Source organism: Eublepharis macularius, chromosome 1 (genome assembly GCF_028583425.1).
Source record: "Eublepharis macularius isolate TG4126 chromosome 1, MPM_Emac_v1.0, whole genome shotgun sequence".
Taxonomy (NCBI): Eukaryota; Metazoa; Chordata; class Lepidosauria; order Squamata; family Eublepharidae; genus Eublepharis; species Eublepharis macularius.
In genome coordinates, this window is record NC_072790.1 from 253,553,698 (window position 1) to 253,682,247 (window position 128,550).

The 128,550-nt window shown below is 51.2% G+C and overlaps 3 protein-coding genes across 6 annotated transcripts; all 3 read left to right on the forward strand.

The window, feature by feature from the left end:
- Positions 1-4,429: 4,429 nt before the first annotated feature.
- Positions 4,430-46,723, forward strand: OTUD7B (OTU deubiquitinase 7B). 2 transcript variants are annotated; one of them, XM_054998917.1, is made up of 12 exons: positions 4,430-4,513; positions 25,841-25,994; positions 28,127-28,297; positions 28,977-29,198; positions 31,862-31,963; positions 33,374-33,501; positions 34,310-34,422; positions 37,021-37,148; positions 39,711-39,860; positions 40,248-40,362; positions 40,864-40,948; positions 42,626-46,723. In XM_054998917.1, exons 2-12 carry the CDS (start codon positions 25,910-25,912, stop codon positions 43,943-43,945), a joined length of 2,619 nt encoding a protein of 872 aa, XP_054854892.1. In that variant the 5' UTR covers positions 4,430-4,513; positions 25,841-25,909; the 3' UTR covers positions 43,946-46,723. The 2 variants fall into 2 exon arrangements, with proteins under 2 accessions (XP_054854892.1, XP_054854900.1); XM_054998925.1 differs by having other exon boundaries at positions 25,844-25,994.
- A 12,435-nt stretch (positions 46,724-59,158) lies between these two features.
- MTMR11 (myotubularin related protein 11) lies at positions 59,159-89,504 on the forward strand. Of its 3 annotated transcripts, none has more exons than XM_054998937.1 (17): positions 59,159-59,525; positions 66,184-66,256; positions 70,582-70,718; positions 71,251-71,323; positions 72,731-72,873; positions 74,481-74,556; positions 74,634-74,787; positions 75,898-75,985; positions 76,714-76,802; positions 79,069-79,199; positions 80,505-80,577; positions 81,059-81,129; positions 81,982-82,154; positions 82,927-83,097; positions 84,214-84,462; positions 84,556-84,837; positions 88,929-89,504. In XM_054998937.1, exons 1-17 carry the CDS (start codon positions 59,457-59,459, stop codon positions 89,055-89,057), a joined length of 2,181 nt encoding a protein of 726 aa, XP_054854912.1. In that variant the 5' UTR covers positions 59,159-59,456; the 3' UTR covers positions 89,058-89,504. The 3 variants fall into 3 exon arrangements, with proteins under 3 accessions (XP_054854912.1, XP_054854919.1, XP_054854926.1); XM_054998944.1 differs by having other exon boundaries at positions 59,211-59,525; positions 74,643-74,787; XM_054998951.1 differs by lacking the exon at positions 59,159-59,525 and adding an exon at positions 60,444-60,796.
- A 6,015-nt stretch (positions 89,505-95,519) lies between these two features.
- On the forward strand, positions 95,520-106,553 carry SF3B4 (splicing factor 3b subunit 4). The gene is made up of 6 exons (XM_054978583.1): positions 95,520-95,775; positions 97,997-98,125; positions 98,888-99,430; positions 104,417-104,608; positions 105,269-105,439; positions 106,067-106,553. The coding sequence occupies exons 1-6, from the start codon at positions 95,742-95,744 to the stop codon at positions 106,249-106,251; spliced, it is 1,254 nt and encodes a 417-aa protein (XP_054834558.1). The 5' UTR covers positions 95,520-95,741; the 3' UTR covers positions 106,252-106,553.
- Positions 106,554-128,550: the final 21,997 nt, after the last annotated feature.

Genomic DNA, 128,550 nt, shown 5'->3' on the forward strand with positions numbered 1-128,550 from the left:
CTGGGTGACCTTGGGCTAGTCACAGCTCTCTGGAGCTCTCTCAGCCCCACCCACCCCACAGGGTTTTTTGTTGTTGTGGAGATAATAATGACATACTTTGTAAACCGCTCTGAGTGGGCATTAAGTTGTCCCGAAGGGCGATGTATAAATCAAATGTTGTTGTTGTTGTTATTAAATCCCCTCTCAGTCCTAAAGCTCAATGTCTGACTAGTCACTCTTAGCCTAGCCAACTTCATATAGGGCTGTGATGAGGATAAAACAGAGGGAAGGCAAGAGAACAACCTCAGAGACGGAACACGGGAGGGGGCAAGAGGAAAACATACTCCCAGATCCCATTTTGGATACCCCCGAAGAACTCTTAATCATCTTGTTGGTTACCTGTGTGTTTTGCAGCACAACAAGTTATCACTGCTCATGTAAAGTGAGGTTAAGCTAGAAAACAGAAAGAAGAGCTTTGTAGCAGGGTTTAGGTGTTGCATGACGTGCACATGAAAGCCATCTACACTTTCCCATGAACTGTGGATATCGGTGTAAACCTATCTGCAAACACTTGTGTACTTGTCTGGGAACACTAATGCAATCTGGGTTCATAATAGCGGGTTTGTGAGTATGTATGTGCTGCCAAGTCACCGTCGACTTACGATGACCCCAGCAAGAGGCTTTCATGGCAAGTGAGAGGCAGAGGTGGTTTGTCATCGCCGCCCTCTGCAGAGTCTTGGTGGCCAAGCACCCACCTGCTGGGCTTCTGAGACGGAGCTATCCCATGCCGCCTTCTTTCCCATAATAGTGGGTACAGAAGTATATATGTAGCATACTGAAAGATGCACAAAGGGGAAATCCAGTGCCTCAGAGGCTTGACTTATTTTAGAGATGACACCTCTCTTTTCTCTCCATTGGGGACCCAAAGCAACTTAGATTGTTCTCCTGTCCTCCCATTTGATCCACAACAATAGCAATCATGTGAGGCGAGAGGGTGTGTGGCTGGTCCAACAAGGCCACCCAGGGAGCTTCCACGACAGAGCGGGCACTTGAACCCGGGGACCAGAGTCTCTTCCCACTACATCATACCGGCAGGTTTTATCGCGGGCCTCCCTGAATCAGGGCAATGGTTCCACTCTGAATTTTCACATGAACCTGCCTTAAACTATCCCTCCACCTAGCTCAGCAGTGTTTCCCCTCATTGGCAGCGGCTGTGCAGAATCTCAGGCAAGGGAAGGTCTTCCTCGGCACCTGCTCCCAGAGATCCGTGTAAACTAGAGGCACCCGGGACTGAATCTGGGCTCTTGTGCATGCCCAGTGGGCACTCTGTCGACATGTTGGTGCCAGGAAGGCTGCAGGCTGCTTACGCCAGCAGCCGCCTCGTGCAAGCTGAGCCTCGGATCTCCTCACCCTGCCACAATCCAGGCTGTACACCAAACAGCTTGGCAGCGACGGCGGTAGGAGAGGCTCATTTCCTTCTGTCTTGAGGCTGCTTTTACATCTGCACAGGAGGTGAAATTGATTCTCCCTACAGTACGTAACTTCCCTAACTACAGCTTCTGCAGATCTCTACAAATACATGCGTGCACAAAGTAACATGGGCTCACGTGGGAATGTCTGAAATACTGTACATTGTACAATAACGTACGGGTTGAATATGTGGCTTGAGCCGTTCAAAAACAGCTGGGCTGCCAACAGCAGCAAAACAAATCAGCTCCCTATTTGCAACTGGAGATCGGGACATGAACTGAACCAGTCAGCGCTCAAGCTTCCCTAGTTAAAGAAACTTTAGTTGACTTTAGCCAGTTAACCAATGGATAAAATTGGCATAATAAACATATCAAACAGTGCTGAAGAAAAAAGGCACTTTGTTTTTAGATGATGTATCTGAACAACAGTGGAAGGACTATCTGTGAATATAGACTCCCTGTGAAAAACGCCTCCCTTTCAAGGGCACCTGCTCTCCACTGGATTTGTTAAGTACTTAAAGGACTTGTTTAAATTGCCTGCCTGATTAAGCAGGGACATCTTTTTAGTCAATCAAATGATTTTGATTAATCCCATTGGAGAATTCCTATCGGACTGTGCCCCAGAGAATGTGTTTCCTCCTTCCCTACACGGCAGACCCCTCTGCAAGGAAATCCCTCCTCCCTGCCTTTCGGAAAGATAAAACAAACACCATAAGCTGACCCTGTGCATATTCTGCATGCTTTGCCTGTCAGCGCTGGCAGCCTACAAGAGAGAGAATGCGAGGCACTCGGCTGCCCTTGGGCTGTCCAGGACAGACTGTCCCTCTCCTCCAAGGGACCCATGTGCCAGCGCTCTCCCACTGCTTCATTGTTCTCTTGCCCTCCTAGAAATGATTGGGAGCAAAACATATTTTACAGTAATGGCGAGAGCACTGGTGTGAAGTGAGGCATAGACCTCCTGTGAGGCGTCAATGCTGAGTGGAGGTGGTGAGTACAGTTTTCTAACAAGCACAGAGGCCACCTTGCCTGCCATGTTCGAGCATGCTCCTTATGGTCTTTGGAAAGCAACAGTGGTATCAAGGCGTAATGGGGCAGAGAAAGGCAGTTCTTTCTGGCTTACCAGCAATGGAGTTTTGCTTTAGAATCTGAGCAGGGGTGTTTTCAGGAAGGGACGGGAGGGCTCCGTCTTCAGCAGACTTGCGGAGGATGGAAGAACAGAGCTATGCCTCAACGTATCACTGAATTCCTCTCTTTGGTTCAAAACCACTAGTATGGCTCACCTGCGAGGACATAAGGGCTGAGAAGGACCAGCCCAGAGGCCCACCTGGTCCAGCATCCCACCCCTCCCAGCCACCAGCCAGAAACCCAGTTTATGGCTTAGCCCAGCTGACAGCCCCAGTTCCCAGAGGTCGTTCGGCTTGACGAGATCCAGGAGGGCTCTCTCAGGGGGTAGCAGAAACAGGTCCTGTTCTACCTAGCAAGAAGAGTTTGCAAGCAGGGCTTTTTTGTCTCCTTCCAAACCTCAGCCAGGGGTTTCCTAGGGTTGTGGTCTGTGCCACCTCTCCCCCAATGCCAAGAGTGGACAGCCCCTGTGCGATCCCTCATGCCAAGAGTGCTTGCCTTGCCTGACTAGCAGTGCTCTTCCTTTTCTCATTGGTGCCACACGTGTGTGTGCCTCTTATGCATGCTAGTGCCAGGGGAAGGGCTGCTACAGTATAGTGGTTAAGTGGCTTGGCTGCGAATCAGCACTCTGCTGATTCAACTCTCACTCCTGCCTTGAGCTCTGCAGGGGGTCTTGAGTGAGCCCCTCCTCTCAGTCCAGCTCCCCAGCTGTATTGTGGGTAACAGAGACTGTTCACTGTTCTGAGAGGGGGGCACTCATCTGGCTAGAAGAGTGGTATATAAGCAGAGTTGTTACTGTATGCAGCTGTTGCAGCATAGTGGTTAGGTGGTTGGGCTGCAAATCGGCACTCTGCGGGTTTGACTCCCACCCCTGTCATGAGCTCAGCAGGTGGCCTTAGGTAAGCCCCCATCTTCTCAGCCTCAGCTCCTCAGAGCTGAGAGATTTTGTTCACTGTGGGAACAAATCTATATAGAAGAACAGTATATAAGAGCAGTTAGTATTATTGCTGTTATTGTTGTTGTTTATTATAGATCCAGAGGAGCTGTGTTAGTCTGTAGTTGCAAACTAATAGAGTCCAGTAGCACTTTTAAGAACCGCAGCGCTCTTTGTCAGATGCATTATTATTACTTCTTCTATGAGCTCAATAGATGGCCTTAGGCAAGCCCCTCCTCCCCAGCTGGATTGCGGAGATAACAACACTGACTTCGTTCTCTGCTCTGAGTGGCCTCTCATCTATCTCTAAGAGCCGTAGATAAGTGTGTTGCTGCTAGTTTTGCCAACCTCCAGGTGGGGGCTGGCGCTCCCCTGGAATTACAGCGGATCTCCAGGCCACAGCAGCCAGGTCCCCTGGAGAAAAGAGCCGCTTTGGAGGGTCCACTCTATGGCATTGATCCAGAGGAGTTAGCCGTGGTAGACTGCAGTTGTAAAATAGTAAAGAGTCCAGTAGTACCTTTAAGACTAACCGACTTTACTGTAGCATAAGCTTTCGAGAACCACAGCTCTCTTCGTCAGATGCCTCTACAATAATGCTACAATATGCTACAATAAAGTTGGCTAGTCTTGGTGCTTCTGTGGCATTGCGCTCTGTTGAGTTCCCTCCGTCTCCAGGAATCCCCCATCCCAGAGTTGGCACCCGTGGCTGCCCTTGTTGTTCTTTGCGGCCCCGCCCCTCCCGCTCGGGCGCCGGGGCAGCGGGAGGGCGCAGGCGCAGGCGCGCGCGGAGAGGGGCGGGGCCTGGGGGGCGGAGGGGGGCGTGCGGGGAAGGGGCTGCGCGGCCCCGCCCTGCGTGTGCCGGCGAAAGGCCTCCGGGCGGAAAGCGGGGCGGCGCCCGAGTTCCGGGGAGGCGGAGCGCGGCGGAGTGGCGCACCAGCGTCGGCCGCGGAAGGCGCCTGCGGGAGGGGCGGCGGCGGGATGGCGGCCGAGGACGACGACGCCCGGAAGGGTGAGCGCAGCCCCGCGGCCCCTCAGGCGGCGCCCCGCGGGCCCGGCCCCTCCGCCGCCGCGCCGGGCCCGCTGCGAGGCCGCCCCCCTCCCCGCCTCCCTCGCTCCCGGCCCGGCCCTGCGAAGGCCGCTGCCCTCCGGCCCGGCGGCGACAGGCCGCGGGAGGCCCGGCCCCCTCCCTCTGCGGGGCGCCTCCTGCCCGCTGACGGGCCGTCGGCTCCGCGCTGGTCCCGGCCCTTCTGGTGCGCCCGCGGCCGGCCTGGCCTGGCCTCCCCGGGCCTGCCTCGCCTGGGGCCCTTGCTGGCGGGAGCGGCGGCGGTAGACCCGCGCGACACCTCTGCAGCCTTGGCCGTGGCGGCCTCTGCCCCACACCGCCTCGCCCAGCTGCGGTTCTCCCGGCCCTGGGTGGCGCCTGCCTGCCTGCCTTCCCGCTCGCCTGGACTGCTGCTCTGTGCGCTGCCTGGGGCCTCCCTTGAAGAGGGTTCGGAAGCTGCCGCCGGGGCAGGGGGCGAGGGCTGGGCTGCAGCCATTGCACGGGCCGGTCAGCTAGGACTAGGCGGCAGTCTCCACCACCACCACCACCACCACCAGTCTGCTCCCAAGCCCAGTTCAAGGGGTTGGTTCTGCCCCTTGAAGCCCGACATGGCTTGAGACCCGGGGATCTGAAGGACCGTCTTCTCCCATACCCTGCCCAGGAACTAAGATCCCCTTCCTGACTCCCATCAGCTACGGAAGCTCCCCTTGTGGACACACGAGAGAGGGCCTTTTGGGTGGCAGGCCCCCAGTTAAGGAAGAGCAGGGGGTGTAGTGGCTGGAGTGCCTGACTAGGAGCTGGGAGAACCAGGTTGGAAGCCCCACTCCACCATGGAAGCTTGTGGGGTGGCCTCAGGCCAGCCTAACCGAACTCACAGGGATGTGGCGGGGATAAAATGGAGGAAAGGAGAATTTTGCAAGCCCCCTTGGGTCCCCATTGAGAAGAAAGGTGGAGTATAAATGAAGTAAATAAAATAAATAAAAAAACCAATCCCCAGGGCGGTGCGCCTGTCTTCGGAAGGCAACGGAAGGTGTTTTTATTTAGGACTGCTTTTTCTTACCTTTGTTTCTATATTTATCGGCTGTCTTAAACTGTACTTTTAAATTTTGCTTTTGTTTATAATAGTTATATCTATTGTAAGCTGCCTTGAGTTCCTGTAAGGTAGAAAGGCAGCTAATAAATGTTTTAAATAAATCTACCCAGACCAATCCTTCCACTGTTCAACAGAAGCGCCCTCATTTCAGGGGGCTTAAGCAGGGAAGAAATTTTGGCCAGGGATGGAATAAGTCCACCTGCATTTCTGGCCTAAGAAACATCCATATTTCCTGCCACCCATCCCCACCCCCTCGTAGCAATTTGCTGCCCTTTAGTGGGGCTCGCTTCTTCGCTGGGCATGAACGGCAGGGCCAGTCCTTCCTCCCAGGGTGCTGATGCAGATCTTCAGAATCCTGTTGAGGAACTCCTGTCCTTGGCTCCTGCAGCAATATGTCCGCAGACGTTGCTTTTCATGAATGTGACTCACAAACGTTACGTGATGCAATCTTAGGGCTTGGCCAGCAAAACTTCCGTGCCTTCGGCAGACAAATGCCTGCCACAAAACAAGCCTTGCTTCATACTGATCACACCCACTGGAACGGAGCCAGTTCTCAGGAAGTTTAGTTGACCAAAGCGCCAAGTAACCGGCTCTCAGGTAGGGCCTGCTTCTGGGCTGCAACTGTGGCCCCGGTTTCCAGCAGCCCTGCAAAAGGAAGCAGCTGCTAGATGGGGCGGTGGAGCCGGAGGGACAGGGAGATGGACTTCAGCAGCCCCAGTTGGGTGCAGCCAGATGCACTGCATGGCACCGTACGTTTGGTTGCTCTTACTTGGTCTACGCGGTGCTCCTGCCCCCTCCATGGCTGCTTCATCTGGGAGCTAGATGTTGCCCTGTCTCCTTGGGTCAGAAAAGCTTGAGCTGAGGCTTCTTTATCTCATCCTCTTGCAGGTCTCTTAAAACCCTTTTTGGGCTCAAGCAGTCATGTCATGTTGATCCATACTGTCATAACCTTGAGGCTAGACTACTGTTGCGTGCTCTGTGCAGGGCTTCCCTTGACAACCAACCAGAAAGTTCATGTGGTACAAAATTCCACAGCCTGGCTGCTGGCTGAAGCCAGAAAGAGTAGGCATGTTACAACTATTTTGCAAGAGTTGCACTGGCTGCCTCTTTGTTTCCAAGCCCATGATGTGGGGCTGCAAATTTTCTAATACTGTTATTAACACAGTCCACGACCAGGCCATAAATACAATTCTTAAAAAATAAAATCATGCAGAGAGAAATGCAGTTCTTAAAGAAATACAATTCTTAAAATTCATAAATCTTACAAGGATACAACAATTTGAAGTGTCAGGTAGTGTAGCCGAAATCGGGAAGTCTAGGTTGCTAAAATTCCTGTTTAGTTCATAGGATTTCCTGGCAGATTTTACAGACAGCTGCGAGGAATCTCACGCAGTGTTGTGACCCGTGTGTTAACGCCCATAAGAAGCGTCCTAATAACCTGTAGGTCAAAGCAGCCAGGATTCCTTCTGAGTAGAAGGGAAATGATCTTTAAGCGGGTGTCTTGATATTAGTGGACAATAGAGTAAAGTGTGTTCTACAGTTTCAACTTTCCTGTTGTCAGAGGGGCAGACCCTTTCCAATGCAGGGATCTTTCTGTATTGCCCCTCCACCACCACGGAGGGAAGTACTTTCCATCTAGCGAGAGAAAATGACCTCCTTTGGCCTGAAGTCTCGAATAATGAGAGGTAACAGCCGAGGAGACAACATATCTCAAATGCCCGGAAATTTGGTGTTCTAATGGCACCCTGGCATTTAGTGTCTAGCAACCTTTGCTATATAGTTGGTTTTGTGTATTTCTAGGATAGTTTGGGGAGAAAAGTCAAAACTCATCTGCTTACGGTACACTGCCTTTAATCATGAGGATTGAAAGCTGTCCCGGAGGGTTAAAAACGTTAAGCCCTGAGGGGTGTAATTTAGTTTAAGCTATAAATTAATAGAGGCGAGAAATACTCTGGCCTCTGCTTTAATCAGGCTGGCTTTAATCAGCCCGTTTGGTGTAGTAGTTAAGAGCACGGGACTCTGATCTGGAGAGCCGGGTTTGATTCCCCCCTCCTCCACTTGAAGCCAGCGGGGTGACCTTGGGTCAGTCACAGCTCTCTCAGAGCTCTCTCAGCCCCACCCACCTCACAGGATGTTTGCTGTTGTGGTGGGGATAATAATGACATACTTTGTAAACCACTCTGAGTGGGCGTTAAGTTGTCCTGAAGGGCGGTATATAAATCGAATGTTATTATTAATGCAAACTTGTGTTAGAGACACAGCTGGGAAGTTGGAATAAAGATCTTAGAAATGTAGATTGAACTTGTTCAAGTGGCGTGTGCCTAGAAGGGGATGGGCCTACCGCCATGCCGTACATGAGCTGGGGCAAAGTTTTGGCCTGATGTAACTTGAGCGCTGCTGGGATATATTGCCCTCCTTTAGTGCGTGAATTTAACTATGGCTTGGGCAGATTAATGGGCAGCTTTGGCCGTGTATTCCTGGTGGACTTTTCTTGCCCCAGAAGATTGTAACACCACCCCCCAAATATTTGTAACTCGCCGCCTGTTCTAATATGGAACATTTATGTTCCTTATCCTAGTCTCAGGCCTCTTGCCAAACGTGATTTTAGTTTTTTGATGGTTAATCACTAATAGATTCTCTTCACAGAAGTGAGTGAGCGTTTTCAGGGCTCTTCTGAGATCCGCTGGGGTTCTCGATAGTATAACTGTGTCATCAGTGTATAGTAGCAGAGGTATTCTGCTGTCAGCTAGTATAGCGGATGGAAGTCTGGGTTACTTAAGCTATTCCCCATGATGTTTCTATAGAAAATTAACAGCAAAGGTGCCGCAACACATCCTTGTTTCACTCCTTTAGATGTTGGGTTGGAGTCCGAGAGATGCCCTTTCCTGTTACGTCTGACCTTAAGTGACGTATTGGAGTATAAAACTCATATCCAGTATATATTTTTCCACAGAAAACTTTCTGCCCCACGTGTGTAAATATATTCTGTGTTCACCTATAGTTGTCTGGGCTAGCAAATAAGTCGTGTGGGTTGTGAGGCACAGACAGCACCTTTGCATGGGGTATTTGTTTTGTCATGATAAAATAATTTAAATTATTTAGTTAAATTTGAATTGGAAAGTTTTCTAACTCTGATTTCCCCAGAAAACCCACATTGGGGTTCCAAGCACCGTTCAAGGTTCTTTCTCTTAAAGTTCTTCTCATATCTGCAAGACTGCCTCTAATTTTAAATTCTGACACAACAGTTAGACTGCCAGTCAAGGCCTATTTCTGGCTTTTTTGTGGTGGTTCTAGTATGGTGGAGTGGTCTTCTTGAGAATGTATTCATTTATACTCCTCCTTTCTCACTTAGACGTTATGTAATCTGACTTGAGCAAATCAGCGTAATGTACGAGAGGAGGAGACAGCTAATAAACAATAGCAAAGAGTCCAGTAGCTCCTTTAAGACTAACCGACTTTATTGTAGCACAAGCTTTCGAGAACCACAGCTCTTTTCGTCAGATGCATCTACAATAATGCTACAATATACTACAATAAAGTAAGTTAGTCTTAAAGGTGCTACTGGACTCTTTACTATTTTGCAACTACAGACTAACACGGCTAAGTGCTCTGGATCTAATAAACAATGTAATAGGACGAAGACTGCAGAAATCTGAAACAAGGCATAAGTATGAAACATGCCATGTTAAGCAATGCAAGAAATGGTATTACATGAGAAGAAATATAATGCAGCTAGAGCAAAATAAAAACATACGGTACATATCATTAGTGTATTACAGTAGTATCCTCCGTAGTCCTGTTCCCTCTGTTGAAAAGTCTTCCTGAATCATTCTGTTATAAAATTTATAAAAATTCTGTCCTGAACTGTTCTGTTTTAAATAGTTTGCAACATGACCACGTTTGGTGGTGTTAGGTCCAGCGATTGTGTCGTTGGGGTGAATATCGGGACAGAGTTGGCATCTTGGTTTATTGCAGATCGTAGTCCCGGAGTCTGTGGCCATGTTCAGAAGAGCGTTATTGTGAGTGAGAACTTGGTTAAGGATAGAAGGCAGTCTGTGGGCAAGAAAAGATTTGCCTCCCGATGCCTGTCAGAGAGGAGTATCGTAGGGACACACAGGGTTCCTATCTCACAGCCAGTGCCAATCTCCTGCATTTCCTCCCCTGCTCTAATCAAGCTGACGACATCGTGCGTTTTCCCTTTGCATCCTGACTCCCTTCTTTGCAGCACCCCCCCCCCTTCGGACTGGGACATACGGGCTCAGGGGTCTCCATTCCTCTTTCGGTCTGCCAAAGGGAGCTTGACTCTCGGAAGCCCACACCCTGGAGGCCATGGTGGTTTTGAATGTACTTCTGGGCTCAAATCTTTGCTCTTGTACTGAAGACCGACATGGCCACCCACTTGAAATGGCTTTCCTTCAATGTATCAATGCAGACAACAGCTAGAGCTCGGAGGAACCGCTGGCCAAACGCACTCGAGCTGTTGACACAAGGTCAGGCGAGGGCTATGGAGTTGCTCTGACCCTTGATTGTATCTGAGTTGCTGATGTGGTCCCCAAGGTAGATTACAGTTGGAGAGGCAGGCTTGTCTAGTTCACCCTGATGAGGTTTTTGAGAGACGGAGGAGGAAGAAAGTCCAAAAGGCAGAGTAAACCCTGGGGTAAATAAGGAAATAAACGCTGTGTGCCTTTGTGCAGCAAAGTGCAAGAATTGTGCAGGCCTGCTTAGGAGTTCCCGTTCCTGTACCATGCAAACAACATCTCTGTTTTCAGCTTCAGCTCTGGTGCTGCCCGTATGCTCTTGAAAACAGAGCTGCACGGCAGGGCTAGGAATTGACAGGAGTCCCTGAGAGCCGGTGGGGATGTTCTTTGGAGGTCTGCCTGTGGCTGTTGGCCTGGTGGCTAGAGCAGGGTTCCCTACCTGCTTGTCTCTGGCAACATTTGGGTGACCACACAAGGAAGCTTTGTAGAAGTTTGGTCTCTTTGTCTTACGTGATGGGCATCTCATGTGGATATGTGTGGACCAGCAGGCTAAAAGCCTTGGAAGGCTTGTTTGCCAGGCTGAGCTTGGTGGAGCCTCTGTGGTCAGTGAACCAGAGGAGTTAGCCGTGTTAGTCTGTAGTCACAAAATCTGATGAAGAGAGCTGTGTTAGTCTGTAGTCACAAAATCTGACGAAGAGAGCTGTGTTAGTCTGTAGTCACAAAATCTGACGAAGAGAGCTGTGGTTCTTGAAAGCTTATGTTACGAGAAAGCTGGTTAGTCTTAAAGGTGCTGCTGGACTCTTTCCTATTCCACGGCCAGTGGTGGTGCTCCTCTGAATATCCAGTGTGGAGGGGGGGGGCAAACAATGGCAGGGGTGTCCTTCCCCCTCCCTGTCACAAGGGATCAAGCGGATGTCTGGCTGCTCTTCAGGAACAGGGCTCTGCTCTCCAGCAGCAGAGAAACGTCCCCAGTGGGCATTTTGAGTGCCCTGAAATCTTCCCCAGCGGAGCTCTGGGGCGTGTGTATGTAGATGAGCTGGCACCTGCCTTTCCAGTAAGCCCTCAGACCTCACTCGTCCACCAAAACAAGTGACTTGCTAGCTCACCTGCTCGCTGTGTGTGAACATGCCTCGGTGAGTCATCTGTGGCAGAGCAGGGGCCTGAAGGGAAGAGCCCGTTCCCTGGCCTGCCTGGTCATCAGGAGGAGCCACTTATCACGGGCAGCCAGGTGAGTGCCGGTTTGCTGGCCGGCTTTTCGTCCTCACTCCCCAGTGGGGTGTGTGTGTGTGTGGGGGGGGGGTGTCTTCCGGTTGCTGTCTCCTTGGAGAGAAGGTTGCCAGTCCGGTCAGCCTCCCCCCCCCCCCGCCCCATATCTAGGCTGCAGCGACGAGGTTGTGTTGCTGCTGCTGCTGTGTGGGTTGGTGGGAGTGGCCTGCCGGTGTCCTTCCCAAGCCATGCTCTCCTTCCAAGCCTCCCTCTCCCGTGCCCCCGTTGTTGCTCTTCACTCCTGCCGGGTCTCTTGTTATTTCTGCTAGAAAGGGTCCTTCTGCCCCAGCTGACCTTTGGCCTTGCCTGTGCACTCTGATCGTGGGCCTGTGTGGGAAGGTGTAGCCAGTGTGGCATGCTGCCGGCTGTCTTGGGGCACTGCGGGCCCCAATGTGAAGTATTGCCACGGGCCTTTAAATGCCCTGGGGCCTGCTGCCTCCCTGTGCTGGGGGGCTCCTCTCTCTGCACCTGCCTTAGGCCTGCAGGGGGGGCTTGGCTCTGCTTGCCTTCCTTTAAGGGGCACAAGGCTGGGGGTATAGAGCTGGGCCTGCCCTCGGTGGTGCCTGTGGCATTCTTGCTCCGGTGAGCCTTCAGCTGTTCAGTGAAAAGCTTGGAGATCTTTCCTGCCAGCACACTGGATGTGTTTTTAACTCCTCTGTTGCTTTAGTTTGTAGGTGCTTTTTCTGGCCCTTGGGGATGTGTTGTTGTTGTTGTTGTCATTGCTGCACTTTATGTTGTGTCTTGATTTGCACACTGCTTCCCTCGGGGTTCCGCCTGGCAGCCCCGGACGGGACTCACAGATCCCCAGAGAAAGAAACTTGTGCCACAGGAACTGTAGCTTTACGCGATTAACATTTTAGCCGGTTCTGTGCTTTTGCAAGAGAGTCTGTTTACCAGTTTTGATGGGGAATATATCAGTAATTTGCCCCGGCAGCTAGCCAAAATATGTGGCTGTTACTAACAATGTAAAAGTCTCCGATCGAACAGTGCAGATAAAACAGGGAACCCGATAAAGAGCAGCCTGAGAGCGTGTTGGGTGGCGTGCAGGCAGCCCTGTAGACTTTTAAAACTTAGAAGAAGAACCTGTCATCGGGAGGCGAGGCCATCCTTTCCCTCTTTGTTCTCTGTTTTTAAAAATGAAGTATGTTTTAGTGCGCAGGTCCAGGTCTTCTCTGGACCCGTGTGGGCTAGGAGCGTTTGGCATTTTCTGCTTGGCCCCCAGGGAGACCTTCGGCATCCACCCGCAGGGGAAGCATGCTTGAGGGCTGGCCGTGGCCTGCGTGGAAGAGGAGAGACTGAGTCCGTTCTTAAATCATGCGAAGCAGCTGAAAGCGCTCTGGGAGCAACCAAGCTTTTCTTGGAGCAAACTGAGACTATTTTTATTTAAAGACTATTTGTTTTTATGAATGGCTCAGCATGTGATTATCCATGGTAGCTGTGCGTAAAAGAACCTGCCTCTCTGAGGTGTGTGTGTGTGTGTGTGTGATGTGTGGCCTTCTTCAAAAGCAAACTTCTCAGAATCCTTTGGGAGTGACACGCGGCTCTTACGGTTTGTCCTCAAAACAGTTCCAGAGTTGTTCTAAAATAGAGTTGTATATTCTCTGTCCTGCAGCAAGTTTTGTGATTCGCTGCATCTTGATTCTTATGAGATGCTCTTAATCTTGGGGTGAAAACAGCCGTACCCTCAAAGTGGAGCCTCTTCGCCTTTCCTCCCCATGCTGGGTGCATTTTGAGGAAGGGACGGCCTGCTTCAGGCCTTCCTCTTGTGTCTTTTGCTCTTGCTCTTTGGAGACAAGAGCCGAAGAAGAGCCCTACTGGATCGAAACAAGAGTCCGTCAGGTCCACCATCCTGTCTGACACAGCGGCCGGCCAGCCATCCCGGAGGGCCAAGAAACGGCGCGCAGAGGCCAAGACCCTCTCTTTGCTTTTCCCTCCCAGCACTGGGAGTCCGAGATCGACTGCCTCTGAGTGAGGATGGGATGAGGGGGAGCTGCTACCAGGACACCCCCAGGAAATACTGGCAGGAGCCCTGGAGAGAGTGCCCAGCCGAGGCCACCCTTCCGGTTTCACGAGGCAGGTAAAACAGAGAGAGGAAAGCTCTTGGTGGGCTGCAGGGGGAAGGGAGCAAGAGAGAGGGCCGGGCAAGGCGGCAGGCCAGAGCCCAGCCGGAGGTGCACTCGAGTCTCTGTGGAGAGGCCAGAATATACCCCTGAACTTGCCTTCAACTAAAGCCTGTAAAAGTGATTAATGTGCCCCCCCCCTTGACATCCTAGCAGCAGTCACCCCTCCAGCTGACCAAAGCTGCTTCTGATGAGCGCATGTTGGGCTCTTGAGGAACCCGGAGAAGAGCAGCGCTGTTGGAAAGTTCTTGTATATTTATTTCCTTATTTATTGACTTCATTTTTAGCCCGCTTTTCCCACTGCGACTCAAGGAGGATTACAAAACATTAAAAACGTTTCAATCAGACAGCGCAAAGACGTCCAAGTAACAATGCCAGGGGACTCGGACTGCAAACACGACAAAGCCACGCGGACGGAAGCCCGAGGCACGGCACACCAGGTCTCTCTAGTAAAGTCTGGGCTTGTGAAGGAGGCAGGCGCTGTTCACAAGGCGGGGAAATGGCTGTTGGGTTTGTTCTTCTCTTTTAAGAGAAAGAGTTGGGCAGAGTTAGGCAGGAGGATCAGGAGCTGTTCTCCGTGAGCGCTCTCTGGGGCCTCCGTGCCCAGCAGCTGCGGCTCTTTGAGCCGACCGAGCAGTGGCGGTTCTTGGGCCCCCCCTTATCCCCCTCCTTAGGCCGGTGAGCTGCTGGGCCTTGGTTATGCACGGCCTGCGCCTGGCTCGGCCCTTGGCCCCTCCTCGGCTCCTGCGTGGTCTTCCCTTCTCTCGTCCCTCTCTCTTTGGAATGGAACTGCACAGTTGCGGGAAAATATGATGCCTGCTCAGGAGGGTTTGGAAAGAGCAGACGGGTGCCTGAGTGCCGCTTGACTCAGTCTGCCGTGCAGAATACACTGTGACAACTTGGAAAGGGGGGAGGAGGAGCTTGGAAACCTTCCCCTCCCTGTTTTGAAGTCATAAAACGTGATGTGTGAATCATGTGGAAACACAGATTTTAGCAGAATAAGAGGTATGATGAGCGTGTTGCTTTTTTGGGATGATGTGCGACTGGAATTCCATGTGCTGCTCTCACACCCAGCAAAATACATGGCCCCGGGGGTGGGGGGGTGGGGAGCAGGGGGCGTTGTCCAAGGGCTGCCAACCTATAAAATCAGACCTAGTTCATTTTTATAGTGATAAAACATTACATCTGCAAATGCACATTTCATTTATTTTTAAAACGAATGTATCTGTTTAAAAATGCTCATCGTCCTCTTGATTCTCTCCCAGAATTTGGAAAATAGTAAAGAGTCCAGTAACTAACCAACTTTATTAAAGCATAAACTTTCAAGAACCAGAGCTCTCTTCGTCAGATGCATCGACAGCTTTCGAGAACCACAGCTCTCTTCGTCAGATGCATCAAAGCTGACAATGCATCTGATATAGAGAGCTGTGGTTCTTGAAAGCTTATGCTACAATAAAGTTGGTTAGTCTTAAAGGTGCTACTGGACTCTTCACTATTTTGCTACTACAGACTAACATGGCTAACTCCTCTGGATCTATGACCAGAATTTGGAGTTTCCCTTCACCTGCACTGCTACATGTAAGTGAAGCTGCTGTAAACTGTGAAACCAGTTGGTTCCACAGGGTCTTTCCCAATGTCAGTAGCTGGAGATGCCGGGGTTTGAACCTGAGGCAGTCTGTATGCAAAGCACGGGCTCTGCTGCCGAGCTGTGCCCTTTCCTGGTCTGGTTCCCAGCTCAGGAGAAGGGCAGGAGGGTCTCCCAGCCCTCATCCTAGGCTTGGGAGGGCAAGACTTGGAATGGGAGCTGCAGAGAGCTGGCTGTGGCTCAGTGGTTAGAGCATGTGGAGGGATTTCCAGCCCTGGCGTCTGCATCAGAAAGTTCCTGGTAGCCGACGTTGGGAGAGACGGTGTCTCTGTGGGAGTCCCTGGACTGCAGTTGCCTGGCAGAGGAGACAAAATTGAGCTGAGTCAGTAGGAGGCATCTCCATAAACGCGTATGAGCCGAATGCCACAGGTTGACTCATTTATTCACATGGGGTGATGCCTGATTGGCATGGGTTGGTTGGTTGCTTGAGTTAATTAATGAATTAACATTAGGAGGAAGTCCTCTTTCTAATGTGATGCCTGTAGCTGTTTTCTTATAAAACTAGCAGACTGGCTTTCTCAGGACGCTCGCATGTCCATGCCGACTGAATTTCTAAGAGTTGATAACTTGTCTGCTCTGGACTCATTTCAAGCTGGTCTGTGGGACAGAACCGGTGCCGGTGGCTTTATTTGATGATCTCCATCTGAGACCAACACCGTGCCTCCTTGTTGTTCCTACTGAATTTCTCTGAAGCCTTTGACACAGCAGAACAAGCTGTTTTGTTGAGATGTCTGGAGGCAGGAGTAGGTATCAGGGGATGTGCTTTGGAGGGGTTTAAACCGTTACTTACAGATGGGACTCAGAGGATTGCTGTTGGAGACCACTTCTCATCAGTGTGGGACTGGGCGTGTGGGGTTCCATGGGGCGCAGTCGCTTCCCTCATGCTGCTCAGTGTTTATGTACAATCGTTAGGAGAAATTATTCATCGTCTGGGAATTGGGTATCACCAATATGCTGTGATGATACCCAGCCATGTCTCTTTCTAGCCAGATCTGGTGATGTGGTAGGGTGCCCTGAGTCTTCACCTCTTGGTTGTAGTTAAATGGCTAAGAGTGAACAAAACGAAATCTTGGCGAGACTTAGGTAATGCTTGTTGAGAAAGATGAGCTCTGGAAGGACGTTGGTCAAGAGCGTAGTGGTTTTGGTGGATCCAGCGTTACTGCTGGAGAAGCAAGTTAATGCAGCTGCAAAAAACCTCTTTTTTCCCAGCTCAAGTCTGGCCTGGAAGATAGCCTTAGCACAGCCAGTCTGGCCACCCGGGATCCAAACTGGCGGAGACTGACCAAGAGAGAGATCTTGGAGTCGTGGTGGATAACTCACTGAAAATGTCGATACAGTGTGCAACGGCAATAAAAAAGGCCAACGCAACGCTGGGGATTATTAGGAAGGGAATTGAAAACAAATGGGCTAGTATCCTAATGCCCCTGTATAAATCAATGGCACAGCCTCATTTGGAATACTGTGTACAATTCTGGTCACCATACCTCAAAAAAGACATTATAGCACTGGAAAAAGTGCAACTAGAATGATTAAAGGGATGGGACACTTCCCCTATGAAGAAAGGTTAAAGCCCTTGGGGCTCTTTAGCTTGGAGAAAGGACGACTGAGGGGTGACATGATAGAGGTTTACAAGATTATGCATGAGATAGGGAAGGTAGAGAAAGAAGTATTTTTCTCCCTTTCTCACAATACAAGAACTCATGTGGGCACTCAATGAAATTGCTGAGCAGTTGGGTTAGAACGGATAAAAGGAAGTACTTCTTCACCCAAAGGATGATTAATTCCACGTGGAACTCACTGCCTCAGGAGGTGGTGGCAGCTTCAAGCATAGACAGCTTCAAGAGGGGATTGGATCAACATATGGAGCAGAGGTCCATCAGAGGCTGTTAGCCAGAAGGTCTAGATGGACCTCTCTGTCTAGGGCAGTGAGGCTCTGTATTCTTGGTGTTTGGGGGGGGGGCAATCAGAGGGAGGTCTTCTAGTGTCCCTTCCCCACTGGCAGACCTCCTGAGGACACCTGGGTTTTTGGCTGTTGTTTTGGCAGAGTGTTGGACTGGATGGGACATTGGCCTGATCCAACATGGCTTCTCTTATGTTCTTACCTAGCCATGGTCATATCAAGGCTAGACTTCTGTGCCTGGAGTCTCTACAGGGGTCTGCCCTCAAAGTCAACTCTGAGTCTTTAGTTGGTACAGAACACTGGAGCTTGGTTCTTAGTGGGGCCTGGACAGAGCGTAAGGATCACGCCCGTTGTGCAGTCGCTCCACTTGGTGCCCTTCAGTTACCAGGTCCGGTTCAAAGCTGTCCCTTGCGAAGCCCATGAACTGGGACCCTCATACCTGCAGGACGGCCCCTCACCTTTGTTCTGCCGTGAGAGCACCACTCACCTGAGCGGAGCCTTCTGAAGGGGCCACCCTGCAGTTGGGGTGAGATCGCCAGCTGCTTGTGAGCCGCCTTGCGAAGTGGCCTGCCGCAAGTGGCTGGGGAGATCCCCACACCGCTGTCATTCTGCAAAGCGGAATTGATCAGGAGGGTGTTCTTGTGGAGGAAATAGGGCTGCCCTAAAATGAAACTGTTCAGGAGGGTGCTTTCGGCAAGGGAATAGAGCAGTGAACTATATCAGTGTGTAAAGTGTGCTTTATCTGTGTGCTGTATGTATTATCCTACTGTCACGGCCTTGTTTTTATATCTGTAATACTGTTTTCAGCCTTGGTTTAACATACCATGTCTAATACGCTGTACTTTATCTTCGGCTGCTGTGATCCTAGTCCTATTACATCGCTTATTAAATGTTGTGTCTATCGATCGCATTGACTTAGCCTGTGCCTGCGCGATGGAAGCGCCAGGTTGGGAGCTGTGGATCCAGTGTACTGCTGGTAGCGTGAGGCAAAAGGTTCTGTGTTTTGGGCTTTCATTTGCTTGCTGCAGTTGAGGGCTTGACTCTGGAACCTCTCAGGGGAGGCCTCCAAACCCCCTCCTTTTAGGCCAGACCCGAGTGTGAGGGGGCTGTGTAGATTATTCCCCTTGTTGTTTGGGGGGATGTCCCTTGCAAGGAGACAGCCAGGAGACAGTTTTCTGCTTAGCCCATGCAGTGAGTCCGGCCAAACATCTTGCATCTGACAAAGAGAGCTGTGGTTCTCGAAAGCTTATGCTACAATAAAGTTGGTTAGTCTTAAAGGTGCTGCAGCTACAGATTAACCCGGCTAACTCCTCTGGATCTGTGCCCAGGCAGTGAGAATAATACATGGGAGGGGGAACCCACACGCAAGCCCTCCCCATCTCCAGAGGAAAGCAGGAAAGGACTCGAATGAATGAATCAGTGTTTGTCCTTCCGATCCTTCGATGTGGGCCAAATGCAATCGCACATGGAGAGGGCTTTGTTAATGCTGCCTTGAAATGGGGCAAATTGGAGGGGCTGGAAATATTTTTGCAGCTTTGATGTTGAAGCGGTCCCCTTTGGGTTCTGCCTCATGCTTGCTTTTTGTGGTGCTCGATGGCTGCCTCCGTCTTCTGGTTTTGAAAAATGGCCCTGGGACGCCCTTCCTGAACGAGAGGCTGAAGTGCTTGACAAGACGTGCTGTCTCCATAAGAGAGTTATAGTGGCGTGCTGCGTTACGTGTGACCAGCTCCTCAGTGGTCCGGGGAAAGGAGCCCTCTTTGTAATGGCTGTTACCTGGAGCTTTGGTCTGAGTGCACCCGAATGTGCAAAAGCAACATGGGGGCTGGGAGTATTGGTGTGGCTGTATTCGTGGGAATAGCGTGTTGGGCAGTGGACACCTCTCTGAGGATTATTTGGGCAAGCGTGCCATGGGGAAGGAGCATCCGTGCATCTGGCATCTCCTGCTTGCTTCACGAAGTGGGCATAGAAGGGCTTGACCACCTGCCACTCGTCTATGACGTTTGGCTGTCCGCAACTTGTAGAGCGCAAGCGTGTGCAAAGAGAAGCACGTGGCTCGGCGCCATCAGCACAATGTGGGGGATGTGCTCTGTGTTGCTGAGGGGGGAACTTGCACCAGAGCTGCTGCCAAAAATGGCATCTGGGCGCGTTTCTGCCCTGACGTACAGAGGAGGAGGACTGGGGGTCTGGAATGGACTGGATGGGTCCAGAAGGAAGTGGGGAGGAGTGAGATGGGAGTTGGCCAGTTTAAATGTTCCCTGCTGAGAGCTTGCTAAGCAACCCCCCCCAAGGAATATGGACCCTGGCCTGCTTTGCAGGGCTGCTGTCAGGATAGTAGCAAGAGAGTGAGTGCTGGATCCCAGAAACTGGCTTCTTGCTCCTCGGGCCAGAGAGGAGGCGTCAGCAGGGTCTAGCCTGGCACGGGTGGACCACTTTGAGCGCTGTCAAGCGACGCCTGCTCCGAATGCTGCTTCGGCTCCTCGGAGCTCTACTCTTCCTTCAGAATCTTCAGATCGCTTTTTTTTTGAGGTCTTGCAATCGTGGCCTGTTACGTGGTGGGGGGGGGCGCAGGGATTGATTGTTCGGCAGCCTCCCCGCACGGGGCTGTTCTCTCCCCCCCCCGCCCCCCGCCCATGCCTGAGGAACTCCTCCAGCCTCTTGGGTTTGGTTTTTTCCCTGCCTTACATACTTCGGGGTTTGCATCATAGCTGAAGAGGCGTAGAACTTTTGAGAATCCCTGGCAGCCCAGGGTCACATTGTGTCATGCACGTTAGAAGGAAAATATTGCTGATGGCTGAGCGCTCTCTTCTTTTCGGTCCTTGGGATATGCAGCGGCATTTGTAGGCGTCTTCCTGGCCATCTCTGGCTTGCCATTCCCATTCGATCCACTGAGTGGCTGATTGAATAAAAAACCTTTATTTTTGCCCTGCTCTTGTAGGGTACTGGTCTTAACTTGAGCACATTAAATTATTTCAACCTTTTATTTGTAAGTCCCCTTTTTCTACTTCCTGGTCCTCATCATCACAGAGAGAAATATGGCGGTGGGTGGGTGGGAGGGGGAAGCCACAGGGAATAGCTGTGATTTTTGAGCGCCAGTTTCAGCCTGTGGATGCCCACGGCCTTCAGACTGCCGCCTTCTTGCCATGTCCTCTCTTAGGGCGGGCTGTGTGGCAGCCGTTAGGTCATGGGCTTTTCCTGGGGTGGGTCCCGTCCTGTGGAATGGCTTACCGGAGTGGGTGTGGAAGATGCTGTCACACTCGATGCATTCGGGAAGGCACGCCATGACCTTGTTTCAGAGGGTGTCGGAGGAAAAGGGGGCATATTTGGCTGCGGTGTTTTTGTCTTGGCAAAGGGCTGTGCTGTTGCGTCCTTGCAACCTGCTGTTGCTTTCTTAGCTGCTTTGAGGCTCTGGAGGTAAGGTGGGATGCGAATATTTTAAATCAATCAATGGTGAGGAGTTGCATTTGCTGCCTTTTTATGAGAGTTTGGTTCATTTGGTGATCTGGTGTCAGTGGATTCCTTTCAGGGAATGGTTCAGATACCAGTCGCCTTGTGGGTAATGCTGAGAGATCTGGGATCCATCTCTGGAGAGCCTCTTGTCCTCTGTAGTATTTTGGACTTCTGACTGCATCAGCCTCCCATAGGGAGGGAGGGAGGGAGGGAAGAAGGCCAGCCTCTTCTCCATCGATTAGGAGATGCTGCCCTAGGGAAGAGTGAATGGTGGCCTAAGTAGATATACCCAGTTGCTGTGCATAAAGACCTTATATTTTGGAAAGCGTATTTGTGTATAGTTGGTTGGTGTGCGATATATGCTTGCGAGTGGTGAATGGCAGAGACTCCCCTTTCTGTGCTTGAAATCTTGGTTCTTTATTAGGTCATTTATACCCTGCCTTTCTCCTGGGGGGGCGGGGGGGGGGGGCTGAAAAGGCAATGCTCGCTATGGATTGTGACTTCTGCTCTCCTGCCGGTGGGCCAGTTTGCTTGCGAGCACAACTAAAACCGGCCTTAAGTTCTCCCTCACGAGCCATTTTGAGGAAAACTTCTTGTTCAACTTCAGTGTAAAGCCTTTAGGAGAAATGATACGGAGCTATGGAACTGGATGTCATCAATATGCAGGCGAGACCCAGTGCTTAATGTCATTTTCCAGGTCCCCTGGGGATGCAGTAGAAGTCCCAAGTCGCTGCCTAACAGCTGTGGCCAGACGTCTGACAGCAAACAGATTGAAACTGGACCAAGGCAAGACAGAAGCGACGCTGGCTGGGAAAGGGGAGATTTTGAAGGACATGGTGCTTCCCGCTTTTTATGAGCCCGCTTGCGGGGAGAGTGGATTATAAATATAATACATTAAATTAATTCAGTTGACCCTATGGGTTAAACTGGATCCAACGTTGCTTCTGGAGAAGCAAGTTAATGCAGCTGGGAAAAAAGGCCTTCTCACAACTCAGGCTGGTCTGGAAGATGGCCCCTGCCTTGACGTGGCCAATCTGGCCCCCTGGACTCATGACGCTGTAACCTCAGGACTAGACTACTGTAATGCACCTTTCATAGGACTCCCCTCAAAGGTGATTTGGAGGCTCCAGCTGGTGCAGAATGCCGCCGCTCGATTATTACCAGGACTTAGGTGGCGCATGCATATTGCTCCCATTCTGCAGTCACTGCACTGGCTACACATCAGTTACCGGGCTCAGTTGAAGGTCTGGGCTATCACATACAAAAGCCCTTCACGGCCTTGGCCCCTCCTACCTGCAAGACTGCCTTTTCCCCTATGCCCCACCACAGCAGCTTCGCCCATGTGAACAGGGCCTTCTGTAGATACCACCCGGCCAGTGGGCAAGATCAGCAACTGCCTGTACGTGTGCATGCTCTGCCGTGTCCCCCGCCTTATGGAGCAGCCTGCCTGAGGAGGTCCGGAAAGCTCCCTCTCTCTTGGTTGTCTGCAAATGCTGCAAAACTGAATTATTCAGGAGGGCTTTTTTACTTGGGTCTCCGGGCTATGCTATGAGGTTCATCCAGAGAGTTGTTTTGGTAAAGTGATAGCGACTGTGGCCTTTACGACTGACTGTCGCTGCAAGTATGCTGCTACTGGGTAGTCGGCGTGTCGTTTACCATGCCATGGTAAATTGCTTCTGTTTTGTTTCAGCTACTATGCAAGAGGCCTCCCCTGATGGAGGAAGGCTCTTGCATGGAGAGAAAGGGGCGTCATTAGGAGAGCAAGCATGGGATCCAACCCAGTGTATTTACTAGTAGGAGCAGGGGTCATTTCGTAGAAAAAGAGCTGGAGGAACTCATTAGCGTAACTCATCAGCATATGCCACACCCCTTGACATCACCAGAAGTGTGTCATTAGCATAACTGATTTGCATATGCCACACCCCTTGCCATCACCTGTCCTGGCTGTTTTGGACCCAATCCTGGCCATTCAGGGCCGAAATTGGGCCCAAAGTGGCAAAAAGGGGCTGAAAATGGCCGAAAAGGGGCCCAAAATGGTCAGGGTCGGGCCGCTGCTGAGTGGGAGAGTGACCCACCACCCATCAGAGGCCCAATGCGGGCCGTTTCGGCCCCAATCCAGGCTGAAACAGGCCCAAAATGGCCGAGAGTCAGGTGGGCGGAGCCACCTGACATGGGACCTCTTTGGGGAACTGCGTTCCTGCGCGTTCCCCCTCAAAATGAGCCCTGAGCAGGAGTAATCTGCTGGCAACTTACAGCTAGTTCAAGCAGTCATGTGCAAATAGACCATTGCCGGGGATTTGACTTGTAGGTGAACTTTCCCGTCCTTAGGGGCAAAGGCTACGATTCCCCGATTGCTCTGTGGCCGGGGCTGTGTTCGCGTGGAGTGGGATTGTGCGTGAAGAAGGATGCTTGCACCATGCTGTGTGTGCCGCTGCACAAGCAGTCTTCCTCTCAGCATGGTGAAGGGCAGTCGCATTCCCAGCCTGAGGCAAGCAAGAGTTGTGCAGTGCCCGAAGATCAGGCTTGAAAACTGAAGCCAGGGTTCATGCCACACCTGCCTGCTGCTTACCTCTGGGCCAAATTCTTGACCCCTGGCCTTCTATTCCCGCTGCAGGAGCATGCTCTCCCCACTGCCCAAGAGATGAACTTGCTTTGTCATCTTGTTGACAACTGATACTGGTTCATTTACTGATCTTCGGAGGCTTTTTGCTGTGTATCTTGTGTCGTTGGGATACTCACGGGTGGGTAGAGGTCTTGCCTGGATGTATTCATTGTTGCCCCATTTTATCAACCTCAAAGAATCTGTTTTTCTTCAAGCAAGCCCCTTGGAGGTGATGTTGTTGATGCAAGGGACAGAGGACTCCCAGCCGACACAGCACATTCCTTGTGATGTGGCTCACGCCCCCCCCCCCCGCCAACAATACAGAAAAGCTACTGTGTCGGGCCTGGTTGAAAGGCACAGCTTGGACTTGGCAAGTTTCCCTGCCATGCCGAACACAAAAGATGCTCGGTTCTCTTGTTCAACTCATCTGCCCGAGATAAAGGTTAGAAGCTTGAAAAGACGGAAGCCAAGGCTCTTTCGGCAGACCTGCAGCCCGTCCCGAAGGCTCAGGGCAGACCTTGGCTGACCAAAACACAATTCCAAATATCTCACTTTGGCCTGGAACGGACGTGGCAAAAAAGCCTGCGTGGAAGGCTTCTCTGGACCCGGCTCTTCCTCTGCCAAAGGCAAGCCAGTGCGGCCACCCCCCACCCATGTTTTAAGGGTCTTGGTGGGAGGGGTTGAAAAAGCTTTTTCTCGGGAGGTGCAGGGGCACGTGCAAAAGGGGATCAGTCAGGCCGGCATCTGATCATCCGAGTAAGAATCGTCTGCAGGCGGCCTTGGCCGAGGTCTGGTTCTCGTTACGCTTCCCATCAGCCGTGGTGCCACACTGGATTATTGTGAGCCCGTGTAGGCAAGTGAGCTGGCAACTTGTTTGCCCTGCTGCAGGGGCAACATTTGGGAGCAGCTTGGAGTCCTCCGTAATTCCCTAACTGCCGCAGAGAGCAGGTTCCTAGAGCGGCTCTCTTCCCTGCTCGGCCTGTTGGTGGTGCCTGTGGGCATGGCTGCCGGGGACTCCCCCTCTCCCCTGTGGGCCCTGGCTAGAAGAGGGCTCTCTGCTCCTCCGCTGCCGGGTGGGGCTCACAGGACTGGGCCAGTGGTGGCGAGAAGCCGCGGTTCCTGCTTGCCACCGTGCCCCATGGCCTTGAACGCCCCTCTGCCTGGACTTCTGCTCTTCCTTCCTCAGGGCCGCTGAGCTGCCAGGCACATGGCACAGACTGTTTGGCCTCCTAATTTATAGTTTGCTTTGGGATTGGGCTCTTGGAAAACAGGAATTGCAGTGCAGTTCATGTTCTCTGGGTGTGTAGGCTTGTGGCTTCTCGATTTCCTTTGTTGCTGCTTTAAATGTCTGTCCCAACATTTTGGGATTCCTGTGGAGAATTCTTGCTGTTATACCTGCCCAGGAGAAATGAGAGTTCAAGGTTACCCTTACCATGGGTTAAAAAAATAATCACTGGTTTCCTTTTAAAAAAAATTCCTGCAAATTAACACTCTTATTTTTTGTTTCTTAGAAGTAGCTTGTGTGCCAGGCTTTGTCCAAAGCCTGAAAGTCAGCCCAAGGGGGTGGCAAACTCCAAGCGGGCCAAGAGTCTGTGGTGCAGAGTCCCGTGGGTGAGCTCTCGTGCCTGCCAGTACCATGTCTGAATGGGGCCGGCCTTTCTTCCTGGAGAAGAGGCCCCCACTGAGTGCACCTTGCTGCAAACCCCCCCCCCCAAATCCCAGAGCCCTCTCTTTGGGAAGGCTTTATAAAGGCAGTCTGTGTCCCAGTGTGGAGATGGCTTCCCTTGGGCTGCCTCTGGCCTTTGGCACGTCCTCCCAAGTTTGAGAGTAGTGTACCTGTTGGGTGGTGGGCCTCTGGCTGTTCTTGAGGCCTTGGCCCCACCAGCTCCCTTGGGGCGAAGCCACAGAGCGATCCAGATTGCCACCCAGTGTGACACACATGTGTGGTAGGGGGCCTGCCCCACTGGGGCAGCCCCCCCCATCAGAACAGCTGTGTTGCGCCACAGGGTGGGTGGAGCTTGAAGCGCACAGTGGGGGGGGCAGATGCGGTGGATGCCGCTCCCCTCTGGAGTGAGTGGACATTTCAGCTTTGCTGGGGGCGGGGCGGGAGGGGGCAGGCTCTAGCCCTTGTTAGGAGCTTGGCTCTTCTGGGCAATGCTGCTCCACCTGCTGGGATGGGATCGTCCCTCCTTGCCCTTGGGCCTGGGCAGAAAATCCTCTGAGTTTATCTGTTTCCAAAACTGAGGCGCCGCTTCGTCCCAAGGTAGCACAGTGTAGTTGTAGGTTTGTGATCTTGCAGGAGATGAATGTCTCCAGCTTGCCTTTCTCTCTCGCCCTTCCTCCCGGGTCCTCAGAGTGGGCACATACGAACAGGTGGAGCTGCCTTATGCGGAGTCGATCCGTTGATCTGTCATGGTTGGCGTTCTCTCCTCGGGCTGGCGGCAGCAGCAGCACCTCAGGACCTCAGAGGTCTCCTGCCTCGCCTGCTCCTTGACCCTTTTAGTGGGCGAAGCTGCCAAGCAGGCGCTCTGCTGCTGAGCTGTGGCCCCTCCCGCCAGCTGGGTGGTCCCTCCCTTTCATCTTCACAGCAAGCAGGTTAGGCTGAGGGGGAATGACTGGCCCCAGGTCATCCAGTGAGCAGCACTCTGAACCCGGGGGCCCCCTGTCTACATCTCATTCCCTTCAGCAAAGAGCTGCTCTGTGGTGTTGATTCCCTGTGTCGGTTTGTGCTCTGTTTCCTCAGCAGATTGAAGAGCGAGCCTGGATCGATGCCCCACCAAATCCCAGCCACCTGCCCAGAATTTATGATCACATGACCCTGGATATGGACGTCGTCCTCTCGGATTTTGTCCGCTCAACAGGGGCAGAGCCAGGATTGGCAAGAGACTTACTGGAAGGTAAAAAGGATCTCTCTCTCTGTGCTTGCACAGTAAACTCTCCCCTACTTTTATTCTCTTGGGTCAAGACTTACAACCCTTAGAAAATAGTAAAGAGTCCAGTAGCACCTTTAAGACTAACCAGCTTTATTGTAGCATAAGCTTTTTGAGAACCACAGCTCTTTTTGTTAGATGCATCTGACAAAGAGAGCTGTGGTTCTTGAAAGCTTATGCTGCAATAATGTTGGTTAGTCTTAAAGGTGCCACTAGACTCTTTACTATTTTGCAACTACAGACTAACACGGCTAACTCCTCTGGATCTAGAACCCTTAGAAAATTAGAGCTACTTTTCCAGTGCTGGAACTGTATTTACAGTCCGGACATGAGGGCATCCATCCCTGTCCCTTTACTTACTTCCTTATAGCCCTCCTATAAATAAAAAACAGATACATAAATGTAACCTTGTTCATACCAATATTCAGCCAGCGAGGTAGCATGTGTCATACAGCACCACACGCTGAACAATTCTCAGAAAAAGAAAAAGAGGAAAAGAAGCAGAAAAAGAAGAGGAAAAGGCAGAAAGACAGATGCACTCCTCTGGGTCATGAGCATCACATCACTATCCTAAATGCTTATTAGATATTTATTAGTTCTTCACTGTGCTCAAAGCTTTAATCGCTGTTTACACCGAGGCTTTTCAAAAAAAGATGCCAGAAATCAAGAGCTGTTCCCCCATAAATGGAAAGCAGTCCCTTCCGAGCTGCCGTGGCCAGTTGGTTGAGTGGCTGGGATGGGATGTGAATCGGCAGTGCCGTGAGCCCTGCAGGCGGCCCCCGGTCAGCCCCTCCTCTCAGCTGAGCTCCCCAGCTGTGTTGTGGGGATAATGATGACACTGGCCTTGTTCACTGCTTTGTCGAGTGGGCGCTAATCTGTCCAGAAGGGCAGTAGATAGCCACACGGTTGTTATTTCCAGCATCTGTTCTGAAGGAGGTCTTTCAGACCACATCGCACGACGTACCATCTGAATGGAAGGCGTTGCTCCCCAAATGCCGTGTCACTCACTGGGCAGAAGGCCTTTTCGGGGTTGCTTGCCCAGTTTTATTTTTTATTTAAACAGTTTCACAAGCCCTGCTCTCTATGTTCCTAATGGTCAAATTTCCCATTGAGCTGGGCCCCTACCTTTTAAAATATTTATATTGCACTGTTTCATATGGTGGTTTTAAAATGGTAAAATGTAAGTTTTTAAGTGTGTTGTTTTGCAGAGAGAGTAACCCGCCCTGAACCTGCTAGTCAGGAAGGGCGGAATAGAAGTCGAAAGTAAATAAATAAATTGCCGGCAGCCCAACTCCTCGCAACCCCAGAGGGATATCCTTGGCATGAGAGGGCATTGGAGGGGTCCCTGTTAAGGGATTGTTTCTGCCACCCTTTGCCTGGCACCCTCCAGCCTGAAGACCCTCCTTCTACACACTGGCAGAGGTGCAGTCAGCACCGGAGTGGATCTGTTCTAATGGGTCCCTAAGGAGGTGTCTCCCTCTTCCAGAGGAGTTAGCCATGTTAGTCTGTAGTTGCAAAATAGTAAAGAGTCCAGTAGCACCTTTAACCAGCTTTATTGTAGCATAAGCTTTTGAGAACCACAGCTCTCTCCGTCAGATGCATCTGCATCTGACGGAGAGAGCTGTGGTTCTCGAAAGCTTATGCTACAATAAAGTAAGTTAGTCTTAAAGGTGCTACTGGACTCTTTACTATTTTGTCTCTCCCAGTTTCTCTAGGCCAGCAAGCCTACCTTCAAGGGAACCTGTTTGCTGTAGTGATGGTGTTTTGGAATTGCAGGCATAGCTGTTTTGATCCGTTGCTTCTCCTTGATTAAAATATCTTTTTTTCAAAACCTGTAACAAAATTGGCTGATAGCTCTACTCTTCCATTCCTTGGCTCACACCCACTGGCCAGGATTGGGAGGTGGGGCACTAAGTGGTGTGTTGGTGGTGGTGCTTGGGGACAAGACACCTTGTGTGTTCCCTTGCTGGGGCGGGGGGGGGGCATTGCCAGTGTGCTGCCGTCCAGCTGCCTTCCCGGAGTGTCACTTTTGTGCTTCCACGAGGAGAAGGGGGGGTGCCCAGCTCCCCAGGCCAACTATCTCCTTGTCCCCTCCCCAGGGAAGAACTGGGATCTGAGCGCTGCACTGAGTGACTTTGAGCAGCTGCGCCAGGTACATGCAGGGAACTTGCCACATCCTTTCAACGAAGGGCGCAGCTTTAAGCCTGTAGAAAAGGACGCCGTTCGCTCCGTGCGGCCTCCCCTGCAGCGCCAAGATGACATGGTCCAGGGTAAGTGGTGCCCTCTTCCGGGTGGGAGGGAGGCTGGCGATTGGCCTGTCTTTGTTGGAAGGAGAAGATCTGCTGTCGTGATCAGGCTGGGGCCTGGGTGTCAGAGCAAAATGTGTCCCCGCAGAGAGGCTAAAAGTCCACTTTGCCTCATTCTACAGTCTGAATAAATGCTATGGCTCAAGATGAATGGGCACAGATCAGGAGAGGGAGGGCGTGAAGGGATGAGCCAGGGCTTGGCTCTCGTGGCCCTTTCTTAGCTGCCCAGGGTAATGCCCATCGCCACCTTGGAGTCAGGAAGGAATTCTCCTCCAGGCCAGATTGGCCAGGGATCCTGGAGGTTTTCTGCCTTTCTCTGGGCCCAGAGCAGGGGTCACTGAGGGAGGTGCGGGGGGGGGAGGTAGCTGTGAATTTCCTGCGCTGTGCAAGGGTGGGTCTAGATGATCCCTGAGGGACATCTTCCAGCTCCGTTGGAACTGGAACTGGGCAACTTAGTTTTCTCCACATACTGGCCAGAAGCAGGTGAGGCCTTCCCACTTTTCTCTCTGCTTGCTTTTTTTCTTGGAAGTGAAAGCCATGATGTAGGGGACCTAATTCTGGGAGGGAAAAATATACCCTGTCCTGCTCGGGAAGCAGGTTGGGCGCCTCCAAACCGGACTCCTTTTCCCTTGTCTGTTTCCAGAAAAGCGCCTTTCCCGGGGGATCTCCCACGCGAGCTCCACCATCGTCTCTCTGGCTCGCTCCCATGTCTCTAGCAATGGCAGTGGCAGCAGCGAGCACCTCCTCGAGATGCCCATTTGCACCTTCCAGCTGCCTGACCTTACTGTGTACAATGAGGAATTCCGCAGCTTCATAGAGCGGGATCTCATCGAACAATCCATGTTGGTGGCGCTGGAGCAAGCTGGTAAGTGCCGGCCCTGAAATCCAGTGTCCCACTTTCAGTGAGGGGGCTGCTGCTGGACGCGCCCCGTTGCTTAACCCCAGTGGGGCCTGCATGTGCAGAGGGCCGGGCGTGGTTATGGTGTGGTCACATAAGTGCAGTCTGCACATGCTCAGGGGCAGCCTCTCCATTACTGCTTTTTAGTTTGCTGAAACGGACTTTCAGGACCGCCTGATGGCCTGTCTTGGGGCCTGAGAACAGGGTTTCTGCCTGCTGGAGAGGAAGCCGAGCTCTGTTGTTGGCCTTGTAAGTCCTCTGATGTGAACCTGCCGGAGGTTTTAAAAGGGGACCTTTACAAGCAGGGCCCAACCCAGCAGGGAGCGCGTTCAAGTGCGTTGAGTCCCAGGTAAAACAAACGCCCCCCCGTCGAGGAAGGCTTGCCGGCTGGAACCCACGGATGGTGCTGCATTAGGCCAGGGAATAGTGAGGCCACTGCTCTGTGCTGAAGGCAGGGGCTGGTGCCAGAGTGGCCCCCTGCCGAGGCTCTAACGGTGGCAGACGTGGCTGGGCCTCGCCAGCTGACCTTGCTGCTGCCTGCTGCATCTCTACACCGGGCGCAGATGCATGACCCACCCCCAGCGGAGGCTGATACGAAGGAGGCAGGCCCAGAGCTGATTCATGCAGAGACGTTCTGGGCAGCCTCCCCCTTGGGTGGGTGGATCCAGCTCACAGGAGCCTGTCTACACTGTCTCTGGCTCTTACAGCTGCTCATCCTCCAACGTAATCTATGCCCTCATGTGCCAACAATGTCCATCTGCTCTGTACATTGGCCAAATCAGCCAACCTCTGCGCAAAAGAATAAATGGACACAGATCTGACATTAAGAATGGCAACATCCAGAAACCAGTGGGAGAACACTTCAGTCTACCAGGACATTCCATCAAGGACTTAAAGGTCACCTTTCAAAAATAAAATCCAACAGGGGAAGCTGCTGAATTGGAATTCATATGTAAATTTGACTCAGGCTTGGATTGAATAGAGACGATGAATGGTTATCTCATTATTAGAAGTAACTGATCCCATTATCAGAAGCAACTGATTGCATCTACCCCGCCCTCCCCTCTCCACCTGCATATCTGACCAGTTTCTTCTTACCCTCCATGCATCTGACAAAGAGAACTGTGATTCTTTTTTTTTTAATTAAACAGTTTTATTGTAATCAAATGCATAAGATACAGATTGTAGTTTGTCATTTACAGAAAATTTTAGATTAAAAAACTTTACAATAAAGTGTAGTAAAATATAGCAGTTGCTTATGAGAGACAAAAGGCGAATGAATACTATTATACACAAGAACATGCATAAAACCCCTTAAATTTAGTAAGACACATAAAAGTAATTTACACATATGAATGTAAATAAAACTGTTTTAAGCCTAGATGGGATGTATTAATTTCAAGATATTCAAGGAAGGGAAGCCACTTTTCTAGAAAATTTGTGGTTCTTGGGAAGTACTCCATCTGGAGGATTTTATCGTGTAATTTCTCTGGGATGACGTGATCCCAGATTTTCACATACCGCCTGTGGATTGTAGGGTTGGCGTTTGACTTCCAGGGTTCGGCAATTGTCCTCTCAGCAGCCACTAGCAGGGTTTCAATGAGGTCTTTCCTTATTGCAGGTATACTAACTTGACAGTTATCCCAGATATCTAGAAAAATGAGTTCAGGCAATAATGGAATATGAAAGTTTGTGATTCTTGAACGCTTATGCGACAGTAAAGTTGGTTAGTCTTAAAGGTGCTCCTGGACTCTTTTCTGTGGTACTAGGTGAATAACTTTTTCTCCCAGCGCTGGAATTATTCTGTAGCACTGAAGCAGGTCTGCTGTATGTTTTCACAGGGCTGGAGTAGGGAGAGGTATTGGCCGGGGGGCGGGGGGGACGGGACTGGAAACTTGCACCAGCTGAATTGTCCTCTGCCCACCTTGGTGAAGGAGCTCTGGCCCCAGTTGTGGCCTTTAAGGGCCCATGCAGGCCTTTGCGGCAGGTCCTTTAGACTTTTCTGGTTGCTGGAGACCTTGAGTTTGCAGGTTGCTTTGGGTCAGTTTCCCAGGGCAGGCAACACTTTCCTTCAGCAGCATAATCCGTTCTTGCAGGTGCATTTGAGTGCTTGGCTACAAAACAGCAAAAAGTCCAGTAGCACCTTTAAGACTAACCAACTTTATTGAGGCATAAGCTTTCGAGAACCACAGATACATCTGACAAAGAGAGCTGTGGTTCTCAAAAGCTTACGCCTCAATAAAGTTGGTTAGTCTTAAAGGTTCTACTGGGCTTTTTACTATTTTGCAACTACAGAATAACACCGCTAACTCCTGGATCTATGACTACAAAACGAAAGGGATAGATCCAGTCACATCTCTGCTCCCCCCCCCCACCATTATAGCCTAAACGAGTCTGTCTAGCTGTTCTTCGGCACTCCCTCACGCTCTCTCTCTCAAGAAGCTTAGCGTAGTGCCTGCAAGGGCCCCGTTTGCCTCTTAGCCCTGAGCTCCCCGGAGGGGCTCTTCCCTGCCTCCGCTCCCTTCTCTGCAGCGTGCCGGCAAAGCTGCTCCCCTTGGAAGGATTGAGCCGCTCTTGTGTGCAAAGTTGTGTAAACCTCTTACAATGACTGTGATTCCTGCCTTGCCTAGGTCGCCTCAATTGGTGGGCGGTTGTGGATCCCAGCTGCCAGCGGCTGCTTCCCTTGGCGACTACGGGAGATGGGAATTGCCTGCTGCATGCCGCATCTCTGGGTAAGGCCCGTCCAGGGTTGTGCTGTGCGCCGTGGCTAATTGTCTCAGCCCTGGCGAAGTCTCCACTTGGCTTGCTTCTGACTCTCCCTGGAAAACAATAAAATGTCGCTAGTTCTTTTTCTTTCTGTATAGGTTTTATTTTTAAAAGGACATTAACCAATACATAAGATATTTCCCTAGTAAAACCCGTATGGTTAATGTTTACCTGTACTTCCACAAAGTGACCATATAAGCATTTCACTGGCAGGTTGGTTGACCAGCCGGCGGTGCCTCTGTGTTGAGGTTTTGTGTTTGTGTCCTTAGAGGAGGCTGCATTTTTTTTTGAATGATATGCTAACCGTCCTTTCGAGAATTACTGCATTTGAGAAGTAGTTATTGCAAGCAGGGGACCTGCAAGGACTTGTGGGATGCATCTCGTTTTCCTCTCCCCCACAAGCCCCCGTGGCTTCTCTCCTTCTCAGGCTTCCTTCCCTCCTCATCACCCACCAGCCAGCCTGCTTTTGTCTGCCCTTCCTCTTCCCCTCTAGCAGCCTCTCCTGGGAAGAACTCTGTGGTTGTAGCTGCTGGGCCAGCTTCGGCTCAGTTGCATAGTGCGGGTCACTCGGCTGGGCCCAGTTGCACGGCGGGAACATGCACGGACTTGCAGGGAGCCCCTCACTTCCCCCTCCGTCCCCCTCCCCATGCTATTTCCTCTCCTCCTTCTGGCAGCCTCCAAATCCTCACCTTTCCAAGCTTCCTTTGCTTCTTCACTAAGCCCTCATCTTCATCTGTATTTTTTTACGTACTTAATTTATACCGCGTTTTTTCCCACACTGGGAACCCAAAGCAGTTTTCAGCATTCCCTTCTTCATTTTATCCTCATAACAGCAACCCTGTGAGGTAGGTTAGGCTGAGAGTGTTTGGCCCAAAGTCACCCAGAGAACTTCCCATAGCAGAGCGGAGACTGGAACGAGGTCTCTGAGAGCCTCGTCTGGAACTAGAGCCGCTGCGCCGCACTGGCTTTTGCGAGGCTGAACAGTAGCGAGGGGCTGGGTCCAGGTCGAGGGGCAGCGGGTCGCCCGGTGGTTACTGCTGGCCGGGCTGTGAGGAGGCCCTTGCAGGCGGAAACCAAGGCGGGCCATCCTGTTGTCGTTGCCTCGCACCCTCTGCAACAGCCACTGATCGGGCATGCATTTCTGCTTCCGTCTGGGCAGAGGAGGGTTCACTTCTCATTTTAAAAAATTATTCTATTTTATTTCGATTTCGCATTTGGGGCTTTCCTCAGGTTTGTAGAGAGATCTGCCTTGCCTCTTCATGGCTTCAGTCTCCAGGCCACGTTGAGAATTAGATGTACTGATTTCTAAATGGGGAAAGGTCATGATGTTCAAAAAGGCCGTTAGAAGCTTCCTTTCTTTGTGCGTGTACCTGCAGGTATGTGGGGTTTCCACGACCGGGATCTCATGCTCCGGAAATCCCTTTACGCCCTAATGGATAAAGGCATGGAAAGGGAAGCGCTCCGGCGGCGCTGGAGGTGGCAGCAGACCCAGCAGAACAAAGAGGTCAGGCGTGAGGAGGGGCAGCCTTGCTTCCGAGGCCAGCGGGGAGGGGGTCTTCTGCTTAGCTGCTCAGCAGGGCTTCCTCTGGCGGGTGGGGATTCCCCAGGGTCTGGCAGTGGAGCGATGGGATGGGTCTCGAGCCTGCGAAGGCCCGCCCTGTGTTCTCCGGGTGAAGTGGGCTGCCACTTCCCTGGGGTGGTCCCCGTGGTCTTCTGCTTCACATTTGTAACTGCTGCTGGCAGGGGAACGTGTAGGAAAGATGCTCTGCCGTTTGTCCTTCTAATCGTGCATCAGAAGCAAATTAACCTAGAAAAGACCAAGGCTGCCCCCCCCCCCCAAGAGGTGTAATGAAAGGTGGTTGGCGCCCTGGTGAACCGGGCGATAGTTGTCTGTTTCAGTGAACTCAGTGGCCCGGAAATGCCAGCTGTTGAGCGGAAGCAGGGTTGATCCGCAGGGGTCGGGTGTTGAGGGGGACAACGAGAGGGTTTTCGCCTGGTCCAGTCCTGGCAGCCTCCGATTGCCAGTCATTCAAGGCTGAGGAGAGCAGCAAAGCTCGGGGGCTGGCGCCTGGCGCCTGGTGGTGAGCCCACAGCAGCTCCAGGTCCACCTTCAGACCAGCGTGCCCTCCCTGCCTGGCCAGCCTTGCTGCTGCAGGGGCGTCTCGCCTCAACCTTGAATCCATTTCTGGCCCCTCTGGGCTGTTAATTGGGGAAGGGCCACTTGAGAAGCCTGGATGTGACTTCCTTCCCAGCCAGATCCGGAGCTGGGCGCCTCCTTACCGCCTGCTCATTCCTCTCTCCCCCTGCCCCAGTCTGGTCTTGTTTACACAGAAGAGGAGTGGCAAAAGGAGTGGAAAGAGCTCATCAAGCTGGCGTCGAGCGAGCCTCGGATGCACTACGGCACCAATGGTGGCAACTGTGGTGGGTGAGTGGCACGGCTCGGGCTCTCGAGAGCTTTTACCCTGGAAATCTAAGATGGACTCAGAGCCTGCCGGCGCAGCAGCCTCTCATGGATCTGTTCTGCAGATAGCGGCTCCTGTCACAGGAGGCTGAAAGAAGGGAAGGCTCCTTCTACCCGGGGAGGGGCTCCCGTGAATGAAACGGATCCGTGGGGTTCAGCCCAGTGGGTCAACAGGAGAACGAGGAAACCTCCAGTTGTTTCGGCTGCAGTTGGGGAGCAGGGCCTCAAGGGCTGGGTCGTGTGCCTTGGATGGAGTGAACCAGGTGCCAGCCCGCCTGACTTCGGGCGCTCCCCTCAAAGCACAACCCATTGGGGTCTTCTTTCACGCCCCTGTCTTGGGGTCGCATCTCACTCTCTAGGCAAGAACTGCATTTCCTTGTGGTGCTGTCAGCGGTAACAGAATTTTATCCACCCTCAGTTAACGTGGAAAAGGCCTGCAGGCATTGGGGGAGAGGGGTGGGGGCTTGGTTGTTTTTTGGTGTTCTCAAGCACTCCCCCCCCCAATGTATCCAGTGGAAAATGGAAAAATGTTGAGTAGCACCGGGGGGGGGGGACTGTGAAGAATTTTATTTTTTTGGAATGAGTGCTAGTACTTTTTAAGAAAACAGTTTCCTCATTCAGAATAGTAAAATGAAAATACATAATGTAACACCATCTGTAGCATTTGATAATTACTCATGTTCGAGCATAATTTCAAAGCTAGGTTTGTGTAAATGTAAATAATTTTGGCAACTTATATAAATTTGGCAAATGTATATTGTGACAGATGCTACTTCTGTCCAAATAATAAGCAGTCTTGTTTTCTGTAGATTTCCCCCCCCCCCCCAATTCCTATTTTTTCCTATCTCTCAGTCGACAAAAACTAAGATCCATGTGCTAAGGTAGGGTTAGGGCGCAGCAGTTTGCATCTCTCTGTCTTAAGGATAAGGTCTGTTTGCAGCTTTACTTACAGAAAGTTAAGGAATGTGTTTGTTTGTTTGTTTGTTTGTCATTTATAGTCCACCTTTCTCACTATGACTCAAGGTGGCTTTTACAGTGTGAGATTAGATTAGTCCAGTCACTACCAAGGGAATTTCCATAAACAATGCCACAGGGTTAAATAAACACAAATTTACAAAGACCATTAGCAAGAATCCAATGTAGAGTTGAAGAAATGCTGAAACAGAACATAAGCAATTCTAGGGCTGATATTAGATAACATGAAGCTCATAGGAACACACATTTAAAGCAGCAGATACTACGTAAGGCAATATAGTGGTGAAGCCCGTGGTCCCTAACTCATTAGCAAAGCTTCTGAGAGACCCCCTCCCTACAATACAAAAGCCTTTTTGAATAATTTGGTTTTGCATCGTTTGCAGAAAGCTATGAAATTTAAATGTATAAATATGCCTGTTAGTACAAGATTATGTGCTATGGTTGTTGTGGGTTTTCCGGGCTGTATTGCCGTGGTCTTGGCATTGTAGTTCCTGACGTTTCGCCAGCAGCTGTGGCTGGCATCTTCAGAGGTGTAGCACCAAAACACTCTATACACGACAATAGCCCTGCAGAGAAGATTAGCACATCAAGCACCAATCCATATGCAAAAGAACCTCCTCAGGATACAGTGAAGCCTCCCGCCATTAGCATTCCACACCCTGGGAAACTCTTACAGGATGACTCAGCTCAACCCCACCCCTCCTGAGTAGATATAAATGACCTGCCAACAACTTTTCCACACTGTGACACTGAGAGATCTCTGTCTTTTGGTGCTACACCTCTGAAGATGCCAGCCACAGCTGCTGGCGAAACGTCAGGAACTACAATGCCAAGACCACGGCAATACAGCCCGGAAAACCCACAACAACCATCGTTCTCCGGCCGTGAAAGCCTTCGACAATACATTATGTGCTATGTTACAAATGATGCATTTTATGATGTTAAAGTAGTAAAATTCCTGACCTGGATAGCCCAGGTGAGCCTGATCTCATCAGATCTCAGAAACTAAACAGGGCCGGCCTTGGTTAGTAATTGGATGAAAGGCCTCCAGTGAAGACCAGGGTTGCAGAGGCAGGCAATGGCGAACCACCTTTGTTGATCTCTTGCCATGATAACCCCACCAGGGGTCGCCATAAGTCAGCTATGAATTGAGGGCACTCTCCTACCACCAAAGTAGTAAAATAAGAGGTTTGCTAGGAAAATAAGTATTGTATATGTTTGTCTTTACTACATTTCCCATTTTTCAAAACAAAAATCCTTGGCTCCCCAGAAAATTTGGTTGCTATGATCCAAACTCTGTGTCAAGAATATGCAAGTTCTGTACCCTGGAAATTATGTAAAATCAGTGCATCTGCAAAATTGGGGAGAGAAATGAATCTCTGCTCCCTTGGCCGGGGGGGGGGGCATATTCTGTAGCTGCAGCTCGGCCTTGAATATTGGCTTGAATATTTGAGTGGAGGTTAGATTTGGGTGTCCCTCTTCAAGTTTAAAGCCTCATTAACAATGGAAGTATGGGGGGGGGTTGCCTTTGAACGCCAGTGGCGCAATATTCAGGCCTTCCAGAAGCATTTCCTTCTGCCTGTGCAGTGTCGAAGGGTCCGAGGAACCAGTGTATGAGAGCCTGGAAGAGTTCCACGTCTTCGTTCTTGCGCACGTGCTCAAGAGGCCCATCGTGGTGGTGGCAGACACAATGCTGCGAGATTCTGGAGGGGAAGGTAAGGGCGGGAGCGGCTTGCCTCTGCGGAGGGCGGCTCCGTTTTCTGCCTGGAGGGCCGGGCTGTCCCCAAGCACCGAGAGAACCCATTCAGAGGGGTTTTGCAGGAGGCAGAGTGGGGTGCATGAGGGTGTGTTACATTAGGGCAGAATTTCCCAACCTTTTTTCCTTGGAGGAATCCGCAAATTAATTTTTCAAATCTTGAGGAACCCCTGCCCGTGAAAACATTTGCAGGCCAGAAAAAGGGAGGGCAATTCAGTTACTGCTAAATTATTATCACTTGGATTGTCAATGCACAGTAACAAGACAAAAATGAAAAAGACGCAGTACAACTCAATATAACCGTAATATTCTTGACATTCTGAGGGATATTTGGAGTGTTTCAGTATGTCAGAGTTTTGATCTATTTATTCCGTGATTTCTTGCAGCACCCTGGTTGGGAAGCGCTGCCTTAGGGAAATAAGACATACGTGTTTGGGGGAGATCTGATAGAGGCAGTCCCCATCTTCAGGGCAAGGAAGAGACTCCTAGGCCCAAAACAGCGTGCCGTATTGTATGCTCTCCTCCTCCGATTTATCCTCACAACAGGCTGAAAGAGCGTGACTGGCCCAAGATCACCAGCAGGCTTCCCGAGTCAAAGTGGGGGTTCACACCCCTCTCTCCCAGACCCTAGTCTGACACTCTTGCCCACTGTTAGGAAGCTCGCCTCCATGTTTACCAGCCCAGCCCGGGAGAACATGGCAACTGGGGAGGCTGCAGTAACAGCCCATTGCCAGCCACCGCCCTCCAGGGCACCACGATTATGCCATCGCTATGGCAGCGGGAGGAAGGCGAGCAGCGTGCAGCAACCGGGGAGGCCTTGGGTGCAGTCTCCCTGGCATTGGGACACACACACCTGGGAGGTGTTCCCCAGGGAGGAATGAGGCGGGCTGTGTAGGAGCAGCAGCAGCCAAGCCCCAAGGCTGGTTGCGCCTTATCGAGGGGGAGGAGCCGGGACCCGAGCAGGTAGGGCAGACACCTGATTAGTCCCCAGCTCTGCCTTTCTGGCAGGGATGTCCACTGGGAGAGGGTGGTGGGAGGAGCCCAGGGAGAGCTGTGGAGGAAGGTCGCAGCAAGTCCGACGTTGCCAGCAGGAAAGCCAAAGCGCAGCAAGGAGAGGGAGAAGGCAGTGCCACAGGAATCCCCCCTCTCCATATTCCCGAGGCCTGACCCTCGCCCCAAGACTGGAGAAGGGGCCCCAGGAGGGGGTGGTCGCTCCGGACTCCAGCCTTGATGTGAGAGGGGGACACCCGCGCTGGTTGCTTTCTGTTCTTACGGTGCACAAAAACACTTCTTGGTGCAGAAGGCAGGGCCACTGACAGAACTTTCAAACCCAGTTTGAGCCTGTTCATCACGGGAGCCCCAAAATCAGAGATTTTTTAAATTTCTGTGATTGCATGAATGTTTAGTAGCAGAAGACACGTGGGCACGCACACTGCCCTGCAATGCTCCGGGGTCTTTTGCACACCCTAACTTTTTAATGGTTTGGGCCCTTTCTCTTATACATGCAGCAATGCAGTATTTCCCAAACTGCTGTGGTTGCAGGACTAGCTAGCTTTTTATGAATTGAACTGGGAGCTGTGCTTCACTTTTATATCAGAACAGTGACTCATACAGAGATGCACAGGATAGCCGCCTGTGAGGATGGCTTGGATTCTGCTCTCTCTCCCTCCATTTAACCACTCCCAATATAATTTGCCACGTTCCTTACAGACAGATTGGGAAGCCAGGCCTGAGCAATGAATTGTGCAGAAATTATTATTATCATTATTTATTAAACTTATAGTCTGCCCTCCCCGCAAACGGGCTCAGGGTGGATTACAACATACAAATAAATACCAATAAACGACAGTAAAAAGCAATAAAATCAGATTCATACTCTAAATTCAGCGGCATAAAACAGGCTTTACGATCTCACTTCTAATGCCCCAGGACGGGATTCCATTCGTCCTCCCCTGCAATCCATAAAAGGAGGAGAGGGGGAGGAGATGTGAGATTGATGTTTCAAATTGCTATTCATACATGAGGGGGGGCGATTGGTCGTTTAGCCCCCTCACTGATAGGAGACCAGTAGATCTAAGTGCTGGCCTCAACCATACGCCTGGTGGAGCATCTCTGTCTTGCAGGCCTACTGAAAATACACAAGGTCTTGGCAGGCCCGAGTATCCTGCGACAGAGAGTTCCACCAGGTTGGGGCCAGGACTCAAAACGCCCTGGCCCTAGCTGAGGCCAGTCGAGCCTCCCTGGGGCCTGGGACCACCAGTAGATGTTTTCCTGCTGATCTACGTGCTCTCCGGAGTATATATGGGGAGAGGTGGTCCCTAAGTCTTCTCTCTGGGTGAATTCTTGGGGCTTGCAAAGCCCTTGACTTGGTATCTGAAGAAGTGAGCTGTGGCTCACGAAAGCTCATACCCCACCACTAATTTTGTTAGTCTTACAGGTGCTACTGGACTCTTGCTCTTTTCCCTTGTGGAGCTGACCTGCTTTGGAACGCTTAATTCCATAACGCATTTCTCTTTTTCAGCATTTGCTCCAATACCCTTTGGGGGCATTTATCTCCCCGTGGAGGTCCCAGCCGGCAAGTGTCACCGTTCCCCCTTGGTCCTGGCTTATGACCAAGCCCACTTTTCTGCCCTGGTATCCATGGAGCAGAAGGAACCCACCAAAGAACAAGGTATGCTGGGAAGCGGGAGGCCATCTTCCCTCGCGCCTGCTCGCCTTCTTGCTTAAGGTTGACACCCGTACGAGGCTGCCGTGAGTGGCCCCCGGTCCCCTCCCCTTGGAGCCCTCAAAGGAGAGACCACCAGAGTGGAGTCCAAGCATCTTTCCCCAAAATAGTCCAATGGAGTTCCGTGCGTGGTGTGGGGGGAGACGCGGTACCTCCAGCCCGGCTGTCCTCTCTTCCACCCTCCGTTCTCCCTGCTGCTGTGAAAAAAGCCGGTGGTTCCCAGGCAAAGCCCCTCCTGTAGTTCTGGGTCCTGGGCTGCTGCCTTCTCTCCCCCGCCCCCATTTCCATGCCTGCCCCCCAGAAACAGCTCTTTCTGTCCTGTCTCTGCTCCAGCTGTGATTCCACTGACGGATTCTGACCACAAGCTGCTTCCGGTCCACTTTGCTGTTGACCCTGGGAAGGACTGGGAATGGGGCCGGGATGACCACGACAACGTGAAACTGGCGAGGTGAGCAGAGGGCTCGGCTTGGACCTCCGGCTCGTGTCTCCTGGGGCTTGGGAGGAACACGATGGTCCAAATCTTGGCAGAGCTCCTTCCGTGGAACGTGGCTTGAACACGAAGGGCAGCTTCCTGGTCGGAGGAGCCAGCGAGGGGTGAGGGCTCGGAAATAAGGCCGAGAAAGCATTCGGGGCACCACCGCAGGTTTTCCGGTGTGGCGTTTGGAGGGAGATGCTGGAAGCACCGGGTGGGTGTTTGCAGTGGCAGTTCCGGACATTCCTGGCAGCAGCGCACCATGCGCAGAGGTGCCTGACTGGAGGAGAGTTTGAGGGGAGCCAGGATCATGGGAGCACCAGGGGGGACGAGCGGAGGGAGGCGCCGATCCCTGCCCAGGGGCTGGGAGGAGGGGGGAGCTGGGGACAAAGGTTGCGGAGTCTGTGGGGTGGGCCAGAGGCGCCAGAGGGCCCTAGGGCACCCCACCGCCAACTCGGCTGCCTTCTGCCTTTCCAGTGTGACGCTCTCCTTGGAGGCCAAGTTGCAGCTGCTGCACACCTACATGAACGTGAAGTGGGTCACTCTGCCATGTGAGACACAGGTAAGGGCATCCTGAAGCCCCCTCCAAACCCGGGGAGACCTGGGCTGCCTTGCCAGGGGAGGAGGCCAGAGATTGCAGTGCGGCGGTGGCCCCCTCCTCATGGCAGGGCCCCTGCCTGCCTGCCGGCTTCTCCTCCCTGGCTGTTGCACCCCTTCTGCCCTTCCATGCGCACGTGTGGCTGCTTACGCCACTGACTCAGCAGTGGGCCCAGGTGCTTCTGAGAAGCTCCCATGTAGGACAATTAAGGTACAGCTCCTGTAGACTGCTTCTGCTCCTGGAGGCATTGTTTTATCCTACTCTTTCTCCAGGGAGCCTGGGGCAGCCCGCACAGTTTCCCCTTCCCCACAGGAGAGGCTAGAAGAGAGTGGCTAGCCCAAGGACACCCCAGTGATCTTCGTGGCGGACTGAAGGGGGGCGAGGTTGGGCCCAGGCTTCCTGGATCCTGGTCCAGCACTCTGTCTGTACTGCAACCCTGTTGGTTTATTTACTAGCAGCAGAGCCCGTTGTGAAAATAAATACAACAGGCTCTAGCAGCGGGGCCCTGGGAGGCCAGCAGCCAGCACGGAGGCAGCGGGGCCAGGCTCCCCCACGCTGCCCCTTCCCGCTGGCTCTGCACCCCCTCCCCCTCAGAAGCCTGCTACAGGTGGCACAGACCTCCCAAGGCCCTGCAGTGGCCATGCAGAGGCAGTGGGAAGGCCGTGGGGGGGGCGGGGCTTCCCTGTGCTGCGCCTCCCTGCTGGATCCGTGGCTTGTCAGAGGCCTGCCACAGGCAGCACAGAGGCCCAGCATGGACCTTTAGAGGCCCCACAGCGGCCATGGGGAGCCTCACCCCTGGCACAACCTTCCCACTGACTCCACGGTGGCTGCGGGGCTGCACTGCACCTCCCTGCCGGCTCTGCAGGCAGGTCTCTGAGGGGCCGTGGAGGATGCAAGGGGGAGAGGGGGCTCACCAGTGCTGAGCCTTTCCGCCAACTCTACAGCCCCTCAGGGGCCTGCCATGCTAGCAACTCTCCTTTTATCCTGGCACAGGTGCACCCACAGGGTCCTCAGTGCACCTGCGCCAGGATAAAAAGTGAGTCGTCACCAATACGGCTCGGCTTTTATATAGTAGGATTTACAGTATGCCTTTCTCACTGAGACACCGAGCGGGCTACGCAGTGCAAGTCAATACAACCCGCAGGCTATTCAGTGAACAATAAGAGTATTGGGTTGCAGAAATCTGAAAACAAGCCTAAGTTTCTAAGCAAGCATAAATCTGAATACAGAGATGAAACACTGCTGAAACAAAGCATTGGTAATTAAACCTGGCATATTTAACGATGCAGAAACTACCCAGTAGGAGCATATCTACATCATCGGACAGTACCCAGTAGTACAGACCGGCAGTAATTGTAGCCCGCCTCCAAGGGGGGAGAGCTCTCCAGTGCTGGTCGTTTTCTGAAACCGCGTCTTGTTGCCCAGCCGCTCTGGTTTTCCTCTGCCGGGTGCCTGCTCTGCCTCTTGGCCTCGCAAAGGGCTGAGTCCACACATTCCCCTGAGGCCCCCATGAGGCCTTCTGAATGTTACCACGTCATCAGATCCTACAGTCATAATAGCGTTGGGACCTCTAGGGTCATCTAGTCCAACCCCAAGTCCCTGGAGAATCTTTAAGATACCTCGTTCTCCCTCTCTTTTTAGGCACCACTTGCGCAGCCGGAGTCCCCTACGGCCTCTGCTGGAGATGAGGCCCGCTCAGCCGCTGACTCTGGAGACTCGGACAAGGAGTCTGTCTGTAGTAGCTCCGCCAGCAACAGTGGTGGCAGCAAGAGCAGCAGCAAGGAGAAGGAGAAACCAAAGAAGGAACGGGACAGAGAAAAGGAGAAGAGAAGAGCTGACTCAGTGGCCAATAAGCTGGGCAGCTTTGGCAAAACGCTGGGCAGCAAGCTCAAGAAAAACATGGGGGGGTTGATGCACAGCCGAACCGTCCGAGGTGGTGTCAGCAACGGGCAAGGGGAGGTGACGGAGAAGAAGAAGAAGGGGTCCCTCAAGGGCAGGAAGGGCAGCCAAGAGGAGGCGTCGCTAGGCGATTCGGCACTTCCTGCTGAGAAGCCCGGTGCGGGCAAAGCATCTGCGGAGAAGCAGCCAGAGGCCTGCAAGTACAGCAGTGACGTCCGGCTCAGTTTGAGCATCCTCCGAGCCGCCATGCAAGGGGAACGCAAGTTCATCTTTGCTGGGCAGCTCAAGACCAGCCACCGGCACCAGTACCAGGAGGAAATGATCCAGCGGTACCTCTCGGATGCAGAAGAACGCTTTGCAGCCGAACTGAAGCAGAAGGAGGCTGAAAAGAAGGCGCTGGGGAACAGCTTGGCAGTGAAGAAGCTCGACTCAGAAGGCAACCCTCTTAAAGGAGAGGAGGCCCTGCTGAGCACCCCCTGTCCCCCGGTACTCTCGCCATACAGCACCCAGAGCCCAGATCTGGCCGCTGTGGGGGCCAAGATGGCTGGTGTCCCTTCCAGTTACTCGGGGCTTTTCACCATTCCCCGTCCGTCCATGGTGAGCAATGTGGAAAGCAGCCACCCTCCCAACCACCATGAGAGCCGGAGGCAGGTTGCCGGCGGTCCCTGTGCCCCTCTTCCTCCTTACGCTACCCTGCCCAGGTACTGCACTCAGGGGCGGCCACACCCTTACCCAGCCAGCCCTTCCCAACTGGGGCGGTTCTCTCCTACGGAGATGGACATTCCGCCAAATTTCGGGGTAGACTGCGACAAATCATCTGGTCCAGTTCTGCGCAGCAACGGCTACCGAGAATACACAGAACAGGATGGCAGCCCGCCAAAGGGCACCAGCGGGGACCGAAACAAAACGCGGCTGCTCTGTAATGTACAGCAGACCAAATGCAAGCAGCCAAATTGCAGTTTTTACGGACACCCAGAAACTGGGAACTTCTGCTCGTGCTGTTACAAAGAGGAACTGAAACGGAAAGACCAAGAGCGGGCGGCACTGACACACAGGTTTTAAGGAGCCAGGCGGCGCATCCAGTGCCCAGGCCGAGGGCACATGGGGAACACAATAACCCCTCCCCCTCCCGCATCTCACAAAGGGGAAGGGCTGGCCAGGGCGGGGGGGGGGGGTGGCAAGCTCCTTATTGGGTGGGGAAGCCAAAGCCCTCCCTTCAAGGAGGTGTGGAGAAAGAAGGGTTTCTGACTGATGGACAGACGGCTGCTGCAGGTGCCCAGCTCAGGGCAGGGCACCTGGGGGAGGGGGAGGGGGAGGGGGGGCGGCTCTCAAACTGATCAAATCACCTAGACCAAAGCTTTGAATTCCAAGGATGTAACAAACACCATAAAGACAGGGATCCCTTCTGTTGGTCCGACCTTCCCCCAACTTGAGTGTGTTTTTGGGTGGTTCTAGAGGGATTTAAGCCACAGTCCCTACAATTTTGTTTTTGAAATATTTGAAATCTGCCATCTATTTCGTTAATATTAACAGTATTGTTTAAAATTTTTAACTCTTTCCACTCCACTTAGTTACTAAACATGGATTTTGAGTAGAAAAGGAGTCCTCCCCCCCCCATGCCGTGAGAGTGTCCCTTCCCTCCATCCCCGTCCCCCTTTCCCAGAATCCTCTGGTTTTCTAAGCATGTCCTGTCGTTGCTGGCGTTAGCCTTTTTAGAAGAGTTGGGCTTGAGATAAATTTTTAAAAATATATTTTTAAAAATCTTGTGAGGGTGGAGGGAAGGAAGGAGTAAACTAGTCACAACACCCAGGTGTGTGTTTGCTCTTCTTAGGGTGTGACACCCCCCTCCCCCCCCCCGCAAAATCTTGTTGATACAGTCAAGCTAGTTTAGTAAGAGTTTGGTCACCGGGGTGATCGGTAGGGCTTTGATAAAAGCAATAAACTACAGCAGGCAATATGAAATGGGGGGGCAGAGAGGGTGGGTTCCTGGGCGCCTGAATGCCAAGAGCCCTTTCCCCGCCCCCCCCCCCTGCTGCTGGTAGACAGATCTTTATAAAATTCTCTGATCTACAGATAATGACTTTCCTTCCATGCAAGCAATTTTTTTTTTCCTAGACTACCTCTCTGTTCTGCTGAGTAGAAATAATCTGGCTCCCTTTTGTTGAGCCGACACTTGAACTATGGGAATGACGAGGAGGAGGAAATCGCGCTGCGTCCCAGAGAACTGTTCTGCTAACAGTGGCGCTTCCCACCCACCCCAACCCCCAAGAAAAGCACCACCCTTAGTAAGAGCAGCTCCCCAGGGTGTATATTTTTTGTAACGGGGCTGAATTTGTTTAAGGAAGAAAGACAAAGACAAGCTAATTATACTTTTTCTTAAAAAAAATTAAGAAGTGGGTCCTCTCTTTCCACCTTTCAACCCCCTTTCCCACCTCTGGCATTTTTGGCACACCGTTAATGCCACGGTAAATTTTCCGATGGCAAAAATGATGACCACTGGGGGGCTGGCGCAGCGTTAGGAGGGGATTTTTGCCCCGTGGGGTTCTTGGTGAGAACCTGCTATGATGAGAGGAAAGAACTGGTCTGAAATCTCACAGGGTTCCTGGAGGGGGGGGTGGGTGGGGAAATGCTTGTATTTTTCATGAAGGCTTCAAAACTATGCAACTTCCAGGGGAGAACCAGATGCAAGTGTCCTTAAAAACTGGCCGGGTTCTTGGGTGCTCCTTGTGCTGAGCCGAGGCCGGTGGTGGCGCAGCATCCACCGATGACCAGGGGCGGCTGGGAGAGGGCCGGTCAGCCTGGCTCCCTCCCGTGGGGCTTAATTTGGGGGGGGGGAGCAGGGTGGCGGTGGCAGAAGAAGCATGGCTGCGTGTGCAGTCTGTCAAGGGCTCCTTTCTGTGCGCCCTCTCTCTCGTTGCCCACGCAGCTGAGTGGAGGGGTGCCAACATCTGCCAGCCTGTCTGTCCGCCGTGCAGTGGCAGCGAGGGCTGCAAGGAGGGCACTCCCTTTCGGGCTTGGCTGGCTAGTCCAAATCTTTGTCTGTTGTGGGGATGTGCTGGGAGCAGATTTGTGTTTGGACAGGATGTGGTAAGAACTGGCCAGCAGCATTGGGGGTGTGTGCTTGAAATACTGTGAGTCTTTGGTCCTTTATTCTCAAGGAGGGCGGCCAAGCACATGCAGCCCCTTTCAGGTGTGTTTTCATTGGGCTGGAGCCTACAGACCTGGTTTGCTCCTGGCAGCCATCCTGTGGCAGCCATTAGCAGAATGGGTCCATGGGCTCCTGCGCGTTCTTCTTCCTAAGAATGGCTTGAGCGTCAAAATTACCCCCCTGGGCAAAGGTGCCCAGTGTAAACTTAAAAGCCAACTTAGAAACGCTTGGACAAACCGAGGACCCCAAATACTTCTTGAGGTGTCGAGCAGTTGAAAATCTTCCCTTTCAGGAAATCCTGATGGCCCCATCCATGCGCACATTCTTTGCAGATAACATTGCCCAGCTGGGAGTGTCCGTTTTTGCTAATGGGATGAGTGTTTTTGTGTGTATCTATAAAATGTATTTTTGGAAAAAATTAACATACCTGATTTATTTTTCCTGGGTCCAGCAGATAAAATTGCTGCTGCTTCTGCTATTTCTCAAATCGATGAGTGTTCTGGGAGTGTTTGACGTCGGAGTTCTTAGGAACGGCCTCGGGCTGTGTAGGTGCTGCTTGTCTGGGGGCTGTTCGGCGTTCCGATGACTGTGAAGTTCTATACGCTTATGTGGGGCAAGAGAAACGGAGAGGCTGTGCGATCGCCGTGGGTTGTAGGTGGCATCGCAAATGATTTGAAGCCCCCCCTCCCCCGTGTGCATTTCCATTGACTTCCTTCCATCATTTAAAATTTCCCCAGCCAGTGGTGGTCTTCCATCGTCCTGATCTACTGGTTCTCTCCAGGCAGGGGAGGCTCCAGTGCACGTGCGGAGCTTCCCTGCCCGCTCTTGTCGGTGGAAGGTGCCTCCAGTGTCAGGTGCAGACCCTGCCCATTGCATGGAAATGAAGTGGAGGGGCTTCCTTGCATGAGCCGTTCACGTCTGCATGGGAGTACGAGCTCCGCCCTGGACTGAGGTGGCATCCATTATATTTGGGATTTCCCTCCCAACAGGCACATTTTAAGGTATTACCATGAGAGCTTGATAACGGCCTCTGTGTGTGTGTACGTGTGGTCTTTTTTTGAAAAAATGGCAATTAACTGACATAGTAGCATTTTTAATCAAGACAAAAATGACCTTTACAAATTAAGTAAAAAAATCCTATTTTTTCTACGAACACCAGAGTTTTGACTAAGACCCCGATTCCGAAGCCCTTCCGCCTTAACGAAGGTCATTATGACTTCTGATGAACTAACTTTAGTGTGGAGCTGACGTTGAATTGATGTAGCCGTTTCTTAGATTTTTCTAATGTTCTTTAAGGTCACTTGTTTCCTTTATGGTGAAACATTTCTCCCCCCTCTTTTTTCCTTAAAAAAGGGAATATTAAATATATATATATATATATTTATTGAAAAGAACTGAACCTTCCCCTTTTCACTCATTCGCCTACACATCTGGATGCTGAATGCCGTGGACATGCTTTGTGGTACTTTATGCTTGCTTTCAGAGAGGGAATAAGCAGTGTGGGTTTCCAAGCACCTTTTTGTTAGAAGTGAACACTAAATATATTTAATTGCTCTTGGCAGAAGAGCGGTTGGAGCGGGGGGGGGGGCGCTGACTGTCTCATGCTGGGTGGTGAGCCGAGGGGAGTGCCTGCCTGCGCCTCTCCCTGGCCAGTTTTCCAAGGCAAAACTAGGAATGGCTTCCCACCACCCAGGGAACACACGGCAATCCTGTGCAGAGTTATGCCAGCCTTGGCTCCCTGGATCAGCCGTCACTCTGCTTAGGCCCGCACTGTTAACGGAGCAAAGCAGAAGGGGTGGTAGCAGAAGCGACAGCTGTGGCTTCTGCGAGGTGGGCCCCCTTGTGGATTCCCCCCACCCCAAGCCCAGCTTAAAAACGTTTAATGAACTTACTGTCCTCATTCTCCTTTCTCCTAATCTTTCCGTTCTTACTGCCCTGACATTGCACACTAAGAAGCCACATTCGACACCCCCTTAGCTTTCTTTCCTCTGCCTGAGCACATTAATTCTGAGGCCTCCTATCTCACCTTCTTCTGGTTTTACTTTTTAAAGAATAGAGTAACTTTTTAAAGAAGCAAAAGTCCAGGGTATAACTTTAACCAGCTTTGTAGAGTCTCCATAGAAAGGTTTCTCTTCTGGTTTTACTGCTACTTGTCCAAGAAGTGACCTGAATTAATTCTCCATTTGTTGTTGACAATAAAAACTATTTTTTATAAAAGCAGCTTTATTTTAGCATGATAGTTTTCTTGTACCTTCTTTGTATTTTGCCTCTGAAATTTGTTGCTGCGCCACGGAGAGAACCACCCTGGCTGCTTTTAGTAGTATGCTTCCGTCCCGCCTTTCCTCTACGGCACTTGGGTCGAGGTCCGAAGCCAACGCTACAGCATGGTCCGGGCCTGCTGGAAACAGCGGGGTCTCCACCTCTGCCTCTGCCAGTCGCTCTTGCCGAGTTTGCAACAAGAGTCAGCCCGTGGTCTGGACTGGAATGAGGCTAATGGTGGCAGGCCTGTAACGCCCCCAAAGGCTAGGCAGGTTGGAGGAAATTCTGTGCGGTTCAGCCCCCGTCGGGACCTGGTGGAATTTTTGCTCGGTCCCTTTGGGTGAGGTTCCAAAGAATCCAGGCCGTGTGCTGATCGGCTCTTCAGCGCTGTCTAATTGCAAACTGATTTAAAAACAGAAAGCGGTCGGATGAGGGAAGGGGAGAACGCCTGCTTCCGATCAAAAAGGCAAAATCTCCTTGCGTGCCCTTGAAGCAGCGGGGTGGGGGGTGGGGGGGGGGAGCCTTGATTCTGCATTGGGCCTGGCAAGTGGAAGGGGAAAAAAATTGGGAGTAAAGTTTCTGCCTTTACCCAGATTTCAGAGTTTGTCCCAGTATGACAGAACAGCGGAGGCTCCCTGTGTCCAGCAGCTGCCCCCAAATGTACCAGGAGCTTCAGCCGAGAGGTTTTCTGTTGCTTTTCTGGTGCTTTGAAAACTTACTGGGGTCTTAGAGAATGTGGGGGAGGAATAAGGGTGGGTGTGAACCGTGCTTCCACTTCCCCCAAGCCCAATGGGATGGGAGTGTGTGTGTCGGGGCTACGTCTTCAGGGAGGAGCTCGAAATGTATGGGGTCATTTGGGGGTGCGCTGTGGCCTGGCCCTCTTGTGCCTTGAACATCCAGCAGGGCCTCTGGCCCAGGTGCAAAGCAGGGTTTTTTGTTTTTTGGTAAGATTCCTTTACAGCAAGATGGTTTGAAGGTGCAGGACTGCAGCCGTCATGTTTTGCTGCCCTCTAGAATTTTTTTTAAAAGGTGGGCTTAGAGCTTCCCGGGTTTTCTGTAGCACGGGGGTGGCGGTGTGGGACAGCTTCCGTGTGGAGGTCTTGCTTCAGTTTTGCTTTTAAGACGGAGCATTTTGTTTCTTTGCATCTACACAAGATTGCTTCCTCGTTGTCCTGTGCTGCGCTCCACGGTTTCCTAAAATTGGGCTGCGACCGAATGGATGCTTAGCTCAACCTGGCCACTCCAGTTGGAGCGTTCTTCAAGAGCATCCGCCCGATTATTGTTCAGGAGTTACTCCCTTCTTCCTTTTCCCCTGCTTCACCTGAATCTCTTTCAGCACCACCTTTCCAGACAGTGTGTGGTCAAAGCCGGTTTGCCCGCATGGGTGCCATTTTGCCTTGGTATTCCCTCAGACTGACTGTCCCCCCTTCGGCCACCAGCAGGCTTCTTGCTAGCTTTTAAAAATATGTGGTTAGCCACTCTAAAGTGATATAACGCTACCATATATATATTTTTGTAAAAGCTAGCATAAATCTCTTGTGGGCAGTGCCTCGGGGATACCACAGAAAGGAAAGAAAATACCAGTGGGAAAGTGACAGTCCAAAGAGACATTGCTACGTACAAACTTTGGATAAAAGACGGTAGTCAGAGTGGATTTTGCAGGCTGTGGGCACGGGGAGATGCGTGTTTGTACAGGTCCCACTCGCCTTGATGCTGTTTCCCTTGCTCAGCCCCCCCCACCCTGCTGCTGCCACTGGAGGCCTTTTTTGTGTTTTCAAAATACGCCAAGTGATATATTGCTATTGGATTACAGCTACGGTGGTCTCTCTATGGCAGCTTTTAAGCTGTAGCAATAGGTCAGTCATCACCAAAAACAAAAAAACCCTGAAAGAATGGCGGGGGGGGGGGGGTTTGCTGGTCAAGCAAAGCATGCGGGAAAGGGCCAGGCCGGCAGCTGCTCTGTTGCCCGCGGCTCTGCCAACGCAGAGGCAATGCGACCAGCTCGTGTTTGACAAGTGCAAGCAGAATTGAGCAGGAAAGGATGCCTATAGGCAGCTTCTGGTTCGCTGGGCACCTGCTTGCTTGCAGCTCCATTTCTCTCTGCTGCCACCCCCCCCACCTGCAATTGACCCTTCTCCCCTGAGAGGCTGCTGAATGCAAGCGGTCTTCAGTTACCTTGCCCTTGATCCAAAACTGGCTGTGGCAGGCTGGACTGCAAGTGCCTCAGCCTGGGCTCTGGTTACACAGGAAGGAGCAGGGTGTTGTGTTAAGACTAGTGAATGGCTCTCCCACCTGGAAGGGTTCCTTGCAGCCGGGCCTCTGTTTATGTAGGGCAAGGGAGGCACCGGGTTGTTCTCATCTTCTCCTCCTGGATGGGCTGTTCAGGTGGAGATGGGTCAAACCACAACGCGTCGGGCACGTTTCAAGACGTCTCCCGCAGCCCACAGCAACCTACCCATGAGGGCATTAGGAGGTTACCTGGGTATCATTTGTAATAGCCTGCCTATAATTTAGGGGGTGCATTTATATGCTGCCTCAGTGGAAACCTGCTTCTTTTCCTCCCCTCAAGCCACCAGGACTTTAGAAATTGCTCCCCACCAAATGCCCTTCGAATTCACCTGGCACTGCAGAGAGGAGCAGAGCCGCTCCCAGCCGGAGTTTGGTGCCCTCGGGTAAGGCGTCTTCTGAGAAGAGTGCCAGGCCAATGCCTTCTTCAGTTCTGGATTTGGGGCCATGAAGGGCAGAGTGTGATTTGTACAGAGGCGCCCAAGGCTAAAATAGCGTTATTATTTCCCTCCTCCCGTCCTTGAAGGTGGTATGCTGCGCTAGTCTCGTTATCCTAAAGATCATTATTTGCTCCCTCTGCAGTTTCAGACCCAAAGCAGCGTGCAGAATAATACCTGATAAAATGGGTGACAGCGCCGTCAGGTAAGGACTGCAGGGGCCCAGCCGAAAGAAGCTCCCCAGAGCGGCAGGGGTGGAAGCAGGAGCCGCAAGGGCGCCATAGAAGCTTGGAGGTGCTTTGCTAAAGAAGGCTCCAAAGAGAAGGAAAGGCTCCCCCCCCCCAACTGTGAGTGGTATCTTGGGGCGGGGGCTCAGCTGCGCAATCTTGGCCTTGGGGCACCGCCTCCTTCCCGCCTCCTTCGCGTGAGCCCCATGCCAGCCTTCCGCTCATTCCAGGCCCTGTGATGAGTGGGCACTTCCTGGCCTGGGCCTCAGGTGTCGCTGGAGACTCCCGCCTCTCCGCAGGGGAGGGGTTGCTTGCCTGTGCTGTGTGTGTGGGGGGGTCTTTTGCACCTGGTCTCCCTCTGCATGTTCCTGCATGAAATCATGCAGGAGTGGAGCCTGGCACAGCGCAACATGCACCATCTTACCGTTAGCGCCCTCCCCAAATCTTGAATCTGAAAACTCTCTTGACTGGCGATCCTTATATATTGCTTGTACGTTGCACACCTGCTCTCCAAGCCCCATCAGGATCAAACCCACGCAGCATCTTTAAAAGACTTTAAACTATTTATGTTTATATAGCATCAGTGGCCTTGTACAGGGGAACGCAAGGGAAAGAAGCAAATTTGGTCCCTGCCCCGAGGGGCCAGCATTTAACAGGATGCACAATTGATAGTTTGGAAGCAAATTCTCGTTACGGGATCATAAGAACCAGGAAGAGCAACTCTGGATTCCGGAGAAGAACCAGCAGGGGCAGACTGACCACTACAAGCACTGGGACATTCCCTGGTAGGCCCGTGGCCTGCCCCTCCCCTCCCCTCCTGAACTGGGTCAGTCCAGGGGCATGACGGGCAGCAGGCAGTCCAGGGAAAGTGGCACCTGGCCAATGCGCACCGCCTGGGGCTCGCCGGGCAGGTGGGCCCTCCCTCCCTGCCTCCCTCCCTCGGCTGGGCCCAGCACCCTGTTTCCAGCAGGGACCGGCAGGAAACCGCTGGAAGCCCCCAAGTGGAGCGCGGAAGCCATGCTCTCTTTCTGGAGTTTGTCTCAGACGATTGGCTTTGGAGGTAGACTGCCTCTGAACATGGAAGTTGTGCTTCGACATCATAGCAAACTGCCAGACTGATCCTCCGTGTGTTTCATGAGCAGCTCTTTCCCCTCCGAATAAGATTAATTGCTCATTAAAACACACGTGCTTGCCCTTCTTTGATTCCACCTTCCCAGCTGAAAGCCGCCTGTCCCGGAGGCACTCGTCTTTCTCCCGCCCTGGCCACTGGCAGGCTGCTTCCTCAAGGGCTGGACCGCAGCCATCCCCCAGGACGCTGCGTACTGCAGCTCCCGGCCATTTCAAGCAGCTGTTTGGCGGAAGCCGAGACCGGGAGCTCCTTCAGCTAATAAGATGCTCATTCTTCCCATCGGAGCACAGACGCAGTCCGCCAGAGTCGGGAATGCCAAAGATGATTGGCTAACTGCAAGATCTTGTTGAGGAACATTTGGGGGTTGGCACGTTCATCAAAGCAGTTATGTGCTGCCTCTGAGCTACTCCCCAAGTGCCTGAGTTGGCGGCTATGGGGGGAGCAGACAGCCCTCCCGCCCCCACCCCGAGGGATTGGCGATGTCCCTGAGCAAGTGAAAATGTGCAGCATAGCTTCAGACCGCTGCCTGCTGCCTCCCTGTCCCGTTCAGCTACCTGCTGCTTTGCCTCTCTCGTCCCAGGGTGGCGTCGTCCCTTGTTTTTTCTTCTTCTGTGCCTCTGCCACCCTGTCTTAACCTTTAAAAAAAAACCCTGTGGGGAGACATCCTGTTGTCCACCATTATGAAGATTTTTCAAGCCACAAGTTTGCGGCATCTAAAAATGGCTCTCTTCGTTGACAAAAGACGCCCTCAAGCACCACTACTGAAGAAGCCAAAAGGCACAGCAAACTTTTTTGATTGGAGCTAAATTTGTCCTTCGAGAGGTCATAGATCCAGAGGAGTTAGCCATGTTAGTCTGTAGTTGCAAAACAGTAAAGAGTCCAGCAGCATCTTAGACTTACCAACTTTATTGTAGCATAAGCTTTCAAGAACCACAGCTCTCTTCATCAGATGCATCGTCAGCTTTCGAGAACTACAGCTCTCTTCGTCAGATGCATTGACAGCTGTGGTTCTCAAAAACTGTTGATGCATCTGATGAAGAGAGCTGTGGTTCTGGAAAGCTTATGCTACTATAAAGTTGGTTAGTCTTAAAGGTGCTGCTGGACTCTTCATTATCCTTCAAGAGGGCAGAAGAATACAGCACTTCCCAGAGAACAGCAGAGAAAGAAAAGGACCAATCCTGGTGGAGCCTTTTTTATTCTTCCTGTAAAGGGGGGGCCCCTAGGAACTGGGCTGTCCCTGCCAAACTAAAGGCAACAATCAGGCTTTCTTTAGTGAGGGCTGGTGAGGTGGGTACCAGAGTAGCCGGTGCTTTGCCAAGCCCAAGAGAAGCAGAGGAGCTGGTCCAAGCAATGGGAAGATGTTGCCGGGGGAAATGGGCTGCTTGGATAACTGAACCAAGAAGGTGACAACCCAGTTGGGGCCACCTGTCATGTCTGAGCCCCATCCGTCCCAATTTTGATTCTGTTCTGCTGAACACAGTGTATCTAGCTATAGCCTGCTATCACTTTGCTAGTGTCATAACTCTTCTTTCTCGGGCTTTCACAGGTGTTTATCTGGTGGACTGTAACAGCTTCCAGTGTTTATGACCTTCTGCTCATTCCCAGACAGTGCTGTGTCTTGCTTCTTAGTAACTCATTGTGGTATCACAACGTTCTCACCCCAAGAGAGTGCCAAAGTATTGTTTACAGTTGGGAGGGGGGGGGAGAAAGGAGTGAACTAGAAGGGTAAAAGAGAAGTCTCTCTCACATGATGTCATTCCTGTCAACTTCTGCTCATGCTGCTTAGATGCCTGCCTTGCTTCTAAGCAGTCCTATGGACCCGTGTATGGAACTGATCTGATTTCTGAATAAAATCCATTTGACTAAGTACTTGTGTCTTACTGCAAATGGGCCAGAGATCTGTCTGCTGTATCCTGTCATCCATAGCCTGGTTTTGATCAGAGGCTGTTCCCTTAGCAGATGCAGGGTGGGAGTCTCTCCCCCCCAGGCCCCCCCCCCAGCCAAAGGTGGCTTCTGCTCTCCTGCGTCTCCAGTGCCAGCCCCAGGCGGAGCACCATGGTTAGAGATTATTGCAGTCTGCCAGGCAATCCCTGCTCATTTGCTCGGCTGGGATTACCGGGGGGGGGGGGGAGTGAAAAGTGGCACTTGGCTGGGGGGCTTCAGCATCATAGGCTTGGGTGTGCCTATGGGGCAGGGTGACTCTGGATGCTAGACTACAGCAGACAGACCCCTGGTTCATTGTAGCAAGACACGGGTTCTTGGTTAAATGACTTTTATTCAGAAATCAGTTCTTCCCATAATCAGATCCAAAGGTCTACTTAGGAGTAAGATAAGCACCTAAGCAGTTCTAGTAGAAAGTTGACCAGAATGGCTACATAGGAAAATTGCATCCCTCTTCTACCCCTGTTCCTTCCCCCTCCCAATTTCCAAACAACCTAGTGTTGTTTGATCTGTGTGAGAACAGTATGCATATTTTATTTATTTATTTATTCAATTTATATATTTGTGCTATCAGGCTACATGGAGAGAAGACATATCACAGTTAGAAAGAAAGCCCCAAACTGGTAAACGGCCGGCCACCTGGGGACATGAGAGAACTTATTGGAATGTTAGCAATGAGAATATCTAGCAATCCACAATGGAGTTACCCTTGACAGAATAAAGCAGAATAAAGCATACACTTGACAGCAAAACATTGGCATGAATGAATGGGCGCAGTCAGACATGCCACAGGGTGGCAGGGTGGCAGCAGTGGGGAGCCCTGAGGCCGCAGCATGAGCGTTGCTGTTCCCACCGCCATCGCTGGAATGCTGCCCCAGCAAGACTGCCGTGCTTGTTGTGCTAGCCGGAAAGGCTGTCTCCAAAGAAATGGCATTGTAGGGGCGGAACTCATACCTGGTCACAGGTGCGTTCTTTGGCCAGGGGAGTGCACTCAAGTGCCCACCTTGGACAGATGGGAGGCTCCTAAAACAGTTGGCAAAAGGGGGGGGCATGGAAACTGAGCTATTCCCTATGTTGCTACATTGTTCTCCAACTTTTTCTGCCGTCAAAGTTTAGGAAAGTTGCCAGAACAGAAGGTGGTCTTTCTGGCAGTGGACCCTTTCACGCACAAAAGAATCTGGGAGATTCTTCAAGAGCTTCGAGCAAAGCAGAGTGATTTTATTTTTAATCAGAGAAGGGACATCTGCGTTGCCCCGTGCTGGAAGAGAAGGGGAGCACCGCAGCCCCAACGTGTGAGTCGGGCACCAGCTCCTTGGAATTAAGTTACCCCATGAAGCAGGGACGGGGCCGGAGAGTGTTTTCCTCAGTTGTGAAAGGGACTCCACAGGGGAGCCCCTGGCAACCGCTGGCCTTCTGCTTTGATGAAGACTCCGCCGCCGTTGGAACGGATCCTCTTCACGCGACTGGAACCCCTGGAAAGCAACCACGTATGGCCCTGGTGTCGCAGGCCCTTTGAGAGGGGATCCTGGGCCAGAACAACGAAGCAGGAGTGCTGAAATAAAGCCTGTGGTGGTTTATGGCAATCTCCTTTGGTTCCTCCGCCTCTCCGTCACTTGCTGAGCTCTGGTTGGGCCATGGGTGGGTAAAGCTGCCTGCCCACATTTCATCTCACATTCCTGTTCTCTGCTTAATCCCTCGAGCTTTCCCTCCCCTCTCTAGACCTGCCATGAAACCAGGCAGGCAGGCAGGGAGAGAGGGAGGGCCCCTTCCCTTCCCGGAGAGCTCTGGGGGGGGGGCATCCCCCTTTCTGGTGAAAAGAGGCCACAGCAAGCTCTGAGCCAGCTCCCGAGAGCTCTGTGTTTACCAGCAGGCTAGAACAGGCCAGAGCAGCAGGCGGCAGCAGCTTTCCCCCTCCTCGCTATAGAGACCCTCCCCCCTTAGTGTCAGCCTCATGTCTCTCCTCTAGTCTCCCTTCTGACTTGGTGGTTCTGTGGCTGGATTGGGGCCCAAGAATTACAAGATCAGGAAGAGGAAGGGCAACTGGATGAACTGGGCGAGGAGGAGGAGATGGCGGCAGCTTTGGGAGCCTCGACAGCCTCTTCTGCATAAATGAAAAATAAACTCTCAATTGGTTCAGGGTGGACCAATGTGAGATTCCTATCTTTTATGTTGGAGGTGGAGGAAATTAGCGTGGATTTCCTGTACTGGGGGGGGGGGGGGCTGTTCTCTGCACGTGCAACGCACCTGCCCAGTTTGTTTTCCTTCTGGCCAGGATGCCGGAGCTGGAGAAGAGCAGCAGCCCCCTCTTCGGGTAGGGGAGTGGGAGGGGTGACTGTGCCAGGGTCATGGCGAGAAGGGAGTGGGAAACCCTGGGGCTCCAGCCCAGGTGGCAGGTGGGCTGCAGCTGCTGCTTGGTGCCCACGGAAACCACGTGGCCTGAGCGCTTGACACGTTTTGCCTGGGGTTTGGTTGGCAGGGGGCGTTCTGGGTGTCTTGACCTCCCAGGTGAACATTAGCCCAGTTTGGATCAGAACTGCGGCAGGTGGAAAGTGAGTGCTTTAACCCCAGCACGGTTTTCCCAATGTGGTCTGTGGGCTTTGCCCCACTGGGGGCCGCACACATACTGGTGGGGAACACGCAGGTTTCCCCAAGAGTTTCAGGTTTGGAAAGTGGCGCGCTCCCTGCTCACCTCAAGAGAGATCCGAATCAGGTGTGTACGTACCTGGGAAGTTTGGACCCCCAGAACACTCCCGTTTCCCAGGGGAAAATGTATCATGCGGTCGGGCTCCGGCAGCCGAAAGCAGGGTCGTTGGGGCTGAACCCTGGACCAGAGGAAGCCCCGCCCACACCTGTGTTTTATGCTGCAAGTATTAAGCCAACTGTTCAAGTCTTGCTGCAGAGTGAGTGAGAGAAATTAGTGGTGCATTTTAGTGACAGTAGTTTTAGGTAATTTGAGATTAATCTTGGATCGCTTTAATGCTGATAAAACATTCCCCCCACTTTCACAAAGATCTTGTAGGATTTCGTTGTAGTAGACGCCTCGCTCCAAATCCCCAGATGAGCCCTCCCAGAGGTTTCATGGGGGTGTTAAACACCACGGGGGGGGGGGGGACAAGATGGAGAAGTGCTGGAGGCCACAGCAGAAATGCCACAGGGCAGAGCAGCCACCCACACACACCCCAGCTGGCACCGTCACCTGGACTCAGCCAATCAAGGGGGGCAGAACCCCTGTGGCACGGTACCCCCTACTTGTTTATCTTCTTAAAAATCCAGCCCAACCCAACCCAACCCAACCCAGCCAGCCTCGTCCGAAGGATGCCGTGGTTGATGGTACAGAAAGCCACCAAGGAGCAACCACAGGGGCGCCCTCGCCGTCAGTCTCCCCGCCAAGATCACCAGCCAGGCCATCCAAGGCTCTTTCCACCCCAGCCCAGGCCTGATTCCGGATGGAAACGGGTCTCGGTGATCCACCTCCTCCCAGACTGCTTGCAGCTGCACAGCCTCTGCACGCTCGAGCATCTTGCCCAAACAGCAACGCTGATCCCCGGGCAGAAGCTGCTCAGGGCACTGGGCCCAGGAGGGGTCTCATGGCCGCCTCTTTTAAGATGGCCTGGCAGCAGCTACTAGCCACGATGACTAGGGGAACCTCCACGTTCCCGTTCAGAGGCAGTCAACCCCTGAATCCCCGTGCCTGGAGGCAAGTGCAGGGAAGGCCTCGGCCTCTAGGCCCAGTAGTTGGCTCTCCTGAGTAACTGGTTGGCCACTATAGAAAAGAGCAAGAGTCCAGTAGCATCTGTAAGACTAACAGAATTTGGGGTAGGGGAGGAGCTGTCCTGAGCCACAGCTCACTTCTTCAGATACCCCTATTTATTTGTCTGAAGAATTTGAGCTGTATCTGAAGAAGTGAGCTGTGGCTCAGGACAGCTCCTCCCCTACCCCAAATTCGGTTAGTCTTACAGATGCTACTGGACTCTTGCTCTTTTCTCCTGCTACAGACTGGTCTTGATCTACCTGGTGGGTCACTGCGTGAGACGGGATGCCGGCCTCCGTAGGTGGGCTCCCGGCCTATTCCAGCGGGCAGCCTCTGCGTGGACACTGAAGCCCCCGAGGACAACAGGCCTCTGGGTCCGCGACACCCACTCCAGCACCTCTGCCTGCTGGGCCACGGAGACCGCTGGGCAGCCTCGTCCCCAGAGCGGGCAGCATCAGGCGCGCAGCCTCCGAGCCGGGGCTTTGGGTACCCAAGTGCTGGGCAGTGCCTCGGGGGCCAGGCGGGCCCCGGCCCCTCCCGCTGCCCATGCGCAAGGCCAGAAGCCCGAGGGGCGCCCTGGCCTCTCCACCCGCCCCGCTCAGCCTCCTCCGCCGGCCTTGCAGGGTCGCCTCCGCGGGGAGGGGGGCTGGGAGGGGGCGGAGGCAGCGCCTGCCAGATGCGCGTCCGGGGGCGCCTTCGAGCCCCCCCCCCCGGCTGCCCCTTTCCCCGCCACGCGTCTGCCGAAGGGCGCAGTGGCGCTCGGAAGCTGGCGCCTGCGAGGCTCGTCGGGCTGGAGGGCGCGGCGCGGCTGGACCCCCACCCGGCGCTTCGACTGCAGCCCGCGGCAGCGCCTCGCCCGACGCGGCCTCCCCGGCAGGCGGCACAGGGACGCCCGAAGCACCGCCAGCGAGGGCGGCCAAGGAGGCTCCCGGCCCGGGGCGCGCCTCTCCCCGCCGGACCGCCTGGCCCAGAGCCCAGGGGCCGGAGGGGGCCGCGGCCAGCAGGGCGGGGCGGAGCCGAGCGGAGTTCCCCTGGCCGGGCGGGAGCGGCGGGCGAGCGGGACCCGCCGGTCCTTCCAGCCGCGCCCGGGACGGGACGGGACTGGCCGCCGGCGCTCCTGCTGCTGCTCCTGCCGCCGGCCCGGCGCCGCCTCCGCCGCCGCCTCCGCGCGCCCAGCAGGGCCCCAGCGCCGCCGCAGGCCCGGAGGGGAGGCGCGGGCGAAGCGCACTGCGGCCGGCCCGGCGGCCTCTTTCCTCGCCCTCGGAGGGGAGCCCGGCGCGCAGGCTGCGCCTCTGCCCGCCCGCCCGCCAGCCCTGCGCCGGGGAGCCGCCGCCCGCCTGGCCGGAGAGGGGCGCGCGCGTTTATGGGGCGCGCAGGGCGGCGGCGGCGGCGGCGATGCTCTCCGGCGCCAAGCAGTCGTTCAAGGTCCCGCAGCAGCCGCCGCAGCAGCTCCGGGGCGCCGCGGTGAGTCGGGGGTCGCTCTGGCGCCCGGGCGGGCGGGCGGGCGGGCAGGGAGGGGGTCGCTCGGCAGGGGCCGGGCGGGGCGGGCTGCCCGTCGCTCTCTGCGCCCCGCGCGGCTCTCCGGACTTGGCCGCGGAGGCTCGTGGGCTGCGCGGCCCGCCGGGCTTGGACTGGAGCCGCTCTGCTCCGCATTGCACTGGCGAGAGCCCCCCGTTGCCCCCCCCCCCCGCCGCCAAGCAGAAGACAGCGCCGCGCTGGGCCGGGCCGGGCCGGGGGTGGGCCGGGGGCTGCACTCGGTCTTCCCCCGCCGCGCTGCCGCTGCGCCCGGGCGAGGGGCTGCTGGCCGGCCACTGGGCTGGAGGGGGGTGGGGGGCAAGCAGCCCGGGAAGCGCCAGAAAGTACTCTGCGTGTACCTTCCTTCGGCCTTTGGGGTATTTACGGCCCCCAGAGCTGTTTCGTTCCTTTAACTCCAAACTCTCAGGCTGGACAGTCGCTTTTCCAGATAGCCGTGCAAGCTGCATAAACCGGTTGGCTTTATTTCCTATCACATCAAATCCCAAAAAAAGCACCCCCCCACCCCCACTCCCACCCCGAAGTCTTAAAACATAATCCAAGCGGCAGATTTCCTGGAAAAGAACTGCCTTGCCCCAACATAGGATCTCCTTCATGTTGAGAGGTTGCGTGCAGGAGAACTTCCCTCCGGATCATGTCGCTTGTAAAGAGGCGATGGGAGGGGTGGGGGAAACAACCAAATTCATCTGGAAAACAGAGAACCCCCAATATGGACTCTGCCCCCTAAAGGATTGGAAGCAACGGCCCCCGTCTGGTTGCAGGCATGAAAAACTGCCCAGCGGCCTGCCCTGGATCGGGGTGTATCCAGACGTGCTCTCGTGCCTTATGCCTGGTGCTGGGCCTGCTTTGGGAGTGGTTTGCCCGCCCCAGGGTCCAAATCTTGGCCTCTCTTTTCCCTCGCTCTGCCTCCAAACTCAGGGCTGAGAGCTCTTCATTGAACGGGGTGTTCTGGGCAGTGGAGTTCCACCAGGGCAACTTGCCCGTTAATGATTCACAAACTTTTTGGGGGGGTTGTTGTTGTTAAATTATTTTTACTGACTTTCTGGCCATAACAGTCTTGGCCCTTGAGCTGGTAGCTAGGAAACCCGGCCTTGGCCTTGATGCTTCATTCCTCTTCTCTGGCAACGGCCTGAGCACAGATTGCCTCTGAAGGCTAACTCCAGAGTAGCTGCAGGTTCTCCCGGAGAGCAATGCCAGAGAAGGCAAGTTGACGGGGGGGGGGCTGATTCTTGGGGGGTGGGCGCATCTTAATTTGAGGGAGGGATTCCTTGCTTCAAAACGGAGTGCGTTTTCATGGCAGGTTGGGCTGTTTTCCTGATGTTTGTGCACGTATTCTCTATTGCGCAATCAAGCCGTGTTTTCCAATTGAGGCAGAAATATGCCCTAAAGAAGCCAAATCTCTTGTTAGATCATCTGAGTTGAAGACGGAGAGAGTGAACAAACAACACAAGTTGGATTCAAGAGAGGAGGAAAAACTTGATTTTGCTCGGTTAAAGGGGAAGGTCTTAGGAGAGGGGAAACCCCACCCCGTTGTGGCATAGTAAACACCTCTGGGTCCTCTTTGGGCATGAAATTCTGCAGTTGACTTTGGAAAATTCTGTCAGCCTGTGGGAGTAACTCCATGCATACTTACTTGGGAGCCAGGCCGTATTAACCCATGGCTGGGTCCTGAGGCTTTCAGGTATTTCGGGGGCCCTCCGGCACTTCAGTCTTTCACCCCACTACAGCTGACAGCCTGGCCCTGGGATGGGAGGTACTAGACCGCAGTAAAGGTAAAGGCAGTCCCCTGTTCAAGCACCGAGTCATTACTGACCCATGGGGGGACGTCGCATCCACCACGTTTTCTTGGCAGACTGTTTGTTACGGGGTGGTTTGCTATTGCCTTCCTCAGTCATCTACACTTTACTCCCAGGAAACTGGGCACTCATTTTACTGACCTCAGAAGGCTGAGTCAACCTTGAGCCGGCTACCTGAACCCGGCTTCCGCCTGGATCGAACTCAGGTCGTGAGCAGAGCTTGGGCCGCAGTACTGCAGCTTACCGCTCTGCACAGTACAGAGCCCTATATCCATTTCGAGGGTCTCCTGAAAAATTCTGTTCACAATTTTAAAAATATATTTTTTTCACAAGTAGAACTCTTCAGGAAAGCACATTTTGGGAGTATGATACCGCAATATTTTGAAGTGAATAAATGTTGTATTATTTATTAAAATATATATAATTGATGGATAATTGTTTTAATATGAGACAATTTGTTTCACTTCAATAAGGAAGCAGTTAATTATCTTATTAATAGAGATTATATAAGAGAATCAATTAATTGTAATTTATGTGGGGGTGTGCCTGGAGCCCTTTTCCTTGCAGAGGTATAAACAAAAATGTGCCTGTCATTTCCCACAGAATTACCTGGGAAAGAATGGGGGAAGGGAACCTGCGGCATAGCTCTGCAGCTCAGCTAGTTAACCCCTTGCTGACTTGATTGATGACGTTCATCTGCTCGATCGCTCTTCCCCGCACCTGTTTCTCGAAGGGGCCTTTCCTTCTTCCTTCCATTCTCTTTAGCAGTGAGAACTCTGGATAGAAAATTCGAGAAAGTTTATGCTAATGTGGGGTGGCCTTCTCCAATTTGCCTCAGGAGTAGGTGAGGCCATGGGGGGGTGTAGAAAAATAAACCCCCCAGCTTCACTCAGCTTGGAATCTGTTTTTAAATATTCAGCACAGGGCATGTTGCTGCAACTTGCCGAGGTAAAAAAATGTACACCTTTCGGCACATGCCGAATGCCTTTGCTTGCCCGTTAACAACTACCTTCCAGTTCCACTTCCAAGTTCCTGTCAGCACCTGCCCACAAACCCTCCCCTCTGTTGAAGGACTTCAGAGGCATAATGCGCAAGCAGTTTTCACCCCAGAAGTCCTCGCTGCAGGAGGAGCCGCGTTTCAAGGCAGAATGCCAAAGGGCTGAGGAGCAGAGAGGGGATGGCGCCCCGCTACCTCTCACTGCCAAACGAGATTCTTTGGAGGATCCCAATAAGCCAGAGGCCAGGATAATCCCCACTCTGAAGTCCCGCTCTGCCAAGCAGGTTCCCTCACTAACCATTGGCCACACGGGTTCCAGGGCCTGAGGTTGGCGGAGTTTCTCAGTTGGAGGGTGTGATTGGCAGGCAGGCGTGACTTTGGCATCTCCCGGTTTAGTAATGAAACTCCCAGTCCTAAGGTCCTTTTCCGGGAGTAAGCCTCATTGAATAACATGGGACTTACTTGGACATGTGTAGGACTGGATCCCACTACACTGTTGAATAGCTCCTTTCCCTCCTTTCCCTGCCCAGTTTGGATCCTACCTGTAGCCTCACACCTTCTTCCTACGGCTGCATCTCTTGAGAGAAGCATGCAGGGCTCAGATGAAATCACCAAGGAACCCTGGTACGCTTATAAGCAAGTCTCTTTTCCAGATTGCAAGCTACAGAGATTAGTTTAACAAACCCCAAACTTAATTTAATGTATATAATACTTACATTGCCTGTTCTCCCAGGGAAAAAGCACATTACATTTTTTTTTAAAAATGTACTCTCTCTGATTCCTATCCTTCTACACAATTGCTAAGAATTTTTAAAATTCAAGAAATCTTTAGCAGCTCTTGAGAGACAGTTCCTAAAGGAAGTGTGGTGTATTGTAGAGATTGAGTAAAAATAGGAGAGCAAGATTCGGGTCCAATAGCACCTTAGAGACCAACTAGATTTCTAGGGTATGAGCTTTTGAGAGGCAAAGCTGTATCAGATACCTGACCGAGGGAGTCCTGATGCTTGAAGCCTTGCTGGGTGGCCTTGGGCTGAGCTCCTACCCTGGAAATCTGGTTGGTCTCTAAGGTGCTACTGGACCGAATCTTGCTCTTCTATTACAGACCAATATGGCTACCAGCCTGAAACAATCTTCCTGGGCAGGCAGGCAGCATAGAAACAAGGGAGATGTTATTCTCCAGGATCACATTGATCTCTGGACCTGCCCACCTCCCCATCCTTAACTGCTCTTCTCAGATGGGTCCATTTGTGAAGGAATTCTGGATCACACAGGTCTACGTCACTGTCATTCTGTTTAGAGGCCTCTCAGACTGCTGGAGATCACATCAGCGGTGCCACGAGCATAGTGTAATGTTTGTGTGGCGCAAAAATCACTTTGTCAGACAGGGTACCATTGCACAGTGCTGTGAAGACAATCATCGAATCACAGATGCCTACAGCTGGAAGGGCCCTTTCAGGCCATCTAGTCCCAGCCCCCTGCCCAGTGCAGCCCGTCCTGTCCGGAGACTGCAGGGGCCCTTCGGACTTGTTCTTCAGTTTAACTTAAAAGTAATAAAGTAACCTTTAAACACAGGCGGCTGCTGTTTCTAATTGACTCATATGCCATAGCCCCCCTCCCTCAGGCGAGCCGTATGCCCCCTCACTGTAAGATTTCTGGCTATGAGTCTAGCAAAAAAAACCCTTGCCTTGAGCTGGAAACGGCTCTTTGTTTTGTCCACGCTGCTGGGAATGAACGGCATGCCGCAGGCCACCTCAGGCCTGTGTGGGAACCGTTGCGTAGTAATCCAAGTGCTGGACTAAGATCTTGGAGACCCGGGTTCAAATCCCGCACTCTGCCAGGGAACCTTTCTGGGTGACCTTGTACTAATACTCTCAGCCTAACCTACCTTACAAGGTAGTTGTGAGGATAAATTGGAGGAAGGGCGAAGATGCCGTAAGCCACTTTGGGTCCCTGTGGGGGAGTAAAGCACAGTATAAATAAATTAACTGTGCCGACAGCAAAAGCCCTGGTTTATGTGCCTTATTCCTCCTACCAGAGATCTGGCAGGGCCCATCTATCCATCACATTTTTATCCTACCTTTCCTCTAGAAAACTCCCTCCTTCCATTTTGACCTTACAACAACATTGCAAGGTAGGTGAGGCCGAGAGAGCGACTGGCTGACGGTCACCAGTGATCTTCAGAGCAGACTTGATTATGCAGACTAGGAGGCCACGCTTCCACTCTGACACTCTAATCACTAGCTGATTCCGCACACGTTGGATAATGCACTTCCGATCCTCTTTAGAGATAATTTGGAACTGAATGTTTCGAGTGTGAAACAAAAAATCCACTTCCAAACGATAGCTAAAGTGCATTGAAAGTGCATTATCCAACGTGTGCGGAATCAGCCATTATCCCGCACTGGTGCAGGGAGCCTGTTTGAATTCGCCCCATCTGCCCTGAATGGTGTGCGTATGCACACGCACATGCCGTTTATGTATTGCTGTCAGGCAAGTTGATGCGAGGCTGGTGGTTTTGCTGCCTGCTGGTAGGATTTAGACTGTTTGCTTCCACTAAGCTCTGCTTTTATATTTATAGATAAAGGAAATGTTATGAAAATGCCAGAAGTCTCCAGGGAGCTCTTTGGCAGCCCGGCCCCTGGAAATGCTCAGTGCTTAGGGAGGCGGGAAGTCCATAAGAATATTGAATATAATGTAACGTATTTCTACCATAGTGTGTGTGTTCTATACATACATGTACAGTCCAAATTGTTATCCAATAAGGCAATTTCTTATTAATGGAACGGAAGTCCTTGGAAAATAATTGACGCATTGGAATGAGCCATACAGTAAATACAAAAATGCTACAAGCACTTTGGAAAGGGCTAGGAAAATCCACTCTGTTCAGCCTAAAGGGGATAAAAAGCAGGAGTTGCCAGGAGCAGACATGACGGCAGTTCTTGAATGCTGGAGGAAGAGGTAACAACAGGGTACTTTTCCCTAGTGAAGGAAGGACAAGAAGCAAAATGCTAAATGCGTTTGGGGGCTGCTCCCCAGGTGAAGCACCTGGAGATTCTGAAAGGTTTCAAAGGAGCCAGCAAGATTTCCCAGAAGTGTGCGTGAGTGCATGTCCTACATATTTTAACTCGGACGCGGTCAAGAAAAGCATCTTTGGAACAGTCAGCTTTGGACAAGAGAGCTGGGATTAACAGTGCGATCCTATATGGAGTTACGCCCGTCTGATTTCAGGGGTCCTAGACCAGCACAGCTCTGCACCGCGTTGTGGTGCACCTAGGGTTGCCATCTCTAAGTTGGGAAATTCCTGGAGATCTGAGGGGTGAAACCTGGAGAAAGGGGGTTGGGGATGGAAAGGGCCTTGGCATGGCATACTTCCATAGAGTCCACCCCCCAAAGTAGCCATTTTCTCCAGGTGAACTGATCTCTGTGGCCTGGAGACCAGTTGTAATTCCGGGAGATCTCCAGCCACTACCTGGAGGCTGGCAACCCTAGGTGCACCACAGGCCCTCCTGCCCACAGGAAACACCCAGCTGGCTAAAAGATTTGAGAGAAGTTAAATAATTAGCGAGATATCCTGCTGAGAATGAAAAGTTGGAGCAAGGCCTCTTTCTCCACCATGGGGGTTCGCTGCAGGGTGCTCGGAGCTATTCCTGTTTCTACTGACCTGGGGTGTATTGTTGCTGCGAAGAGTTGCCTTGCTGCATTGGGCCAAAGTCTGCCTAGCTCAGCAGCCGGGCCAGAGAGCAGACGGGCAAAGGAGATTCCAACCTAACTCCCTCCTCCTCTTCTGCCTTTGCAGCTCAAGGATCCAAAGTCCCCCAACATGAGTGGCAGGAGGAACAAAAACTGTCCGGCTCTGCAGTGTATTCCAGGTACTGAGAAAGGTTCCAATTTTGGAGAAGGGTAGACAGGGTTCGGCCTTGAACAAGCAGGGGCTGTTTCTCTCAGGGTGGCTGTGATCCCAAAGAAAAAGGCTGGGCCAGCGTTAGCTGTTAAGGAATCTTGGAGGGCTGACGAAGGGAGCGCTGACTCTCGAAAGCTCCTGCCCTGGAAATCTAGTTGGTCTTTAAGGTGCTACCGGACCTGGATCTTGACCAAACACCGCTGGTGTGCGGGTGCTTCCTTCCCACAAGGAGGACAGGAGGGGTTAATGCTCCACTCCATGCTTGAGTGCAGCTGTCTGAAGGCATTTTCTGGGCAGAGCCATGGGCTGTACATAACAATAGCTGTGCCACTCGCTTTGGCTTGTGTAAGGTAACCAGCCCAGAACAGCCACAAAAGACGCTGTTACCAGAGGAAATGCCTCTCAAAGCACGGCATGGAGCGGCCCCCTCACTGGGAATGTGGGGCGGGTTCTGAGAGACTTTAAAGAGCAAAATTCGAGTCCAGCAGCATCTTAAAGACTAAGGAGATTTTCAGGGCAGAAGCTTTTGGGAGTCAAAGCTCCCTTTGTCAGACGGTTCGAAGCCGCCTTACTGCTCCTGGAAAAAAACATTTTTTTCCCCCAGCTGGTTACAATCTGGGCCACGGCAGTCTTTACAATTCAGTGTTAAAAGACCCGGAAGAAGGGCAAGCAGACGCCCGGGATGACCTGGCACTGTTTTGTAGGAGGAGGCATGTTGGGAGCGGGGGAGGGGGGTGCCATCTCCGGCTTGAGAAATCTCTGGAGGTTGGCAACTCTAGCAGCAGCGGCAAAAAGAGAATCCTGGTAGACGTGGTCTGACGGTGTAACCTCACGCTGGGAGTTCTGCAGAAAAGAAAGAGTCCAGAGATGTGTTAATAAATATCCCAGGGGCACAAAGCCCCCTCCCAGTTCTTTTTTTTATCTTGCCTGTCCTCCAGGGAGCCCAGGGCAGTCTATGGATGGTTCCCCCCCCAGGGCTTTTTTTCTGGGAAAAGAGATGGTGGAACTCAGTGGGTTGCCAGCACAGAGGGCAACTCCTGGCAGGAGGTGGTGCCCCTGGTACCACATGCGCATGTGCAAAGTGTGCGCACACTCCCAGGACTGCACGATAACATCACTTTGGGTCAGCTGGAACAAGGGGGGAGTTTTTTAAAGTTTATATCACCCTTGGCAAAAATGGTCACATGGCCGGTGGCCCCACCCCCTGATCTCCAGACAGAGGGGAGTTTAGATTGCCCTCTGCACCCTGTGGCGCGGAGGGCAATCTCAACTCCCCTCTGTCTGGAGATCAGGGGGCGGGGCCACCAGTCATGTGACCATTTTCAAGAGGTGCCGGAACTCCATTCCACCACGTTCCAGCTGAGAAAAAAGCCCTGGTTCCCCCACTTACATCCTCCTCTCCTCTGTTTTATCCTCACAACCACCCTGTGGGGTAGGTTAGGCTGAGAGGGTGTGACTGGCCCCGAGTCAGCCGGTGAGCCTCCCTAAGGCCACAGCGTCAGCCCTCCGTCTTTGGAATGGTCCCTGTTTCACATTGCTTCAGGCTCTGTTTTAGAGGACTTCTGCAAGTCCTGCGTGGAAATGGCAAGCGAGTGCCCTTTGGGCAAAAAGGTTAACGGGAGACCACACGAAAAGAGAGCAGCTCCCTTCCGGTGCCTGAGGACGTGGCATCTCTAAAGCAAACGGGCCTTGTTCGCCAGCGCTGTGGTTGCCTGGACACCAGTGTTGTGCCTCGCAGGACAAATAGCAGGGGCCGTGGCTGCTCGGCCATGGCTTTGTGCAGTGGGAAGCCGGTTAGGGTTTCCACAGCCATACAACTTTGTTTTCTCTTTCGTGCGCGGCTGCAGTAGACATGGTGTTTGGACATCTGTGCCTTAAATATGTAGAGTCTGGACAGTTCTTGAGTAATTCTCTGAGTAATTCACCAAAAATGGTGTCAAGGAGTGAGAAATAAATTAAGCGAGTGAGCAGCTGCTGTGAGCCCACAAGGCAGCCCCCTCCCCCGGTGCTACTGGGCTTGTTACTCACCTAAAGATTTTGGGAAGGGAATGGAGGGGGGTAATTAGAAGAAATAAAATGGGTTTAAGCAGAGGCTGTTGGGAGAAAGGGGAGGGCAGAGTTTGTGGCTTGCATGACCTTAAAGAGCTGATTCTTAAAGTTTGTCCTTGCATTATCCATCCCTTATGCCTTCCCTATAGTGATAGAAGTTAACAATTAAAAACATTTTCTTATAATTTATAAACATTTCTTTATATTTTACAGTGATAAGGAACTGGTAATTTGGGGGCTTTGCCCAAGATTGCCTGACTTTCGTTTGTTGTAAAGCAAGGTTTAGGGACTGCTCTCTGTGTGTGTTATGTGCCATCAAGTCGCCTCCGACCTATGGTGACCCTATGAATGAAAAATAGTAAAAAGTCCAGTAGCACCTTTAAGATGAACCAACTTTATGGAGGTATAAGCTTTCGAGAACCACAGCTCTCTTCATCAGATGTATCGTCAGCTTTCAAGAACTATAACTCTCTTTGTCAGATGCATTGTCAGGTTTAGAGAACCACAGGTTTCTTCATCAGATGCATCTGGCAATACATCAGACAAAGAGAGCTGTGGTTCTCGAAAGCTGGTGATGCATCCGACCAGGGCATTTTTTCTGGGAAAAGAGGTGGTGGAACTCTTTATTATCACATGTGCCCATGCAGGTGCTCCCAGAAATGCGTGATGACGTCACTCCCGAAAGTGACGCCGCTTCCCAGAACCCAGCACAATGCATTACGACGAGATAAATGTTAGTAACCTTGGGAAATTACACTATTATGAGAAAGAGTTTTTTTTCTTTCTGTATCCTCTAAAAAAGTGAAATCTTCCATTCCCTTTCCCAAACATTCCATTTCTTTGGAATCATATTTTAAAATATGCAAGAAAGAGGGAGCCTCTAAAAATCCAAAACCCGTCTCACAAATCTAAATTCTAACGGATTCCCTCTGCCAACGTAGAATTTTTTTTTCAAAATTCTTTCTCAAAATTCCACAGAGTCTGAAATTCCTAATTAATGAATATTGAATTTTCAAATTTTCAGGGAAGGTTTTGCTTTACTGGAGCAATTCAAAATTAGATACTCAACTTTAGCTGCATTAGATTTATACTTAGTTTAAAATGGCTTTTTTTGTTGCCTTCCAACTCTACCTTACCAATGGCTAAGCTGTTATGACATTGTGAAATGCTCATAAATATTCTAATGTCTCAGACAAACCATATTCATAAAAATTTCCTTAACACCCGTATGTCGACTGCAATTTCAGTGATGTTAATTAGCTGAGGGTGGGGAGAACCATTTGAGTTACAGCTATTAAGACATAAGAACACCTATATGCTGATGAATATACTGTTGAAAGCCTTCTGTGACTTGGATACAGCTATCCATTCCTAGCATAAAACTAGAATAACCATAACTGATATATTTAACTAACACAGAACCAGTCTGCATTCAAAAGCTGTGGGAACCATAACAATGTCAACACACACACACAAAGCAGAATGAACTCAAAGCAGCACACACATACACAGAAACCCCTGAATGAAATGAAAGCAGATTAGCCTCCTCTGCAGAGTTGGCCCCAGCAGATCTCTCTCACTCACGAATGAAAAAAAAGAAAACTCAAAGCAGCTAAGCCTCCTCTGCAGAGCACACAGGGCCGAAGATGGAAGGAATCACGTGGGCAGATTCCAGGGCTACTGGAATGGTGTTCCAGAGCATTCCCCCTCAAAAAAAGCCCTGCATCTGACAAAGAGAGCGGTGGTTCTCGAAAGCTTATGCCTCAATAAAGTTGGTTAGTCTTAAAGGTGCTACTAGACTTTTTACTATTTTGTGACTACAGACTAACACGGCTAACTCCTCTGGACCTATGAATGAAAGACCTCCAAAACATCCAATCATTACCAGACTTGCTCAGATCCTGCAAACTGGAGGATGTGGCTTCTTTTTTTGAGTCCAGCCGTCTCATTTTAGGTCTTCCTCTTTTCCTGCTGCCTTCCACTTTTTCTAGCATTATTGACTTTTCCAGAGAATCTTGTCTTCTCATAATGTGACCAAAGTACGACAGCCTGAGTCTTATCATTTTAGCTTCTAGGGAGAATTCAGGCTTGATTTGATCTAGGACCCTCTCAGAATCCCTATGATAATCCAAAATCAGACATTTTAGTCCTTCTTTACATTTAAGTTCTTTTAAGCCATTCCTCGTTCAGCGAATCTTTCTCTGTGGACCCAGAAACCTTATACTCCCTCGCATTGCTTGGCAGGCGAATACATCCAAGAAGCAGCCACCCACGTGAGGAAGAGCGTCCTTTCCCGAGATGGTGAAGGCTACCTCCCTGGCACCCTCTACTGCACCAATCTAAGAGTGGCTTTCTTACCAGACCCATCCGCAAACACAGGGGTAGGTTTACCAGCCTTCCTTGGCCACAAATAGCTTTCCACTTTCTCCAGTCAAGCTTCCTGCAAGCAGATAGCAGACAGCTCAAGGGAGCAAAGCAAAAGCTATGGAACGGGGGGCAGCAGGGTGCCCGGTGGTGGGCAAGATAAGAAGCGGAGGTGCTCTCGTCCCCTGTCCAGAAGCCCTGTGTTGCAGTATGAGGTCTGGGCCCCTCAGGTCCATTTGCATTCCAAGCCTGTTTCTCTCTCAGCACATGGGAACGGTTTGGGCACGGTGGACTGTCTGGGTGCTTCCAGTGTGTTGCAAAAGAGGCTGCAGTCTGGTAAAGAAAGGAGTCGTGTTGCAACGTTCTGAACCTGCAGTTCTTCTCCTAGGCTGGGTGTGTTTGCAGGGTAAAAATGTCCAGCCAGCCCTTGTGCCTACAAAGAATTTTGGATCAGTGCAGTCTCGGGGAGGGGACAGCTTACCATAGATACCAAGACTGTAAATAATGAAAATGATAAACGGGCTAACCGCTGTTTCTTTTCTGCCCCAGGACTGCTCCTGCCCCCCATTCATGCGCAGTGGTTATGACGTGGCCTTACCTTGCATCAGAAGGCTAGTGGCTGGTAAGGCTGGAGGCTCTCCCCGGTTCCCTCTGGCAGGGCTCCTGCCCCAGGGGAATTCCAGCCACGCTGCTTTTCCCAGTGTGGAGATGACCCTTGTGCAAAAAGCTTCACCTGCTGAGTTTCTGCCTGCCATTCAGTTGCTAAAAGTGCAAGAGGTCTGCTAGACCTACAGGGAGGCAAACTGAGGCGCGACAAGGCTGTTGGGCGAGGAGGGTTTGGGTGTCAATCACAGGGAGAGGACAGAGGGCCCATCAAGGTTTTGTGAGTTTCTTCGACAGCTACTGGGATGTTTTATATACTGTTTTTACAGTGCCTTATACTGTGATTTTATTTTAATATTAAATCCATTTAAAAGTATACATCTTTATATCTGCACCATATTGGACCAAATCTGTTACAATTTAACAGCTGTGTTTAGTATTTTGATTATTGATTTTCTGATTTGGAAAATGTGTTCCATTCTCTACTGCATACCACTCTGGGTGTTCTTAGGAACAGGGGAGCGGGGGGAATGAAACAGGCAAACCAAATTTTGCCTTGGCCATAAAGTCCCAGGGTGGCTTTTGGGGGGGAAATGGCACGTTCTCTGCTTAGCCTACCTCGCAGGGGTGTGCGCGCGATATGATCGGTGTCACGTGCTTATTCTTTCTGAGTTCTATTGATTGATTGATTGATTGAAAGGCTTGCAGCTCGTGCTTTCTTCCTTATGGAGGACTCAAGGCAGCTTACAGAAACATGTCCTATTTAAAACAATAAAACGCTTTCAAGATAAGCCCAAGGGAAAGTTCTGCCGCCAGAAAAACCCTGCCTTGGAAGGCCATTCCGAGGAGGAAGCCTGCAGCCAGGCTAAGCGGGCGGGAATGCCGTTTAATATTATCCTGTTAAAAGGAGGGAGGAGGTTGGGATCTGGGAAAACCTCCACATAACTTAACGGACCTCAGTGACCTGCTCCGCACTTTTAAAAAGTATTCTGCCCCAAGGTAATTCACGTTTGGCAGCGCGCAGCATCAGTGGCGCAAACCGGGCAAGCGGGGGCATTTCTTTCCTGCTGCTTCTCATGGGTGGGGGCCGGGTGCCACGTGGGGCACGAAAGCGCTGTCCGTGGCCCTGCATGATCAACACAACTCCCTCCCTCCCTGCAGCCGCCATTCCCAACGTCAGAGGCATCCCCAGGCATTGCTCGTACGGTTTGATGTCATTCTTAAAGGCTAGAAATGTGGGCTTTTTTTTTCCTTTTCAAAAGGGGAAAAGAGATTCCTGGGGTGCCGGGCTCCGTACCCAAGAGTGGATGCTTCACTGGGCACAGAGTGGCAAACGCTTCCTCTCCTGCCTCTCGGCAGAAGTCTCCTCTGGTTTTCCCCGCCTGTTTCCCCCAGCCTTGTCTCACGCCGGTTCTTTAAACCTTAGTCAACAGCTTTACAAAAGCCAAGGTGCTAACTAGTACCTCCGCCCTGAAGTTCATCCCAGAGGAGCTGGTCATCTACTGCAGGGATTTCCGGGTGCTGAGATTTCGCTTCCACGAGAGCGGGTTGGAACCGCAGGCCTTCCGGGTGAGTCTCGGGGGAGCCTGCAATTCAGAGGGGGAGGCCGTGGCATTCATAGACCTCCCCCCCCGGGGCTGTTAGACTAAGGAGCCTGCGAGGCGGATCTTCATCCGACTGAACCCCAAACGCAGGGCCAACTCCAGACTTCGAAGAAGTTTGCTGTTTCCCTTCCTTTCCATCTGCTGGGAAGGGGCAGTTCACCTATTGTGACTAAAAAGCTCTTGTAAAGAGAGAGATTGTCTCCATGAGTTCCAGTGGCTATTAGATCCAGAGGCTATTAGATCCAGAGGATCCGTGTTAGTCTGTAGTAGCAAAATAGTAAAGAGTCCAGTAGCACTTTTAAGACTAACCAACTTTATTGTAGCACAAGTTTTCGAGAGCCACAGCTCTCTTCATCAGATGCAATGTCAGCTTTCAAGAACCACAGCTCTCTTCGTCAGATGCATCGTCAGACGATGAAGAGAGCTGTGGTCCTCGAAAGCTGTGGTCTTGATCAGCTGAGAGGTAGCCTTTGTGTTTGGGATGAGTTGGAATATAAATCCAGTTCAATGTATTTTTTAAAAAATAAAACATTAAAGTTCTCACTCAGAGGAGGAGGACATCCTGACTGAGAAACAGCGATGGGTGATCCCTCCTATTTGGGTTTGGGGGCAGAAGGTGCTACTGGATTCGAGACGTGCTCTTCTGCTACAGACCATTGTAGCTCCCCCCCTTGAAACTAATCCTGTTTTACGCATTCTGTGGAACGAAGCAACTGTGGGTGCCTCCCTGACCTCCTCAGGCTGTCTAGTCCACCAGGTGGAAATCTCTCCCTTCGAGACAGGAAGCCAGAGAGTTGTCTTGCCTGCAGATCCCACGTGGAGAGTGTTAGAGATTATGGTATTTTATATATTTAGTTTAGTAACAGCAGAGTAACATATAGCAGAGTAATTTAGTCAGAAGCGTTTAAACCCTTACAAACGTGCATTAATTAATCCTCAGACAAAATTCATAGAAAGATAGAACTTACAGTTTATTGTAGCAGATTTCTCCATAGCAATATCTTCTGGTAATAACAAGGGAAAGATCCTATCTAAAGAGTTACATTCTCTAGGCTAATACCACGGCCTGAAACTAGGCAGCGAGGTTGTAGGTGCGGGTTTGTGGACAAAGAGAAGGGCTCCATGAGGGAAGGTGGTGGCTTCACATCTTTTCTCTTGGAAGAGCATGAGGGAAGGTGTGAAATCTCCCAAGAGGCACAGAGGCAAGAGAGGAGGAGTCAGGAGGCGTTCCCACCTTAGACAAGAGAGTGGCAGATTGCTAGACTTATACATTACATTCAAAGAGACATGCAGCGCCCCCCAGTGTCCAAAGGTAGGCTGAGTCGCCTATTCCAACAGAGAGATCACCCACCTATCCGGCCGTTCTCCTTCTCTCTGTGCAGGAGGACACCCGGGGCAAGCCCGACGTCCCGGCCTCTTTTCGGTTAGCCTGGAGGTGCCACCGGGCTGCTCTTTTAATCATTCACAGTGCAACAAGAACATAAATGCCATTCAGTAGAAAACAGCAGAGAGAGAGAGAGAGAGTAGCGTTTTTCCACTTAAGATCAAGAGAAACCGAGCCTTGCTTTCCAGGTGACGACGGCCATCGCACGGGCCCAGGAGGGCAGCAGGGACAGCGGCTATGGCGGCGCAGCTCTGAGGGGTTTGGGTGAGCAAACACAGGGTGCGGGCCGAGGGGGATCGAGGGACTGGTCGCCCCGCTGCGGACCACGTTAATTTCTCCAGTCCTTCTAGGGAACAGCCAGTTGACAGGGGAAGAGGAAGAGTTTCCAACGCTGCTTTTCGAGACTCTCCGTGACTGGGAGAAGGAGCTGAGGCGCCTGGGGACGGCGACCTGGCGGGTCAGCCCTGTCAACGAGCGCTTCGACATGTCCACCAGGTAGAGAAAGGCTTGGTTGGCAGCTTGGCCTCTGTGAGAGACCACGATTTTGGGCGGAAAGGTGGCATATAAATATTTTACATACATACATACATACATACATACATGTTCTCCAGGGGAACCGATCTCTATCTGGAGACCAGCTGTAAATCTGGGAGGTCTCCAGGCCTCACCTGGAGGTTGGCAAACTCCCTCACTGAGACCAAGTGGGCCTGTGGCCGGCAGGAAGCTGCAGCCGGGGCGGGGGGGGGGGGAATCTTTGGCTCTCAGCCCAAGGAAGCTGGCTGGACCTGGAGGCTCCCGTATGTGGGGTGGGGACTAACTTTAGCCTTGCGTGGGCTACCGATTTTGCCAGTAGAAACTGTGTCGTTCACCAATCAGGTTTACATTTGCAAAATAAGAATGCGTGCAGGGACTCTCTGAATGGTTAAGGCAGAAGTAATCCGTGTTAACTGACCCTGGATAGGTGCTCTTGATTAAGAACTGGAAAAGGGGCAGTTCTGGCTGGATCCAGCCAAGAAGTTTTTGCAACCGGCCGGCCACGCAGCCGCCCACTGGAAATGGGCCATTGGTCCACCACGGAGGGCACCAGGACTGTACCAAGTTCAGACTTTACTATGTGAGCAGAGCTGCTGTATGGTCCTTTCTCATTTGAATGAATGGCCTGGACACCATGGAAGATTTCTGCAGGCAGAGTGGGAAGGTGACCCCCCCCCTCTCGCTGCAGATCTCTGACTCCCCACTCACGCTCTTTCGGGGGTCTTCTGTCCCCCATCAACAGCAGTTGGGGCTGCAGCAGGAGGGGGAGGCAGGGAAGACGCAGTGCGCCCTGTGAGTAGGTTGGGCTGAGAGTGTGTGGCTGGCCCGCGGGCCCCTTGCCCCTTGCTTCTGTGGCTGGGTCCGTGTTTGAAGCCAGGCCATCAAGACGCCAAGGGAGGGGCTTGGGGGGGGGAAGGTGCCGTTTCCTGTAGAGAAGAAAGATCTTGTTGGGCGTTTGCTTCATCTGCTGGGGAAAGAAGCTTTCTTTTAGAAAAACTAGGGCACGATGAGGGGTGTGTGTGTGTGTGTGTGTGTGTCATTTTTTGCCAACAATTTGCTTTCTCCCTGCAGCCTTCCAAAATACCTGTGGGTCCCCAAAGGATTCCTGGACAATGAGCTGAAGAGGGCCTTTGTGCATTTCAACGGACGGCGCATCCCGGTGAGGGCCGTGCTGCAGTCGCCTGTGCCCGGGTGGGATCTCACCGAGAGAGAGGCTTATAGAGTCTGAGGGAGTCAGCATTGAAGTGGACCTTGGAGATCATCTAGTCCAACCCCCTGCACAATGCAGGAACCTGCAACTCCAGCAGCCGTGGCTGATGGGCAGCCAAACTCTGGTTCACGATCTCCAGTGATGGAGAGCCCACCAGGGAAGCAGGCGGCACCGGATACAAGCAGGGTCGTCCCGTCTCCTCCCCCCACCCCCACATTTGAAGGTGGTACATAATCAGCAGCAAGGCGTGTGGCGTCCCTCTGCTTTCCACTGCTGTCTCTCATTTGCACCTCCTTGAACCATTTCAAATGGCTCTGAAGCTGCCCAGAGGTGATGGTGAGACAGAGGCACGAGTTGTGCATGTTGGGGGAGGCCGTGCCCAGCCACACCCCTGGCATCTGTCTCCATGGCTCTTGTGTTCTGAGAAGAAGTACGTGGGGGGGGGTAGGACCCCAGCCCCACAAAATGCCCAGACCCCCTTCAGTGACACCTTCTTCCCCAGGGTCGGGCTCCTTGGGAAGCGTGGGTGGCAACCAGAAAGGGGGACGCAGAAAGGCAGTTTTCAAGATGGAGGGACGGCATAAAGGATGCAAAGAGGGTGGTGGTGGAGGCAGAGGGAGGGCAAACTTTGCCCAGTGGAACTCACATCCTTGCTCCCTCTTCCTTGTCCTGCCCAGAGGCTGTGCTGGCACCATCCGGGGGGCAGCGATCTTCTTCGAGCTGCCAGCTTCCATGCCGATTCAGACCCAGAGAAGGAAGATATGAGGTACGTGGCAGGGGATGCCACTGAGACTGGTCAGGGCAGAAAGCCACCAAGGGAAACCAGCGTGGGGTGGGGAGAGCTGGTGTAAGAACGCCTCTTCAAACTGCACAGGGGTCCCCTGATGTGTGTTCAGGCCGTGCACAGAACACAGGTTCCGGTACCCGGTAAAAGGCTTCCCAGCTCAGCCAGACAGAGAAGACAGTAACTGGGTGGCGGCGGCAGCGGGATTGGGAGGGGGCCAGACGCTGGAGCAATGTTTGCCAGAGTCAGGTGGCCTGGCAGGTGAGGGAAAGGAGAGGCTGTAGGGACGGAGGAAAGAGAATCTTGTTCATTGGGCATTGATCCAGAGGAGTCAGCCGTGTTAGTCTGTAGTCACAAAACAGTAAAGAGTCCAGTAGCACCTTTAAGACTAACCAACTTTATTGCAGCCTAAACTTTCGAGAACCACAGCTCTCTTTATCAGATGCGACTTTATAGTAGCATAAGCTTTCGAGAACTACAGTTCTCTTTGTCACACGCAACTTTATTGTAGCATAAGCTTTTGAGAACCACAGCTCTCTTCGTCAGATACATCTGATGAAGAGAGCTGTGGTTCTCCTTAGCTTATGCTACAATAAAGTTGGTTAGTCTTAAAGGTGCTACTGGACTCTTTACTGTTTTGTTCATTGGTATGGCTCACGAGGTGTACCCCCCATACAGCTATACTTGAACAAGAACAGATCAAAGGTGTGAAGTGCCTTTGTCAAAATGCACGTTTGCCCACTTGTAAGAGCCCACCTTTCTCACTAAGTCAATACAGTCAACAGAATGGGACAGCCCATAAACAACATAATAGGATTAGGACTGCAGAAATCTGAAACCAAGCGGAAACAAAGCATGAGTAATAATAACAATAACATTCAATTTATATACTGCCCTTCAGGACAACTTAACGCCCACTCAGAACAGTTTACAAAGTATGTTATTGTCCCCACAACAGCAATCGCCCTGTGAGGTGGGTGGGGCTGAGAGAGCTCTGAGAGAGCTGTGACTGAGCCAAGGTCACCCAGCTGGCTTCAAGCGGAGGAGGGGGGGGGAATCAAACCCAGCTCTCCAGATTAGAGTCCTGCCACTCTTAACTGCAACACCGACTTACTATGACATGTTAAATGATGCAGAAATTACATAGTAGGATAATGCATACATCAACAGATACTACATACTATACATCTTGGCATAGTCCACACCCCCTATCCTTTCTTTAAAGTACCTTTCTGAACCATTCTGTTATATTATAATCCTGTTACCTGTCTAAGAATGCCCTCCTAAATAATTCAATGTTGCAAAGTTAGCAAAAAAAACCCCTTGAATTGATCCTGGTAACTGAAGGGCAGCCGATGGAGTGACTGCAGAATGGGAGTGATATGCATGCTCCGCCTAGCTCCTGATAATAACCAAGCTTTGGCAATCTGCATTAACTGGAGTCTCCAAGGGGAAGGCCCATGTATACTGCATTACAGTAGTCTATTCTCAATCTTACCATTGTATGGATCCAGGTGGCCTGATCAGCAGTCAAGGTAGGGGCCTTGTATTTTTGCAGCTGCATTAACTTGCTTTTCCAGCAGTAATGTTGGATCCAGTATAACCCCTAGGCTCTTAACTGAGTCAGGGAGGGTCAGCTGAACCTCACTGGAGGTGGGAAGCAGAGCGTCCTTCAAGACTTCTCCCTTTCCAGCCAGCATAATCTCAGTTTTCCGCAGGTTGTTTCAGTCTGTTCACCGCAGAGATTGCATCACCAGGAGATTTTGCTAAGGAGACACAGAGCTGGGTGTCATACTGATGGCAGCCCGCTCCAAAGCCACAAGGGATTTCTCCAAAAGGCTTTATATAGCGATTAAATAATATGGAGGAGTAAGGCCACAGCCTGTGTAATCTTACAGAATAGGTCCCAAACTGATGACAACCAACAACCCTTTGAGCACTTCTGGAGTACCCTTTACCAGCTGACTTAGCCCTCGTTCAGGTTTGCAGGATGGCCTTGAGGGCCGCTGCCTTCCCGAGGAGGCATTGAGTGGCTCCCTTGGCTGGGAGGAGGGGGTGCTGGGCCTCAGACTTCCGTCCTGCCCTCCCCTTTCCCCGGGGATCAAAGCGGTGTGTGAAGGGCGGAGTACAGCCGGCCTCCCATTCAGGCTTCTGCCCCCAGACTTCTTTTCCCTCCCATTCCCTGTGCTGTCAGCTCTGCTTCTCTGACTTGGGTCTTGCCCCTCTCTCCCCTTCCTCTTCTCCGTAGGTCAGTCGAAACCCTGATGCTCGCGGGACATTCTCAGTGTGTGATCGTGGAGACGGGCGCTGACCTGCCCAGCCCGGCCGAGATCCAGCAGTCCTACGTGAAGCTGTGGGGCCTCAGCCTGTGCCTTGCTGGTGAGAAGCAGCAGTGGATTGCTCGGAAGGGAGAGAAGCAGCGTGGACGCTGGAGTGATCTGGTAGATCCGGAAGGGAAGGGAAGGCCACCAAATCGAGACCTGCGAGCCTCAGACAGGAGCCTCCGCACAGCGGCCGTTCTCCACTGTTCACCTTCATCCTGGCTGCGGAGAACAGCCCAGAGGGCCGGAGGACAAGCTGCCTCGAAATGCCCCTGGCAAATCAGCCAAGCCTCTGGGATGGCTAGCGCCCCCCCCCCCCCCCGCAGCTCATGAGCCACCCTGATCAGAGAGAAGGGGGACCAGACGGGGCCGCCTCTTGGGGACTGGAGCCCCCATCCCTGCTCCTCGAGGGATTACTTGCTTGTGGGCAAGGGACGTGGAAAAGTTTAGCATCACAGAAGGCACTCTTGCGAACAAGCCAGTCCCCTCAGGAGCAGATGTGATTTCAAGGAACCGGTCACGTAGGGCCAAGCTAGATCACTGCGTGATCAAGTGGAGCGCAAGTGAACAGGGGGGAACACACGTGAGCCTGTTCACTTGCCAGGCAAGTGTCATTCCTCACTTCTAGCTTGGCCCACAGTCTCAGCTGCAAGTCATGAGAGGGAGGGCAGGAAGGGCTGCATCAGCGCTTAGTTCTCATGGCCCTTTCTCACATGCAGAGAGTCAGGCCGATCGCCATTTTGAACTCAGGGAGCAATTCTTCTGGGCATGGAGCAGGGGTCACCGGTGTGTGTGTGTGTGTGTGGGGGGGGTGTAGTTGTGAATGTCCTGCATTGTGCAGGGGGCTGGACTAGATGACCCTGGAGGTCCCTTCCAATTCTGTGATTCTAAATGATCGAGTGTAGAGAAATCCTGTCCTATATGTGAACTGAATTTACATGAGAGAAGTATTACAGGGTGGTGTGGCAGGCCAACTCTATCCAGCATACTAAAACTCTTGTGGACATTCACAGGGCTTCCAGGGGGTGGGATGGGAAGCAGGGAAGACCCTTTGTCTTCCTGACCCCAAGAGAACCCAACCGAGGCATCCGAAGAAACGTCTTCTGCCCTGAAACAAGGACGGTTCTTTGCCCCAGACTCTTCCACAACTAGCCGGGGGCCCTGTTTTTGAGTAACTGCGCCGCTTGGTGTTTTCCCTGGACCCTGGAGCCGGGCCTGTTCTGTCCTTAGCTCCGCTGCTGTGCGGTTCTTTTGCCAAAGTCAGTCTCTGCTGCCCCACTTTCCCCACAGTTGCTTATAACGCGCCGGGGTGCTGTTTGACAGCCAAGGTGACCTTGCTGGATTTTCTCGGCTCTCTTTGTAGATTCGTTTGTGGCTCTGACTGACGAGAAATGGTTCTCCAGCCTGGAAGGCACCCGGTGGCTAGACTACGTGAGGTGAGAGGCGTCCCCCACCTCTCCTTCCGGAAATCTGGTTACAGATAAGGACGGACCCTGCGGGGGTGTGCCTGGGTTTGGACTTCTGGCCCCTTCCAGGCTATGGGACCCCCTGAGGAGGCCTTACTAGAAGGCCCCCCAAGCCGAAGGCTGGCACCACCTCCCCAGCGTGGCAGCTTCCCCTGGTTTGTCGTCACGCTGCCAGGACACTGCCTCCAGCACCCAAGGAGGGCTTGCTCTGTGTTGCTGAACTTTTTCCGAAGGCAGTTCTGCCAGGCTTGTTCCACTGAGATACATGGGAGAGGGGGGCGGCGGCGGCGGGGGGGGGGAGGATTTGATTCCTCCGATACCTGGAAGCGTCTTTTCTTTGTTTGTAAAATTAAGGCGGGCACTGCTGCTGAATGTGGCGTCGCTGGTGTGTGTTTTGGTTTTCTCTACGCAGGAGCTGAGATGGTTGTAACGGCCTCCCTTTCCCTTCTAGGGCATGTTTGAGGAAGGCCAGTGAAGTGGCTGTGTTGCTAGCCGAGAGGACTCAATCCGTCATTCTTCAAGGTACAGAGGCTTCTTTGTCCTCTCATTCCGCTACAAAAGGACTGCGGGATTCACCCCAGGGTAGAATTTCCCAGATTAGTAGTAGATGCCACCGGTATTTTTTATTTACTTTTGAGGCAATGGTTAAGGGGGTGGCGGCGTCCCTTCAGAGAGGGTGTCAACTGTTGCTAGTAGGTGGGGTTGCCAACCCCCAGAGATTTCCCAGAATTATGGCTTGTCTTCAGACTACAGAGATTGGTTTCCGTGGAGAAAATGGCTGCTTTGGAGGGTGGACTCTGTGGCATTATGGTCCCTCCCCTCCATAAACCCCATCCTCCCTAGGCTCCACCCCCAAATCTCCAGGAATTTCCCAACCTGGAATTGGCAACCCTGCCAGTGGGTGGGAGACTAAGGGGCTTAGATTGGCTGATAAGGAGTCTAAACTTCACCTGCGTGGTTGTCCTGCTTTGGCTGGAGCCAGGGGTGGGCAGCGTCTGTTGCCCGCTGGCTTTTTCACCCGCCCCTGCAAGCCCTCAGCCAGAGAACTGGCCCAGCCCTCTGCAGCACTCCTTCCACGGCCTTCAAAAACGTGGCTGTTTGTGGAGGCTTATCCCGGGAGGTCAGAGGGAGCCGGAATGTGGCATTTTGTGCTGTTCTTAATATATCTTTTTTGGAAATTGGGTTGATTACACACTACTTTCTCTAAATAGAAAAGCCCTTTCCGAATAAAGTCGTCACCATGACTAATCCGTCTTCCCTGGCTGGACTTCAAGGCAGCCAAACCCAGAGGCTGAAACATGCGCACACGCACACATGAGCGCACGTGCGCAGAGCACATGTCTCAAAATCTCTTCCCCCCCCCTCCTCTCTCAGAAACAGATGACAGGGATTTGAACTGTTTGCTGGCCTCCCTGGTACAGGTTATTTCGGATCCGCACACAAGGACCATATCTGGGTTCCAGAGCCTGGTGCAGAAGGAGTGGGTGGCAGCCGGACATGCGTTCCAGCAGCGCCTCAACCTGCTGCAGAAAAATGAACGGGACGAGGTAAGCCAGCCGCCATGGGAGCAAGAAGATGACACACCGGGCACTTCAACTGCTCTGAGAGGCTGAAGAATGGAAAGATACTGAGGCCGGGGTGGGGGAAGGGGTGGCATTCAGATATGTGGATTTTAAAATTTCCATCTATATTGCTTACTTGTTATGAACATGGTCACAATATTTGGAATGAACTGTTCATCTGTCTTACGCTGCTTCCTGGTGAAGCGGTCGGGCTGTAAATCTGCAATCTGATGGTTCGTCTCCCACTCCTGCCTTGAGCTCTGCAGGTGGCCTTGGGCCAGCCCCTCCTCTCAGCCCAGCTCCCCAACTGGATTGTGGGGATAATAACAACACTGACTTTGTTCACGGTTCTGAGGGGAGCACTCATCTCCCCTCAGAACAGTGATTCTAATTGACTTATCTGTCTAGAAGAGTGGTATATACACACACAGCTGCTGTTGCATAGTGGCTAAGTGGTTGGGTTGCGAATCAGCACTCTGCTGGTTCGACTCCCACTACTGGCATTAGTTCAGTAGGTGGCCTTGGGTCAGCCCCCTCCTGTCAGCCCAGCTCCCCAGCTGGATTGCAGGGATAACAACAACACTGACTTTGTTCACCACTCTGAGTTGGGCGTTAATCTGTTGTTTTGTTGTCGTCATCGTTGTTCCCAAAGTAGAAAAGGATTGAAGGTGGGAGGAGGAGATTGGTGGTGGTGTTTTTAATGTACTGATGGGGGCCTTTCAGTCCTTGGCTCAGTGCTTTTGGCTCCTCTCCCCAGTCGCCCGTGTTCCTTCTCTTTGTGGACTGCATCTGGCAGCTGCTGCGGCAATTCCCGCAATCCTTTGAGCTCTCGGAGGCATACTTGGTGGCCCTGCACGACAGCTGCTACCTCCCATTTCTCAGCACCTTCCTATTCAATTGCCAGTGGGAAAGAGGCCGGAACAATCAGGTGAGCCATGGGTGGGCGTGGGAAGCCCTGCGGCACTAACAGACCGACGTGTCCAGACCAAGTGTGAGATGTGGATGTAGTCGCACTGATTGGAGTCGGTGACCGTAATGCAATTAAGTTCAGCATTCACATCAATGGAAAGTTACCCCCAAAGCCCATAACTGTCACATACGATTTCAAAAGAGGGAACTTTAAAAAAATGAGGGGATAGTTTAAAAGGAAGAGACGAAGAGAGCTGTGGTTCTTGAGAGCTGACAATGCATCTGACGAAGAGAGCTGTGGTTCTCGAAAGCTGACAATGCATCTGACGAAGAGAGCTGTGGTTCTCGAAAGCTAAAGTTGGTTAGTCTTAAAGGTGCTACTGGACTCTTTACTAAATTCCTAGGGGATGCTCTGAAGCTATTTAAAACCACACTAATTGACGCCCAGTTAGAATGCATTCCCCAGGTTAGGGGGTTGGACTAGATGGTCTGTATGGTCCCTTCCAACTCTGTGATTCTATGACAGGTACTGCCAAGTCTAAGAGAAAGGCCTGCATGGTTAATGATCCAAGACAAGGAAGCCATAAAATGCAAAAACTCTTCTTTTAAAAAATGGAAGGTTTGCCCTGATAAAGGGAACAGAAGTGAGTCTGGCAAAAGAAGCAGAAGCTCACAACCAGACAAGCCAAGAGAGGATTTGAGGAATGGATTTCTAAGAATGTCAAACAGTTAAAGCTGGTGTATGTGTGTGTGTGGGGGGGGGGGGTGCTCTCAAGTCATTGCCGACTTATGCCGACCCCTGGTGGGGTTTTCATGGCAAGAGACTAAGAGAGGTGGTTTGCCATTGGCTGCCTCTGCAACCTTGGTCTTCGCTGGAGGTCTCCCATCCAATTACTAACCAAGGCCGACCCTGCTTAGCTTCTGAGATCTGACAAGATCAGGCTCACCTGGGCTATCCCAGATCCAGGCTAAGAATGTCAAACACTTAAAGCCAGTGTTTATAAAGATTCCTAAAAATACAGTTGGGCCGTGAAAAATGTTGAAAGAAAAAATTCTGCTGCCAGTTTGGGATGAGGTTGTTGGAAAAGAAAGCTCTTGGGAAATCTTTTCTCTCTCTCTTTCTCTCTCTCTGCAGCACCATTTTCTCAATCAGCTTTACACTCCCATAAATGGCTGGCGAGAAACTCTGTGCCTGGAAATCCTACAGAAGGACGGCTACCCTGCCAAGGAAGCGAGCGGTGCCTATTTGCCCAGTATTTGGGACTGGGGCCTGAGATACGGCCTCCAGCAGAGAGCGCAGTTCAGGAACCCCTGCTACAATCACAGCGGCAACAGCAGTGGACCTGTTCGGAACGGGAACTCCCGATCGCAAACCAGGAACAAGGTGTGTGTGTTTGTGCAAAAGAACAAGTAGCATTTTGCAAGAGATTGGAGGCTTTCATCGTGATGTGAGTTATTCCTTGGTTTGTTCCCCCAGATGGAAACCATTCCTCCTGGGAACGGGGCTATGTTCTTGTTCTCGAAGGGTTCCTTGTCTTTGCCAACACAACTCTTCCCTTGGAAAAACGGCTCCCTTTCGAAAAAGGTGTCCCGGTGGGCTCAGTTGTCGGAGGGCCACGGGGAACAGGACAGGCCTTCACGAGGCAAATCCAGTCTCTGCCGCCTTCACTCCAAGGGGCTGCTGCTTCTCCCGTGGCACGCAGGTCCTTTTGTCCAGCTGTGGAAAAGATGTTACCTCCGTGGGAACCCAGAGGTTCAGGTAAAAATGTTATTTCAAAAGATGGAAACTGCTTGTGAAAGATGGAAGGCCTGAGTCTGGAGTTCAAAAACAGAATCAGCAAAAGCCAAACTGGCTCTGGCTCATTGTCCTGCCCCAGATAGCGAAGATCTCAGAAATCCAGCATCAGGGTCAGAATTGTGTACGCAGACTGGAAGTGGGGGCCTTTCATGTCACCTCCTACCTGATCCTTTGACCTGGAGATGGTGGGGATTGAACCTCGGACCTTTTGCATGCGAAGCTGATGCTCTGCCACTGAGCTGCAGCCCTTCTTTGCTTGGGGGCTTCATGAACAGCTAATGGCAATCAAAATATCAAGTATGCATAAAATATGGCACGCCAGGATCCTGCCAGAGGTTAGTTTACATGGTGCATTTCTGAGTTCCTGTCTATGCTGCCCTCCCTTGCATTTAGCCATCCTCTTAACAACAACAACAACAACAGTAATAAACATTCAATTTATATACCACCCTTCAGGAAAACTTAACACCCACTCAGAGTGGTTTACAAAGTATGTTATTATTAGGAATAATATTCGAAAACACTTTAAAGGTACAATACAAAGTGGATTTTTAAATTTAGGATTGAAAACAGGTGTGAGAGTGCTTTTCTCTTTGCACTATATTGGACTTACTTTATTTTTTTACAGGGAATATTTAAATTTTATATTTTTATTTGCCCCCCACAGTGTCCATTTTTCAATATTGTAAAGAGTTCAGTAGCACCTTTGAGACTAAGCAACTTTATTGTAGCATATGCTTTCGAGAACCACAGCTCTCTTCGACAGATGCATCTGATGAAGAGAGCTGTGGTTCTCGAAAGTTGACGATGCATCTGATGAAGAGAGCTATGGTTCTCGAAAGCTGACGATGCATCTGATGAAGAGAGCTGTGGTTCTCGAAAGCTGACAATGCATCTGATGAAAAGAGCTGTGGTTCTTGAAAGCTTATGCTACAATAAAATTGATTAGTCTTAAAGGTGCTACTGGACTCTTTACTATTAAAAATATAGTGTAACTGAGCTGCTGGATGTACTGCATGGCCATTTGGCACAATATTCAGAGGCATGCCCAACTTGCCTCCGAGATTTGTTCCCAGCGCACTCGCTTTCTCCTTTCCACTCCTGGTCTCACAGGACTCACCTGAACCAGACTTACAAAACCCACTTTGGGATCAGATTGCCATCTGGTGGTGAAACTACATTTCCACAGCTCTGTAGTTTGCCCAGAAGGGCATTCGAGTGAGACACAAAGAGTCTCTCTACACGAAATATCTTATATGGGGACGCTCAAGTATAGGGAGACGCAATGTTAGCTGGGAAGGGTAGTTCAAAAAGGCGGAGGAGGCGGTGATCACTCCTCAGAGGGCTTGTTAATTTCACCACCTCCCCAAAGGGGACGTGAAATTGACAGAAGACCTGTCCTGTGTCAGCTGCCTGGCTGAGTTCCAGGTCAAGTTTAAGGTACTGACTGTGACGTTTAAAGTCATTAACGGAATGGGACCAACATATCTGGGACCGCCTCTTGCCATATGTTCCCCGGAGGGCACTTTGTTCGACCGACAAACATCTTCTGGTGATACATCGTCCTGAGGACATTTGTCTAGCCTCGACCAGGGCCTTTTTAGCCCTGGCACCGGCCGGGCGGAACTCTCTGTCTGTCGAGACTAGGGCACTCGCTCTGTGAAGGGCTTCTCTTGAGTCTGACCCAGAAATTGCAGTGGGTCCAGAATGCTGCTGCACGTGTCCTGATGGGTACACCATACAGGGCACACATAACTCCAACTCTGCTACACTGGCTCCCCCTGGAGTTCTGGGTCAGGTTCAAGGTATTGGTTTTAACCTATAAATCCCTAAATGGACCGGGACCAGCATACCTGAAGGACCGCCTCTCCCCATACATACCCCGGAGGGTGCTGAGATCTTTTATCCTTTTGGCAGGTCTGCAAGATAGAGATGTTCCGCCAGGCATTTGGTTGAGACCAACCCTAAATCCACCAAATTATTCTCCCTGCCGGTCTCCTACCTGTGAGGGGGGGGCACATAGTCACCTGCCCCCCCCCATGTGTGAGTAACCGCAGGATGCTAACCCACACCTTCACCCTCTTTATAAATGATGAGCAGGTGAAGTGTTGAAATGCTGTATGTAAGATTTGTGATTTTATCGTTATTCCTGTATTTTGTTTCTGTTGTAACCTGCCCTGAGACCGCTTGCGGGGAAGGTGAGCTATAAATAACAACAACAACAACAACAATAATAGTTACAGGATTGGGGAAAGAAGTGTTGTTTAGAAATGCCTGAAGCCATTTGATCCGCTTGCTCAGGAGAGGAAGATTTGACACGGATCTAAAATTGGCTGGGTCCGAAAATAATGAAAGATGAACTGTTGGTGACCTGCTATTTACAACTGCCTTCAAAGTTCATGATTAGAAACAGATTTTTTCCAGCCATGTCTGCAGCAGTCCAAGCACACCATGTCCATTAAGAAATTACTGTATCTGTGCCTCTTCCAGGAAGTACCAGTTGACGAACTTAGGGAATAAATAACAGTTATTGGAATCAGAATTTCAAACTAAATTCCGGGGGTGGGAATGAGGCCTCTGGGATACAGTTTATGTTATTAATAGTTTGTTATTAACAGTTGAGCTTCAACGTCTAAAGGCCCTGGGAAGGCAGCCAGTTGGCACGCCTCATGCTGCACTGACTAATTTTTAATGGTTTTTAGTCTTACGGTGGACGGGGGCAGAGGATATATAGTATAAACTGGCTGTGTAGAAATGAGAGTCACTGCTGTTGAAGGGTATGAACAACGGAGGCGTGGCCCCTCTGCAGAGGAGAACCGAACTGGGATGGGGGAGAGGAGGGCTGGAACGGCAGGCAGATTCGGCTCCTGCCCTCCCATCCAGGGGCTGATTCTCATGTCTGCTTTTAGCTTCTTGCTGCCCAGTTTGTGATTTAAACATCCAATGTCTTCCAACTGTATTTACATACAGAGAAAAGAGTCCAGTAGCTCCTTTAAGACTAACCAACTTTACTGTCGCGTAAACTTTTGAGAACCACAGCTCTCTTCGTCAGATGCATACAATAAAGTTGGTTCGTCTTAAAGGTGCTACTGGACTCTTTTCTATTTTGCTACGACGGCTAACTCCTCTGGATCCACATACAGAGAAATGGTCATGGTGCGATTGTTCAGAATACAGTCTTCAATTCAGAATGTGCTAATAGCAATGTAACCCTAACATCATAAAACATAAGAAGAGCCCTGCTGGATCAGACCTGTGGTCCATCTAACCAGCACCCTGTTTCACCACCAGTGGCCCACCAGTTGCCGTAGAGGCCAAAGCCCTTCCACGGATGTTGCCTCCTGACATGGAAAACCAGAGGTAGACAGCCCTTGAATGTGGAGTTTCCCTTTGGCCACCATGCCTATTAGCCACTGTGTCTGTCTCATCCCCTTTTAAAGCTCTCTCTGCCTGTGGCTATCACTACATCCTCTGGCAGTGAGTTCCACATGTTAATCACTCATTGTGTAAAGAAGTATTTCCTTTGGTCCGTCCAGAATCGCCTGCCCACCCGCTTCGTTGGATGCTCTCAAGTTCTAGTATTTTGGAAGATGGAGAAAAAGTTCTCTCTGTCAACTCTCTCTACCCTGTGCAGAATTTTAAAAACTTCTATCCTATTCCCCGCCCTCCCCTTAGTTGTCTCTTTTCTAAACAGAAATGTCCCTGACTCTTCAGCCTTTCCTCATAGGAAACCATTCCCAGTCCAAAGTAGAGTTGTTGCTTTTTAAAGAACAATGTATTTGTACAGATTTTATCCTCCATAATGCCAGTTGAAGAGTTCCCACTTCCTGGTTTCAGAACGTGGGCACTAAGAGCATATTTCCGAAGCCCCCCTCTCGTCACAGCTTGCCAGAGGGGCAAGGAATATTCCATTACTATCCCACCCCAAATAAAACTGTTGGAAAGGCCATCAAGGAGTTGAATCCTTCTCTTGGGTCAGTCCCAGCACAGATGGCTATTATTTCCGGATCACTTTTTCAACCGCCATCTGTCGTCTTCTTCTTCTTCTTCAGGTGGGTCTCTTCGCTCCCTCCGTTGCTGGCCTCACAGAAGAACTGCAACTTCTTCAAGAGAGACTGAGCCACTGGCAAGCAAGAGGCAGCCCCAGCCCAGTGACTGAGAATGGGAAAGAGCCTCACTAAGGGCCCCGTGCGGGGCTCCCTCTAGCCACCACCTCATTGAGGGGAAGGGGGCTTTACGGTATGCATTGAGGAACTGGGCCCAAAGGCCGGCAAGAATGGCGACAGAGTCGGGTTTATAGGTACTTTTGGCAGGATTTTCCTGTAGAGCCCCACTGGAAACAAACGTTCTGTGGGGAGAAGGCTGAGGCCCTTGAGTTATTGGAGCAGAGACTGGCATGCTGTCCTGGCGACCGAACGAACCCTTCTGCACAGACAGAGTCCACGCCACACGCCTAGATCAGCGCCGGGCTACGCAGACTCTTCTAATCCTCATTCTAACTGAATTTACGTTCATGCTGATTGCAGAATCCCAGTCTTTGTCTGAAGCACCCACAGCACAGCGTCAGCTGTCTTCAGTTTAGCGTTGTATGTTTAAAAGAAATCAAAATAAACCCTAAAATTCCTGTAGCCTAACCATGTGCATTCCGTTTAAAAACCCAGAGGGCTGCTCAGGATTCCTTCACAGTTAAGGCATAACTCATCATTGTTGTCAATTGATCTTGTGTGTACGTCACTCAGCAGTGTTTTGAAGGATTAAGGCCAAGGTATTTGGGGGAAGATTCCTGGCAACCAGCAGAGACTGGCCAGAGGTCCCTCAGTCCGTTGACCACAACCTCCTGCTCGCATAAGCAGCTCCTCTATTCTGTGACCCTTCCTTCCTTCCGAGTAGTAATGGAAGTGCAAGCTAGAGCCCTTGCTAGCTGGAACGCAGTCCATTCCCAGTGCCCCACCTATGAGGCAGCCGTTACGGAGAGAGTTGGCCTCTGGAGTGCTTAAATGGGTCCCCTTCCTGGGCACATTTCAGGCCCGGATAAGAATTTCTACAGATTTTGGAAAGACAGGGATCTGGAAGACTCTCAGGACTTCCCTTCGAGACTCTGTTTTCCTGTCCATAAGAGCAATACATAAAAAACTGCCTCATAGGCCTTTAGTGCAGAAGCAGCTGGAGATGGTTTGCAGTTTTATTTCCAGATTCTTGTCGCCAGTTTTGGGGAGGTCTCTTATTCTTCAGCACTTTCTGTGACTTCTTCTGCAGTCCATTCCCAGGGCAGACTTAAAAAAAAAATTTAGAGCATGGGGCTGTTGCCAAAAGGGTTATAGCGCCCCACCTACAATGGCTACCAGAAACCTTTTCTTTTGTTGCTTCATTCCAGTTCCAAGCAGGAGAGTGTTTTGTTCATACAGCAGAACACTGAAGGGCTCATTTTACTTTGTGCAGAGGCCAAAGACCTTGGCGGGGGGGGGGGGGGGTGTCTGTTGAAGAACTCCTTCTGCTCGCAGCAGAGGGCAGAGAAAGAAAGCAACATGGCAGCGGGAGAAAGCCTGGCCCGTTGCTGCAATGACCGGTGGATAATCGGGGGAACCTTGTGCTATAACAGGGAAAAAAACCACTCTCATTCCCCTTCGCTAGCGGTGTGCTAGGAACAACACTTGCCCTCCAAACGGAGACGATTACTTTCTCTAACACACACAGTTTGAAAGCATCCCCACTTCCCAATTGACGATGGGCCCCAACTACTCGTGTAGTGGCTTGCTAGGACGACTCAGGCTAGTTTTGCGGTACAGTCCTAAGCAGAGTTAGGCCTTTCTAAGCCCATTGACTTTGGAGGACTTGTTTTGCTTAGGACTGCGCTGTTATGCCTTTATTGGCGGGCATCAGGGAATGCCCACAGAGCCATGCCCACAGAGCCATGCTGAGTGGGCACTGTGACCTGGTGTGGGAGCAGGTGACACACCAGTGGCCAGCCAGCAGCTGGGGCAGCTCATCGCTCAGGCTGCCGTGTGCCTTCACAGTTCTGCAGCTGCTGCCCCAGCCACGGCCTCCTGATGCCCTCCTCTGAAGGCACCAAATCTCCCTCAGGGCATGCCACCGCTGATAAAAAGCTCCACTGCAATTAAACTGCCACCGAGCTCTTTAGTGCTCAAGGACAAGTTTCTCTGGGGCCTTTGGAAAAGCCAAATGGTGCTCGCCCTCCCTTTTGTCTAGAAGAGGCTGCCTGGAAATTCCCGGACTGCGTTGTCAGATGCCATTAAATGCTGCTTATATATTCCATATATCAAGCCCTAAAGGCTAGAAAAAGGACCTCACAATCACGCTAGCTTGAGTGAATGAAGAGAAGAATAAGGCTGGCACCTAGGAACTGTATGCATTTTTCCCTCTCTGTATATCTGGGCTGTCTGTTGGTTTATTCTTTCTCCGTGTCTCGAGTGCCTGTTATGCGGATTTTCTCGCATGAGAAAATCCGTAGTGGAACTGGAGAAGCTTTGTTGTGGACAATATCTGGCCTTACTAAGTCAAAGGCTATGCTGCTGGCACACAGTTACTGTTATATTTTTATTTTATACCCTTAGGTAAGAAATAGAAAGCGGCAGGGTTTTTTTCTGGGAAAAGAGGCGGTGGAACTCAGGACTGCACAATGACGTCACTTTGGGTCAGCTGGAACAAGGGGGGAGTTTTTTAAAGTTTAAATTGCCCTTGGTGAAAATGGTCACATTGGTGGTGGCCCCGCCCCCTGATCTCCAGACAGAGGGGAGTTTAGATTGCCCTCCGCACCGCAGCAGCACGGAGGGCAATCTCAACTCCCCTCTGCCTGGAGATCAGGGGGCGGGGCCACTGGCCATGTGATCGTTTTCAAGAGGTGCTGGAACTCCATTCCACCGCATTCCAGCTGAAAAAAAGCCCTGCAAAGCAGGCAATTTTAAAATAAAGATTATATATATATATATATAAAGGCCTTGTAAATAGCTAATTGTCCGTGGCAGGTAAGAATGGAATTCCTCGTAAATCTGACCCTTCCCATCGGAGCATTTTCTCACCTTCCTGCCTCAGCTTAAAAGGCCAAACATTCCACACAATCCACCCAGTGTTTGGGGCGGACTGCGGTTGGCACCCTTTGCAAGGTGGATTGTGCAGGTAATGTGGTGATGGACTGAGTAGAGGGTCGGCAGCTTCCCCGGTCTATTTTGATCGGTGTTGGTAGTTCCTAATCAGCGGTAATTACATGACTTGATTATGGATTTTGCTCTCTGCGTCTTCTGTGCTGATTTACATTCTTTGTAGCATGAAGCACATGAGTTGCCAGGGTACAAACGATAGCATCTGCCCCACAAACTAAAATTTTAAATTTAAGGATCTATGAAAATTTTCTGTTTTAAAACCTAAACACTCTCTCCATTATTCATACAGTTCATATTGTTTGGGTGTTGAAGAGCTTTTGCAAAGCGCAGGGGCTCAGAATGTGCACCCGGGACGCCTCGCATAGGTCACTTGAGAGTTCTTACAGCACCTAGTCCCATATGGGCATGAAAATAATAATGGCAATAGGAACAATACCTGTATTATTAGACATGAATTATTGTTATTACTGTGGTGGTTATTTGCTAATATCAAAAATGCTAGAAATGTGTAACACATGGTTGCTTTTGCTATTGTTATTAATGATAACATTAGTTGATTGCCATCATTAATAATAAAAGAATACTATGACTGGTTGTATGATTTATGGTTGTATTATTTCTTGAAAACCTTTCTCATTATGCCAGGTGTGGGGCTGGTTGTAGCCATACCTCTCCCTTTTCTGGGAGAAGCACATTAAACGTATGGGTATGGGAGTTGTAGGGAAATAGCATACTCTCCATGTATCACTGCTCATCACTCGGTCTTGAATGTATTACGCCCCCCCCCCCTCCGGACAGTAAAGAGTAAACACGCACACAGATGAATCATGTTTCCTATAATCGAACTAAGTCCTGTTGGACTGCCCCAACACTTCAGGGATTCTAAGCCGCTGAAGAAATGTGTATTAGTCTCCCGTGAATGTAAATTCTTTTTCTGTAAACTTTTCTAGATTATTTAAGTAAATTATTTCCTTTCCAAAATTGTGTTCATTGTTCTCCACGTCAGGGGATCAGGGAAATGCTGTAGACATAGTTTATCTCAATTTCAGTAAGACTTATGATCAGGTTGCACATAATATCCTTGTTGACAGGTTGGTAAAATGTGGTTTGGATTACTATTAGGTGGATCTGTAACTGGTTGACAGATGGCACCTACAGAGTGCTAGTTAATGGTTCCTCATCCTCTTGGAGAAGAGTGACAAGTGGAGTTCCTCAGGGATCAGTCCTGGGACCCGTTTTGTTCAACATTTTTATAAATGATGAAGGAATAGAGGGAATGCTTATTAAATTTGCAGATGATACTAAATTGGGAGGGGTAGCAAATACGGTCGAAGACAGTAAGGATTCGAGATGATTTTTGACAGGCTGGAAAACTGGGCTAAAACGAAAATGAATTTCAAGAGAGATAAATGCAAAGTTCTGCATTTAGGAAGGAAAAATCAAAGGCATAATTATAGGATGGGGGAGACTTGTCTTGACAGTAGTATGTGCAAAAAGGATCTCGAGGTCTTAGTAGACCATATACTGAACCTGAGTCAGCAGTGTGATGTGGTAGCTAAAAAGGCAAATGTGGTTTTGGGCTGTATCAACAGAAGCATGGTGTCCAGATCACGAGAAGTGATGGTATCGCTCTACTCTGCTCTGGTTAGACCTCACCTAGAGTATTGTGTTCAGTTTTGGGCACCACAATTTGAGAAGGATATAGACAAGCTGGAGCAAGTCCAGAGGAGGGGAACAAAGATGGGGAGGGGTCTGGAGACCAAATCCTATGAGGAAAGGTTGAAGGAGCTCAGAATGTTTAGCTTGGAGAGGAGATGACTGAGAGGTGATAGGATTAACCATCTCCAAGTACTTGAAGGGCTGCTATATAGAGGATGGCACAGAGTTGTTTTCCGCTGCCCCAGATGGTTGGACCAGAACCAACGGGAGGTGGTGGGCTCTCCTTTGGAGGTTTTTAAGCAGAGGCCAGATGGCCACTTGACAGCAATGCTGATTCTGTGAACCTGGGCAGGTCATGAGAGGGAGGGCAGGAAGGGCTGCATCAGTGCTTAGTTCTCATGGCCCCTTCTTACATGCCCAGGATAGGGCTGATCTCCACTTTAGGGTCAGGTAGCAGTTTTCCTCAGGCCAGTTTGGCTGGGGATCCTGATGGTGTTTTGCCACCTTCTGGGCATGGAGTGTGTGTGTGTGTGTGGGGGGGAAGTATTTGTAAATTTCCTGCATTGTGCAGGGGGTTGGACTAGATGACCCTAGAGGTCCCTTCCAACCCTATGATTCTATGAAGTCACATCGGGATACCTACTTTTACTTCCAAATGCCTGCCGTGCTGAAGTGTCTTCCTCACGGACTGGGTTTTGTTTGCTTTGTTGCACACGTGTCTTCTTGACTATGTGCCTGTGTTGGGGGACACACTGCTCTCTCTATTTAGGAAATATCACAACTCCTTTGTCCACATTAGGAAGGCTTATTATTATTGTTTTATTTGTCATTCATAGTCCGCCTTTCTCACTGAGACTCAAGGCGGATTACACAGTGTGCGATCAGTCCAGTCAGTATCAAGGGTATTTCCATAAACAATGCCAGAGGGTAAAGTTTGCAAAGACATGACATTAGCAAGAATCCAGTAGAGTTGAAGAAATGCTGAAACAGAACATAAGCGATTCTAGGGCTGACCTTCGACCACAGGAAGCTCATAGGAGCTCATATTTAAAACAACTCAGTATCCGAGCTTTGACATTCAACCCAAAGATCCACAACTTTTTTTCCCTTTTAAATCACATACACACAGAGCCTTTGAAATGTGCCTGTTGTGTGAAAAGGCAGCAAAGAGATTCACACGGAGCAACATGCCCCGGAGCCAAGGAAGCGCCTGCCGGGCTTGTGGCAGACCCGGAGCCCCCCACCCCACCCCACCCCTCTGCAAAAGGAAGTCTATTGCAGGGCAAAATAGCAGAGTCCAGTCGAGAGCCACAGCTGCATCTGACGAAGAGAGCTGTGGCTCTCGAAAGCTTATGCTGCAATAAAGTTGGTTAGTCTTCAAGGCGCTTCTGGACTCTTTACTGTTTTGGAGATTAATTGAAACTCTGGCAGAGCTCCAGCCACCACCTGGAGGTTGGCAACTGTAGGAGACGCTGAAAGTTTTCCACTTCGCTTTCACCTTTATGACGGGTGGCCATTTTTTTATACACTGAAAGACTTTTATTTCCAAAATGTCTATTTAAAACACACACACACACACATTTCATGCACGTGTTCGTGTAAGCAAGCCGGGTTTTTTTTACAAAGGGCGGAAAGGCGCGAAGTTCGAGGCGGGCCGCTGATTGGTCGAGACTTCTCTCAGCGGCGGTGCCCGTGGGCGGGGCGAACGGGACAAAGGAAATGACGTCCTCCACCCACCGCCATTTTGCCTCGCCCTGCATTTTGTGTCGCAGGCGCCGTAGCCCGACAAGCGCAGCGGCCTCCGTGAGGCGACAGTCGGTGCCCCGCCTTTGAAGGCCCGCCTGCCCTCCTCAACTTCCGCCCCTCTGCAAAATGGCGGCTCCGCCTAACGTCGGCCTCTGCTAGGTCTCCCCCGTCGCAAACGAAAGGATTGACGGGGCAGCGTTCTTCCGCCCGGCCGTCCGATGGCCGCCCTGGTCCTTGCTTGCCCTCCTTCCGTCATTTCCGGCTGAGCACGGAAGTCCCTTGCGGAAGGCGGGGCGAGCGTGAGGAGGGGGCGGGGTCCCTCTGCGCGCCCCTTCGGCCAAGATGGCGGCCGGGCCCATCTCGGAGAGGAACCAAGGTGAGGAAATGGCGCCCGGCGCGGGCCGGTGGGGCTGGCGCGGCGCCCTCGCTCGGACAGGGCCCGAGAGGGAGAGCGCGGGGGGCTGGCCGCCGTCCCACGGGTGGGGGAGTTCCCCCGGCTCCTCTCAGCCACCCGAGGGGGGGAGGGGCGCCGCTCAGTTTCCACAAGTTTGGAGGGGGGGTCGGGCCGCGGAAGCGCCTCTCGAGCATGCGCACATTGGGCTCGCCTCGTGGGAGCCTCGCTTTGGCGCCTAAAGGGCCCGGCAGGCCGGCGAGCCTGAGCATGTGCAGAGTGCCTCCCTAGGAGCAGGGGCTGGGGACCGGCTGGGCGCCTGCCTGGGTGAACTCCTGCGGAGGGCCTTTTCCCCTCGGAGGGAGAGCCCTTCCCCTGTCTTAAAGGTTGACAGGGGAGAGAAGAGTTTCCATAGTCAGCTGCCCCCTGTTATTTATTTATAGATCCAGAGGAGTTAGCCATGTTAGTCTGTAGTTGCAAAATAGTAGAGAGTCCACTAGCACCTTCAAGACTAACCAACTTCATTGTAGCATAAGCTTCTGAGAACCACAGCTCTGTTCGTCAAAAGGTGCTACTGGTGTAGTGGTTAAGAGTGTGGGGCGGTAATCTGGAGAGCCGGGTTTTGATTCCTCCGCTTGAAACCAACTAGGTGACCTTGGGTCAGTCACAGCTCTCTCAGAGCTCTCTCAGCCTCACCCACCTCACAGGTTGATTGTCCTGATGTTAATAATAACACACTTTGTAAATCGCACAGAGTGTGGCATTAAGTTGTCCTGAACAGCGGTATATAAATCAAATGTTGTTATTATTTATTTCATTTATTGTCCACTTTTCTCACTGAGACTCCAGGTGTATGACACAATCTGAGTCAGTATAGTCAATTAGAAAGCAATTTCAATAAACAGGTTTAGTAGGGTCTACAATGGTGAATTTGCAAAGAGTGAAATCCAGCAGGAATCCAATACAGAGCTGAAGAAATGCTGAAACACAGCACAAGTGAGCCTAAGACATTAAGCAAGACATTAACTACCCCGTGGGTATGTAGAAAAAGCCAGAGTCCAGTAGCACCCAGAATGTGAGTCAAGTGATTAACGAAGCTGAATGACAAAGGCAGGCGTGATTGAATAGGTTGGGCTAGTTAGAGGGGTGGTGGGCTTGGAGAAATCAGCATTGGTAATGAGACAGGAAGCCTAGGTCTCGATTCTGTCCAAGGGTATGCATTGTCTTGAGCTTCTTTATCAGTTGCAATTCAGTCTCTCTAATCTCCCTTTGAAATTCCTCTTCAGGAGAATGGCCACTTTTAGATCAGCAATTGAATGTCCTGGAAGGTTACATATCCCAGTAGGAATATGTAAGCTCTGCTTTCTAATGGCAAGTCCAAATGGGGAAACATTTGCACAACAAGAATCTGAACTCAGGGCAGAATAGCCTCTCTGTTTGGGGTGCCTTGCCCTGCTGCATCCTGGCCTCCTGTGTAAAAAGTGCTTTGGGGGGTGAATTTGAAGGGTTCACCCAGACAGTCTGATATCCAGGCCTCCCAAAGTCCGGGGGCTCTCTGTTGGGCTTAATGATAAATATGTTATGTTTCTGCCTCTCAAAATTCACAGTCTAGGTTTTGCTAGTGGGAGAGGCAACAAATGGAAAGAGGCACAGTTAGGTAGGGATGGGAGAGGAAAGGCAAGAATGTGCGCAGATGTTGTGAGTTCAACTAAAATTGGTTTGCAGTTCTTTGTTTGCTTGCTTGCTTGCTACAATTTATATTCCGCCCTCCCCACACCAGCAGGCTCAGGGCGGATTACATTTCATAGCATTTCAGTAAAACTTAAGAAAAATGTAGAGATGAAGATTATGTGGAAGGGATGGAACTACAAGGGGGGTGCTTACTGAAAATGTTGAGTCTTCAGGAGAAGTTGGAACGCAGGGGTGTGGCACCCCCTCCCAGGTTATCCATCAAAATACCTTGTGTATTGGTTTCTGGAAGTCTTTATAAAGGTGTGCACGAGTCGTCCACTTAGATGGGAGACCACCAAGGTTTCTGCGCAGAGGAAGGCAATGGCAAACCACCTCTGCTCATCCCTTGCTTGGGATGCCCCATGCCATGAGTTGGTTGTGACTCAACCGCCCATTCTCCTTCTTCATCAGAATTGTCAAGGGAGCATAGTATCTGCCCAGATCACAAAGGAGATTTCCCCCCTCTCTCTCTTAGATGCCACTGTCTATGTGGGAGGCCTGGACGAGAAGGTCAGCGAGCCCCTCCTGTGGGAACTCTTCCTCCAGGCAGGTCCTGTCGTCAACACACACATGCCCAAAGACAGAGTTACGGGCCAGCACCAAGGTAAGGTGGTATGTTGGGTTTGCTCTCCTGAGGAATCTTCAGTCCTTTGCTGCCTATTGACTTACAAGACTTCAGATGTCATCTCCCTGCTGTCGCCACCCCCCCCCCCCCGCCCCGGGGAGACACACCAACTTTTAAACAACAGGTTCTAGGAAAAGAGGTTTCAGAAGTGCTGCAAAGGCTTGATATGTTTCATCCATCAAAGGGACCTTCAGAAGCAAGGAGTTCAATTTGAGAAAGTGGGTGCCTATTCAGACTTTGTACAAATGAGGATCTGGCTAATAAACTATTTCCACAAGCTTGGGGTGGGGGTGGCGTTCTTTGCGCACAGCCCTTCTGCTGCAGAGGGGAAATGAAGAATGTCAGGTCTGAGGAAATGCTCCATTGTCCTCCCCCCCCCCACCCGCTCCCGGGAGGGCCTGGTCTTCAGGTTCTTCTCTTAGATGTCCAGATTCCCCTTCTTTGCTCCCCCCCCCATTATAATGAAGTGAACGGTGGAGGGTCCTGGCTGGGCAGTTCTGGCAGAGCCTCTCTTGCTGTTCCCTTTAGAAGGGGAGGTATTAAAGGAGGGCTCTTGGTCGGAGTTGGCACGGTGTTGAGGGACTCTTGGGGCACCTGAGTGCTTGTGGGGTTGGTCCTTGAGTCCCTGCTTTGTTCAAATAAGGGCTCCTGTTGAAAAACGGGCCTTGCTGTGTCCCCGGGTGGGGGGTGTTCTTTGCTGCGTGGTGCTTTTGAGCAGCCCTTACGGTTCTCTGCTTGCAGGTTATGGATTCGTGGAATTCCTTAGCGAGGAGGATGCTGATTATGCTATTAAAATCATGAATATGATCAAACTCTACGGGAAGCCCATCCGGGTCAACAAGGCCTCTGCCCACAACAAGAATCTGGATGTGGGCGCCAACATCTTCATCGGCAACTTGGACCCTGAGATCGATGAGAAACTGCTCTATGACACTTTCAGCGCCTTTGGGGTCATCCTCCAGACTCCCAAGATCATGCGCGACCCGGACACGGGCAACTCCAAGGGCTACGCCTTCATCAACTTTGCCAGCTTTGATGCCTCTGATGCGGCCATCGAGGCCATGAACGGACAGTATCTCTGCAACCGACCCATCACGGTCTCTTACGCTTTCAAGAAAGATTCCAAAGGCGAAAGGCACGGTTCGGCCGCTGAGCGCCTCCTGGCCGCTCAGAACCCCTTGTCCCAGGCAGACCGGCCTCACCAGCTGTTTGCAGATGCACCTCCCCCGCCATCGGTGCCCACTCCAGTTGTTACCACCATGGGCCCTGGGGTCACCCCACCAGGTAAGCCAGCACTGTTTTGGTTTGTTCCTTCGCGAGATCAGGGTGTTGAAATTCTGCACTTTAGCCAGCTTTCTTCTGTTCCTCATGACCTGCTGTGCCTCTCTTTGTGGGTCCATTTTCCCACTACAGTCTTCATTATTAAATTGCAAGGTTTTTAGTGGAATTCATAATGTTGTGTACTGTACAACAGACAGGATCCTGAGTGTTGTATCCTGCTAATCACTTTATTTGACAGACCCTTGTACCCAGCTCATGACTCAAAAGAAAAATTAATAAGCGGCCAGCAGAAGTGTTTGCATAGTGCAGAACTGCCACATAGGATTCCAGGTGTTAATGTACATATTAAAAAACCAAGCTGTTGGTTGACAAATCATTGGGAGCCATTTTTAGTCAACATGGTCACTTTTCCTCATTTGCTGAGTTTGTCTTTATTTTCAAGTGTTACTGTAGTATTTATTAATTAAAATATACCCACTCTCCCTCTTGGCTAAAGGTGGCTTGCAAATTATATTGCCGATCAAAACCGAATAAAATTTAAGAACCCAAATTCTTCCCTCCCCTCCTAGAAGGTGCCTGCTCTCCATAGCCCATCAGAAGCCCTGGCAAGCAAACAAAGGCCGCAGTGCCACCTGCACTCAGAGGCCTCTTCTCCTGTCTGCTGCGGAGTGGGCTCCAGAATGGATAAAGGCCCAGGCTCTGGGCAGTGCCGGGGGGGCACCCTAATTGGGGGGAGAGCCAGCAGAGGGCAGCCTGAAGGCTGTAGGTGGCAGGTGGGAACAAAGGACTTCATTACCAGCACCTTGAACTTGAACTCTGAAGCAACCTGGCAGCCAGTGTAGCTGTTGCAAAATGAGCCGGCACCTGACAATAGTTGTGCCGCTGTATTCCTGACCAGCTATACTTTCTGCGTTTTCTTCCAAGGGCAGCTCAGCGTAGAGCGCATTGCAGTAATCTAACACAAACCACCGAAGGGCTGCTCCCTTAACACCAGTGGATGAGAATAGAAGGGTCAGCAGTGTCAAAGGCCACTGATAGATATAACAGTATTTATGTCTCCAGGGAACTTGCAAAATATAATAAAAACATAAAAAATAAAGGTGATAATTAAAACCCAGCCTGTGCATAAAAAACATACATTTTAATCTGCACAGTAGTTTAACAGTTTTCGGGCTAAAAGTCTTTAAAATAACATTGAAAAGATCAACTCTTTAATTAAAAGTTGGGTAAACAGAAAGATTTGGGTCCAGCACTTAAGAAACGAGTGTAGGCGCCCCGTGAGCCTCTAGGGGAAGAGCATAGTCATAGGTAAGCTTCCTCTGCTGACCAAGCCCTGTCCCTGGTTGTCACCTGCCTTATCCCTGAGAGTGGGGGCGTGGAGAGCAGGGCTTGTCAGGCAGGGAGGACAGTATGGAAGTGGCAGGCCTTCACGTACCCCTCAAGCCATTGAGGGCATTCAAGGAAAGACCCAGAGGAGTTAGCCGTGTTAGTCAGTAGTCGCAAAATAGTAAAGAGTCCGGTAGCTCCTTTATGGCTAACCAACTTTATTGTAGCATAAGCTCTTGCAAAGCACAGCTGTCTTGCATGCGTCTGATGAAGGAAGCTGTGGTTCTTGAAAGCTTATGCTACAATAAAGTTGGTTAGCCTTAAAGGAGCTACTGGACTCTTTACTATTTAAGGAGAGACCCAGCACTTTGTATTGTGCCTGGAAACAAGCAGTCAGTCAGTGCAGATCTGTCAGGTCAGGCATGGCACGATCCCTGGGTCCGGCACCTGACAAGAACCCGGCTGCTGCAGTTTGAACCGGCTGACATTTCCAGGCTGTCCTCAGAGGCCGCCCCGTGTAGAGCGCATTACAGTAATCCTGACTTGTATGTGATCAGAGCATGGATCACCGTGGCTAGATCATGCTTTTTGAGAAACGACTGTAGCTGGTGTATCAGCCAAAGTTTCTAAAAGGCACCACGTTCTAGGATCTAGCAGCAGCACCAAGCTATGAGCCTGCTCCCTCACGGAACCTCCCCCACCAGTACAGGTGGACTCCGGCCAGCTTTCTCATTGACCAATAGTATCTCAGTCTTGTCTGATTATTAGGCCTCATCCATCCCATTACTTTCTTGCGACATCTATCAAGAACTTTCTCAGACCCACTTTACTCATCTGATAAAGAGAAATAGAGCAACATGTCATCCACACACTGGTGATGGATTAAGTCCCTTGATGATTTCTCCCAGTGGTTTCCTGGAGATGTTAAACAGCATGAGGGACAAGATGGAACTCTGCAGGACCCCGTAGCACCAATGCCACAAGAATGAGCCGTGGCCTTCTAGCGTCACCCTCTAGAATGGGCTGTTCCATTAAGATCGGAACCCCAGTGGTTATGGGAGAGTCCTTTCTCCCAGTGAGGCATTAATGGCTTTCCCCAGGGGGTCCCATGCGTTTTCCTAACATGATTTTGAAAAAGATGGGGCAGGCACAGGTAGGTGTCTCACTCCCAAGGATTCTGTTCGCTTCCCAATGCAAAATCCACAACAATAGGACGAGCAGGTGCTTCTGAAACCCCAGGTCCCAGAACTACTGTCAACTTGCCCTCCGAGCCAGAACGAATAAGAGAGGTGCGTGGGGGCAAAAAAAAAAAAATCCCAGCTAGGGACCAAAGTAACATCACGGACAGGGTTAGACTTCGGTGTTTCCAAGTCGTGGACTGTTCTAAACAAGGGATCTGACAGAAGGGTGCGGGTGAAGAAAGCCACCCACAGGCCTGCCGATGGGCTCTGTGATGGGTTTTGCCTGATCCGTTCTGAGCCTTCTGCTGGTGTTGCTCGCGTCTTGCAAGCTGCTTCGTACCCCTCAGCTGCTCGGTCAAGGGTGAAGGGGGCGGCCTGTCAGAGCACGGAGGAGGACACCGAAGGGCAGCCCTGCTCGCGGGCGCATCATGGATGCCCATCGTTCCTTGGCGCCACAGGCGACTCCGCAGCGTTACCAGGAAGGCTCTCGGAATCCCCCAGCTCCATCCACTCCTCTCCAAGGGCGGACCGTCCAGGTTGGTCCTCTGCTCCTGCAGGGAGGAAGCGGGCAGCTCACCTGTGCCTTCAGAAGGCAGAGATCCGGCCACGACAAGGCCAGACCTCCAGCCCCCTAATCAGGTCACTGGCGAGCTGTTCAGGGGTGGGCGGAAGGGCCAGCGCATGTCCCCTTTTTTTCATGCGCTGGGCCCATAGCTGCCATGGGGACAGTGAAGTCCTAAGCCTGACCCAACATGGCAGCCTAGGCAGGTGTGTCCAGTTCCTCAAGGCCAATCGTCCGTGAGGTCCTCGTCTCTGACTCTGAGAGCACCTCTGTCAGCTCAGCGGGGAACTGTGCTGGCCCTCTAGGTGGATGGTAGGCGAGCAGGCTTGTTATGCACAAACTTGTGCCTTGGGTGTCCCTCTCACCAATCACAATAAGAGACACACACACCACGGAGTCCTGTAGAATGAAGCAATATATGATTGTTTAATTTAAACAATGGAGGAGCCCATTTTCACAGGAGTAGGTGGTCTCCTTGTGTCCGGAGCTCATCAAAATTACAATAGAAATACAGGCAATTAATACTTTCAGATAATCATAACAATATTACAGTAGTCTAATATTTGATATCTTATTGGCTCGTAACATAACTAGGGTCAGTTCTGATTTGAAGATGCACAATTCTGGGCTGGCCCCTCCATTTGGGGGAATTCCAGTCTTCACAGTTTTTTTTCCTCTGCCCTCATTTTGGAAGGACACTGTCTAACCTTTTACCTACTTTCTTCTGGGCATAATACTTTCAAGGGCGCCAATGAGTCTCAATCTGGTGGATAGGAAGGGATGTTTTCCTATCGTGCCCTTTTCCACAGTTTCTTCTCAGCTTTAAGGAAGATAATACCACAGGTGGCCAAAACCAGCTTGCTGCGTCAAATCGGTTTTCTACAAAAGGCTCTCTGGTACTGATTTCTATTGGAATCTATAGAACAATATAACATATAATATAAGTGCAGCCCTAAAAGCAGTATATCAGTTCTTACAGAGTTTCAAGTCTTCTTGTTTCAAGTGTCAAATTCTTACAGGTTACATTGCAAGTACTACTTTGGCTCCTGAGCATAGAAAAAGTGCAAAGCATGTAATACTGAAAAAGCATAGGTTTAGTATATAAAAATAAGTATATAAAAACCCTCCAAATCTATGTCCATCAGGCTGAAGGGGGCACAGTCGCAGCTGGCACCTCTCTGCACTGATAGAAAAGGACTTGCAGAAAGGAATTGCTATTCTGCTCCCCCCCCCCCCCCACTCCCAGTTCGTGGTTGGCGAAGGACCTTATGCTTAGCCAGAGCCAGTCATGCCAAACTGGCATCAGATTTGTCCAGCCAGGGTTTCAGTGCAAGTTCTTCATGCAACAGGCCACATATCACAGAGATCTTATTTTTCACAGTTCTGACATTGCACAACAGGAGGGTCAGATCAGATCCACGTTTTCTTGGGATGGGTCAGAGATGAGGCGTGCAGTGAAGCACCATCCCGCCTTTCTGCGCCAGCCCCCTCTTCCCATCGCCCCACCTTCCCACCCCCTGTGCGCCACCTTGATCCGAAAGGAAGACGCAGACGCAAGGGAAGGCAGCCAGTACGCCAGACCCCTGAAACGACTGCTTCCGAGGATGAGTCTCCTACCACGCAGTTCCCAGCACTGAACCGACAGTGGGTTCGGCCAGCCGCCAGAGGAATGAAAACCCTCAACAGAAGGGGGTGGAGGTGGCTGCAGCCAGAGCTGGGTCTGTGTGCTCCTGCAGCTTCAGGCAGGAACACACTCCACAGAGGCCACTCATCCTGTCTTTAGCCGAGCTCTCTTCCCTGTTACAGTAAACATGCATAACATTAGGGAAGACGTTTCCTTTCCAACTGTAGTTTTTCTTTACAAAATTGTAAGTTAGCTTGCTTCCTCAGTGTCTCAACGTTCTGCTTTTCCCTTTCTAGGCATACCACCGCCTGGATCCTTCCCTCCACCCGTGCCTCCTCCAGGAGCCATGCCCCCAGGAATGCCTCCGGCCATGCCGCCTCCACCCATGCCCCCGGGTGCTGGTGCCCCTGGGCCCCCTGCTGGAGCTGCTCCAGGCGGGGCACATCCTCCTCACCCGCACCCTTTCCCTCCTGGGGGGATGCATCCAGGTATGTCTCCTCAGTTCATGTTGCTGCAAGTGAATGGCTTGGCTAAAGAGCAGGGCAAGCTGACCCCTGCCCCAGTGTGCTGCTCCAGGGCTTCTGCATATTCCGAATCTTCGTTGCTGCTAGTAGCCTACCTAGTCAAAAAAACGCTGCCATTTCAGAGGTAGAGGTTGGGTACCACGGAAGGGTCAGAGATGGGCATGCGGACAGCAGCACACTGGCCCACCTGTGAAGAGAGTGATGTATGCCACATGCAGCTGGGCCAAGGGGAAGAGCAGATGGCGGCCCTTGGAATTCCAGTATAAGGGCGCTTGCCGATTGACTTCCCTACCACCTGCTATGGGGGACTGTTTGGTGTAGTGGTTAAGAGTGCGGGACTCTAATCTGGAGAGCCGGGTTTGATTCCCCACTCCTCCACTTGAAGCCAGCTGGGTGACCTTGGCTCAGTCACAGCCTCTCAGAGCTCTCTCAGCCCTCCCTACCTCACAGGGTCATGAGGATAATAGTAACACACTTTGAAAAGCACGTTGAGTGGGCGTTAATTTGTTCTGAAGGGCGGTATATAAATCTGTTGTAGTTGTTGTTCCTGAGTGGCGGCTCCTTCCTCAGGGCAGATCTGATAAAAAGCCCACGGGCCATTCCCACGTTGTGTTCTCTTTCCAGGAATGCCTCAGATGCAAGTTCATCACGGGATGCCGGGGATGGGCCCGCATCATCCAGGGCCGCCGGGGGCAGGAGGTCAGCCACCCCCCCGCCCACCTCCAGGCATGCCCCACCCTGGCCCACCTCCGATGGGCATGCCTCCCAGGGGGCCTCACTTTGGATCTCCCATGGGTAAGTGGGGCACGGCTCGTGGAAATAAAAATTTTCTTCCGTCTTTGGGTCAGTGCATTAAAACCACTAGGCGGAACTCCCTGTTCTTACTGGATGCCTGTTGGGTCTTTTCTTATTCAAGGTCACCCCCCCCCCTCCCGAAATTGTTCATTCTACCCCCAAGAATGGTGGTAAATTCTACATGGTCTAAAATGGTCTAAATTCCTTTTTTAAAATGCCCAGTGAAGAGCGGCTCCTCCGGCCACCACCACCTTTACTGCCATCTGACCTCCCTCCTCCTGCCGGGCAGGATCTTGCAGTTCCGTCTCTTCAGCCCGGGCCCGTCTCTAGAGAGAGCACAAACTGCCAAGAAGCTGCGAGTGGGAGCCCTGGTTCTGCTTGCTCCGGTGCTTGCGCGCAGCAGCGGGTCAGCCCCAGCGTACCCCAGTGGCCGGCGGGTTTCAGCACTTGAGCAGTTGGGGCCCGAAGGAAAGAGGCAGGAGGAGAGCAGCGATTTAAGTCGAAATGAGCGCCCCCAAATCAAGACTTGCCTCTCACACGAGAGTGGCTGTTGTGGGGCATAAGGTCCTTTCTGACTTCCCGCCTGTTGAGACTGTTGTCTAAAGTCTGTGCCTTTTCTTCCCCCAGGTCACCCAGGGCCCATGCCCCCTCATGGGATGCGGGGACCACCTCCCTTGATGCCTCCCCACGGGTACAACGGCCCCCCTCGCCCTCCTCCGTATGGCTACCAGCGGATCCCTCTGCCCCCTCGCCCTGCCCAAAGACCCATGGTGCCTCCCCGAGGGCCCATGCGGGGGCCCCTGCCCCCGTAAACGGAAGGACATCACGGGCCAGCCTCAAGGAGTCCCTTGTGGTAGCGGGTCCTCCAGTCTCCACTTCCTTTGTTTCTCCTCTTTGGACCAACATTCCTGCTGCGAACCAGAGCGTTGCTTCCTGTCGCGCCTCCCTACGTTCTGCCATCTCCTTTGGCAGCGGATTTTGCTCATACTTTTTTTTTAACTCCATTGTCACCTAGAAGATGAAAAGGTTTTTAATTCTTTTAAATAGCTGTAGTAGTACTCTTTGTGAAACCCGGAGCAGAAACACCGTTTGCAAATAAAAGTTTGGGAAGATTCTCCTTGGGTGGGGTTTTGTTTCCCCTGCGAATAGGCTGGCCCTGAGGAAGTCTCTTCTGCCTCTCGTGACCCCCCTTACGGATCTGTTGGGCTCCCTCGCATCAGCAGCCGTGTGCCAGGAGCGGCGCACAAGAGCCCCCCTGGGTGTAACCAAGCTTCAACTTGTCAGGAGAAAGATGGATCTCTCTCTGGGGAAGCCGAAAGCAGTTAGTCTTTAGACCTGTCAAACAGATAAGTTCTTTGAACCAGCTGTTTTTCAGTACATTTATTTATATAGGGTTCAGTATTGCTTTGCAACTCCTTATCAAAACACACAGACTCCAATCTAGAGTTTATTTCACTTTATTGAAAATATACCCTAGTTTTTTAATGAAGCAAGCAATCAAAATATAAATGGCTATTAATATGAATCCTATAACAATAGAACATAGAAAGGCAGTAAGAAATAAGTTCACTAACATTTCTTAATAAATCCTAAGTTTAACATTGCTCAAAGTTTCCATGAAATACATAGGTAGAAATAGGTTCTCACCTAGATTCTCCCAAGAGATCTCTTCCATCAGTACCCTGCTTATTCTTTCTGTGTTTGCAATTATATACCTCATCATATGCAAATATTTAGGGTCTATTCACATGATAGCACAAACAAATATTGATTGGTTTGACACTTCACTGAATATTCATAATTTCATTGTACAGCCTTCCAATTAGTTAAAAAATTATGTCATTGTCTGATCTGCAAGAGAATACTATAAATCTCTGACAAGTGTCAAGAAAAGTTAAGTTGGGCGATCACCATTGGTTGAATTTCTGATAGAGGAACATCAATCTCGGTAGAGTCCACTATTTTAATTAATTGTCAAAGGATGAGAGCACACCTGCTGAATTACCTTACACATAGAAAAAATACACTGAAAGTTCATGCAAAGTTTTAAAGTTCATCTAGAGAGTACAGAAGCTAGGCCCAGTATTGTTCAGTATTGATTATTGGCATATGATTTTAATCTATATTGGCATAACGTGGGGCTGTGACCTCTGCGGGCTCAGTAGTTTGCGCAGGGTGTGGATGTGGGCATCTGAAAACATGGCCGTTAATCCTCTCCCTCCACCCCCCCCCAGGATAGCTGTCTTAATTTTTAACAATCAACAAATCAACAGCCTTGGGCTGGATGCCACAGGTCCCTTCTGCTCCCAATGCCTCGGCTTTCCCCTGGTGCCAGGAGCCTTTCTGTGCTGCATGGAAAGGCGGCTTCTTGTCCCCGGGGAAAGCACTGCCGTTCATTAGCAGATCAGGTGTGCAGGATCCAACCCCTTGTAGTTGCTGAAAGACTAACTGGTTTGTGGCGGGAACTTCTAATGAGGTCTTTGTGTAGATGGCACTAAAGTAACGAGTTCCCTGCCACAGATTCCCCCCACCCCCAATATGTCCACGTTACCATGTACTGACGCTGGCGGTTCCTTCCCACTGCTGGCCGAGTCCTCGGGCTCAATCCCGTCCCCTCGAGTGAGCTGCCCCACAGAGAAGCCCTGCCTCTTGGAACGGGGAATGCTGGAAGGGAGCGCTGTTGCTTCCTTCCCCTCTCCCCAGGTGGGTTCCACACCCAGGCCCAGGCCCAGAAGAAGGGACATGGCTGGGCAGCAGTCGGCGGCGTCTCTGCCCGTCTCCCGTGGACCGCCTGGCCAGGAGCTCAGGGTCCAGTGCAGCTCTCAGGGTCTTGGGGCTGTACTGGCCTCCCCGCTGCACCTGCTGAGGTCGCTGGCTCCTGCAGAGGGGGGAGGCCGTTCCCCTCCGCTACAGCTGGGAAGGAGCCACATCGAGGAGGAGAGACCACACCCCTGGGTCTCTGGGTGGTGCCCTCTGGGGAGCAAGTGCAGAATTCAGGTCCGGTGTCCTCTTGAAGGCTTCTTGCAAGAGGCTGTGGTGGGAGCATGCGAGACACTCCAGCCAGGCATGGGTCAAGCCCTCCTTTTTTCCCGAGTGGGAAGGGCTGGCCCTGCCTTCCTAGACTGGATCAGGGCGACTGTGCAGTTTGCCTGGAGCCCAGGGGGACTGGTCCCCTGACCGCAGCCTTCTGCCCTGCCTCTCCTGCCCTCGGACAGCAGGGAAGAGTCAGCAGGCAGAGCATCTCTTGTTGGTGGGGCATCCGTGCCGTCTCACATGGCAAGGAGGAGCTGTTGTGGGTGCTGTGCTCGTCTCTCCCTGCACACACACAGTTCCACTCCCAAAGGGCTTGCAGCAAACTATAAAAGGTAGACTGCTCCAGAGCCCGGGTTAGTCTTACAAAGTCACAAAGCGTGAACTCACAAGCCGCCGCAGCAACACAAGGGTCAGCCAGGCAGCCCAGGTCTCACATCCAGCAAGGTATGCAGGGGGAATGTTTTTGCTTGGCTCCTTTTGGTGGCAAGTTGGGCGATCGTGGGGGGGGGGGAGGAGCCCATAGCAGCCGTGGTGACCGCTTCTGATGGACCCCAAGGAAGCTCTTCCCCTGTGCCCAGATGGAGCCTGGAGCATGGCCTCCTTGGTGGTCTCGGAGCAGAGCTGCCACAGCTCAGGGAATCTCCATACAGGAAACGGGTTGGTCTAAGACCTGGGGGGCCCGGGTTCAATCCTGACTCTGCCCTGGGCCCGTCCCTTCAGCCTGAGCCACCTGCCAGGCGGGTTGCAAGGGTGTCCGCAGGAGGGGGGGCTGCTTCCCTGGGCTGCTGGGGGGAAGGGCAGGATGAAAACATGCTGAGTAAGTAAACCATGATGAGCAGCGCAGCCCTTGGAATCGAGGAGCCAGGCTCTTGTCTGTCCCTCGTGCAACGTCAAGTCACAACGAGCACCTGTTGTCTTAATTCCAGGTAACCAAGGAGACTGCTCCCCCCCCCAATTACACGGTCATCTGATGCGGCTGGAAAGCGCCCAGGGTTTGACTGTCGATGCTTGGGGAGGGGGCTGAGCTCCTCCTGCGAAGCTGGGCATAGAAACCTGGCGGTTGGTTTGTAAGCTCTTGCCAGAAAGGCGTTTCTTGAAGCTTTGCTTTTTTGAACAGGGTCTGGTATGGAGCGGGTCTGTGCGCTTGTGCACATGAGCCAACGTAGTCGGTGACTTGTGGGTGTGTCAAAGCCGGCACAGAATCCTTTCTTGGCCAGCATGCGCTTTGAAGGGGGGGTCCTTGATGTCATTCTGGGCCTAACCACGTCAATGTTGGTTGTGAAGCTGGAGTGCCCCTTGTGAATTTATTGCAGGAAGGATAAAAAGGCAAAGGCCCTCTTCTCTCTGTAGCTGTTGGTGGGGAGGAGCTGGAAATTTTGTGCATGAGGATGTGGACTTCTTTGTGAAAAAACTGCACCTTTATTCACAGGCTTCGTGCCTAACTAAAGCATTCAGTGTGAACACAGGGGAAACTGATAATGAAGGCAGTGTTTTTTCAAAGAGGGTTTGGAAAAGTAACACCTCTTGTGACATGATTGGGATTAGATGGTGCGCATGCACATACAAATCTTGGGTTCTGTTCTCTTCTTTAAAAAAAAAAGCTATCAGCAGTGGCTGAACATAGCCTAGCTCAAACAGGGCACAGTATCTTATTCCAGGACACCAAAATACTGGACAACACATCCAACTACTTTGTCAGACTGCACAGGGAAGCCATTGAAATTCACAAGCATAAGCAAAACTTCAACAGGAAAGAAGAAACCTTAAGAATGAACAGAGCATGGTTTCCAGTTCTGAAAAACACCAGGCTAACAAAACATTCTATCCCCGACAATAGCCCTGCAGAGAAGATTAGCACATCAAGTACCAATCCATATGCAAAAAAACCTCCTCAGGATACAGTGAAGCCTCCCGCCATTAGCATTCCACACCCTGGGAAACTCTTACAGGATGACTCAGCTCAACCCCACCCCTCCTGAGTAGATACAAATGACCTACATCTTTTCCACACTGTGACACTGAGATATCTCTGTCTCTTGGTGCTACACCTCTGAAGATGCCAGCCACAGCTGCTGGCGAAACGTCAGGAACTACAATGCCAAGACCACGGCAATACAGCCCGGAAAACCCACAACAACCATCGTTCTCTGGCCGTGAAAGCCTTCGACAATACATCGACAATACAAAAAGCTATCTCATTTGTTGACGTGAGAGAAGTCAGCTCTTCTTACATGGAAAAGAAAGGCCAATTGTGTGTGGCGGGGGCGGGGGGGGAGCATGATTGATGCAATAGACTTGGAGGCCCTGCCCTGTTCCTTCTGATTGGCCCCAGGAGGTCAGAAACCCCACGGCCATCTCACATCTCTGCTCGGTGACTTCACCCCTTCCCCTCTCCACTTCCCAGTTACAAAGTGGGTAACCACCTACTGCCACAACTGACTCTGAAAGTATCTCCTTTAAAGTGGAGTCACACCTCTAGTGCTCTGTGCCTGCATGGCTATTGAGAGGCTCTGCCTAGTTGCCGTGCCTCCTGCAACACTCGTAAAAGTGAGCATAGGAGAAATCACAACTTCGCAATTTCAAGCTATCCAGAGATGGTGGGGTTACCAGTTGCCCCTCCCTGTTACCGCACTTCGGATCTCAAACTGGTGTGGCACGTTTTCAGAGACCCCGCTTAAAGCATTTAAAACAAGATGAATGAATGAATGAAAGAATGAATGAATGAATGAATGAACGAACGAATGAAAAAAGACTACACATAGTTCATGCATTTCAGACTGAGCAAGGGAACAACGAAAAGGGGAAAACGTGCAGTCCTCTGTCCCTAGACTGGATGCTTCCTAAAAGATGTTTGTACAGGACCGGCAAGCTTTACTTCGAGTTGCAGTGAAGTGACTTTACTGGGAGCTGCTCTGAAGTTCTTCTTTATCCTAGATCTCCTGGGTGGCTCTTCTTTTTCCCTACTGTGTGGTCAAGATGAAGACCCCAGATAAAAGCTTCGTCGATCCTGGCGGCTCGTGCCTGTCAAAAGAGCAGCCCGGAATGGAAGAGGAGCTTTTCCTCTGGCCCTCCTGAGTTTAAACAGTCTCCCTTGGTGAGTCTGTCCCATGTGGATCTTCCAGCCCCAAGAGGAAGATCTTTCTTTCGATCTACTTGGCTCTTAGCAAGGCTGGGTCTGTGAGTATCCCCAAGCTCTTGACCTGCACTGCCAATGCCAACTCCATTCCATCCACAACCCCTTTGCGTCTGTCAGCCTTCCAGCATTACCTCTGGATGCAGTTTCAGATCATTCGGCAAAGCAATCGGATATGCTGAGCCTGGAGAAAAGAAGACTAAGGAGGGAGGCACGTGATCGTGCCGCAGGGAAGAGGGCAAAAGACTTCTTGCTCTGGAGGGTATGACTGAATAGTTTTTAGTTACAGGAAGGGAGGTTTGGGTTGACATTAAGAAAAACTTCCTAACCTTACAAGCAGTCCAATAATGGAGCCGCTACCAGTGAAATAGTAAAGAGTCCAGTAGCACCTTTAAGACTAGCCAACTTTACTGTAGCATAAGCTTTCGAGAATCACAGTTCTCTTCGTCAGATGCCTGATACAGAGACTGGTCAAATACAGAAGAGGAGGAGAGAGAAGAGGCAATTTGGGGGGGGGGGGGTGCAACCAATACATTCCTTTGCTAGTAAATGTAAACATCTCCTTTTGGTGTGGGGATCAGTTGGCTTCAAAGGAGTTTGCCCTGTTAGTTTGTAGCAGCCAAACAGCGAGACCATCCAATTCAGTTCTCTTTGTCAGATGCATCTGACGGGGAGAGCTGTGGTTATCGAAGGCTTATACTGCATTGGAATTGGATGGTCTAGCTGTTTGGCTGCTACAAACTAACACGGCAAACTCCTTTGAAGCCAACTGATCCCCACACCAAAAGGAGATGTTTACATTTACTAGCAAAGGAATGTTTTGGTTGCTCCCTCCCTCTCCCCCCCTAATTGCATCTTCTCTCTCCTCCCCCCCCCCTCTTCTATGTTTGACCAGTCTCTGTTCCATGCATCAGATGAAGAGAACTTGATTCTCGAAAGCTTATGCTACAATAAAATTGGTTAGTCTTAAAGGTGTTACTGGACTCTTTTTGATTTTGCTACCACAGACTAACACGGCTAACTCCTCTGCATCTATGATGATACGTTGGATGGGTTTGAGCTGGGAACTATAGGTGACAACCAGTGGTGTTCTGTTGTTAGTTCCTTTAGGTTTGTCCTGGAGCAGGCTGTTTCTGGGCCCTGTCGATTTGTTTCCTCACCTCATTTGGGGCTACAGTACCAACATCAGTGTTCTACAGCCCATGCTGGAAAACGATGCCTGTCTCTCACGAGAGAGAGGAGAGTCCAGAGTCCCATTTTTACAGAAGGGAAGTGATGGACGGGCGCTCTAGGTGGGGGAAGGGGGGAATGTGAGGGTGGCCATCGCTAACTCAGCATCTGTCTTAGCAAAAGGAGTCTCCCGCCCATCATGTCCTTTCTGGTTCTTTCTCAACTAATGTTTCCTCCATTTGAGCCAGTGGCGTCCTGTCCTTTGCCTCGGTGAAACTGGAAGGTGGCGGGTTTAGTTGCTGTTACTTCAGCCAGACATGTTGGGGAAGTGACTGCCTTTAGAATTGACCCTCCATTCTTTCAGTTTTTTCCAGAAAGATTAGTTTTGCATACCAGTATCAAGTTTCTGCCAAAAGTGGTATCTAAATTTCATCTTCAGCAGAAAGTTACATGCCTGTGTTCTTCCCTTCTCCTGCCTCTATTGTAGAGTGTACACTACACAAATTGGACCTTACAAGGGCTTAATTGTATTATTATTTTTATTTACTGTTTACTATTTTTACTATTGTATTACTATTATTGTATGTATTGGTTATTACATACAAAGCTCTTCACGGCCTTGCCCTGACATACCTACGGGACTGCCTCCCTCCCTATGTCCCCCCATGGTAGCTTTGCTCATCCGAACAGGGTCTCTTGCAGGTGCCAGCCTGCACATGGGTGAAATCAACAGCAGCCCGTACATGGGCCTTCTCTGTAGTGGCTCCTCCCTGCGGAATGGTCTGCCTGAGGAGGTCAGGAGAGCCCCCACACTCCTGGCTTTCCACAAAGGATGCAAAACCTAATTATTCAAAGAAGGCTTTTCACTCAAAAGGGAGGGCTGTATTGTAAGTTAGGGACTGTAGACTTCACCACTATGTTGCCTTACATATTATCTGTTGCTTTAAATATGTACTCCTATGTACTACCTGTACTTTGTTGTCTAATGTCAGTCCTACAATTGATTATGTCCTGTTTCAGTATTTCTTCTACTTTGTATTGGATTCTTGCTAATGCTCTGTCTCTGTAAACTTGTATTTATCTACCCTATGGCATTGTTTATGGAAATGTCCGTGATACTGTATGGAAATGTACTTGATACTGATGGTACTAATCTCATACTGTGTAATCTGCCTTGAGTCTCAGTGAGAAAGGCGGACTATAAATGACATAAACAAACACTTCAACAGAACATCTAAATCATTGTATGTCTATTCTGGTCAACGGGAAAGACCGCCTGCTTCTTCTCAGACCCTGTCCAGGTGGATTGTTTCAGCCATCAAATTCTGTTACTGGAAAGCCAGAGTTTGTTACAAGGGCAGGCATTTCCATACAACGTCAAGGACATTTCCATAAACAATGTCATAAGGTAGATGAATACAAGTTTACAGAGACAGAGCATTAGCAAGGATCCAATATGGGGTTGAAAGATTGCTGAAACAGGACATAAGCCGTTCTAGGACTGACATTAGACAACATGAAGCACAAGCAGTATATACCAGTACCTATTCAAAGCAACAGATAATACGTAAGGCAACATAATGGTGGAGCCCATGGTTCCCAACTCATTGGTGAAACATCCGAGACCCCCTCCCTACAATACTGCCCTCCTATTAGTGAAACATTTAAGACCCCTTCCCTACAATACTGACCTCCTATCTGAGTAAAAAAGCCTTTTTGAATAATTTGGTTTTGCATTGTTTGGGGAAAGCCAAGAGCGTGGGGGCTCTCCTGACCTCCTCAGGCAGGCTGTTCTATAGGGTAGGGGCCACTACAGAGAAGGCTGGCACCTGCAAGAGACCCTGTTCGAATGAGTGAAGCTGCCATGGAGGGACATAAGGAGGGAGGCGGTCCTGTAGGTACGCTGGGCCAAGGCCATGAAGAGCTTTGTATGTAATAACCAGTACCTTGAAATGAGCATGGTAGCTGACGGGTAGCTAGTGGGGTGCCTGTAGGATGGGAGTGATGTTCAAGCTCCTGCTAACAGTCGAGCTGCAGCATTTTGCACCAATTGGAGCCTCCTAGTTAACTTAGATGGGAGACCAACATATAGTGCATTACAATAGTCAAGTTTTGATGTTGTTATAGCATAGATCCAGGTGGCCAGGTCAGTTGTGTCAAGATAAGCCATCTTCCAGGCTAGAGTGAGATTGTAGAAAACACTTTTTGCAGCTGCCTTAACTTGTTTTTCTAGTAGTAGCGCTGGATCCAGTATAACTCCTAGGCTCTTAACCGACTCTACGAGGGTCAGACAAACTCCATCGAAAGTGGGGAGTGCAATGTCAGTGTCCATTTTTAATAAAAGCACATTCCACTAGAGCTCTGACTTCTTCAGCAGCGTTCCTCCGTGGAGTTCCTTTGCGGAATGTCTGTCAAGCGGCCACATAGTCCTCAGTCCCAGTGTGTGCCTGCGCAGAAGATACTTGACGAACAACCATTACAGGTAGGTGCAACCCTGTTACCCAGTGGCTGGAACATCTTCCCTCATCAGTCAAGGCAAAAGTGTCTAAAACCGGGTGAACAAATTCGACTGGCATGGGAGGAGAGAGCAGTCTTTGTTTTGCTCCTGCTAGAGGGCAAGGAGTTGTGCAGACTGCAGAGAGCCCCAGTTTAGAGCTCTCCGGAGCAGGCAGTGAGCCCGAGGTGGCCTTTTCTCTGCTGTTCTGAGTTGCCCAGCTCTGGAGCTGGGCCCACTAACCAAGCCCCCTGTTTGGTGGATGAAAAGGTCCCACTGGCTGGATGTAGCCCCCCCCCCCCGGGCTTAATTTCCCCAACTCTGGGATAGAGAAAATAGGAGAGCAGAAGCATCTTTGCCTGCCCAATGCCAGCCTGTGATTCTGTGATGAAGGCACAAGTGTAGTTTGGGAGATCCTAGCTGTGCTTTTTAATACGTTCTTCTCAGAACTAAAGTCTCGCGGTCTTTGCTTTGACCGTCAAGCCATCTGCGCAAACTTTCCACTGTCTTTCTGCTGGCTGGTTCACCTTCCAGCTCTGCTCTCCCCTTCCTCCTTTAAGGGCCACCCTTTCTCACTTTTGGCCAAGGCCCTTTTAAAGAACCTGCTGTCAAGTTTGAGCATCCAGAGACAGTGGAAGCCGTGTCTTTCCCTCTGTGGTCAGCCACTGTAGCCGCTCTCCTGTGCTCAAAACGAAGGCGGGGAGGGAATACAGCTCATCCACGGGCCAGCCTGTGGCACCTGCCACCTTCAGTTGAAAGGATTCTGGATAGCAGAGCTGGGAAAGTCCTTTACCTGCTATTGGCTCAGTATGAGGAAGTTTCTAATGCAGGCATAAAAATAACCAATAACATTTGCAAATATATATATTTGTTAAAATATATTTTGTATTTTATTTATTCACGTCATTTATAGTCCGCCTTTCTCACTGAGTCAAGACGGATTACACAGTGTGAGATTAGTACAGTCAGTGTCAAAGACATTTCCATAAACAAGGCCCTAGGGTAAATAAACCAAGACGGGTAGCCGTATTTGTCTGTGGCAGGAGAAAATAGTAAGAGTCCAGTAGCACTTGTAAGACTAACAAAATTTGTGGTAGGGTGTGAGCTTTTGTGAGTATCTGAAGAAGCGAGCTAATACCTTACTACAAATTTTGTTAGTCTTATAGGTGCTACTGGACTTTTGTTCTTTTCTGCTGCTATAGGGTAAATAAGTACAAGTTTACAAAGACATAGTATTAGCAAGAATCCAATACAGAGTTGAAGAAATGCTGAAACAGAACATGAGCATTTCTAGGGCTGACATTTGACCACATGAAGCACAAGTAGGTCATAGGAGCACGCATTTAAAGCAGCAGATAGTATGTAAGGCAACATAGTGGTGAGGTCTGTGGTCCCTAACTCATTAGCAAAGCATCTGAGACCCCCTCCCTACAATACAGCCCTCCTGAGTGAAAAGCCTTTTTGAATAATTTGGTTTTGCATCCTTTGTGGAAAACGAGGAGAATGGAGGCTTTCCTGACCTGAGGCAGGCTGTTCCACAGGGTATGGGGCCACCACAGAGAAAGCCCGTGTACAGGCTGCTGTTGATTTCGCCCATGTGCAGGGTGGTTGTGTGCCTTATGACTGCAGCTGTCCCCTCGGAGGCCAACTAATGCTGAAAAGTAACTATTAAAACCTAAAGCAAGAAAAAAATACAAGAGCCCTGAACAGCTGCAGCATCGACAGACAGCAGGACACATTCAGTCCCCTGGGGAAATGAACTTACCTGGTGGGAGAGAATTCCCAAGTCTTGATTAGGAGGCCAGCTTTCTGCCCCTGCTGAATGTCTGCCTGACCTGCTGCCTCAGTTTCCCCACCTTCCGCTCCCCCCCCCCCCCCCGAAGCCCTTTTGCTCTGCAATTTGCCGGAGCTGCTGATCTTGCTTGTCTCAATTGTCTTGCTTGGTGAAAGCCAGCCGCTCAGCTCCATCAGCGGCTCTGCGTGGTGCGCTCTGTTTGGAGGACTCTAAATAGCGCACAACAAAACCTCTGCGAAGGAGCTGCCGACAGCACAATTAGAGGCTGCAATTTACACCCATTTGCCGTATGCTTCACTTTAATTTAACAGCCCTCGCCAAGTGACGTGCTAAGGCCTGCTGTCGCAAGACAGGGACACATGTTTACAGGTTTGGAGGGGGAAAGGTAGAATACAAAAAGAGAGTGTGTGTGTGTGTGTGTGTGTGTGTGTGTGTGTGTGTGTGGTGGCCGGGGGGGGGGGGAGACACCAGTGGAGCACAGCGGAATTTGGCACCGGAAGGACGTTTTCCTTCTTGGTTCTGCAAAACAGCAAACTTCTAGTCCTTGGGCTTGAGAAAGAAGGCACAATGGTTGATAAAATCTACAAAGGCAGAGCAGGATTTGGTGTGTCTCTGTGTGTACGTGTCTGGGCCAAGAGTTTTTTATTTGATAGTCAAAACCTTGAATTGAGCCTGGTTGAGTCTTCAGTCCCTCCCCTGTACAGCCCTTTTACTGTTTTGCAAGAGCTTCTCTGAGTTATAATTCAAAGTGGAGTGGGGTGGAAGGAGATTATGTGGCAGACCCAAGCTCATCCCACCTTCAGCTAGCCAATGCTTTTATTAATTTAGTTAAAATACTACTAAACCAGCCTTTCCCCATGGACTAGCCCCACGCCTGTTGCCTCCCTGGGCATCTTCTGCCCGTGTTGTGTAACACCAGCATCAAAATGGATGCCAGCGCTCTGGCCCTTCTCACGTTTCTCTTCCTCCTTATCCACCCACTCACCCCACATTCTGATCATATTTATGTCCCGAGATTTTTATCCACCCACCCACATTATTCTGATCATCTTTGTGTCCCGAGGCCAACTTTTAACAAAGCAGGAAGAGTCAATTATGCTTTGCTTCAGTTCCAAATCCGAAACACTCATAGGGGGATTTGAAACTCTGCTTTCCAGCAAAAGGAACGATCTCCTCCGACTCCCCCCCCCGCCCCCGCAGCCAGTCATCAGCTACTTAATAGCTTTCTCGTTTGCTTGGAAAGAAGATCTTTTAAAAAGAAACCTGGGAGGAATGCCGCTTGGTCAGTTTGTCACAACACCAACCCGTGGATCAAAATATATTACTCAAATATACGTATACAAAGGTTCATCAAACTACTGTTATTCCAAATTATTCGTATTTGAGTAATATATTTTGATCCAGGGGTGAGTGTTGTGACGGTTTGGGTATTCCCCTGGGTTTGCCTCTCCCCCCCCCCTTTTTTTTTTGGTACTAGCTTGGTCAGTTTGAGCAGTGGCTGGCAAGGAGGCACAGATGGGGGAGAGCAAGGCCGTTCGGCCCACAGGCCGGCTTGGGATCTGGTCATGGTGTGAAAATGGATCTGGCCCAACATGATAGGGTAGAATCCATCGGGGAGGCCCTGCTCTGCGAGCCCCACTGGAATGCAGAAGTCCCGTGCAGGAGCCTGGCGGGTTTCATGTTTTCTTCCGTCAACACTGAGCATCGCAGCTCAGGCCTCCTCTGCTCCATCAATTGTGGCACCTTCCCTCGGTGTCGGGTGTTCTCCCAGAGCTGCAACTAACCTCCAGACTACAGAGATCAGTTCCCCTAAAGGAAACGGCAGCTTCGCATCCCTTACTGAGCTCCCTCCCCTCCCCCAAATCTCCCAAGAATTTCCCAAGAAGAAGTTAAATCAAAAAGAGTCCAGTAGCACCTTTAAGACTAACCAATTTTATTTTAGCATAAGCTTTCGAGAATCAAGTTCTCTTCTTCAGATGCCTGATACAGAGACTGGTCAAACACAGAAGAGCAGAGGGAAGAGGCAATTAGGAGGGGAGGGGGAGGGAGCAATCAAAACATTCCTTTGCTAGTATATGTAAACATCTCCTTTTGGTGTGTGTATCAGTTGGCTTCAAAGGAGTTTGCCCTGTTAGTTTGTAGAAGCCAAACAGCTAGACCATCCAATTCCAATGCAGTATGGGCCTTCGATAACCACAGCTCTCCCTGCCAGATGCATCTGACAAAGAGATCTGTGGTTCCCGAAAGCCCACACCAGGTACCACTGAGCTCCCCCAGACCCCACCTCTGTAAAGGAAATCTGTTACCTGTGGTAATGTGATAACCATTCATAGTCCCTATTCAGTCCCAGCTTGACAGAGTCAAATTTGCATATGAATTCCAGTTCAGCAGCCTCCCGTTGGATTTTGTTTTTGAAAGGTTTCTGTTGAACTACAGCGGCCTTTAAGTCTTTGATGGAATGTCCTGGTAGGTTGAAGTGTTCTCCCACTGGTTTCTGGACGTTTCCATTTCTAATGTCAGATTTGTGTCCATTTATTCTTTTGCGTAGAGGTTGGCTGGTTTGTCCAATGTACAGAGCAGAAGGACATTGCTGGCACATGAGGGCATATATCAGATTGGAGGATGAGCAGCTGTAAGAGCCAGAGACAGTGTAGTTGATGCCATTGGGTCCTGTAATTGTATTCCCTGGGTAGATATAGGGGCAGAGCTGGCATCTGGGTCTGTTGCAGGGCCTGGTACCTGTGTTGGTGACTCTGCTGGCTGATTCATGGTTGTGAGTGAGAAGTCGTTTAAGGTTGGGGGGCTGTCTGTAGGCAAGGAAAGGTCTTCCACCCAGGGCTTCTGAGAGAGAGGTATCATTTTCCAGGATGGGTTGTAGCTCACTGATGATACGTTGGATGGGTTTGAGCTGGGAGCTATAGGTGACAACCAGTGGTGTTCTGTTGTTAGTTCCTTTAGGTTTGTCCTGGAGCAGACTGTTTCTGGGTACTAGTCTGGCCCTGTTGATTTGTTTCTTCACTTCATTTGGTGGGTACTGTAGCCCCAAAAATGCTTGTTGTGAATCTCTTAAGTGTGAGTCTCAGTCGAGAGCATTGGAGCAGATACGGTTGTAACATAAGGCTTGGCTGTAGACAACCGACCGAGTGGTATGTTTAGGGTGGTAGCTGGAGGCATGTAGATATGAGTATCGGTCTGTTGGTTTCCGGTATAATCCCAGCCCTCCCTGTTGGGTGCAAGGAGTGAATGGAGCAAGTCTTTGGACCCTGGTGCTACACCCCACCTACTTCCCAGAAGCTCCGCCCTCCTCAGAAAGCTGTACCTACTTTCCACTTGATCATAGAATCATAGAGCTGGAAGGGACCTCCAGGGTCATCTAGTCCAACCCCCTGCACAATGCAGGAAATTCACAAATACCCCCCCCCCACACACACACAGTTACCCCAGCTCCATGCCCAGAAGATGGCAAAACACTCGTCTTGTAAGCTCCACCCTCTCCAGTAAGCTCCACCCCTTCTTTTGCAATTCCGGCTTGTGGCTTATCCATTCCAACCCTCCACTGTGATTGTGGAGTAAAGAATCCCTCTGTTAGAATCCCTCTCCTAGAAAGCTTGTCAGCTCCACTTTTGGCTTTGGGAAACATGGATTGATTGGTTATTTCTGGCTGTTACCTGGGGGATGAAGCATTTTGCCTGTTGAGCCAAGACATCCAGCGGTCTGATGGGCCAGGCAGGGAGGCCCTTCTGTACCCTTCAGAAGAAAAGCAGCTCTTTTAAAAACTCTTCCACCTTATGTTGGGAGGCTTCTCTCATTCCTGTAGCACCTTCCTTGTTTTCAAGGTCTGCGAAAACAAGGAGCCAGCCAGATTTTTTAGTTACTGGCCCTGGGGAGAAGCAGAGGCCAGACGTGCCCATTGAGAGGAGGGCTCCCGTTCCGAGTGTCTTGCTCTGGCCTTTGAACTGAAAGGGGGAGATCCAGGTACCTGAAGGCCTGGAGACCCAACCAGCCAATTTGGAAGCCTTCAGCCGAGGAGCAAGTGCTGGTTGCTATAGCTCCATGGTGAGAAAAGCCCTCTTTACTACTGCTGCAACTTTTGAGTCCAGTGGCACCTTAGAGGTCTAAGCTTTTGAGAGTCAAAGCTCCCTTCTTCAGATACTGGGAGGAATGGAGACCCCTGAGCCTTTATATCCCAGCCAGGAGGTGGGAGGGGTAAAGCAAAGCAGGGAGTCAGGAGGTACAGCTCCCTTCCTCAGATACAAGCAGGAGGTCCCTGAGCCTTTATATCCCAGCCAGGAGGGGTGAAGCAAAGAAGGGAGTCAGAATGGAAAGGCACAAAAAGAGGCTGATGGAAAGGCTGGTTAGAGCAGCAATTAGCATCTGTAGAGAGGTAAGAATCCTAAATCTCTATATGGGAGGGAAGAAGGGAGTTTTGACGCTCAAAAGCTGATGTCGCGAAAGTCCTGCTGGTCTACTGCAGACCAAGACAACCGTCCCCCCGAAATTATTTTTGCTGCTGCTACTGCTGCAGAACATGTAGACGGCGATGGGGGCGCCCTCCTCTCCCCTCGGAGGGCCAGGGTCGGGTTGCTCCCGAGCCTGTCCCTTGAGAACAGCGGCCGACATGCACCTTCCACACAATCCCACCACCCCCGCCAAGCCCTTCCTCTTTCTCGGAAGGGGAGGGGGGTTGGGCCACCCACTGCCCCAGCCTTCATCAGCAGCTGTGCACCTGCATAATTTGGAACAACATGGGGCGCAAGGGCTGGGCAGGGCTGGCCGTGGGGGGCCCCACGACGACCGGTATCGAGGCCGGTGCCATTTAATTTGTACAGAAATGACCTGGAACTTTGGGTGAACAGAGTAGTGGGCAAGCGCGCAGGTGACATAAAATGATTTGGGATGGCGAAAACAAGGCCGACTGCGAAGAGCTCTTGGAGGATCGCCACAAATTGGGTGAGGGGGCAGCAACGTGGCAAATAAAGTTCAGTGTAGGCGAGTGTAAGGTGAGGCACACTGGAACACACACACACCCCAATTCAAGTCGCGCAAAACTCGCACAAGAAGACGCTATCTTCCGCGTTTTTGCGCTACATCTCACGCCATTTCGGAAGCCGGTGAGTAGTGTGAAAAGGGCCCTGGTTGCCGCATCACAAAAAAAGACACTGAAGAGCTGGAAAAAGCACAGCAGGGGGCGACGAAGATGATTGGGGGGGCTGGAGCACCTTTTCTATGAGAAATGGTTGGAGAGATGGAAGTTTAGAGATGAGATGACGAAGTGAAGGCATGACAGAGATTTATGAAATTCTGCAGTGGTGGTGGGAGTGGACAAAGGGAATTCTCTCCTCCTCCCAAAACACCAGACTTGAAAGACACTCAGTGGGGCTGATGGGCAGTACATTCAGGATGGACAGAACGAAGTACTTCTTTATTCAAGTGATGAAGAGGATGTAGCGACGGCTACAGGCTTTAAGAGGGTGTTTGGCGGATTCACGGAAGAGAGGTCCATTGAGGGCTACTCAGCTGGGTGACCAAAGAGGGTCTCTGTATCCAGAGGCAGGCGACCTTTGAATCCCATGCAGGGAGGGCCCTGGCCTCTATGCCCTACTGTTTGCCCTCCCTGCCTGACCCAGCAAGGCTCTTTTGTTCTTGTAACCTGGCCATCTCCTGGCACACATGCCTGGACCCGATGGCAAGTGGGGCCTGGTGGGGCAGGCTTGGGCTTGGGTTGGCCGTGGTGAGGCCGTGGTGGCAGAAACGTCTGTTGAACCCCTCCCTGCTGGTGGCTTGCAGCATGCGCAACCCCTGGGGACAGAGGAAGAGGGTGGGGAGAGAACGTGGTGCATCCTCCTGCCTGGGAGGGAGAGAGCCCAGAGCCCCTCCGCCACTGCTTGGAAGGGCGAACTTTGCAACCCACCCATGAAAGGGTCGTGGCCCAGTGCTGTGGAGTCCCTGGCTGGCATCACAAGTAAGGTTGCCAATCTCTAGGTGGGACTGGGAGAAGATCTCCTGGAATTACAGCTCCAGATGACAGAGATGAGTTCACCTGGAGAAAATGGCTGCTTTGGAGGGTGGCATCGTAGCACACCGAGGTCTGTCCCTTCTCCAAAGCCCACCCTATCCAGGCTCTACCCCAAATCTTCAGGAATGTCTCCAACCTGGAGGTGGCAACCCTGCTCACAGGGTCAGAGGGCCACTGGAGTATTCCTTCCTTCCTTTGCTTTTGGGATGCTGAAGCCCTTATTTCTCATGGGAAAGAAAATGGAATGTGGCAACCCTGTGGTGCTTTGTCTGGAAACGTGAGCCGCTGTGATCCACTTCGGGCATTTGTTGCACAACTGCACGCTGCATTTCATTGGGGAATGGCGGCCAGGCAGGTGCATCAGTTTAATGTTCTCTGTGCACTGAGCATAGAATTTAACACTTGTTTTCCCTATAAGGGGGAAAGTTTTGGTTTTTCTTTTTTTCTTCTCAGCGCTGACCCAGGGTCTTGTTTTGAAGGAAAAATAGATGGCTTCCAACAGCATGTGGGGCTCCTTCTCTAGGGTCTGGTCTCTCCATTCTGGCTCCAGGAGGTTTACATCAAAAAAGCCCCTTTTCCTTTCCACCCCTGAAAATCCCCCTTCCCCGCACCAGCGTCAGCTGGAACTGCCACATACCACCATGAGTCACGTTTGCTTCCGTCTGTGCATTTGGGTGCAAGGGGTTAATCTGGAATCTTGAAGGAGAAACCTGATCTAATCACCATCTTTCCTGCAAGCCCCACAGGGGAGCCACCGGCCAGCTGGGGGAAAAGAGAGCTGTTTTGTTTTCCTCTCTCGGCAACCCAGTTTTGCCTGGTCCCAGTCTCCTCTCTGCCAGCCAGCCTGCCTCCCGTCCCTTCCTTGCCACAATGGACTCTCCCATCGTTCAGCGAGCTTGTCGGAGGCTGCAGTGTTAATGCTCGCTTCTGGTCCCCTGCATCTCGGTTGCAGCATCCTTCGGTAAGGCAGGGCAAGATGAGCGCCTGAGCGGAGCGGTGGGTACCACGGGAGGTAAGAAGGGTGACAAATGCTGCTCTTTAGAGGAGGGTGCTGGTGGACTGTGGAAAGGCATGCCCGTGGTTGATGCCGGGGCAAAATCTCACCCCATTTCTCCCTTGGTGTGGCCATTTTGTCCTGGAAAACCTTGCCTTTGGCATCGGCCTGGTTTGGGGGGCTGCGAGCGTTGCGCTTCTTGTAGCGTCTTTCATCTTTACGGCTGGCTTGCTGTGCTCCTCTGGAGCCATAGCGAGCATGGAAGAGGGGCTGCCTTGGCGTGTTGAGCCAGGAGGGGGCTATTTATGTCGCTTGGATGGATGGCTTTGAAAGGAGAGGAGAGATGTACAGTTGTGGGTACCCGGCCACTACATGACCTTGGGCAGTTCCGAAGCACTCGTTTGGGGGGACGTTGCATCTTGTGAACGCTCCACTGAAATCTCTGCAGTCCTGCTTTCCCAGGGCTTACCCTATAGCTAGGATGGTGTGGGTTCCTAAATGAATATTGTCTGCATGTACATTCCCTTTGCAAAACTGGAAAGCACCGTTCTGTTTCACTGTTCTGGGCAGGGATCACGAAGAAGATCTGCCGGAGCAAAAGGGTATCCAAAATTAATAACAGCCTTTTTCTTTATTTCAAAAAGGGTGAAGGATGGCATGTGGACGGGGGAGGGTTAACCATCTACGGCGGTTATCTTTATTGCACTGATACCCGTTTCAAAATGAGGACTTGGCGTTTAGGAAAGAAGGATGCAGGTTATGGCAAATTGAGGATTTGGGGAGGGGAGTCGGTCCTGTAGCTCCTGACTTAAAAGACACCCCTTTCCTTTCCCTCGAGATTTGTTGCAAACTGGATTCTCCAAAGAAGTGATAGTTTAGGGCATATCATTTTCATTTTTAGAAGGCAGGCATGTTCCTAAAAGGGGACATCGCCCCCCACCATTCCGGAACCTTTCCCTTCATCGCACCTTCTCTCCCTTACAGCTTTTCCCCTGATTTCTTTTTCTTGCATGTGATATTGAGAAAGGTCATCATTATACTTCTGAGACTGGTCGCTGTTTCAGTAATACAAAACAGCCAGCCGGACTGCAGGCGCCAAATTGTGTCTTTCAGCGTGGAGTGAAGGGTGGGACATTTAACTTGGATTTTAATTCATTTTTCTCAAGTTAATTACAACACAATCAGTGCTGGATTCTCCCTGGGCCTATGCACGTTCTTGTCCGTTCACTAGAAAATGAAAAGAGTGCAGGGATGCACAGGGATGCATTGAGCTTGTTTGTCGGGTGACCTTGTAATCTAACAGGCTGCCCCCCAAATCCTGTTTTTCTGCATTTGGTTTTGTGTGATGAATGGAAGGATCGTCTGGAAAACGAAGACCCTGTGAATGGCTGATATTGAAAGAGAAGGATATGGGGGGGGGGGGAGATACCTGGAAAGGCAGAAAGGCTATTCAGAAGGCCTGATCCCCTTATCTCAAATGTGTGGTGGTGCCGTTGGTGAGCAGGGATTATGCGCTTTGCACATGTACAGACAGCCTTCTTGTTGATTGCTGAATTCTGGACTTGGAAACAGGTTCAAGCTGCAGTCAGTTCCCATATCTGGTATTAATTGAAACAGATAGCAGGAAACCAGCCGGGCGATAATGAAAGTTGCTTCAGTGCATGGTGGGTGGTTAGTATTATTGTCACACAACAAATCTTGTTTTTCAGCCCCCCTCTAGAGGGCTGTGGGCGGAGCCCTGGGTGGAACTATGCACGTGAAGGGGTGGGGCCTGGTCGACAGCAGCCTGCAGACGCTCCCATGGCTTCCATTCAGTTCTATGGGACGTCCATTCAGTTGAGAGGGAGCAAACTTCACCCTCTTCTGAAGCCAGGCGCTGGCAGGTGGCTCTCCCGGATGGGGTAGGTTTAGCTCAGCTCTGACTCTGGAAAGCTCATGCTCTGGAAATCTAGATGGTCTCTAAGGTGCTACTGGACTGAATCTTGCTCTTCTGCTACAGACCAACATGGATACCCAACGGAATCTAGATTTTGAAGGTACAGAGGAGTCTGGAGATCAGTTGTCCTTCCAGGAGAGCCTCCAAACTCCACCTTGGGGTTGGCAACCTCAATTGCTGTGGCTACTAGAGGGGGGCAGTGGGATTGATTTGACCTTTGGTCTCCCATGGCCAGTTCAGGGCTTCTGGAGAGAGCCCTGGGTGGCCAGAACTGAGCCCGGGAGCCCATGGCCAGTGATGCAATGCCAGCCAGGCACACCTGGAGTACATGGTGGGTTTGGGCTTGCGTGCCTGTGAGAGTGCAGAGCCGGTGGCGGCAGTCATGTGGCCGTTGCTCGGCAGGGCTTGCCCCCCAGCCAGCCGGGCCACAGCCTGTTTGGCGGAGGGAGCCTTGATTTGTATTTCAACCACCTGCCTGGCAATCTCACAGGAACTTTTGCTTTTCTTTGAATTGCAAAGTCACCCCCCTGCCTGTTTTTGAATAGAAACCTACAAGAAATATTTGCCTTTGTCTGAAGAGGGCTGTGTTTGTGTTTGTGTATGTGTAGGGGGGAGGGGATGCCCACAGATTTTTAGAAATCTTTTCAGGGACCTAGAGTTTGACCCAGGGGACAGCCACAGCGCCTTTTTCGGGGCCAGGGTTTGGCTCTGCAAATCAAAGAGCACCCGTACATGAAAATATTCCTGAACATGTGCAGAGTGTATTTTTTCACTTCAAGAGAGAATCTGCGCATTTGAGATTAGGACTTTTGATGGACTGGAATCCAACGTGGGACCCTTTTTTGGGGGAAATTCCACTCTGAGTCAGATTGTGTGTGCGTGTGTGTAGGCCCTACCAATTCGGTCACCCTTGCCTATCCGATCCATGTCTGGCCAAACACCTGCCCAATCTGTGACTAGTCCTCCTGCCTTGAATGATGCGCGCTCGTCATTCGGGGCAGAGCTGCAGCCTGAGGACCAGAGGGGAGGGACAGCCCATTTCCCGTTTCTCGCAGATTTTCTGTTGGGCCACTTGGATGCGATTCCGGCTTGCCATGGGCAAGTGGTTTTTAAGACGACACCCTTTAATATCCGCTCTCTGCCTTTTGTGTGTGTTTGTGCACGCACGCTCCCAGACGTGTTTCTTCCGCCAGTGGTTTAAAAATAGCCTTCTTTGGAGAGAAGAGAAGGAGCGAGATGCTGGCAAGTAGCCAGGTTCTGGTGTTTGTTTGTCTGTGTGATGCCCCCCCCCGAGGGGGGGAGTGTTTGAGAATGGGACCTGAGTTGCTTGTTCATATATTTTTTATTTTGCTACTTTCCTAATCATCGAATCTCAGAGTTGGAAGGGGCCTTACAGATAGGGTTGCCAGATCCTTAGCGGGAGCGGGGGCAGGGGGGAACCTGGCACTCGCCTTCTCTTTGTTCCTTGGGTGTTCATGCACCTGTGTGATGATGTCACTTCTGGTGACATCACTTCCAGGTGACATCATCACACAGGAGCAGGAGCATACATGCATTTCTCAGTGGGCCGATTTGAGCCCCAAATGGGCCCAATTTGGCCCATTTGGGGCCCAAATCAGCTTCCTGCAAAGCAAGGAAGTGCTGGTTGTTGTGGGTTTTCCGGGCTGTATTGCCGTGGTCTTGGCATTGTAGTTCCTGATGTTTCGCCAGCAGCTGTGGCTGGCATCTTCAGAGGTGTAGCACCAAAAGACAGAGATCTCTCAGTGTCACAGTGCGGAAAAGGTGTTGGCAGGTCATTTATATCTACTCACACTGATCGGTACTTACACAAAAACTCCAATCACCACCCCCGACAGAAAAGAGGCATAATGAAAACATTAGTGGATCGTGCAAGACGGATATGTGAGCCGCACTTTCTCAATGAGGAAATTAATCATCTAAACCACGCACTTCAGGCAAATGGCTACTCCAGAAATGAAATCTGAAGAGCAATCAAACCCAGGATGAATCAAACAACCAAGGAAAAACAGTCTCCTACAGGAAAAGTGTTTCTGCCATATATCAAAGGAATTACTGATCAGATGGGAAAGCTTATGAAAAAGCATAACCTTCAAGCAGTATTCAGACCCACCCGAAAAATACAACAGATGCTACGATCTGCAAAAGACAGTAGAGACCCCCTCACCTCTGCAGGAGTATACCGTATACCCTGCAGCTGTGGACAAGGGTACATCGGGACCACAAAGCGTAGCATCCAGACAAGAATAAAAGAACATGAAAGACACTGCAGACTTGGACAACCTGAAAAATCAGCAGTGGCTGAACATAGCCTAACGCAAACAGGGCACAGTATCTTATTCCAGGACACCAAAATACTGGACAACACATCCAACTACTTTGTCGGACTGCACAGGGAAGCCATTGAAATTCACAAGCATAAGCAAAACTTCAACAGGAAAGAAGAAACCTTAAGAATGAACAGAGCATGGTTTCCAGTTCTGAAAAACACCAGGCTAACAAAACACTCTATACTCGACAAT

What these genes read in the sequence shown, in the direction of transcription:
- OTUD7B (XM_054998917.1), top strand. Translation starts at nt 25,910, where the DNA reads ATGACCCTGGATATGGACGTCGTCCTCTCGGATTTTGTCCGCTCAACA. An exon ending in AATGGTGGCAACTGTGGTGG is followed by an intron (nt 34,423 to 37,020) that starts GTGAGTGGCACG and finishes CTGCCTGTGCAG; the next exon opens with TGTCGAAGGGTCCGAGGAAC. An exon ending in GACAACGTGAAACTGGCGAG is followed by an intron (nt 40,363 to 40,863) that starts GTGAGCAGAGGG and finishes CTGCCTTTCCAG; the next exon opens with TGTGACGCTCTCCTTGGAGG.
- SF3B4 (XM_054978583.1), top strand. Translation starts at nt 95,742, where the DNA reads ATGGCGGCCGGGCCCATCTCGGAGAGGAACCAAG. An exon ending in TCCTGGGGGGATGCATCCAG is followed by an intron (nt 104,609 to 105,268) that starts GTATGTCTCCTC and finishes TTCTCTTTCCAG; the next exon opens with GAATGCCTCAGATGCAAGTT. An exon ending in TCACTTTGGATCTCCCATGG is followed by an intron (nt 105,440 to 106,066) that starts GTAAGTGGGGCA and finishes TTCTTCCCCCAG; the next exon opens with GTCACCCAGGGCCCATGCCC.
- MTMR11 (XM_054998937.1), top strand. Translation starts at nt 59,457, where the DNA reads ATGCTCTCCGGCGCCAAGCAGTCGTTCAAGGTCCCGCAGCAGCCGCCG. An exon ending in AGCAGCTCCGGGGCGCCGCG is followed by an intron (nt 59,526 to 66,183) that starts GTGAGTCGGGGG and finishes CTGCCTTTGCAG; the next exon opens with CTCAAGGATCCAAAGTCCCC. An exon ending in TCAACGGACGGCGCATCCCG is followed by an intron (nt 75,986 to 76,713) that starts GTGAGGGCCGTG and finishes TGTCCTGCCCAG; the next exon opens with AGGCTGTGCTGGCACCATCC.